The sequence below is a fragment of the Alosa sapidissima genome, chromosome 4, assembly GCF_018492685.1.
Source record: "Alosa sapidissima isolate fAloSap1 chromosome 4, fAloSap1.pri, whole genome shotgun sequence".
In the NCBI taxonomy this organism is placed as follows: Eukaryota; Metazoa; Chordata; class Actinopteri; order Clupeiformes; family Clupeidae; genus Alosa; species Alosa sapidissima.
In genome coordinates, this window is record NC_055960.1 from 14,667,291 (window position 1) to 14,811,469 (window position 144,179).

Here is a 144,179-nt window from a genome sequence, read left to right on the forward strand (position 1 = left end):
TCTGGGAACCATAACGTATATGTCTTCCGATCCCAGTGTTTCACCTGACCTTGGGGAGTGATGTTCAAAAGTCCAATTTCTATCTTCGCGTCGGGGCCGTTTTACAACCTCGACCGCATTAACTTCTGTGAACAGACCACCGTGTCGTCCATTATCCCGCTTATTCCACTGTTGCCACTTGCGTTGTGTTCATTTCCTGTTACAATTTAAATGTTTTAATCGCTAAAACTGTCTTGTTTGTAGAACTACTTTCTTCCGACACATATCAACGAATTTCTCAACTTGCAGGACAAACTGCCGTTACTAGTTCTAAATGGATGGTTGCTACGGCCAAAGGCCAGTCGTTAGTTCTATCTCTCCCATTGTCCAGCGGGAGTATCCCAAGATTCTGATGAACTTTAGCTTTGAAACATCGCTATTTTACCTAGCCTGCTGTCATCCATCTAGCTAAAAGCCACCTCTGTCATATGCTACAATGTTACTATGTTCTGAACGTCTGCATTTTACAGCTTGGATGCAACGTGATGGTTCATTTAAACTTCACAACGAGTTCCGCGAATTAATATACAAGTGTGATATGGCCAAAAAAATGGATCTACTTCATAGGTGTGCAAATAACATACGGTTAATGGTCGTTCTAAATTACGTAGGACAATGAGAAATTCAACCAAGCAGTGGAATATAACATCCAGAAAAAAATAAGTATGCCCATTGAAAGATTTACCACTAAATACCTGCTGTATCAATTGTGATACAAACATTTTCTACTCGATTTTACACCAAACTACATTTTAACATTTTCTGAAATTTTACGTTTTTTGAACAAAGTAATTTTTTATCTTAAAATATTGATAAATATGTAAAGGTAAATCTCACCATAAAATTATGAAATTACTAATATCCTTGACCTTGACATAATCAGCAAGGAACTAATGAGATTCCGCCATTTTGAATTCTAACAAACTACATGTCAGAATTGTTTTAGTGCAAAAGGTTTCCAACAGGGGGCAGAGGACAAGTAATAGATTGTATACAACAGGGTTTTATGCAAAGTTTATATCTCATGGTGATGCAATGGGTCTCAGAAATGCATGTCTCAAATATGACACACACGGCAACTATGCAACAACCAAGTATCCTACAGTAGTAACCATCTCTGCATTGTCAGTTATAGGCTACCTATACAAAATATTTTACATCCTTATATTTCTAGTTGATTTTAAGTACCCTTAAAGGAGAAATCTGGCGATTTTTCATAACATTTAGGAGCATAGATCTCTGTTTCTCGAGGTCACCAAGTACTGTCGGTACGGAAAAAACGAAAATAATCAGTTTTACCTAGCTCAAGTTGCTGCAGCCAATAGCTAAAGTAGCCAGGCAGCTATTTGCCTTGTTCACCCGGTGGCCAGAACGAGGCTAAAGGGTACACTTGCCATTACATCTCAGTCCAGCAGATGGTGGTGGTAGTGCACTCCGTTTGCAAACTGGCCAAAATAAGTTCACAGAAAAAGAAGGGTTCACTGGCCTGTTCTTCAGTGAGTTTTTTTTTTAGCAGTTTGCAAACGGAGTGCATTACCACCACCATCTGCTGGACTGAGGTGTATGGCAAGTGTACCCTTTAGCCTCGTTTTGGGTGAATAAGGCGAATAGATATAGCCTGACGAGCCAGACCCACATTAAAATGTAGGGTCTGGGCACTCGCCATTTGCAGTGCTCAGTCCGAGGGGCGGGATAATCGGTTGTCTTTCAAATTCCCTCTGCACGCAATAGGACAGCGCTATGAGTCCCATGCGTTTTCCCACCAGCGGAGCTAGTTGGCTAGTTCAAACTTTTGCCAACTTAAAAAAAGCTTAACTCGTGTCACACTGTTCGCCAACAACATCCATCTTCTTTGTTTTCAAGTAGCAGGGAATTCAAGCCAAACCGTTGCAACTCTGCCATCAATCATTATGTTAAGCCCACCTATAACGACTCTATACACGATTTGATTGGCCTGATATCGTAACACCCCCAATTATCACCACTTTTGTTCAGAAATTCTAAAACAACGATGTTTTATAACACTTCAAAATAACATTTGCCAAATGAACCTTACATTTTTCAGTAGCCATAGGTGTGTAGATTTGAGAAAAATCTGGTTTGGTTCTTAACGGGAGCATTTACTGCCTGAAATATCCGATTTTGTGTACACGCATGCCTTACAACACTGTTTACAGATCTTCGAGTCACGGTAAAATGTCATTTTTAGTACATAGCTAATTTAGATACACCTATGGTGTGGGTGGTTACGTTTCTTTAGGAGTCCGCCGTCTTGGTTTGTATAGAAATGGATATTAAGTGACACATACACGCAAGACGGCGGAAATACGGGACCGACAGTAATAGGGGGAGTTCCGTTAAGTTAAATTTTTCGAGCTCACAAGCCAACGGAGAGTTGCTAGACTAGCCCTGGCAGCAAATCTAGGGTGCGTCTAGATTTCTAGGCTAGATACTCTACACTCCGTGGCATGATTGTTTTCTTTTTTTTCGTACCGGTACGTGATCTCGAGAAACGAAGATCTATGTGAAAAATCGCCGGATTTCTCCTTTAAACATGTCCCAACTAGGGCTGCACAATTATCGCAATCGTAATCGCAATATGAAACAACACAATTACCAAAATGCAAAAGCTACAAAATAATTATGCATAGTTAATTTTGTTACATTTCTTACTTTTATATTAATTTCATCCTCCTTGACTATGCCACTTCTGGTTGGTGGGTGTGCGTGTGGGGCACAGCAAATCGCATTCACAATATCTGTCACAATATCTACAGTATTTTCAAATCGTGAAGCCCTAGTTCCAACATCTGCATTGTGAGCCAGATCATATGGAGGATGATGTAGGAGATATGGTGACCCACCTTGTAGGTTATGCACATGTTTAGCCTACATCAGACAAGTAGACTACTTTCAGTTATGTGAGATAGGACACACAGTCAGACAGACCCGATTACAATACCCTCTCTTCCCTACCAGGGGGCAAGGGTACATGCCCAACCATTATCTAAACTTCAAACACATATGAGCATTAAAAACTATGGGCTACCGCTTCAAGGAACTTTGTTTGTCACTAGCTCTATCAGACTTTGTTTATTTTCTTGAAATGTGTTAAGTCTGCATGCTGTAATTTAATGATATTGTCAGTGGTTTCACAAGTGTTGTTTCACACAATGCCCCCACACTTTTTGTCAGCAGTATAGGCTAGGCTATTAATTATTATTTGTTCACCATCCCATGACGAAAATAATGAAATAGGATGTCATAACATGTCATGTCATGAATAATTGATCAATTCCACTGTTGCAATGAAGTCTGCTTATTTGTTTAGATTCCTCCCCTATGAAGACAACATTGTCACACACACACACACACACACATGCAGACACGCATGCACGCACACACAAACCTTGGTAGCGTACTTGGTTTGTGGTCATTAAGTTGTGTTCAAGATCGGCGTGTCTGCATTAATGAGATATTGAAAAGTATGATCAGTCACTTTTTTCCAGGCTGTACCCATAGGCTGTACCAGGGAATGTCTAATGGCTGTACTGACTGGACGACTTGTGTTACGCCTCTTTCTGTGAGCCTCCCAATCAGCTTTCAACGTAGTTCCACGATGGTACTCACGTGCGTGTTTCCTGTCCACACTTCCGGATCATCATGGCGGCATCCATGGCTTGTCAGGCTGTTGCAAGAGGTCTGCGTGGGGCAAGTGCCAGTTGCTTGTTTCTTAATAAAAACAAGGTAACGCTTAATTATGTTCTGTTCACATTGTAACTACGCTTCCTACATGGAAGTCTGACTTGTCTTCAGTGAGTGTCACTTGAATAAATGCCGTTGCAAGCTGTGCTACCAGCTGTACTCGTGTTGGTCATGAAAGTTCAACCCACCGAAAGATTTAATTTACTGACACTTATCCACGGCACTTACTTCTAGAAAAAAAAAAAAAAAAAAAAACGCTGATGCATTTTTTTGCAATCCGTGGACCTCGGCTTGCAAAGCTGTTCGTTAGCTAGCGACATATTTTAGTTAGCTTGCTAACTTAGGCAACGTTTGCTAATTTAACTTTCATGTGCAACCTATTTTGAGGTTAAGCGTGTCAGCCAGCTCAGCAGTGTTAAGTAACGTTAATGAAACATCAAGTGAGGGACCTCTGACAACGAGGACAGAGAAAATGACCTTGAGAGAATCATACCTCTGACAGGAACACTGAAGCGAAAGCATAAAACTTTCCTGTCCTTGGTTAGTCATGACCGTTAGCTGGCAGAATGAATCAGAGTGTGGGTGGTGTGGACCTTTATATAGGCTAATGTAAATCGCAATGTGGTGTTTGTTCCCATCAACGCAGCAACATGTTTTGCTCCCAGACAAAAAGTGCAATAGGCTACCACCTGAATGCACTCAGGTTACTTTGTTGATTCACGCTCTCATTGAACCACAGTTTTCTAAGCCCTTGAGTTGAGCCTACAGGGAAATACACCACCATCTGACAGCATATAAGACAGCATATAACTTTATGAAGAATAGCATCTCTTTTTTGAAGCAACCCGTGGTATTGATAGATTTATAAAAAAATGTGTCATGCAACATTGTCATCCACTGAGTTTGGAGCCTATTAATAACCAACGAAGCCCATGTTTGCATGCCCAATGTTCCTATAATCAGACACATTAGCTTGCTGACTTTGAATAGATCTTTGGACTGAACAACCTTTGTTCTGAGCTATGTTAGCTACTTTAGCAACAGTGCAAAGGGTAGCTGTGTTATCAGTCTTTGAAGTGTAGCCTACTCCTGATAAAAGCTGTGACATTATCAGTATGTTTTGTTAATCAGAACAAGTGTGTTAGTGTTAGCAGCTCTACACTGTTAATGTAAGAGTCTTTTATAAATTGTGATTGCATTGGTGAAGATTATTTTAAGCATTCAACAGATGGCATTTTTCATGCGGATTGATTTGATATGGGCATCATACAGCCAACAGATTGTTGCCCTATGATCCCAATTAATGATCCGCCTGTTTGCATGATGTAGGCTAAGGGTCTGTTTAAATAAAAAAATAAATAAAAAAAAACTGAGTGATGTTTCGACAAGACTGAACTGTGGGCCTTAGTGGAGCTTTGTACTCTCTGAGTGCTTTTCTAGTTTCTTCATATTTTAGAAAAGTTTCCTTAGAGCAAGTGAAATGAATAATCGCTGTGTTATATTTTAGAACTGCGATGTAAGTTAGTTAACTTTTTTTCCACTTATATCAAATTGATATGCTAAAAGCAATTTAGGCTAGCCGCATTGTTCGATAGGCTACCATAAGCTTTCCATTGGCACATTTTTTGGTAAATGATCAGGCTTTGTGTACTGTACAGTGAGATTTTCTTCCATCCCATGATTGATTTATGTGTATTTATAATATTTCAAATGACATAGCTAATTCTTAAACATCCTTTGTACTGTATTGCCAATATCTAATATCACATTTGCACACTGCAGTGTAATCTGTTTGCAACACTTAATGAATTGTGAAATAGTGCAAAAACAAAAATGAAAAATGAGGAACTGAATGTAATGAAAATACTCAGTAACGGTTTCTGTAACCAGTAACTCTACAAAGTGTTTTGACTGATACTGATGTAAGTCAATTAAATTGACTGGATCATTAATGCTGTATGAACATCAATGTCACAGCCTGATGAGGCTTGCAAGTAAACTGACAGGCTAGGAGGGTTAGGCATAGGCAACTCAAAGAGTCAATGTCTTGCCATTGATATTAGACTAGTTATTCATCATTAAATTCTCTTTATTTAATTATGATGACCTTTTTTATCACAAATTGCAGAAAAGCAAGATTTTATTTTGTTTGACTTTGATCCAACCTAACTATCTTTATCCAACCTAATTGACCATTTTTTGCCTACTTGTAGTAGGCTAGACCTATGCACATTGTATGGGTGATTGGATAACAGTCTACCAAATAAGTAGCCTACATGTATGCTTCTTCAGTAGCAGGAATGCCTTGCACTGTATTGAAGCCTGAGATGTCATTTCAAGGATGCATTTATGGGTAAGAGTAAGGTCACCCTTGTCAAACCCTTGTTTATGTATGCATCATCAGTCTGGGTTTAAGTTGTAATTCTGGCAGAGAAGATCACCGCGAGCTGTTTACTGTAAACCACCTCACAAGGGAAGGATGCCAGTGAACCGTCTCGCTCTTCTCAATGGCTGAGTTCAAACTGGGTTTTCTGTGTTATGGAGGAGGACGTGTTTTTCTCTGGCAGCGGCCGGCAGGGAAAGGACAGAAGGAGAAAAAAAAGAGGAATAGCCTTTGCTTGATGTCCATCCACCCATGATGCATTCACTGCTCTCTGATGCAGAACTCAGTGCAGCACTGCAGTTCCAGCAGATCCACACACATCATTTCCAACCTACTGCTCAGACTGCAGTCCACGCTCCTTTTCCCACAGCTTTTGCCCTGGTGCTGACCAATCGGATCATTTATAAATGAGGCTGCTAGTTTCAGTATTTCATAAAGGGTTTAAGTTTTTGCCATTCTGGTTCCTGTGTGTATACTGTAAAGGAGAGGAGGTTGATGCTCTTGGTTGACTGAGTGATGGTGTGTATAGTGTGTTTTGTTTTCTTTGTAACTTAGCAGGTTGTATAGACAGGTCAAGTTGAAATGAAACACTCAGAGGCTGCCTGGTATACAGATCAATACAATCTTGCTTTTTAGGTATAGTTATCTTCTTTATCTAAAGACCGCCTCTTCTCTTTTCCTTACTGCTCTGCAGCCAAATACACAGACTTTCACGGCAGGAAGATCCAGTCTAGTTTGGCATTCTGCACTTCTTAGTCAGCATATGTTTTCATCTTGTTGGTATAATGAGACATAGCTGGTAACAGGGGACCAGCCTCATCTGTCTGGAAGAAGGCTTTAGATAATGAAAAAGTACACAGTGCCAAGTCATATTACAGTGCATGTCTTTATTGAAAAGTATTTGTGTGCCAACACTTGCTTAAATTCGGAGGCTACCTTTCTTGGAACATGTTGTACTATACTTTAGATCAGAGTGTGTTTTGAAAATGCTTTTTTTTTTTAGATTAAATTGGGGAAATAGGTTCAATTCAGCTCCTGTTATAAAATGAGCAGTTTTAGCATACTGCAGTAGCTAACAAGCTGATGTTGAGTATCATTATATCTTTAGAGAGTCTTGGACATTTGCCCAAAAACAATGTCCAGCAAGATCGGTCTGCCACATGTACAATTAGTCCTTGCAAGTCCACTCTAGGTCCCACCTGTGTTTTTCTCCCCTCATCTGCTGGCCTCTTGCTGACAGGATAAGGGTAATGATCTAAGAACATCCAGTCCCCCTGGCCAGGAGTTTGCTCCACACTTGACTGACAGGTAGCTATCACCATGATCCGGCCTCTTCGTCTATGGCAGCCCATTCCACAAGGAATTCAATTTGAGAAGGTTTGTCAATAACAATGCAAAAGAGATCACAACAATTTTTTTTTTTTTTTTTTTGAGGAAAGATGGTTTGGAGGAAGGGGAGCTGATAAATCAAATCCTCTGGACTGCAAGTCTGGTGCGTCAGATAATCCTCAGGTTATGCCCTTTTTTTTTACCCCCTCCTGCTCTCTGCTAATAGGAGTGCTGCACTGCGCTGCATTTGGAAATCACTTGCAAAGTTTGAAAGTGTCAAAGCAGCCTTCACCTCATATTGCTGCAGCAGTTGGTGGTGTGTTGAAACAGTGGAGTCGGCTGAATGAATCTTGAATATTTTAGAGGGGGCTTGGGCGGTGATGGTGGTGGTGGTGGTGGTAGTGGGGGGCGTGAGTGGGGGAGGAGAGGGGGGTGACTCCTGGCGCGAGGAACTTCAAACGGCGGTCGGCTTCCCCATCTGTCTACTGCACGAACACATTTACATTTCCTCCCCGCAAGGGATACAGTAGACCAAGTTTGCTGTAACTGGATTTGAATATCATTTCACCAAGGTTAATAGCCATTTCTGTTGCTCATAAGAGCTGTTTAGGATTTTTCAATAATTTAGAAGGCTCGCGATCATTCAGAATATTTTGGCAGGCTCCAGCTCGGTGCAACCCTACAGGGACTTGGGTGTTCTACACCGTGTTTCAGGGTGATGAGCCTGATTCCTTCCCGTATTTCGAAGACACTGTCAAGGGCGTCTGAGAACAATTAAACACTGAGAAAAGGAACATGGGAAGGAAAACACGATTAGGCCCATCTTCCATTGGGTGCTACATAGAAACGGCACATGCTCTGACGCCTCCAGTTCCTATGTTAGCATACGCATAGTATACTATACTAACATGTTTACTGTAGTTTTAGCCACGCTCGCCTGAAATATAATAGTTTTCACACTTTCTCTTCAGACCTGCGCAGCACAATTGCCTCTACATGGCCATATGTTACATAATGTCTAAAGTATATTTTCTCCTTTTCCCCTGAGCTACCTACCTTCAGCAGTGTTTGGTTTATTTCTGGGGCCTTCTGGGCCACCTCACTCGCCTACTGCGTTTGAATCCCACAAATAGTCTGCTAATGATGCTCCTCATTAGCTATGCTAATTGGTAAAATTATTATCCGAGAAGAACTGCTTTGCTTAGAGACACCAAGCGTGCCTCTGTGAGATTAGGCCTCTCTTCCACTTCTCAGAATGTAGATTGCTGTGATCGAAATCCTGCAATATGGCATGTCTTTCTTCCACACTACTCTTCCCTGTCTGTTGTACCTGATCTTAAGCTCTGTATGGCTCATTCGTATTATATGACCTTGTAACTTGTGAACAAACATGCACCGTGTGGTGGAATAGACTAACCTGTTACAAGCGATGTGAGAAGAGCTCTACTGAACTTTGGAGTTAGGACTGGAAAGAGCTAATTGAAAGGGACAGTATGATTCCCCCCCCCCCTCCTTAGTGACGACATACTGGGTTTCTAGTTGTGTTGCATGTGCAAAATTTAAACTTTGTACTCCTTGTTGATGTTGAAGTATTGTAGTTCTGCCTTAGATTTAAAAGTTTCTTGTCTCTGTCTCTACCTGAATGAGACAAGCTTTGTGACATTTATTTGTGCCACTTTGTTGACAGCCAATAAATCTGTCAATTAGTTGCATAGATTAACAAAAAAAGAACAGTAATTACAGTAAAACAAAGTTGTGAAATTGCCCTTGCGCCTTTCAGGTTAAACACAAATGTGAACTGAGCAAATCAATTGTGTACAATCACCGAAATTAAAATTGATTAATTTCTTTCAAATTTCGAGGAAATAAGTCCCGTAAGGATCATTCTTTTTAATGAACTTAGAGGCCATTCAGAGGTGCTAATTAAGGAGAGACATTTCAAAGGTTTAGGGCTTAGCTGAGATGCCAGTAATGAGGATTTTATCCCCAGGGATTCAGTAAACTGCTACTGTACAGGAGTGATCCAGGGCACTAGACAGATCTATTTTTTTAAAGAGCCATTCTAATCCATAACTTGACCAAAAACCAGTAGGTGGACCACAGCTGTGCAGAGTGAAAAGTTAAAGTTCCATCATGTTATTGTATTTTTAAGATGTATGTTTGTGTGTGTGCAGGCTATGGTTAGTGGAAGTCATGAAATGAGCCAACAGTTTGTAGAATATTAACTTGTATGCTGTTTTAGTAATTACTTTCCAATCTTATCCCTTTCGTCAGGGACTTTTCTGGTGCTTGTTCATTTTGAGAATGGTTATTTGATTAAATTTCAAATGATAAAATGACAGAACTTGGAATGATAAACAAAGGTAAGGTAGTAAATAAAAGTTACATAAATAAACAACGCTCTGACAGAAATTACTTGAAATTAAAAATGGGTTTGTGGTGGGACTTGACTGAGTTGACCACAAATGAGGGTAATGCTGTTCCAGAGACCCTTAATAACCAATAATCTGAAGCGTCCAAGAATAAATGAAACCATAATAGAATTTTAAGGAATACCACAGCAGAAGAGTGAGTTTGTGTTGCACACTCCGTGAACCGTCTTGTGACTCTATAGTACTAGAGACTGGAGACCGCCCAAGTGCCTTCTCCAAGATCTGTGGGAAGTCCTTGAGAGGTTTCATGACTTTAAACCTCTTTGTTGGAAAAGCTCCCCATTGAACGTCAGTAAGCCCCACTTCCTATTCCCAAAGAAAGACTTCTGCGGTCAATACAGATTTGTAAATAACCCCTCATGAATATGGAGAAAAAAGTTTTCCCCTGTGGTGGAGAGGCATCTGCTTTTTTATCCTCCACCTCACAAGGACTCTGGAGTCGATGCTTTATTGGTATATTGAGTTTTCCTCTTGCTGTAGTTCTAATGGAGATGCTTTCATTCAACCTCTGAGACAGGCTAATGATTATAGCCTCCTCATATTAGCATGAAGTGCTATACATTAGGGAGCTGATGGGCAATTTCCATGCTGTTTATAGGTTTTACTTACTTGCCAATCCTTGAAGGAGGATTGTAATGTTTATATCCATACTTTCTTATGTTTATAAACATCCTAAATGTCCTTTGAGACGCACTGAGGGTATGGCTAATGCCGCTTTGGCTCTGGCAAGGAGAAATTGTTGATCCCTCCCTTGACATTTTTTGCATACAGTAGATACTTTGTCATCAGTAATGTTGGTGTATTGGATTCTGACCTATGGAAACAATGGAAAGAGCATTTTAATCGATCTGGATTGCTGTACAGCATGACAATATAGCCCTCTTGTTAATTTGAAGATTGACATATTAATATTGACAAAGTTTGGAGAACATCAATGTAAAATACCTAATTTATGTACACGATTTGTTTCACCTTTTGAATGGCAAGAGTGTAAAAAAGCCTCTCTGTAGCTAGGGATGTAACGATTACCGGTATAATGATAAACCGTGATAAAAATGTTGACGATAACAATTACCGTTTTCATTTGAAATATCATAATTATCACGGTTGATTACCACGGTGTTGAAACCGTGTGTTTCATACTTCCCCGAGCCTGCTTTTAACATACAGTAGGCCTGGTACAGTGAAGCAAAATTGGTACCCTACTGATTCTGTTGTCTAATTGATGGTTTTAACTGCTATTTGGATTAGACTACTACTGATTTTAAAAGGCGGAACATTTTCACCGCAAAACTTGCACTGTATCATTTAGCCACTCTGCGTCTTTTTATGTTTGCGTCCACATTAAATCCATTACACTCACGTTAGCAGAAGAACACAGTAGCCTAAAATTTTATTTCGAACACTTAATTTGGTCTCACTGGGGGTAGGAATTTCAAGGCGGCCACGTCGTTGCCCCTTGCGTTGGCCGTGATGTCCCTTTGAAAATCAGAAGTTTACAGGCCACGGTGGCCTTGGTGCCCTTCTTTCAATATTCTGCTTTGCGTCCTACTAATAGCGAGTTTTATTTAGCCTATGGCCTGTCAAAATATTCACAGCGCAAATTAATTTAGTCTTTTACACAGTGGAGAAAGTGACAGCGCAAGCAAGAAAGTGCGTCTAAATTCACCCATTCTTCTCAGTTGAACTACTCGCGAAGTAGCCTATATACTCATCACACAGACATCACAAGCTTTTAAACGATGTTAGCCGCGAATTGCTGTGATGAACGGTTTGCGAGAAAAGTAAATAATATAATTCAATTTAATCATAAATGAAGGTTTTGCGTCCATCTCCCTACCCATTCCTCTCGGTGCAATACTTCACGAACCTTTCGTTTAACACATGACAAACCATATATCAGAATAAACAGCAGACCTTACCGAACACAAAGGTGTAAAGCAGTCCCCTGTACAGTTAGCAGTTCCAGAGTAATCCAGTTTTGAATTTGCAGTAAATTTCGACATGCATGGATGTCTCCAAATTAGGGCTTTAAGGTTTACAATGTGTTTAAATTGTTCCACATGATTTCATAACGGGCCAAATACAAAATAAATGTTACAAATATCGCCTAGATATCGGTAAATCAGAGGACAGCTGACTAAGAGTTTGTGAAAGTAGATCACAAGATGCTAAGCATGCATCTAGGCTATTTGAGTTTCTGTGCTTAAATTGTTCAATACATGATTTCATAACAGGCCAAATACAAAATAAATGTTAAATATAGCCTAGATATCTGTAAATATTAGATGGTCAGATGATTTGCAGTTCTATGTAATATGTCATGTTTCATGTTTTTGTAATGTTTCATACAGTGATGCGGTGAATAGGCTATACAACTTTGATAATTTTTATAGCCTACTACTGTATAGTTAACTTTGGCCTTGGTGCCCTAACATGTGGCCTTTGTGCCCTCCACCAAATATGCCCAACTGAAGGCCAAGTGGCCTTGCCCCCAGAATGGTGAAATTCCAACCCTGGTCTCACTCATTGGATCCAAATAACAGTAATAGCAACCTCCAAGTAATGTTAGGGTAAGTTAAGCTATACAGTAAGCACATAGCCAATTAAACATGAAAAACTGAACGGGACACTTTTTGAAACTATTTCAGCTTGTGTAGGCTCAGTGCTTTCTGAACATATTGAACACACTTTTAAAAATACCGTGATGATACCGAAAATCGTGATAATTTTGGTCACTATAACCGTGAGGTTAAATTTTCATACCGTTACATCCCTATCTGTAGCTAACCATAATATAACCCCTCTGCCTTTTTAACAAGTTAAGGGAGTCATTTAACAGCAGTAGTCCCTCTGCTTTGCTTTTTTCAGATCTACTTTGTGAGTGACAGATTAGATTAATAACAGCATTGGCAATGACACACACTTCGTTAGCCGCACTCCGGCTCAGTCAAGCAGCCTTGTCGAGGCTGTTTATTGGTTGGCTCAGCGAGGGTAGCCAGGCTTTGACCTTCCCTTCAAATGGAGCACTTATTACCCCAATAAATCCTTGGGAATTAGAAGACGCCTCTCCGTCAGCATGGGGGAAGGAGCTTATGACATTGTCGTCCACTTGCTGAAAGAGATAGGGGCTTGACGGTGCACTCACTACGACCAAGTAGAGTTGGGCGATGTCCCCTTAATTGGCATCTGACGATGGGTACAGTGAAACATTGTGATTGATGATGAATTCGTTGGTGGGGGCGTGCGGGTGGTAAACACAGTTGTGTGCTAGTTGCACTGGTTTGAATCCACAGTTTACGTGTTGAATACACAATACAACGTGTTTTGCAGTAAGTTGCTGGTTTATAGAATGTTGCAGCTCGCTCTCGTCGCGAGTCCTGGCTCTCTCTGCCTCCCTCTCGCCACCAGCAATTTTAAACTGCGTGACATAATAAAAAAAAAAAACATGGCTGACTTGGATTCGGGCTGGGCTTGATGTCAAGCCCCGCCTTCCCACAGGCTGCAGCGAGATGCTCCTTAGAGCTTGAATTTCCTAGTCGTAACAATAATAATTCATTAGGACTATTTTCTGCTAAAACATTAGGCTACATAATTTACGTTGAATGTACAGTATGTTGATATTGCAAGACATGTAAAAAAATGCATGTTAATAATTTACGTTCAGTGTATGTTGATATTGCGAGACATGTAAAAAAAGCAGGAATTAGTGCCTGGCATGTGGGAGCGTGGCATCACAATGGTTGCTCCCCATCGTGATGTCTGTCAACCATCGTCCATCGGCACAACCCTACGACCGAGAGCTCCTCTTTTAAGCTTAACAATCAACCTGCAGCCTCACACTTACTTACACTTATAGATGATACTCCAGCTTCACATCTACAGACTTCATCTACATCTCAAGTTATTAAAGATGCCTAGTCTGGTGTAGACTGACTTGTCCAAATCAGTGAGAGTGCTGCCGACTTTGGCACAATGAGAGAGTGGCGCTGTAACTTTTTTTGTGAGGGAACTTTGTGTTGGCCGTGGGAGGAGCACCTCTGCCATCTGCTCCCTCATTGCTGAATGTGATGCAAGTGCTGCCTCAACTCTCCTCTGCCCTTGTTTTGGCGAGCACAAAGTCACATCCCACTGTGAGCGTTATTGAAGAAGGCCTGTGACGCATTTATGAATTACTAGTCATGGTTATCATGGATTTATCATGGTTATCGGGATTACAATATGCTGAAGTCATTTTGCCTTTTCCCCAGTTTATTTATTTTCATTGTTGATGAATCTGTCAATTATATTGTTGTTGATTAGTTGTTGAAAATGGTGAATCATATCTGTTTTTCCAAAAGCCCAAGATGTTGTCCTCACGTGTCTTGTTTTATCCACATTCTACATATTCATTTTACAATATAAACTGAAATTGGAGAAAACCAAAATATTACAATAGCAATACATGTAATACTTGAAAAACAATCAAATAATTGTCAAAGCTCTTTAGAACAGTCAGTATGGTGCTGTATGATACAGCTTCAGTACCACCAGCGTGCATGTGAACTTAGCACGATCGTCACATGCAGAGAAGCACTCGGCATTAGGGCCCACAGGCAAACACTGATAAATGTTTCTATGCTGGTGGTAATTGTTATGGTTGATGTCTTACTCCACCCCCCCCATCATCCTTGTAATCATCTTCAGTTCCATGTAGCTCCAAGCCCATTTGGCTTTGCTAACTGGTTTTCCTTTGTTGTGTGAGTTCAGTCAGATAATTGACTCTTAAGTGTCATCAAATGATAATGGACAATATGAGGAGAAGTTTATGTAGTGTGACGGAGTTGACAATGCTACTCATCATTGACATTGGGTGCAGCAGTAGCGTTATGTTTAGTCAAAAAATACATTCATGAAAGATGTACTGTCTTGATGTTCTTTTTGCTGTGTTTTTCCATCCACAGCTAAATGTCATGTTTTTCGCTTCACAGCTGCCAGGAGCAGATTGATGTTGTACAAAACATTTTGGTTTCAAGCTATCCGTGGCCTCCAAAGCTCTGACCACTTACCAAATTTATCTTTTTTGAAATTCAAGATTGTATTTATGCACTATTTTGCATATGCAAGAGCAAGGCGGATACTCAAGATGGTGCGCTCAAGATGGGGGCATTTCATATTCCTCTACACAGTATGTCCTACCACAATTCTGAATTAATCATTTCTCTCCCGGTCAGTTTGCCCAGAAATGAGCACTGTGATGTCTGTTCACAGGGTTGGCCTGTGGAGGTAGTGCGGTAATAAATGTCGAAGGTTTCCCTGTTGTGTCCTGTGTGAAACTGGCAGGGCGGTAGAGAGAGAGAGAAAGAGAGAGGCCTGACTTGTGCTCACTCATGCATACCTGCCGAGACCAACTCCTCCATTTCTAATTTCCATCCAAGCAGGGGCTGAATTATTGCTTTTTATGTTTTATGATTTCACTGCAAAAGAACATTGTCTGTCTCTCGCTTTCTCTCTCTCTCTCATTTCCAGAATATCTGCAAGCATTTCTTTCCTTGACAGGCTGGCTTTTCTCCCTCAGCTTCTATCGTTGTTCTCTCTCTCTCTCTCTCTCTCTTGTCTCCCTTTCAGCTGACTGTAATTTTTTTAGTTAGACTGCTGGATGGGTGGTAAAAGTGTGTGTGTGAGAGAGAGAGATTGTTTTTGTGTATATTCATAGCTAGTATTTAACAGGCCTAGCAAGCCTGTCTCCTGAGTACTGATGAAGATAATTGCTGTAGAATGAGTGTCTCAAGGGAGAGCTGCTGTCTGCCACACATTGCTTCCTCCTCTCTTCTGGGGCCTGCCTCCACTGCACGCGCTCAGTCCGTCTCCCTCTGCAGGCCCTCCCTGGCCCAGCATTCCCTTCCCAAGAACTAGTAACCTACAAACACAAGCTACGCCTGGGCGTTGAAGAATTATGGGCCAAACCTCCTCAGGGACAACCCCTTACTACCCCATCTCCAAGGGTTGAGTAATGTTTCCGATAGTTACATATATTGGCATTTTTTTCCCTCTAACTAACCTTGAACAGATGTCAGTGGTGTTTATTGCTACTGATATGAACCAACGTTATGGCTTTGTCGAAACAGGAAAAAGATGTGGATACACAGGTGGCCGTCTCATGAGTTTCACATGTGAAATTTCGAACAGTGATGCCACCAGGGAAGGAAAATTGATAACGGAGTAGTCACCAGGGGAGGCAAATGGCAGATGTCTTCATGATGGAGGACAATTTTACTGGTTGCGGTCCCAGCTACGCTTACCTCCTGGTACCCTGTAGGTGTAGAGGGTGGACGAAAATAAAGTGCTTTTCATGTGTTGCCTCTGTTTTTCTGTGCCCCAAGGTAACTGACAGTGCCAGAAGGGACGCCGGCAGCCCCATTTCTCACTCAGCATCTGCTATTTTCGGGAATCTCTCTCCCTCTCTTTGTATCTCTCTCTATCTTCTCCTCTGTTGACAGTAGGGTCTCCTCTGATTGGTTTAAAATGTGTCGTCACTGTCCTGTCTCCAACCTCTTTGCGGATATAGTGAAGAAGACTTAGTTAGGCTGCTGTTATTAAGGGAGAGTTCCCACTTGGCAGGAGTGAGCGAGAGTGTGTGGCACAGCGTGCCACTGTACTTGTCGGGTCACGTTAACATCTTTCTGTCCGTTTTTAATGCCCTGTGCTGTTAATTATCCACTTACTTAGGCTTTTCTTGTGCATGGTGGACATCTTTCCAAGTATTTTGGACCCAGTGTCTGCTGTTGGTGCTCTTTATCAGTCTGTTCCCAGACTGCTGGGCTGTTTTGTTGTGTTCATTATCTTTTAATGAAAGTCCTTTTTTTAATTTATCGACATGCCATTTTAATTGGTATGCAGCGATGCTCAGCATGTTATCCTCTTCAGTAAACTTGTTTGTTTTTTTCCTCCTCTTTTCTTTTGCACACAGTTAAGGCCCTGGAGGTTAAACTTGACATGAACCTACAGACTGAGAGTTGATTCGACATACAGTATATCCTCTTAACCAAGCTTATAAGTTGTGCGTGCTTATTTTTCTTGCTGAGCCTTAGCTTGGAAAGCGACGATGAATTTATGACAATCAGGTCAAGGTTTTAGAATCTTCCAGAAAATCCCTTGTCCCTCTGTACTCAGTGCTGAAAAGGAAGAGTTGTGGAGCTCTCCCGAAGAATTGCGTTGGCTGGCACTTAATACGAAGATAAATGCAGCGTTTAGACTGGCTATGTGTTAAGTGGGACAGCTGGAACTTTTCAATAAAGGTAGGTGAGCGGAGTGGTTCGTTTTCTTTGCCTTTGTGTGACTGTTTTTAATACCTCCTGTCCTGCCATTGAACCCTTAACAAAGCTGCAAGCCTGATAATGAGAGCGGGCTGGCTGGCAGATGCAGACGATGAGCGTTCTGTGCCTCGTAGGCCTGGAAGGGAATAAAACGAGGCAATGCAAGGCGCTCTGGCTCTCTAGATGCCTCTCTGATCAGTATGGTCTCCTTCAGGTGTCAGAAGCTAGTTTGGTGATGGAAATCTAGAGACTAGAAATAGTTACTTGATTAAAAAAAAAACCCCAAAGGAATTCAAAAGCGTTATAAGACAGGGAGTGTCAATGTGGACAAATGACCTTGATAAAGTGATTGTTACTGTTTCACTTTTTTTTTTTTTACTGTGGTAAAGCTATAGAATGGGTAGGACATATGACCCAGGCAAAAAACAACTTTGAAAATATTTTACTTATGCTATGCATACCTTGGGGTTTTGATTAATAAAACACCATTCCTGACAGTGATGAGCCCTTTTGCCTTTCTTTGCAGTTCTCACTATTTTAACTTGTGCGTGTCTTGATGTGCAAGGTGGTAGTATGAGAGCACACTCCTGGTGCTAACTTTAGTGGATATCTAGGGAGCACAGAGCATAAGAATGTATGACCTATGACCAGTTATTTGCATTCTGTTGCTATTTGTAGGCAAATCTTTGAAAGTGTATTTATAGCCCAATAATTAAGATGCAGCTGCCAGTAATAGCCTACTTTAGCCAGCTTTTGATTGATTGGATTATAGTGCACTCTTTCTGACTCTTGTCAAACCGCATTCTGGAAATGCTGCTTTTAAAAATCCTCTTTAAGCACGTTCTATGCAGATGTATCAGACCATGTAGCTTTCCCCTTTTCGGAAAGATATTTTGTCAAAAACCTGAAGGGATTAGTCTAATTAGGACCCCACCCTTACTTTTCGTCCTCGGTGTAGCCAAACGTGCTGGATCGACCGTTGTTGACTCCGTTTGAATAATTGTGAGGTTTGCGGAGGGTGAGCAAGAGTGAGTCGGTATTGTTAAATGAGGTTGGGGGGGGGGAGGAATGCGGGGTTGTGTGCTGCCCCTGTGCTCTCTTGCTCAAGCGAGGCCAGATGCTGCGGTTGCCACGTCCCCCCCCCCCTCCCCAACCCCCCACCCCACTCCACCCTTCCCACTCCCGTGCTCATGAATGATGGAGACGCAGGAAGCTTCATTTAAAAGTCACGTAGTGGCCTTGTCAGCCCTCTACAACCACCATGTCAGATGGCACCGACCTCTTCTTACCTCCCCATCCACCCCCGCCACCACCACACACCCTTTTTCTTTTTTAAAGTACCCCTTAGTCATTCCTCCTGTCAAAACCCATTTTTTGAAAGACTCCTTAAGAAAGGTCTCTTGTTTGATCAGCTTCATAGACTTTGTTGTACTTGAAGAACATTGAATTATTTATCAGCTGTGCTTGTAGTTGATTTTTTTTGAGGGGTGATGTGCACAGGAGTCATTAGAAACAGAGACATGGAGTAGGGAAGAAATTATTTTAAATTACTCAAATAACCTGAAGTCCTTTGATGCATGATTTCATCTGCTGTTCTTTCCGATTCTGTGAGTTTGTTACGTAACTCCGCCGATGCAGGAATACGGTTCACTGTCAACTTGACACTAAGTGTTTCTACAACAGCTGCTTGGTTTTGCCAAGGGAATATATTGTCACACATCATTAACAAACCATGGCTATGGAGCGTTTTCTTTCTCTAAAAGCAGTTTGGACCTTAGCAAAGCCAAAAACTCTAGTGGAAGTGGGCTTTCGTTGTTTGGCCCCCACACTATTCCCACATCAGAAAGAAAGCTTGTGCATTTGCATGTTAGCTTCTTACCACAGATTTAATGATGATTAAGTCAGGGAGGTCTGAAGGACGACCCCAGGCTTATTTTTCATTCCGCGTCCTTTTCTCACTTTCAGTGTCGATGGCTTTGTTCTCCCTTATGAAGTTGGCTTTGTTGTTTTCCCCTCCACTGGGAGACTGGGGGCCCCCCTGACGGAACAAAAAGAGAAATTAACCCCAGCGCCGCGCATCTCATATCAGGCTGTCTTTTTTATGTCTTTTTTAATCACGCCAAGCAGCTGGAGTCAGCGCTAGGCTGGTTTGCTGAGCAAACAGATTGTGCGTAGACGACACCTGTCTGACCCTGCGGGTGTTCTCAGAGGCTATCGAAAGGCAAAGATGAGAGGCCTTTAGAGAGGTACGGTGTGCCAAGATGGGTGGTTCAGAAGTTCAACTTCATCAAACGTGCTTGACTTCATACACAGTCACGTCTCATGTTTGAAGCCCACCCTCAGTTTATAACAAGCACAAAGTAAAAAGTGATTGTTAGTCTTTGCAGTGGAGTAAATATAGTAGATGCGGTCTAATAAGTTAGTCCATTGTCCTGACCTGAAGTAGCGGTCATTGTGCTACAGGAAAAATAAAAATGTGCTATCACGTTGCAGTTCAGTAGTTGCAGCCATGAACATCTTTTTTGGACTTCCATATTGTTCATGCAATTGACTCACACCACTTTTCAATATGTGGAACACAGCTGACTGAACAGTGACTCCGCTTTAAACTTGTTTCTTATTTGGCTCTGCTGTTAAATGTCTTCTGCCATTCACAAGCCACCACTTCACTGCCAGCAACGCCAGCGTTTTGAAAGCGTTCGGGGGAAAAAAGCCTCATTAACACAGGCAATTTACAGTTTGTTTTCAAGGTAATTGTGTCTGCCGTTTCTGAGGAACGAAACCAGTGTCAGCCTGAATTCATCCGTCTCATCCAGGTTCAGAGCTTCAGAGAGACAGGAAAGATGAATCAATGAAATTCTCCCTGCAGCCATCGCCTAATCAATAATCACAGAAGTTTAGTTCCAGCCTGCCATTTTACAACACTTCCATTGACCCCATGCTGGCTACAGTTTAATGTCTGGCAGGTTTAATGTACAGGCGCTGGCTCTGAGCACCTTGTGAACCATTAACGTGAAGGGCAAAGAAATTAAGAGTAAAAAAGAAGGTCAATGTTTGAAGTGCAGTGCAGTGCAGCTGTGCTGGGACACATCTCTTTTAGTGCGTTTAATGAAAGTCACTTTCGTTCGTTGCCATTAATTCGTGATCTCCTGTATCAATTAAATGCTCAAACAGCCCTGTTTAATAGTTATGGCATACAGTATGTATCCCTCTTTGTCTGTATCTCTTTGCTCCTATTCTTCTCTTTTTCTCTCCTCTCCTCTCTCTCTCTCTCTCTCTCTCTCTCTCTCACTTATTCTCATTCTGGTTTTCCCTCTGCAGTTGGCTAGAGTGAGCTCCCGGCGATGGCTGAACTTGCAGGAGTACCAGAGCAAGAAGCTGATGCAGGAGAGCGGAGTGACGGTGCAGCGCTTCTTCGTGGCCGACTCCGCCCCGGAAGCCCTGGAGGCCGCCAAGAGGCTAAGTGAGTAGCGCCTGCGCCGGCCGCTCGAACCGCACTTTACGCTTGCAGCCCTCTGTGACAGGAGAGGGCCCTCTGCGTGTGCAGATGAGCTAGCTGCAGCGGCAGCAGCCAACAACAACAACAACAACAGCAACAACTTATGTGTTATGATAGTCAGCACGTTTGGTTCTTTGTTGAGCTGAGGGTTGCCTCACATTCACTAGCAGTAAGAGATTTTCCATGTTGGCAATTTATGGCGCCCATTTTTCACACTTTTCCCTTTTTGTTCTCTCTTCCTCTCCCCCCCCCCCCCCCCCCCCCCCTCTCTCTCTCTCTCTCTCTCTCTCTGTCAAAAGCTGTCTCCCATTGTTGCCTTCTTGCTGTTTTGATTTCACACTGTAATACCCCCGATTGGCACATCCACAGAAACGTGCACTCGCTCACTTTCACGCCCACTGCCCACCACCACTGAATGTTGAATTCATACAAAAAACCTCTTTTCAGCTTCTCTCTCTCTCTCTCTCTCTCTCTCTCTCTCCTTCTCCCTCCCTCCTTTCCTTCGCTTTCTGACAATCGTGCCACCTCACAGAGACCGCTGCGAGTCTTGGCCGAGCTGGTGGATGCGGTCCACCTCCAGTATTAACAGCGGCAGCCTTCGCCCGATGCAGTGCCAAGATAAACAGTCAGGGTTTGATATCACACCATGGCACCCCCACTTGCTCTCCCCTTCACTCGGAGAGGAGATGCTGTGTGCGTGTGTGTGTGTGTGTGGGCGGGGGGGGGGGGGCTGGGGGGTCTGGAACTGGTCCAGATGCGGGAGCCTCTCCACAGCCTCTCCCTGTGCCCAGCCTTGGCCGGTGTAATCGGCAGCTTATCTCTCACTGCACAATGGGCCGCACCACTGTCCTCTTGTCCTCCCACTGAATGCTGTAATTCGGTGTGTGGCCCTCATGTTTGTTTGTTTGTGTGTGTGTGTGTGTGTGTGCGCGTGCTCGCGCGCCTATGTGTGTGTTTGTTTGAGTGAGAGAGACTGTTTGTGTTTCTCGCTGAAATGGCTTTATAGACTTAGAGTTGCCATGGATCCCCATTCTCAGATTTGAGTGCATGGTGGTGTATGTGTGTGTGCACTGAGTCAGTCTCATATCAAGTGCGAGACTTTTTCTAGGGCTCTTCTTTGTTGTCGTGCCATAAGTAGCAGGGATGAACTCCTCACCGTGTGTGTGTGTGTGTGTGTGTGTGTGTGCGCTGCAGAACCTTTTGGTTCTGTGGGGGGAACGTGGCCCACCGGTGTCTGCGCCGAGGCTTACGGGCAAAGCCAGTCTCTGAGGTTCTCTCTGGAGAGAGGGAGAGAGAGGTAGGCAGCCTAAGAGCCCAGGGTAGCAGGGGCCTGATGGGGGATTTGAGGTGACCAAGCATGACCCAAATGGATTTCTGTGTGACGGCGATACAGCGGTGAGCCTTGCCTCGCCGGAACAGGGCTCTCTCCATTGGGCTTACCTAGCCATGACGCAGTGAAGGTGACAGCTCAATTGGTGTGCCGTGGTATCTCGCTCCACACACACACACACACACACACAAACACACACATACATAGAGAGAGACACACACTTACACACAGACAAAGGCACACCAGAGCACTGCATGCTGCAGTGGTGAGATATCACTGTGGTGACGTTGATTTATTGTGGCAGGTGTGGATTCGATCTTAAATCATCACATACAGTTTGAGGATTTGGTTCCTGACATCTTGTGTGCTTAGCAGCAGTCACATGCTGTAAAGCATCATACGCACAACATAGATGTGAGCATGAAGCGCTAGTGCTGGCTACAGTTGCTCTACTCGCACACACACACACTCTCACACTCTCTCTCACACTCACACACACACATAGACAGACACACACACACTCTCTCTCTCTCTCTCTCTCTCTCTCTCTCTCTCACACTCACACACACACATAGACAGACACACACACACTCTCTCTCTCTCTCTCACACACACAGACACACACACACACACACTCTCTCACACACAGACACGCACGCACACACACACACACACACACACACAGAGTCTCTCTCTCTCTCTCTATCTCAATTTGTCCCTTCCCTCTCTCTTTCTCTCTTTCTCACTCTTTTTCTCCTTACTGTCTTTGTTAGCCGCCCTCTCTCTCTCCATTCATCTCTCTGTAGTTATGATCCAGCACCTGTCCCGGCCCGCACCCATGTGCCTCTGCGCCAGACAGGGACTCAAGAGGGGGTGTTGCTCATTTTCACACTCATAACAGAAAAAGCCTCCGGCCCTTCCCTGCCCCTCTCCTCTCCTCTCTCCTGCACTCTTAAGTAATCTAGCTGTCACCGAGGCAGGCCCGATGCTGGCCTCATCAGTCAACGCATAGAGAGAGAGAGCGAGCAAAACAAGAAAAGAGTATGTGTGTTTTGTGCGTCTCAGATTATGTAGCCAGTGCCTGTGTCTACTACCGGCATTGCCATTCTGGGAGACGCATAACAGAGGAGGGAGGTGTGAGTGGGAATTGGGGCGGGAGGGGGGGGGGGGGGGGGGGGTCACAAATGTGCGGCGTCCGAGAGCTGATTGGAAGATGGAGTGTGAAAGTTCCGCGCCGTGTGCCACGGGGCATCATAAATCAACGCGCAGCCGCCATTCCATATCTCATCCAGCGAAAACACTTCACAGTACCGCACCGTAAACATGCACTTTGCAAATGAGCAAAGGAGGAAGCAGAAGGAGAAGTGGAGGGGAAAAACAAAAATCAGGGGGAAAAAATCAACAAAAAAGAGCAGGAGGGGAAACCTATTAAGATGAAATGACTTGCAGAAAAGTGGCTCCAGTCTTTTTTGACACCGGTGCTGAGGAGTGAAGAAAAGTGGTTTGGCGTAAAAAAAAAGCACCTTATCAGAGATTCCATTCAAGAGGCGCGGCTGGGGTGTGATCGCAGACGGCGTATTCATATGCCGGCTTTGAATGGAACCTTTTATGGTAGCTTGCCATCCTTAGAGATTAAAGCAGGATATGTAATGAATATAAATTGTTGTGGTTCCCGCCTCATCTTTTTTCAAAGAGACACACAAACACACACATGTACATGCACACACACGCGCAGATACGCAGGTGTACCCAGGTATACATGTGCATACATGAATGTGGTCCATCGAGTACATGGATGTAATTGTTTTGTTCACTGTTTACTCGTTGACAGATCTGATGACTGAAATATTATGGAATATTAAGAATGAAATACATCAACATTTAAACACCCAAGTCAATCATCATCTGTCAGCATGTTTTTTTTTTTTTTCTTCTACTGTGCGGGGCCCAGCGATTGAAGAGGGGTAGATTGTAAACCATTCTTGAAGAACGCTATCCTTTACACGTTACCCGATCCCACTCCTTCTCTCTCTCCCACCCGCTACCTGTCACTCTTCATTGCCCTTTCTGAATTAAGGCAAAAAGTTCAAAAATATACTTCAAAAACATTTCGTAATTAATATTCAGTACTCTTCAGAAATATTAGTGAATCTTACTAAATGTTTCTTTCCATGTACCGTATGTTGATATATTAGGAATATTGAGAATGTTCAGTCGAGCAGGGGACATGTTTTTCCTCCTGTTTTGTGAAGTTAGGAGGGAAGCGTAGTTGTTTGTCCTTTCTCTTCTCTTCATTCTTTTTCCTCCTCTCTCACTCTCATTACTCCTACGCTTTCCATCTCCTAGAGAGTTGATGGTTATTCAGGAGCTTCTTTTTTTCTGTAAACAGAAAGGCAGGCTCCACAATTAGAGAGAGAAAGAGAGAGAGAGCAAAGGAGAGAGTGATCATGTTAATTCATTTCACTGCGATATGAATATTAAAAGCAAACAGTGCTGTTTAATGCGCGACAGTCAAGTCTCATGTGTGCTTATTAGAGGAACTGGTAGTTAGGTACGTCAAAACACAGCATGATCCGTAGACAATGTGACATTTCAACAACCTCAGGTGGCAGGTGTGCAGACCTCACTAATCGCTTTGCAGATCCCAACTTCTCATAGTTCAAAGAAGTTTTATATTCTGTCAGTTAATTGCTAATAATGCACAAGTCAATGTTGTTTCTTAAACGTCTTAAATATTTCCAATGTGGTATGTGTCTTAATTTATGGTGCAATTTATAAGGTGTTATATTCTTGGTATGAAACCCAAAGTACATTGATTAAAAGCTTAGAATCGAGTGGCTGATCGAAAAGAGGTCTCTTTCCTTGTGTTCTCAGATTTTGGCTTAAATTGGTCAGTTAGCTTTTGGAATTTACTTTGGGAAAGTGATCCACTGTCATGGATGCAGACTTCGTTTAAAAACTAAATTAAAATGGAGAGGGTATGGGGGAAATTGGGAAAATGTTCGTTTGCTCTTATTGAACCTGTGTGAACCAGATGATGAATTAGGCACACAGATTCAATTCCCTTTTAAATATTTACTCTTATGTTATTTATTTATACCCTTTCATTAACAATGCTGTTTTGTCTCAAGGCCATTGAGAGAGCCTAAGGCTGAACCTCCCATGAGCAAATGCTCGGTGACAGTTGCATAGAAAACAAAGAAATCTTGAACCAAAACTCTGTCTCGAGGAGGGGAATGGGCTCATAGGTCATTCTCCATTATAAAAGTCACCTTATTGAACACTCAGTGTCAGAGGCAGGACAAGGGCAATCAGAAGCAAGCTACACTTGGTTTCCTCAGTGTTTTAACTTGAGGTATGTTTTCTTTTAACAGAATGATCAAGCTTGTTAGTCTGACGGAAGGCCTCCATTCCTCAGTGAAGAGCTTTGAGAAACCTACTGTATGTCGGCCTCAGATTTACTGCAGTAAGAATATCATTATAGAACTTGGAGATGACAGCGTGCACATAGCCAAGATGTACAGTACACTCGTATGAATGGAGGCATTAAAGAGTTGCCTACTTTGTAGTGACCATAGAGTTTTACAGGGAAGGTGCAGATGCTGTGTCTGTGTTTGTATGGCACACAGGTACTTGCACCTCGACTCCTGCAAGTGTCTTCTCTCTCTCTCTCTCTCTCTCTCTCTCTCTCTCTCTCTCTCTCTCTCTCTCTCTCTCTCTCTCATTCTTTCCTTCTCTCTCTCGCTCTCTCTTGCTGGAGATCATCTGTAGCATACCATATGCTTCTCTCTCGCAACGCCACTCCACCGAGCCCCCACCATCTGTCTCCTCTTCTCTCTCTCTCTCTGGAAGGCTTCTTCAGTCATGCGTGGCGTTTGTGTACCCCTGCCCCCGCTCCTGTTTGTGTTTAACATCTCTGTGCAAACGATGAGCATGTTTCTCTTTCATATTTATTTATTCACCAGTGCCACTGTGTGTGTGTGTGTGTGTGTTTGTTTTAATCCTCCTGCATGTGTATATAGTGTGGGTTGTGTTGTGCCGCGTTGCCAGTCATCAGTCAGTCTGCATTGTTGAGGAGAGTGGAGGCTTTGAGTGCTTCTCCCTGGCACGTAGCTGGTGTGTGTGTCAGCCGCTTCTGATGGTCTCCCTCTGATGTGGGATAAAAGACATTTGAAGGATTTTTCAGCGTTTATGCAAATGCATCCATTGGTGTCATGTAATGCGCCCATCCTACTGGTTCAGCCTGACTGACAAACTTGTGTGTGTGTGTGTGTGTGCGTGTGATTGTGTGTGTGACTGTGTGTATGTGCGTGTGTGCGCAGGTGCGTGCGAGCGTGCATGCGAGTGTGTGTCCATATGGGTGTGTGTGTCGTGTGTTTGAGCGTATGGGTGTATGGAAGAGAGTTAGGATTAGTTGTGGTCATGGGGAATGAGGATGGGTGGGGTTTAGGGATGCACAGAAATGGATCTTGCCCATATTAGATCAAACTCAATCGCCCGTTCGCCAGTACTGATATGTGATTTTTTTTTTTTTAGAGTCTTTCCTATACTAGAATTAACCATTTGCTCTTATTGTGATTTCCTGTTGTGGCACAGGCACATTTCCTTCAATTCTACCCAAAATGTATACTTTAAGAAATCTAGATTGTTTAAAACTAATAAATAATACATAATTTGAACTTGGTGTACAGTAGATGTAAAATAAAGAATTTGACATCTGACATTTTCAAGTAAATATAGGTCTCATCCTATTTGAATTGATCTGGAAGATGCTTCCTCCAAAACCCCAACAGTTTGTGCTGATATAGTCTCATATGCAGATGCCGATAATACAATTTTTTAGCTGTTATCTACCCATACCGATGTCATACCAATAATGTCTCACAGCCTAGTGGGGTTTAAAGTGGATCTGTGGTTTAACCCTTAGAACCCGATTGACACAAATTGCGTCAAAAAACACACCCTTTCTTCTCTGTTACATTGCTCCGCGACTGTTCATCACAACGAGATAAAACCTTTATTTTATGACAGAGAAGAAGTGGGGCTTTCCAAAGAGACTACGCACTTGTCTGTACGATCAAGTATGAAAATTAAAAAAAATCATGAAATTATATAAAATTGCATCATATTTAAAGTCTATACTTCTCTGCGTTCACCTGCGCACCCATTACTCTCGTTTGAATTACTCGCGGACCCGTGATCGCATAGATATGGCAAGCATATCAGATGAAAGAGGAGAAACAGGGCTATCCATTGGTACCATGGATATCTTTCTGGCTTATAAAAACAGACGAAGTGACTGCAAAATATTAACGTCATGTACACAAACCAACGCTGCACACCCATTACTCTCGGAGTAATTACTCGCGGACCCGTGATCGGATATATATGCCACGTATGTTAGATGAAAGAGGAGACACAGAGCTATCATTTGATACCAAATACATTCTTCTGGGTTATAAAACAGACGAAGTGACAGCAAAATAATAACTTCATATAGCTGGACTTACCCCACGTTTTTGTCTGTTTTTGTGGCAAAGCATGTTTATAATCCAACGCTATCGTGTGTTTCTCTATGGCAAAACATGTTCATAATCCGGTTTTGAGATCCTAGCAAATTCCTGCATGGCATCCAATTCAAGGCTCACATTGCATCCCAATTTGTTCAACAAAGAAACACCTTTTTTGCCTTTACTTTGTTCATGGCAATGCAGTAAAAAGTTGAGAATCATCATGAGTGCATACACCATAGTCACACATGCTAACAGGCAAACTTGGGTCAAGTCAGATCAGTTCGTGTCACAGATATGGAGCGCAGAATGGTCATTTTTCATCGCTAAATAAAAAATGGCATTTATTTCCGTAAATCACACACCACATATTTCTGTAAATTGCTCAGCCCCAGAGTATCCCTCCAACATGGCAATTATATTGCCCGTTTCAGGACAGTCTGCCCTACACACACATGAAATGCATGTAGAGCTATGAGCTTGCTGTGGTGAGATACAGGTCAAAATATAAGAATTTTTATAATATGATTTTTATATTTTAATTCTTTAAAAATCAAAATAAAATCAATGCTAGTACTAATACATGAAATGATGGCAGATCTGGATAGCCCAGACTCTGCTGAAAAAAACAATATATAATATGTGTGTGTGGCACTTACAATGACCAGAATAAATCCTTATGAATAAAGGTAGTGAAAATGCCCTAAAAACAGCTTAGGGTTCTAAGGGTTAAGCCTTCTTACTCACACGTCTGAGCTACCTATGTGTGCCTGTTGTGACATGTTTTCCTGTGTGTGGTTACCGTGGTAATAACCAAACATGCTGAGCCCCTCAAATCGCTTATAGAATCTATAAAAAACACAGAGGGAAAACTCTTTTTCTCCCCCTGCCACGACGAGAAAAAGCCCATAATACAGAAATCTGTGTGATTATGGATCATAAAGAAGTGTAATTGTGTCTCTGATTTGTGTTGCAGTGGTAAACCAATTGAAATGACTCTCAAATGATCCCGTAAATGCATTTGAGAGGCACAAGCTCGTTTTCAGGGACCTCGCAAATCAAAATGCAATTGTGGCTTCCTGACGGCTGTGTGGTATTGATATTATGCGTGGTACATTACTGTTATTCACGCTGCCGACCCGGCCACCTTACCCGGTGAAACCTGTGACTTGTTCAGACCCAGCTGATGCCATTACTTTGGAAATGTTGGCACAAAATTGGATGTTTTATTAGTGCTGTTGTATGGTCCATTGAGCAGTAAATTTGCAAGAAGAAACCCAGTGGTATATATTCCTTTGTCAGCCCCATTGCGAATTTCGCACAGATTTGACTTCAGCCTCATTGTTTACTTTAGCCCAGTCCCGTATAATGTCAGACCCATGTGAGATTATGTCTGACTCCCAAAGAAACCTCAGCCGTCCATTATGGAAAATGATTTCGGAGCGTAACAGGGTTCACAGCGGTGGCACACCAGCAATGAACACCAGACACTTTTCTCAAATTCGATTTTCTCTTGGCCGTGTTCGTATACTGTAGATGTCTTGTCCTGAAACGGAGCCTTATTTTGTGAGGTAGAGAAAACACAAGAGGGAGAGAGGCTGTGTAAAGAAAGCTTGACCTTCCGTCTGTGCATTGTGTTTGGCCATGTTTTTCATTGTGGGCATCAGCCACGTCTGAACTCGCGCTCTCTTCAGCAACAGCAGCGCGCTTGCTCGCTCCTCGAGCTCCCCCGACTCTGTAAAGTCTGCTTTTATGTCTCCCTTTGAAACACGGCCGTCGGTCTTTTGAGGAACACTGACACTCGCCGTAACAAAAACAGGCTTTCAGAGGGTTCGGTGTCAAACAGGCTCCTTACCCTCCCTGGCGTCAGGTGCAGAGGGAGGAGCAGCTCAGCTCAGATCCCCTCCTGCTGCAGATTATAGGCTATTTGGGAGACGGGGGAACATCTCTGATTTCTCTGGCCTTCATATGTCCTCTGGTCAGTCCTATCCCGGCCTCTCTCTCTCTCTCTCTTTTTCTCTCTCTTTTTCTCCATCTCTCTCCCTTAAGGCGACACATGGTTAAAGATAAATGCGTTCCAAACATATCATTCCTTTGAATCATGGTTGCTATACAGAGTGATGACACTGAGAGACAAACTGCTTTGCATGTCTTGACCTTCAGATGGACATTCACAGCTGTGTGCGTGTGTGTATGTGTGTGTCCATGTGTCCGTGTGTGTGTGTGTGTTAGTTCGTGTTCTAGTATGTGGCAGTGGCACGGTGTCTGAAGAGAGTCTGGAGTGGCTCTCTTCTCCTCGTGAGCCGAGCCTCCTGCCAGCACCTATCCCCCCGTTGTCTGAAGTAGTTTAGAGATGAGAGACGTGGTGCTCTTTTGAGACTGGAATGGAGGCGGAGCAGGATAGCGGGAGCGCAGCAGGGAGGCTGATTGACACGGACACGAATGTTGACAGCCAGTGAAGTGTACCAGAGGGGGAGAGAGAGAAGGAGAGAAGAAGAGAAGAAGAGGATGAGAGAATGAAAGATGGAATGAGAAAGGAGAGAAAGTTGGCTCGTGGGTCTTGCTAGGCACTCACCTCTCTCTCTCTCTCTCCCCCTCTCACCCCCAGCTCCTTTCTCTCTCTCTCTGTCTCTTTCTCCCTCCCTCCCTCTCACCCCCTTTCTCTCTCTCTCTCTCTCTCTCTCTCTCTCTCTCTCTCTCTCTCTCTCTCTCTCTCTCTCTCGGTCTCTCTCGGTCTCTCTCTCTCCCTCTCACCCCACTTTCTCTCTGTCTCTCTGTCTCTCCCTCTCCCTCTCTCTGAGGCTCCATCTGGGTCTACCAGCACTGTTGGATGTGCGGTGTGTTCCGCCCCCTCTATGGATGCCTGGGAGTGGAGAAGGAAACCTGGGAGAACGATTTGATGTGATTTGGTGCTCCCACACTATATCTCTGTCTACTTCCTCCCTTCCTGCGCTCAAAGGAACACTAGTTATTTTCTCATGCTTTTCCAAAACTAATTCTAGCTTTTGAGAATCGGTTTCTCTGAGAAGAGCTGTTGTGGTATAATGGATACATTGTACCTATTGAATCTGTTATTTTGGGCTTATTGTGGTCTAGTTGAGAACTAAGATGAGATGATTTTAACCAATCCGATGGTTTCTTTTTCATTCTTTGTTTCTGCCTCTCTCTCTCTCACTCCATGTGATATGGAAATATAGCCGTACAGTATACTGTATAGCTTTGTATAGCCTTGTCCCACAATGGGGAAAAAGTCATCTTGCAGTGCAGTGTGATTAGGTTTGAGAGAAGTAAACGAGCATGGCGAGTTGTCAGCAGACCTCAGCAGAGGTACCGCCCCTCATGTTGCTCCTTTCCCAGCATGCCTTGGGGTGATGGACAGAAGGGGTTTAGCCCCCTGAGAAAATCAGTGCGCTCGCCTGTCATGCAAAAAAGACGGATGGTGTGTGGAATTTTCTTGGCATCATTACCTGCCAAAAAGATGAACTCCCGGGAAGATCATACGCAGGAGGGCACAGCGAAAGCAACAGCACTTTTTCCCCCCACCAACCTAGCAAGGTTATTAACAGAGACACGCTCAAACGCCTCTCTCTTTGCTCCCACATCTCTGTTACTTCTTCTCCTCTCCCCGTCTCTTCGTTCTGTGGTCCTTGGCTCGCTCTTTGTCTTTCTTGTTTTCACAGTCTTGCTCGCACCTCCTCAAAGGCGTTCACTGTTAATCATTGCACAGGCTTTTTGAACTTCAAGTTGGGCTCAAATTAGGGGTGCTAAACTACAAAAAATGCATTACGAATATTATAGGCATTTTTGTAGAGCTAACCTATGGTTACCCTAGAGCCAATGTGCCAGCTAATCATATATTAGACCATAGCCGTTTGTGATTACATGATCAAGGCATTGATAAGATAAATCGGAACAATGTCAGCATGCTATATTAAATCAGTTTTCCTGTTTTAGGATATCCAGACATTTCCAGATTTAAGTTGTCATAGGCATATGAACATATGCTTATTGTTTCACAAATGGTATATGCATAGTTAAAATATTTGGAAAGAAACATTGGGGAATAAAGTTCATTGTTGACCTCAGCTGAGAAGGGAAAAATACTTCACTCTTGCTAGATACACTTCTTTTTTTTTTTACCCTACGCACATGTGCACTTCCGTCGACTTCTCGGAATCATTATCTGGGACTAGGCATGGAGACCAGGCGGACAAGTCTAACAAGGAGTCAGCTGTCAGCTTGCCACTGCCCGGTGGAGTTTGATGTGCCACCACAGGTCTGGGTCAATGATCAACCTCTGTCGGGCCTCAGAGGGAGATGCTATCATTAGACGAGGCACAGTTTGTGTGTGTGTGTGTGTGTGTGCGTACTCTGTCCCAACACTGTGTGTCTTGCCAATCTGCAGCATATGCAGAAGCCAAAAAGGAAGCACACAAGCAAAGAAAGCAAACAAATCGCAAAGGCCTTTGCCTTTGCTTGTTGACGTTTTTTTCCCCTTTTTTTCTTTTATTTCGTGCATGCATGGAGAAACATTCGGAATCGAACAGAAATGGCTCTAGTTGAGATCACACCTTCTTATGTGAGGTACCTGGTCGATCGAGGAGCAGGTCTTCTCGGTCAACAGCGTGGCAGCTGTGCTGTAGGACTGTCTTAACCACATTGGAATAAATGGCAGAGGCATTTAAAAACCAAATGAAAGGTAATGTCAATGTAGTCATTACAGACCCCCACGCACCAGTGTGTGTGCCACTATGCTGAGCTGTAAAGGCTACCGGTACTTCAGGCAAGCAAGCATATGGTTTTTGTTCTTAAATAGCATTAAAGATATGTAGCAGGCGTGCAAGAAACATATGAAGAAGAAGGCTTGAGTCTTGATGGAAGGCTTGAGTCTTGAGTCTTGTGTGCCAATGGGAATAAAGCCTGGGCGTTTTATCGTATGGAACGTGCATTTAGATCCGACTAGTGGCATGTTTCCTCTTCCGTCTCTTCATTTCTTCATTCTTCTGTTTCTGCTTGCGTGAAATTGTTCACAGGGGAACGACACTAGAGAGAGCTTTCCTCCTCCTTAAGTTGTGACTGAGCTATGCACATCTCTATGGATTGGCTTGAAGTCTCTCTCTCTCTCTCTCTCTCTCTCTCTTTCTTTCTCTTTGCGTGCATTATTGCTTTGTCTTTATTACTTTGTTAAGTATCAGACAATTCTGTCTGCTCTGCTCAAAGCCTCACAGCCACATCCTCCTGAACTGCTGTGAGCGGGCAAAGCATTTAGTAGAGAAAAAAAAACAACCTAACAAAAAAAAAGCAAATGAGACGGAAGATACAGGCAGGAAACGCTTGAGCAGAAATAACAGCCTAATGCTGACTTCTGTCATTAGTAAATAAGATTCAAGTTAATTTGCGTTCATTAATTGGGAATCGGCTGCCTGGGGATTTCCGTGTAGCTCCAATTATATTTGATGTGACTAGTGATGTAGTTACACTGCAGTCTTTACTAAGATAAAATACATATTGTGGTGGGGATTAATTATTTGTATTCCATGTATAAAAACGTTTTTATAGCTTGTTATGTTGGCATAATGAGAATTTGTGTTTTGTTGCCATAAATTGTGATTTTTCTATTTACGTTTAGTCATTCATAATGCAACAAATCTAAAAGGCTTATGTCAGCAAAACGGCTAAGCGTTGGATGGTTATTACAGGATATAATCAATATGTTTTGACAAAGTAAAATGCTAACACATCACTGAATGAGCTCCTGCTGAATGAGACAATCTTGTTTTTATGACTCCTTTTATTATGTTTTGTCAGAAGGGTAATGCGGCTAGGCCTAAGATATAAGATTTCCATTGCTCTTTGCATAAGCTAAATGGTATGGGCTTGTTGCATTCTACCCTATGTATTTGGATGGCAGCCTCCAAAGTCTATTGCTGTTACTTTACCTCTTGAGAATGGAATCATTTCCCAGTCAGCCGATGACGAATTGTGGAATAGTGGCCATTACTCGTAAGTATACTGAGCAAGGGTACTTGAATGCAATCTAAGGCATATTTTTTCCTTTAAAAAATAGCTTCTCTGTGCTCTTACCCTGGTTGTTGATGTAAACATTGCTTCCTGATATAATGGCATAAATTGTAATACAATTTTTCCCCCTGCTGTACTCACTTGGGAGCTGGCCTTTATGAGGTTTCTCCACCATCCTGTCGTCGTGGAAACCACTGGGTCCAGGTCCTCGGTCATTAGCGCGGGACCGCAAATGCACATAGGATTAGTTATATGCCAGTTTCTTCACTGGCTGATTCACCAGAACCCCACAGATACCTACACTAGGTATAGCCTACCTAATCTCTTGTTACATTGAAAGAGTGCATAAGATTGGCATTGAAGGATGAAGATGTTCTTGAAAAGCTAATTATGTGCTCTTTCCTTGTGAAATACATTAAGAGGATTTGCCGTGTAAACCTGTGCCCATATCTTCGCTGTCAACCCGCAGGCCAAGCACGGGGACTTATATTGTGGCAGATCAATTGCGGAGTGCCACTTGACCTCTTTCGTCCCACAAATAGCTCAGATGAGGACAGTAGTAACATTCTACCAAGTTAATGGCACATTACTGCTGAGGATGAGTCAATAACAACCCCCCAGGACAATTAGCGGAAGATCGCTTGCTAGCATCTAAGGCTGAGTGATCTGGACACACACACACACATGCGCGCGCACACACACACACACACACACGCATGCCTAAGGTAATGCGGAGAGCCGTACTCACACTGAAGTGTTGAACGCCTCCTTCGACATGACAAGGCCGCCGTGTGAACATCATCTGCCCGCTCGGCGTGTTTCCTCCTCCCTGTTTGCTCTCTGACACGTCTTTTCATCCGTGCCAGTCCTGTCTGCGTGGGGCTCCATTGTGACTGAGACACACACATACACATGCACATACACATACACACCCATACACACACATACACATACACAGACACATGGCGAAGGTTTTAAGGCAGCTTGCTTGAAGTTCTTTCTTTTACAGAGTTCAAGTAAGTGTGTGTGTGGGTGACTGCGCAAGTGGGTGTTTGAAGGAAGGGCTGTCTAATCTGAAGAGGATGTGGTCTGCTGGTCTGCATCCCCAAGCAGACAAGTGGAGGAAAGAGATGATCCAGTTACCTTATTTTTTGGATGGTCTAATCTTGAAGCAAATAAAAAACTGTGTGTGTGTGCGCGTGCACAAGAGAGAGTGTGAGCGTATGTGTGTGTGTGTGGCACGTGCACATGATCAAGGCCAATTAAGCAGTTCAGTGATTCTGAGGAGATTCCCTGCTCAGTTAAGAGAGCATTATCCACTCTGCCTATTGAGATTTGAAAAGAGCCTGTCCTGTTTATTTGGCCATTTCATTACCTCCCCTGTAATGTCTTTGTTTTCATAGCAAGTGCATTTAAATTCATATATATGTATAAGTATAAGTATATATACTCTTGATCCCGTGAGGGAAATTTGGTCTCTGCATTTATCCCAATCCGTGAATTAGTGAAACACACTCGGCACACAGTGAACACACAGTGAGGTGAAGCACACACTAATCCCGACGCAGTGAGCTGCCTGCAACAACAGCGGCACTCGGGGAGCAGTGAGAGGTTAGGTGCCTTGCTCAAGGGCACTTCAGCCGTGGCCTACTGGTCGGGGTCCGAACCGGCAACCCTCCGGCTACAAGTCCGCTGCCCCTTATAGATGGTGGACAACACTTAGCAGTGAAGCGCTGAGGCTTCTTGAGGAGGCCTCACTTATGCTAATGGTAGCCATCGTATGCTTTTGTCCCTCTTGTAGGAACCGCTGCAAGGATGAAATTAGCTGGTGCTAAATCTCACTTTCCCCCTCAGGCACGAGCAGTAGAACCTGTTATCCAGCTGCCTTTTCTTCTCTCTCTTTCATCATCTCATCTGCACACATCGCTGGCCCGTTTCGGAGATTGCTCCGTTTGTTCACACCAACCTGAGTTCAACTGCCGTGTTTCACCTCCGTTTCCCCAATTTCTCGATTTTTTTTTTTTTTTCTTCTTCTCCTTTTCTTTTTTTGTTCTCCCCCGTCTCTCTAAACAAAAAGTCATTTTCTCTTCTCCATTCCCTCTGTTCTAGCACATGGCCGCGGGACACGCTATTTCATCTCGCTTTGAACTCTTTTAATTTTGTGCTGCAGCAGTGTTTTATTATCATATTCGTTCATTTTCGATGCTCAACCTCTCCACCGTCGAGCGTGAGCTGCCCTTTATTTTTTTTCCATCTTTTTCTTTTTTTTTTTAAGCCTTGGCTCTCTCGCCTTAGGAGGAGCGAAAGCTCTCCCTCAGTGCAGTGTTGGTTTAATCCTTACCACCTTGTTCACGATAGATATCCGCTCTTACACCCTCACACACTCTCTCTCTCTCCATAATTTCTCTCTCTCCCTGTCCCTCGATCTCTCTCTCTTTCTCACACACACTCTCTTTTTTGCTCTCGCACTCTCTATTTCTCTCTGTCTGTCTTTCGCACACAAGAGCTCCGAGTCTTTGGCTGGTAGCTGTCTAGACATGTGCTAGTCAGCCTGAAGAACCATATTTTCTCGTGTTATGTGCCATTCATTCCTGGTGCAACGCCAGCATACCTTGTGTGTTCTCAAAAGTAGATCCCCCTCATCTGGGTAATGCTACAGCATCTGAATAGAGACATGTTGAACACCATGAGGGTCATGCAAAGTGTGAATGTGGCTGGAATAAGTGAAACTTTTGCAACAACTCCTTTGCAAGTTACTCAATAGCCAACTGAGCAGCATTTAAGACACGAGAAGCACTGGAGCAGTTCCACTAATGAAAGCTACAGCTTTGAATAGAACATTTTGTTCATTTCTCAGTTCAGTTTATATATATATATATTTTTTTTTTTTTTTTTTTTTTTTTTTTTTTTTTGTGGCCTTTTTATGCCTTTTTAATGAGACCGAACAGTGGAGAATGACAGGAAGCGAGCGGGAGAGAGAGTCGAGGGTGGGATCCGGAAAAGGACCACGGGGAGGGAATCGAACCCGGGTCGCCGGCGTACGGTGCAGGTGCCCCAGCCAGTCGCGCCACGTCTGGGGCCCTCAATTCAGTTTTAACCTTTTACCTTTTTGGCCAGTAACGACTTCAAATACACGCAAAAGAAGTAAAGTGCTGAGGCGGAATGCTTGCTATACCCACAACGTTTTATGAATGCCGCTGTAGGCAGGTGATTACATCTGGGTCCAGTGATCATGCGTCATGAGGTTATGGGAGGCTGACGTGTGTGCTCTCTCGCTGTAGAGGCATAGCTGTGGCCCTAGAGAAGGCGTGCCTGTGTAATTAGCGGGCCTGTAGGGGAGTGTGAAGCACGAGAGGGACTGCGAGACTGGGTGTGGGAGAGAGACTCTGCCACTAGAGACATCTCAATGCCGCTCGCTCGCTCCACTGCGTCCATCCCCTAACCGCCCCACAGCCCCATGCCGAGTCGTTTCACACCCACAAACCCCTGCTAGGCTCGCATCCAGCTCTGATGGAAACGTGCCTCAGTACACTCATGCTCTTTTACTTACATGCATACTGTACTGGTGTATGCTCATGCACACTCGAGTAGGACACACACACACACACACACACACACACACACACACACACACACACACACACACACACACACACACACACAGGTATGGTCTAGTCGGTAGATCACTCACTTACATACTCATGCTACACACACACTAACCATAAATACAGTCTTGTTGTCTTGTTGTAGGCCTGAATACACATACTTGCATACACACAGGTATAATGGTGCAGTGCTAGATGTTAGCACACATTCACACTATATAGACACACACACACACAGGTATGGTCTAGTCGTACAGTAGGTACTCACACTCATACTTACATACTCCGATACATACTCATGCTACACACCATAAATCAGGTCTTGTAGGCCTGAATACACATACTTGCATACACACAGGTATAATGGTGCAGTGCAAGATGTTAGCACACATTCACACTATATAGACACACACACACACACACACACACACACACACACACACACACACACACACACACACACACAGGTATGGTCTAGTCGTAGGTACTCACACTCATACTTACATACTCCGATACATACTCATGCTACACACCATAAATCAGGTCTTGTAGGCCTGAATACACATACTTGCATACACACAGGTATAATGGTGCAGTGCAAGATGTTAGCACACATTCACACTATATAGACACACACACACACACACCATAACTTCTATACAGTCTAAGGGCAAGAGTGGGATGACATTTTAGAGGGGAGCAGAATGGGTTGCAATATGCCCTGTTGATGATGTGCTGATCGGAGCGGTCTCTGTGTTCTCCCCTGCTCCCCCATGTGCGGCCCATCTGACCGTGCCCTCTCCTTTGTCCATGTGTTCTCTCTCAGATGCTAAGGAGATTGTGCTGAAGGCACAGATTCTGGCAGGCGGACGTGGGAAGGGCATGTTCGACAGTGGCCTTAAGGGAGGAGTGCACTTGACCAAAGAGTAAGTATGTCTGCTGCTTCCACATTAAGAGTAAAGAGACGTAGAGGAGGGAGCTGTGTAGGGAGATCCTATATAATAGACCCCTTCAGCTAGATGAATCAACATGTACGTTACTAAGGCATTTCTGGTGGCATAGAATACAACATTGAGCTAATGGCATGACATCAGGGATAAACAAAAGAAAGTTTTACACTTTACACAAAGTTTTTTTCAAGTTTTACAATGTTTACTCGGTTGAGCACTATGCTTAAATCTGTTACATCTTCATTGCAAAGTGTCTCTGTTAGTTTTGAACGTTTACATTTGAAAATGGAAACCTTTTAGGAACAGATTGAAAGGGTTTATGAAGCAGAGATGGGGAAACCTGGCTTCAGAAAGGTAACCTCCTACAGGTTCTACCTGTGCACCTAAAACAGGTGATTTCACTAAGAAGAGTTGAGCTAATATGAATCAGCTTGTTTTTACTGAATGGTTGGAACAAAATGTGGTTGGACATTCTGAAACCAGATTTCCCATTTCTGCTATTATGTGTATACACCCCTAATCTATCAGATTTTGTCCCACTTTTCAAGTCTTTAAGTTACCACTGAATATTATGCCATAGTGCAATTCATAACAGATCAGCCACCTTTGGCTGGGAGAAAATATTTTGTTCTTCTCTCCACGTCGTGTTTTGGAAGAAAGTGCTGAATTGTCAGTGCCATGCAGAGTCTGGCCGTGACGTCTCCTGTGTTCTACCCAGCTCCCACTGTGCCCTTCTCCTCCAAAGAACTTTTTGAACTTTGCTTATCTAAGGAGAGCACACTGCTCATTAGCGGGGCCTGTGAGGTAGAGTGCACTAGTGGCTGCTCTTACTGTACTCTCCTAGCTGAGCTGAGTACAGAGTACAACACAGTAGAGCAGTGGGGCGGTGGTAGTGTAGTGGTTAAGGAGCTGGGCTTGCATGTGGTAGCCAGTAGAGATGCGCGGATGGGCTATTATTTCAACCGTAACCGCATAGCAAAACTTATCATCCATCCGCCATCCATCCGCACCAACATTTTTTGACCAATTTTCAAAACCGCACCTGCCCGCCATCCGCTGGTTGTTTTAATGTATATGGGTGATGCCGTGCTGCTGACGTGAGACTAGAAAGCTCTTGCCTGTTCTAGAAAGACTGATTCAATGCAGCAAATATATTAAAAGGCTAAAGTCCTACATTGGCTATGTTGTAGCCTATCCCCAGAATATCAGCAGCAAACTCAGTCTCTGTCTCGCAAAAGTCTCCAAATAAAACGCACATCGGCCTGTAGTCTACAATTTTATCATTGTAATAAAAAACGCAATTTGGCACATCATTTCAACATGCTGCTATTTAGCCTACTAATTAATGCCTATTATACTTTATTTTTTGCAAAAAGAAATAAATCCTTAATAAAATAACAAGTCATTCACATTATAGGCTACTTTACGCACTGTAACCCACCGCACAGCAGTGCAACGTGCATGTTCACAATTTTAGTAACAACCGCCAAACTTGCTTGCTTGCCTTACACATCTAAGTTTTACGACTATTTTTCTAACATCCTTTTTTCCGCTGTGGATGTTACTGAGCTTGTAGAAGTTTTAGCTCTTACATTCTGAACATCTCGCACTGCCATTGCCCGATGTCAGTTCTGAGTCATATCACTCCATAATCTGTCTCCCTTTTAAATGCCTATTCCCTGAATGGTAGGCTACAATGGCTATGTGTTTTATATATAATATCGAAACAAAATAACCCAGTCAGTCTCATCTACGAGATGTTTAGGCCTCCTCCAATACTGGCAGCTGGGCTCATAGGTTGCAGATTTGCTTAGTGGCCTACCAAGGCTCTGCAACGAGACGCGACATGGGAGATGAATCATCGGTCAACTTGCACTGTAGCCTATTCTACTTTCTTATTGCACACTGGAGAGGAAAACATGCTGGTAGGCTACGATAGGCTACTTAATTTAAACTTTGTTACCTTTAGTGTGTGTGTGTGTGTGTGTGTGCGTGAGAGGTTGCTCAGTGAAACATCGGAATACACCAATTCCGCAACACTGTCTCTGATAGCTAAACAAAGCAGCATGCATAGAAGCAACTAGGCCAAACTGCCTGATGAAAATTTGACTATTTCAAAGTGTGCTCGTTTTTTTCGGATGTAGGTAACACAATTTAACAATGTATAGGCTATATTTTTTTCATTTGATTGGTTCAACCGCCACCCGCCCGAATTTAATTAAAATATTATATTTCTTCATGTCATCCGCCCGATCCATTACATTACATTACATTACATTACATTTGGCTGACGCTTTTTAGCCAAAGCGACTAACAACATAGTAAACAGTTTAAGTTTTAGAGCAGTTCTCAACAATTTTAGGGCAATTTAAAAACATTAGAGTACAGTAAGAATAAGTGCATCAGTGAGTGCTGTTTTTAACAGTTACTTGTCAGTTTGAGACGGCTGGTGAGTGCTAGGATCAGTAAGACTTGTTGTAAGTGTTGCTATGAGAGGAGATGTTCTCTAAAGAGCTGGGTCTTCAGGAGTTTTCTGAAAATGGAGAAGGATGTCTCTGCCCTTGTGGGAGCTGGCAGTGTGTTCCACCAACGAGGAACAACAGATGAGAAAAGTTTGGATTGGCTTGAGCGTACCGGTGGTAGAGCTAGACGTCGTTCGTCTGAGGAGCGCAGTGGTCTGGAGGTAGCGTATGTCTGTATGAGGGCATTCAAGTAGGTGGGAGCAGAACCGGAGACTACTTTGTAGGCAAGCGTTAGAGCCTTGAATTTGATGCGGGCCGCCATAGGTGCGGAGTCCACGGCTGTAACCGCGAACCGCACATCTCTAGTAGCCAGTAAAGTTGTGGGTTCAATTCCCGGCTGCCACCGTTGTGCCCTTGAGCAAGACACTTTACCTTAAGTTGCTCCAGGGAGATAGATTTTAGATAGATTTTATTCGCGCGGCTAGGCAGCCTGGATTCCATGGACCCGATTTTCACCTCAGCGAAGGAACCAATCACAGAATGGAGGGGGGACAACAAGACGATGATGACACACCGAAACGGTTATGAGCTACGTACAGACACATTCTCAAATACGAGAAAATAAATGTGTAGTTCCCAGACCACATCTCAATGAGATGAGGTTTGCCGTTAGCCAGGCTACCAGGGAGACTGACACTTGTGATAATTGATATATGTAAGTTGCTTTGGATAGCGTCAGCCAAATTAATAAATAAATAAATAATCTGAAAAAAAAGAGAGCGCACAGCACAGAACAGCTGTCTGCAGTGATCTAGATCATTTTAATTCTGTCTGCATTAATATGGCTCACATGAAGTTTGCTGTTTTGGTCTGCGTTTTTTTGAAGGCAGGAGAGCTTCCTCTCTAGGGTTCTCTCCCTCACGGATCTCTTACCAAGCTGTGAAGAGGGGGAAGCCATTCCTCTATACAGGTGGAATTTAGGAACGGAGCCTGCCGAGTGTTAACCCTTGTAATAAGCTGTGGCAGCCTGTATTCCTGTTGCCCTTGTTAACCATTTTCCTGGAGATAACAATTGTGGGATACGTGGAGCACTTGCATCGGTAGTGTGCTGATCTGAGGCTGCTGAAAAATATCAGCACATAGTATGATATGACCGAGTACAACCTATGTACTTAGTATGCAAATAGTATGATTCAGACCGAGTACAACCTATGTAGTATGCTGTACAGTAACATTCAAATGTTTAGTCATACCACTTAATGTGAAATCTGTGACAGCCCATGGCAATGCATAGACTATAGACCCTTTCAACAATAAAAACAAAAACAATGCTTGAACATTCTATTTTGTTCCCAATCTACTTCCTCTGCATTTAGATAATGGAATATGGGATATGGAATGTTAAAAAGGAAGTCTTGTGGGGCCAACTATGATGCTGATAATGGAACTCTCTTGAAAGGGTCTATAAATGGGCATGTTTGAGTCACAAAATGGAGAGCGGGTCTTTGGGACCAGTGTTCCAGAGCACTGTTCAGGGACCTGTGAGAGGTCAGGCAAAAAGACCTGATTTATGATAAACACCCACGTCATACATCACTGTCACCCTAGTTTCATATTCAGGCTAACTAGGCTGAGGGAAAGAAAGAAATAGAAAGGCAAAAAAAAGAGAAACATGTTAAGTTGTGTTTCCCAGGACGGTGATGTTTACTCGATTCTGTCTCGCCTCTATCTGTCAAAACGGGAACAAAACCGGAGGCTTCATTTATATTCCCCGCAAAACGTGAAACAGAGAGAGCATGGAATGAGTCCAACAGCGTTCAGATGGGCAGAGACTTGTGGAGACTTATTTAAAGAGACGTATAGACATATTGGAAGGATTCTCAAAATGCAATGCAGTCTTTCCAGGCAACTTTTTTTTTTTATTATAACAAAGACTGCTGAACAACACTAAACAAACAAAAGTGAGAAAACAACAAAACTTTAGCAAATTGGAAAAGAGCCATGGTAGAAGAGGTTTGGGAGACCCACCACACACACACACACACACACGCACACGCACACGCACACAGGCACACACACACACACACACAGAGAGAGAGAGAGACACACAGACACACAGACAGCCAACTGTACTGTTTGAATAACAATCTGTGTGTGTGTGGACCTCTCCCTCAGCCCAGCAGTGGTGGGAGAACTGGCCAATAAGATGCTCGGCTACAACCTTACCACCAAACAGACACCAAAGGAGGGAGTCAAAGTCAAGACGGTAAGTCTGACCACCCGAAACAAAGGATCAGGGAAGGTCAGTTTGCTCACATACTGTATCATACACTCATGCCAGGCTAAAATCACTTGGTTCTAAACCATATTGCTTATTTATGCAGCCGCCCCATTACGTGACAGTGGTGCATTAGTCTTATTGTCCTTTGCCCTTTTTCCCATCTTTACTTGCAAACTGGATGTTTGTTTTTTGGCAATCATATATTTTTGGTATTTATGTTGTTTTGTGTCACGGTTCATTGCCATAAATAATGCATGCGAGTCAGGTCCTCTTTGAGGAAGAGGTGAGTAAACAGCCATTTCCATGTGGCACTAACAAGTAAGAATATAATTTTCCTTTCTATTACTCACTCATACACACACACACACACACACACACACACACACCTAGAGCCTTTCCTCCCCAAGCAAATAAACAAACAAAACAAACAAAAAAAGCAGACAAAACACATTTTCAGGTAATGAAGCCTTCTTGCCCTCAGCTTGTGTGTGTGTGTGTGTGTGTGTGTGTTTTTCTCCTTTCCCCCTGTTGTGAAATATTGCCTAGAGCTCCCCATTAAGGTGTTTTCGCTTGCCAGTAGCTACTTGGACACCTGGCAGCTCTCTCCTGCCTGGCTGCAAAGTGAACAGAAGGGATCAAATGAGTGTCACATTTGTATCCCACCAAACAGTAATGCTTGACAAAGAGAAAGATTTGCAGCTAGCTATCTGATAGATGTCATATTGGGACATGAGAACAGCTGAGGTGAAATATGATAAATACTAGCTCATGCCCACCCCCACACTTTCTCTCACTCTCTCTCTCACACACACACACACACACACACACACACACAATCTCTCTCTCTCCAGTCTGAAGGCATGTGTGTTTTCGAGCCAATCACGCTCCCAGCCCCAGTCACCAGGGTGGCTGTTTATGAAATCGATTGTGTTCTCTGGCAGATATCTGCTCTCCGCTCTGAGCTCCTCTCTACCCCTCCCCTCCTCCGTCCGATCGGGGTGTAGCATCGGGGTAATAAATATGGCAAGCGAGAGCGTCCACTACAACATGGCACCGGGGATTGAATATCTGCCCTCTTAAAAGGCTGTAATTGCGTTGTCATCCTCTGTTTCCCTGAGTAGGGGAGGGTGGTGGTGGTGGTGGGGCGCGGAGGGGGGGGGGGGTACACACAGGCAAGCTGTTGGTCTGCCATTGTAGTCGATCTGTATAATGTGGCTTTATTCACTCTACAATGCTGCCACAATCCTCTCCAGACTTCACAAACCGTTTCACCATGCCAGGACAGCACGAGAGAGGGAGAGAGAGAGAGAGAGAGAGAAATCGGGTAGGAGAGAGAGAGAGAAATGGAGTAGGGGAGAGAGAGAGAGAGAGAGAGAGAGAGAGAGAGAGAGAGAGAGAGAAAGAGAGAGGCTCATCCTTTAGTTGTTTGTTCAGTCTCATTTAACTCTCATTTGTGAGGTGTTAGAACAAGAGCATTTGCAATAAGCCAGCGCTGTGGCTGCAGATAAAACCCCTCTCTCGTCTCCTCCTTGCCTCACTTGGCCTCGTGCTCCCACCCTCTCCCCTCCTGCTCTGTTATTTCCCCCTTGTTTAGACTTTTTTTTGTCTGTCTCGTCTCGCTGCTCTCCCGTATTCGCTTGGCATTTCGTAGCATCTGTATAGAGGAGTCTGTGTTGCTTAGCCGTAGAAAGTGCAGCACGTCTCATTGTTTAGCCAGTGCATCGCCCCGACTCATTCCCTCACGTGTCCTACTAGGTGATGGTGGCCGAGGCCCTGGACATCACCCGGGAGACGTACTTCGCCATCCTCATGGACCGCGCTTGCAACGGCCCGGTGATGGTGGGCAGTCCGCAGGGCGGCATGGACATTGAGGAGGTGGCCGCCAACACCCCAGAGCTGATTTTCAAGGTAGGCATTGTTGCTGTTGCTGCTGTTGTTGTTGTTGTTGTCATCGTTGTCGTGGTAGTCATGGAGACTACATGACCATGCACCAATGTGCGCACACACAAAAGCCCCCAGGCTGCTGACGGAAAAGTGGCCATTTCGTTGCCCATTGCCCACGGCAAGACCCCAGCCTCTTTCTTCTCCCCTGTTTTTTTCTTTCTTCTCTTCTGTTTCTCTCTCCCTCTCTCTCTCTCTGTCTTTGTGACTGAAGACTGCTCGGTCTGCCAGGGTGTTCAGAAGATCACAGTAAAGCCCATTGTCCTTTCCCATTCCTGTCGCTGGGAGTGCCGTTTCCTCTTTGACTGATCTCTGTGAGATGGGAGGGTAATTATAAAGCCATGGCAAGGGCCCTGGCTTCTCTGTTCTCCATGTCTGGCGGACTGCCACCTCTTAATTGCTGCTTTCATGATTTAATATCCACTTTGTGTCAAATTACAGCTGATGTTGGCCTTGCACTCTCTCTATCTCTCTCTCTCTCTCTCTCTCTCTCTCTCTCTCTCTCTCTCTCTTTCTCTCTTTCTCTCTTTCTCTCCACAAACCACCCACCTCCCCTCCCGCCACAGGAAGTCATAGATATTTTTGAGGGGGTACGAGATGACCAGGCACTGCGTATGGCAGCTAATTTGGGTTTCAAAGGACATCTGGAGAGACAGGTAAATCGACCGAGCCTTGATATGCAACCACTTTCTCTGCTCTCCGAAGTCTCCACAATATGTTATTAGAAGTAGGAAAGCCTTTTTTTCACCAACACCACAGCCTTGTTTCAGTCTCCTGTAGTTAAGAATGGCAATTCTGTGCTAAGACTTAAGACAACAGGATTAGGAAAGTTTAGATTGGACAGTGCCATAGTTGCCATTCTAAACTACTGTATCTTCTTCCATAATAAACATAGAAAAGGAAGCTAATTAAACAAATTTGACTTCTCTCGTGTGAATGTGGCAAATACATTTACAGGCATGAGTGTTTGTTCTTTGTGTGAAGACTAGCAATCATTATAATTGAAGATATCAATAAAATATGCCACTGTGAACACAGAAGAAAGTTTTTATATTCATGCTTATATTTAGATTTTGTTGTTAAGTAAACAAGAGCAGATATCTAAAGTCAGATGCTGGAAAAGTAGCTGAGCTTTAGGGACTGGTTATGGAATTGGTGACCGTTTTAATTATAGATGAAAGTTGTTACTGATTACCGTTGTTCAGTGAGCCCTTCCCTTCACCTCTTCACCAAGATATCTCAGCCAGTCGTCTAGTGGCACTATGACATGTTAGTAAATCCTACAACTGTACCCAAAGCACCATACAAATCTAATTAGTTAAAATTGTTTATGCACAAAACATATAAATCGGCTTAATGAATGCATTTTTAAAGCAATGAAATAAACAAGAGTCAGAGATATTTCTCTGCGTGCCACTTGATTGTGGCTGTGTCACAAACGGGCTTGATTTGGAGTCGCCTACGGAAATAGAAATAATTTGCCACGTGCCTGCCGCGTCAGCTCACTTCAACTAATGCTGTCTCTTTGGTATGGCAACGTTGGCGTCGAGTGTCTGCTCCACTCAGTGATAATTGAGGCGCCTTTTGGTCGGGAGGGGGGAAAGTGTAGTTTAAATAACTTTGCAGCTTTTGAAGCTCTTTGAGGTGACAAAAACGCCTTGCTTCTGTGCGTGAAGGGAGAAGCTACAATGTTCGTTGTCAGTGTGCTTTCATAATCAAACGAGCCGCTCGTCGGAAGAGGGACATAGAAACGTGTCATTTTAACTATTGTATCTTTGAAATCGGATGCTTTGTTACAGCGACGGTCGTTCATAAAGCAATTTGGGGAATAATGTGGTGTAGCACTGAATGGATATCACACTTCCACTCTCAGACTGATAAAGAGAAGCAGCTGCTTAGCTCGTCACAACTACCAGCAATACCAAACGATTGAGTGTGAGCTACTGTTTCTCTTTGTTCTATTGTTTATGATTTATTAAGTATATAGAGCTACGTATGCAGGAAGTGCCCAAGCAGTGAAGCACGTCATTTAAAGGCTAATTACAGATGTAAGGGCCCATATTCAGTGTCCGAGATCACACTGGCCACTCTGATCCTACGAGGCTGCTCTTATCATGCTGCTCTTATAAGGCTTGAAGTTTTATGTACTGTGTGCTTTCAGCTGTGCAGCCGTGGTGAGGCCTGGCGAAGCACACGGCTATGTGTAGTGGGGTAATTACTGTCTCTCTGTGGGTCTGGCAGGCAGCGGATCAGATTAAGAGGCTCTATGATCTGTTCCTGAAAGTCGACGCCACTCAGGTCGAAGTCAATCCTCTGGGCGAGACTCCCGAAGGACAAGGTAACACCTTTTTTTGTTTTCTTTTTGTTCCCTTTATTTCTTTCTCTATCTCTTTCTCTTTCTCTTGCTCTCAATCTTCAATTCGCCCTTTGCCACTGCAGAAAGCTCTTGTTTTGTCTGTCTGTCTGGTTGGTTGACCAGCTCTGTGAAGTTCCGTGGTGCTTGGATAGGTTTGATGGAGCTAAGATGTGGCGAAGGGATGTTTACTCACATTTACAGATCATCTTTCTTCCACACATTCTCTGAGCTTGATTGAGAATTAAGCTGAAAACCTAGCAAAAGCAAAGTGAACGGAACATGGTAATAAGATCTTGGTCTAGACACAAGATATTCTGATAGAGATATCGTCAAAGTTTCAACAGTCATCTCTGTAGCTTTGAAATGATACACCAAACCCCTAGTGGATTAGAGCATCGGGGGACAGTCCAGACATCCTTCACTATTCCTTGTGCTAAAACAGCACTCCTGGCATAATGAGTTGGTCCTCTAGGGCACAATGATCTAAGACAGACTCTCTCCCATCGCTCCATCTTAGAGAGGCCCAAAAAAAGAAGCCGCTTATGGAAGATGAATCACCCTCTAAAGCCTGTGCGTCTCCTGTTGGTCATTCTGGGGATTCTCAGCTCTTTTGGATTTTATACCATTGTAAGATGTGTTTTACTTGCTTGAGAGAGCTTAGTATAGGCCACAGTGGTGTTCAGACCCATGATGAATACTCTGTAGACTTCCTGCCTTTTGTAGATTTGTTGATTTAGTTGTCGATTTCTGTAGATTTATGTTCCTGCTGAGAAAGTGCTGCAAATCAACAACGTAGGAGGTAATAGCATTGAATAAATGAAGCTCAAAGCATTGTCAACTGTTTTGTTTGTGTATTTTTATTATTTATTTTTTGTGTATTTTTATATGCTGTTAAAATTACTCTTTTTGGCAACAGGATTTTTTTTCTGTATGGTTCAGAACGCAGCCTCCTTGCTGGGCACAGCCGTCTGTGTTAATCCTTATTAACAGTTAACATCGACTCTCTCTATTGTATAGGGCACTGCACTGTAACGTTAGACAGCTAGGAGTTTTAGGTTTTTGGTTACACTGTAATCCGTGATGGATTCAGTCGTTCCATCATCTACGGTAATTTTTGAGTTTTTTATCATGTGTGTTTTTGTTGTTGTTGTTGTTTTCATTGCTGTTACTTACTGTTAGCTTGTAGGCTTTTTTGGTTTCCTGGATACCCACAGGACCATACAGTGGTTCTATCCTAAATATCTCTAGGCATAGTGGATTTCTATGAATGGTCTTCCTGCCTACCTTTCAATCACAGGCTCATAATCACCTTGAAATATAATCCCATCAAGTCACAGCTACACTGCAGCAGCTGCTGATGTGCCTTAAGCTCAGAGCAGACATCTGAAATGACCTCCTATATCAGAACTAGAGACCTCGCTTAATTGAAGGCCTGTTTAACCATGGAAGGATGAAAAATGTTTAGTGGTTGATGTCAGGTACCAAACCATGGTCCACCATGGTCACAGGTACCAAATAGCATACTTAAATATACAGTTTAATTAAGTAATACAGCTATCTGAGCTGAAATTTGCAACAGTTACTGTATATTTTGAATACATGGGGGGAAAAGACTCTCTGTTAATACAGCTTTACCGAGTTACCTTAAAATGACTTTATTTGCTTTGGGAAGAGGCCTGCAGAGGCCCAAACTTCTAAGAAGGACTGGCATCCTCACATGCCCACCTGCAACTTATTTTGCACGCGTGTCACACATTAAAAGGATAGCTGTGCTCCTGCAGTCACATCGTCTGTGGGAAGCTGGCCAGAGCTTCTCCTGTTACTAAAGCAGCACTACGCTATTTCAGTAGGTTTGCATCAGCACCCGTTTCTTCATGCAGTACCTGTATATTCTGTAACTTTATGTTGGAATAACTAAAAATCACCTTCAAACAAAACGCCAGACTCACTGGAAGGAAACTGGACCTGGTTGCTTATATAAGGCAATCACAGTGTCTGGAGAGGCCCTCCTATGACAAAGGAATATATACAGTTTCAAAGAAATACCAAGAAATATCATGGCTGCATCCCACAGAAACTTTTGCGCCAGCAAAATAGTATGATCTATCTAGTATGAATACTGTCTCTTAAAGTCCACTCCTATAAAACTTACCCACGGTCATTGCCTAAACTGCACAAGCTGCTTAAGAAATCAAATGCAGCCGGCTCATAAACTTTGACACTTAGGACAAGTGTGTGCTTGAGGATGAGTCTCCGATATAGTCGGGAGAATACTAAAGACAAAAAGAGCATGAACCCGTCTGTGGCGGAAGAGCCGCGCGCGACTAGCATCATCATCGTCGCCACTCTCTGGCTATTTTTCTTCCCTTATGGGGGGGGGGGGGGAGCATGTACATCAGAGCCTTTATTATGTCTGAGGCCATCAGCTCCAGCTGTATATCCCAAGGATGAGCCATTACAGCAGGGATGTGCTGTTGGCTCCAGAGGGATCTCCTCTCATTTTTCCTCAGGGCCGTTATGCAGTATTGATAGATGGTAGACTCTAGTCACCGGCGTGTAAATGATGGCGTTAAGGAGGAGAGGAGGCCTCTCCAAGTACAAATCCCATGGAGGACGACGGGCCCGGTGACTTTTTAGAGAAAAGAGAAGAAAATCCTCACAATTACACTCTTGGCTATTTTCTCCTCTTGCTATAAAAGAGGACTGTCGAGTATTCTTGATACGAGTCATCCAGTTGATACAGGCTTGTGTGTACCTCATGTGAAATGTTATTATTCATTTTTGCCTCTGGTGTTTCAAGGATGTCCTCATATAATAATAAAATGACCAGAGTATTATTGTTTGTCTTAGTACAGTAGGTGGTGCTTGTAGAAATTTAATTTGCTTTCAGTGTTGCCTATTCATAAGTGATTTAGGCAGTGAGTGTTATTCATACCGTAGCTTCCATTTAGCCATGCATAATCACCTATGCTAGTGAATTAAATATAACACACGATGAGATTAATGTTTGCATTATTCATCTGTGATTTTTTTGTGTTTTCTATTGGACTGCTCTGAATGAATCATTTTTACGTTTTATGAATAGAATATGAATCCTTTTTCCTCTTTGTTGCCGCCTTCTCTCTTTCCTGCTGTCCTCTTATTCTATAGTGGTGTGCTTTGATGCTAAAATCAACTTTGACGACAATGCCGAGTTCAGACAGAAGGCCATCTTTGCCATGGACGACATGACAGAAAGCGACCCCACTGAGACCGAGGCCGCAAAGTATGATCTCAAGTACATTGGATTAGATGGAAATATCGCTTGCTTTGGTGAGTTTTGCCAACAGCTCTTCTCCTACTCCCTCTCTATTTGCTTGTCTTGTCTTTTCTCTCTCTCTCTCTCTCTCTCTCTCTCTCTCTCTCTCTCTCTCTCCTCTCTCTCTCTCTCTCTCTCTCTCTCACACTCACACACACACACACACACACACACACACACACACACACACACACACACATATACACACACACATACATACACATACACACACTCTGTCTCTCTCTCTCTCCCTCTTTCTCTCTCACTGTCTCACACACAGACACACGCGCGCACAGACAGTCTCTCTCACTTCCCCCTCCGTCTCTTACATTCTCACACAAACACGCATCTCTGCCTTTGAAACTTTTTCCTCCCTCCCTCTTCCACAAAGGGCGTCATGCAAATCAAGCTTAAGTGGAGACAGCTCTCAGCGGGCTCGGATCCAGTCATATTCATAACCGGCTTTTTAACAACTCCAGAAGGAACCTGCCGTATCCAATGGCTTCTAATTAGCATGAACCCTCCAAAAAAATCTTCAAGTGAACTGGATTGTTAGCGCTCTCATTAAAGTGTCCCCACACTGTAAATCAAAGCGCTTTTTTTTGTTTTGTTTTTTTGGTTTCCTCATACAGTGCAGTGGCGCCTTAGGTGTTGCAACACGTCTCCTTTCAACACACACACACACACACACACACACACACACACACACACACACACACACACAACAGACATAAAATAGCCCAGCCCAGAGGAAAGAGCACAGGTTAGCATCTCCTTTGGCTCCAGAGAATCTGTTGAAGGAGGGAAAGAAAATGAGCAAGCGAACACAGCTCAGGCCAGATGGGTTCCTTGAGAGGCTTTGTAAGCCAGCAAAGTGACAGCTTTTAAAGTGAATTTCCCTTTATCAAGACCTTCTTTCAGGGCGCTTGCCAAGATGCCCGTTCGGTTCCAATAAACCAAATGAGGTGAGACGTTTGTAGCAAGGCTTGTTTGGTTTAGCAGGAAGCGGACGAATCATTTGGCTCACGTACAACATGGCAGCCGCAAAAGTGTTTGGTAGGCAGACTAATACGGCTCTGTAAGAACTTCCTCTAAAGAGCTCTTTAAAAGCCAGATAACTTTTTAAAATAATAAAGTACCTCTTTTCCCCCCTTTTTTATTTACATTTTTCATCTCGTAATGCCATGTGACATTACATATTCGTTTGATGCCATTAAATGCTCACTCTCTCTGGAAGTAGTCTCAATTCAGTCTCTTAAATTCATAGTTTTCTAGTTGAACCTCTCCTCCCTGGTTTTTTGTTTTTCTTTGTTATGTTTTTTCAAGGTTATTCTTTATCAAACATGCAGTCTACAAATATGCAGCTAATTGTTGACGAATGATGTGTATTGTTGCAACTGCCTTTATCTTCCCTTGACCTGTTAGCTGAGGTTTGGGTCAAGCGGTCTCTCTGAGATCAATTTTGATTCTTTTCCTCAGTGAATGGTGCTGGCCTTGCCATGGCAACCTGTGACATCATTGACCTCCATGGAGGCAAGCCTGCCAACTTCCTGGATCTGGGGGGTGGCGTGAAGGAGAACCAAGTGTACCAGGCATTCAAGCTCCTCACTGCCGATCCAAAGGTATGTCCAAGCACACACCTGCACTCTCTCTCCTACTCCGAAAGCAGCAAGCTAATAGATTTTTGCACTAAAGCTGTATCTTAATTAGAGCAGCACTGTGCAACAAAGAGGCCCTCACAACTCATCCTGCTTTTTAAAGAACCGGACAGAGATTTTAAGTACATACTCACTTGAGTCGACTATTTTCTTAGCAGTGTTGGCACAATGCAGGATGTGATTCATTTCTGGGGAAGAGTAGTCATTAGTGACTGCAGGAGTATTAAAACCGCATGCACAGTGTGCAGTTTTTTTTTTTTTTTTTCCTCAAGTCATTATTTCAGCAGTACACATATCCTAGAGCTCATCTTGACATGGAAAGGCGAGGCGGTTGAAAACCAGCTCTCAGACAACAGCTGTGTTTGTTTATTTCAGTTACTTCACTGCTGTAAGACACCATCGCATCATGTAACTCCACAGAAAAACGTTCCGATGAGTGTTGCTTTCTGATGTTGTCACCCTCCACTGCTGGTTTATGCACACCGCGCATCGTACTGAATTTTGGTCCTTAAGTCACTGTCTTGACAAGGAGAAAATCAGGACACCCTCGAGTCACTAATTATCATCTCTCCATATTTGGAAGTATTTGCTAATGTTGTTTGCCACGTCTTTGCCAGTGAATTCGCTTGTTTGTCTCTCCTGTCACCCTATTACGCCCTGCCCTCAGACAGGAGTGAGGCGCTGGTGTTGACATGAGGGTGCATTTATTTAAGGAAATTTGTGGAAATGCATTTTGTGACTAAGGCATACCTGCTACTTGCCTCCTTTACGACACCTCGGATTGACTGCATGAGCATCCATCAAGTAGCATCCTGGAGCACTCTGTTCAAGTCTCAGGAATGTGTGGTAGGAATATGCTAAAACTATGGCGATAAAAAAATCATACTTAAAAAAAGAGGAGGGCAAGTCTAACACTTAAGCGTTTGATGTATTGGACAAATATGAGTATATTTATTATTATTTTTTACCTAAGCATGGATTTATCACAGTCTCCTGAAAAACAAACAAGAGGCGTGCCTCATGCCCTGATCTGACTTCATGGACAAGCCCATTCATTACCCTGTCAAACAGGAGCTATAATGGAGACGAATGCTGCATAGGCAACAAAAAAAGCAGTCTCTAGTATTAAAAATAAAATGAATTATGTACGTCTGTGTTACTCTAGTGCTCAATGTGTTTTTCAAGCTGCTGGACTCGAGTCAGACTTCTCCAAACATATGTGTGTGCTTTTGGTGTCCTGGAAGTGTCGAGGGAAGGAGAGGCTCTCTCCGTTTGGCAGAGCCTGAGAGTGCTGACATTAAACCTGTGCGTAGCTCCATTTGAATTTCAGAGTGGGACACTGGGCCACCTCAGATCTGAGGAAGGGATGATAATTATTCCTCTCCTGGCATGATGAAATACTCATTAGCATTTTGCTCGTGCCATAACTGAATTGTTGGTGATTATGTTTACATGTAATTTCTCTTTCTTTTTCTTTCTTTCTCCCTCTCGCCCTCCGTCAGTCATCAGTTCTTCTCAAACCATACTTTGTCCATTATCAGTGGACCTAGTTGGCATAAACATTGCTGTTGTGTCCAACAAAATGGCACAACAGATGCCAAAAACTTTATTTTATGTTTTAGCATCTTGTCAATTTACTATCAAGACTATCTAATTAGCATTTTCATAATGTTTTAATTTGTTCCATGATAAAGATGTTAACATCAGAAGTAAGCAGGTATGTATAGGGTGCCAATAGTTCAAAATCAAGTTAATAAATCAAGGCTACTAGAGATCATAGGCACTAGACATAGAGTTTTCGGTCTTTTATGCGGCCAGCTGTAGCTTTTAACAAACATTCAGTTCATAATAGCGCCTTAATCTCGACTAAGGCTATCAGGGCTTTGATAACTCTCGACAGAATGACTATAAATGATGGGAAGTGACTATAAATGATGGGAAGTGACTATCACAGTAAAGTAATAGGAGTTGAAAAATCTCCAGCTCCGGAAGCAGTGGTGCGTAACATGAAGAAACGCATGAGCAGCTAATGAGGACATTCCAGAGTGGTGTGAAAAATGCTCTATGAGCATGCCAGCTAATTCCAGCTAACGTTTTCCAGGCAAACAGGACTGACTAGAGAAGATGTATAGGGTTCTCCTCTTAGAGAAGATATATAGGGTACTAAGTAATGTAAACCAACCACTTTGTACCCTAGCATATTTTTTCAAACTACTTTCAGGTGATCTGATCAGAGCGATCACTGGCGAACTGCCAAATTTTTGGCACATCTTGATTGAATTGTTTTGCCTCAGTCTCTCTCCAGAGAGTGGCTGGTAACAGTTTCATACAGGGTGGCATTTTGGGTAGGCATAGGAACTGTACCTGTCCGTGGCCACAGCTGACGTACCTTACAGAAACTCAACTGTATGGTAGTTTAGATACACACCACTAGCATTGGCAGAAGTTGTTTTTTCGTGTAGAGGCAAAATTGAGATGATGTCAGAAGCTGGTACCTGAAGGTAAGATATTCACAGTTTGCCTCGGAAAACAGGTTTTCCTCTTTTTGAATTATTTTGACTGGGGCACTCAACAGTAGAAAAAAAAAAAGGGGGGGGGGGGGGTCACTACATGCCACACACAAATGTTCAGCCACCACCTCTGCCTGTCAATGGCTGAGGTATGTGTGAAATGAATGCCTTTGCTCATGGCCATTTTGTACTGTATTTTATTATTTTTTGTGTGTGTGTGTGGAAAGTGAGGAAGGACCACACTGCGGAGGCATTTTTCTGTGCCAGGCATATGATGAAGGCGTGTGTGTAGGCAATTGTCCCCTGTGAGTATTTTGACCAGTCAGGCTAGGAAGGGCTCGTCAGCGATGTGCTGTTTAAGGCTAACAAGGAACAATGTGCGAATGAAACCGAGTGAAGGCCTCGCTCACCTCAGCAGCAAGGTTGAACAGATCGGAATAGGAAGGGGAAATGAATACGTTGTGCAACCCAACACATTAGCATCAGAGTGTTGGGTTCACCTCCACCTGAAGTGTGTGTGTGTGTCTGTGCGTGTGTGTGTGTGTGTGTGTGTGCGTGTTGGGTGGGGGGGGGGGGCATGCGTGCAAGAGTGAGGGAAACAAAGCTGCACATGTGTTTTATTCACACATGACTGACCGTAGGGATGAAGGTATGCACTTTGCACTTTTCTCTTTTTATGCCTCCTCAGGGATAGGGAGGATGGGGGCGATGGTGATGTGTTTAATCGACTCTATACTCTTCCCTGAGAGGGGGGGTTGAAGTGAGGGGGTGTGGGTTGAGCCCGGTCACGTTTTCACTCCCTGTATACATTCAAAGAGCCCTTTTCACTGTGTGCAGAGCCCACTGCTGCACAGGAGCCGTGGTGAGTGATTGCCCCACGCCTTTGATCTGGAAATCCTGTTGGACCCCCCCCCCCCCCCCCCCCCCCCCCCCCTCCCAGTGCCTCGCTGCTCTTAATCCATCCCAGGAGGCCAGCGGCACAGCATCAGACTCGAGGCCTGGCCAATGATGGAGGCTCGGGCCGGCCATGCTGGGCTCAACTGCAGGGGCTGGGCTGGGCTGAGTTGAGTTCTACTCAGGATTACGGACACACACACACACACACACACACACACACACACACACACACACACACACACACACACACACACACACACACACACACACACACACACACACACACACACACAAGCACACACACACACACACACACACACACAGAGGGAGAGAGAGAGAGACCCGTTGGGACAAGTGTCTGGGACAGGCGCTCTATTTTTCAAACATCACACTGCAGTTCTGCAGCTTTCACATTAATCCCATCCACTCTTCGAGAGGAGCTACTTTCACCCCCATGCTTCGGAGTGCTCGTCTTTTACACTTTTCCACTCCTCCAGCATGACACACAACAGCCCCCTCCACCCACCACCCTACCGACTCGTACCCACTGTTAAAAGAGTGTGAGGCATGATGGATTGAATTCTCATTCTCACCTCAACTAACAAACTTGAACAACTCCATAACGCTTCCATCAGCCCCCCTTACCTGTGTCTTGGGGGCAAAGCAGGGCAGGCAGTTGTGTGCCATGCTTGGGGGGGGGGGGCACCAAAGACTAATGACTGATCTAGGTGGGTCCTGCAGAGAGAGCAAGGTTTTCCACTTCTTTCATCTGGGCAGATATTCATTTCCAGCTTCATTTACCCTGTGTGTGTGTGTGTGTGCGTGTGTGTGTCTGTCTGTCTGTGTGTGTCTATGTGTGTGTGAGGGGGGGGTTGTGTTCATCTACAGTATGTCCCTTTTCTCTAATCGTTTAATGAGCAGTTTGCGTACAGAATCAAGGTGGATGTGATTGGAATTGAACAGGGCTGTGAAAAGAAACCCTTTCGCTCTGTGTGGTGTGGTATCATTAAGAGGAGCTGGCTCCAGCAATGGTCGTAGATCAGGAGGCTCGCGAGGGGAACGGCGGTGAAGAAACGGCAAGGCCACCACCACATCATCATTCATCCATTTGCGTACCCTTCCAACACATTCTGTTCTGTCAGGTCAAGCAAGTAGGCCCTACTGTGGAGACAGGGAAACGCTGAATGGGAAAGAGTTTTATTTACGGTTGTGTACCTCTGCTGCTTCTACCTTTGACATGCATCGCTGCATGGATGCTTTGATGTGTCAAGGTTGCTTTATTACAGTATGTAAAGCCTGAAAGATGAATTGCAATTTAGAGTCAGACCAATAGAAGCATTGTGGTTGCTAGATGGGCAGTATGGTGGGGTTGATTAGTTTGTGTGTGCGTGTCCATATGGGCAGGAAAGTACAGGAGGTTAACGTGAAAGGAAAGAGCAGTGTGACCTTCTGGTCAGTGCTGCCAGACTTTTAGAGTTTTGCAGAGGGTGGAGCAGTGTCTGCTGTTTTGATCATCAATGCCAGCAGCAGCAGCAGCAGTTGGTGTGTGTGTGTGTGTGTGTGTGTGTGTGTGTGTGTGTGTGTGTGTGTGTGTGTGTTTGCTTGCTTGCTTGCTTTCGTGTTTGTGGTGTTTGTGTTTGTGTGTGTGTGTGTGTGTGTGTGTGTGCGTGTGTGTGTGTGTGTGCGCACGCTCTGGTTGCTTGTCTGTATGTGTGTGTTTTTGTTTGCTTGCCTGTGTGTGTGTGTCAGTTTACAATAGTGCTATTTAAACTCTCCCTTTTTAAATCAAACACAGACAGGTGCACTCTCATGTGGAAGCGCTGCTCGAACAAACGTGTCACACAGTTCAGAGCTGCAGTACATACTGAGGAGTGGGCACTCAGCCCCAAACAGTCCCACAGTCTGTGTCTGGCTTTCTCAAAAGCCTTTTTCCATTTGTTCAAGGTTGGTAAGTTACTTAAGAGTTGCCTTGGCATACAGGTATGACCATAATGAGAGTGTTGAGATATTGAGGTCTATTTATCTATACTTAAAAGGCTAGAGGCAACCTTATTCATATCAGGAAATTGAAATAACTTGTGTTGGATTTGGAAATTAGTTTGAGGTTTGATCAACAAATGTTGTGCCAAATGAAATAACGAATTAAAAAAATAATAATAAACATAATTTATGTGGCAGATTGAAAAGGTTTAACGAATTCACTAACTGTGCTGGCAGTTCACGTCTGGGCAATACCCCCTCCTACTCACCTTTTGATTTGGGGTTAATATTCACACATATTTGCATACCTCATTATTATTATTATTATTATTATTATTATGACCGCCGCTAGCGAAGCGGTCATATAGGGATTGTCAAAGTTCCCCCCCGTCATCTACTTCCTGAATTTTTGGTCAACGATACCCGGGACACCGAACCACCGGGGCACATGAAATTTGAAATTTTATGGGTATGTAGCCCCACTAGACTTTTACGGAAAAATTTTGTTTGGTCCCTGGGGGCCACTACATCTCCATTTAAACCAAATGTTTTAGAGCGCACGTTGAGAGATGTATCCAGGGCAGGGCTGTACCTACACATATTTGTTGCACGTGCTACAAAAATCATTCTTTGCGATAGATGATTTAGTAGCCTACCAACGTTACACCGGTCCAATATAGTTTTGCCTATGGTTATACCGTGAGACTGAGACGTTTTTTGTTTGTTCGATGTAGGGTGTGAGAGGGGAGTCAATGTGCTTTGATTCCAGCTTGGTAGTAGTAGTCTATACGATTAAAAAACATGTGTGTGTGAAGTATCCAAACAATGATGACGCTTTCATTATGGCTGCTTTAGCCACAGACCTTGAGCTACTGTACAGTGGGTTGGGTTCCATTTAGAAGTGTCGCTTTCCGTGATTCACACAGCTGCGTGAAATGTATTACTACTGATATGCAAAACTATTAACTTTTCGCCAAGAGGTGGCAGCTTGATACTGTAAGCCATTGGTTCCCAAAGGAGATTTTATTTGAGTCGCCAGCATATCCTAGTGACAATTTATGTTGTGTAATAGGCTTAGCATAGGGCCTACCTTATATAACTTATAGTTTGTTGACAGTCACGGTTTTGTCATAACTCCCTCTATGCGTTTTTGCATTTAGAATAGCTCTAAAACCGGGGGCGAACACGTCGCGGGGGGGCGCCAGTGCGTGGATATCTCAATCGCAAAATTAAATAATATATTTCTAATATTTCTATCGGGCGCCTACTGTACCATGGACTAGGCTGGGTGAACTCAACCTGATCTGCCGGCGATTCCTTTTCGATTTCTTAAAAGATTGAGCTTGGTCTGGCGAAAGCCAGACTAACCATGGACCTCATAGTTGCAAAATGCAAGGGAACATGAATCAGCATATTATTTGCACAAACAATAACGGACAGTAGCTCTTCAACTTGGCCCATTAAAATGTGTATGAACAGTCTAGCAACGCATTTCATGAAGGCCCTTTTGGACATGTCAGTTATTTGCACCACTGGGTAAAACGACATTTTGTTTTAGACTACTGGTATTTAATTTGTGCATTGACAATAAAGCTGAATATCATATGAACTAGATGACTAAACTTATGCATATGTAGAAGAAGAAACATTCACAAAAATCCATGACATGACCTCTCTTCTTGATAGCTGTTGAAAACTGCATGGAACTGACAGGGATTGTTTTGTTTAATAATAATAAATAAATAAATACATTATGCTGCTACCTTCTGCTTTTCCCAAATACAATGTAGCCTACAGGTGTACCTTTTATCAGTCCAGTTGCAATGGATGGACTGTAATGAACTGCCCTACTTGTGATTGTTTTTATAACAATGCTACAAATTTTTTGGCAAGTGCTACAAATCTATTCACCTTTGCAGCGCCAGTAGGCTGCTTTGTGTGCGGCCCGCAAACACACATTCCAAACAAGCATACACAAAAGTTTCAAGAGTGGGGGATGGAGTAGAAGATGGAGACAAATTCATTAATATGATTTATTTTCGCGGAATGGATGTACAGGACTGAGCGGCGGTCATATTTTGTACCGCTATGCGGTACATCTAGTTCATCTGTGATGTATCATTTATTGTAAGCTTATTTAAACAGAATAATGGTGGCATTTTTAAGACATCTATCTTGGTTTACTGCTGAGGCACAGTCAGGGATGTGTGGTGGGGTGCACAGGCTCATGTCTGTCTACACTCTCTACCAATGTAAATAAATATGTTTTATGTAGAGGCAAGTGACATTTAAAAATGCCATTTGGCTCTCTTGGTGGTGAGTTCACGCTGGCAAAAAAAAACAGGTTGTTGTTAATATTCGTGCATCACTTTTCCTTTTCAGCATCTGCATGGCTTTGTTCTTGAAAATCTACCCGAGGTGTGATTCTCCTACGAATCAATATTTCGCTGTCGCAGTGTGTATCTCACTCTCACCTCTGCAGGCCTTCAATCATTCACTCACAATTTCCACAAAAGGTGTTCCTTAACTGACACACACAATGCCGAGAAGCTCCCAACAGACTCTGAGGGGAGAAGAATTAATGCAAAAGGAATATGCAGGAATGCAGAAAGAAATAAACACAGGTGATGTGTAAATAAGTAAACGATAACAGTTTAGAGATATTTTTGTACTGCAGGCAAGAAGAGTTGTTAAAGATGAGCAGCACCTTGTTTTTATAAAACAACAAAAAAAGGTGGAATGCTGGAATTTTAATAACTTTTGGGCTCTGTTTCAAATGCGGCACGCCATTAGTCTTTGGTGTCACTTTCTGAATCGCCTCAGCCAGCACACCTCCAGGAGGACAGGCGGTGTTAGGAGGTTTTTTTGTTCTCTCTTCCTGCAGCCCCCTCTGCACAGGGAGGCGCCAGCTCATCTATTTGACTGATTGAAAGGACTCCATCAACAAGCGACGGAGAGAGCTGCGCCTTTTCATTAATTAGCTTTGTCTCTCCTCGCCCCCTTTACTTTTTTTTCTCTCCTCCTTCTCTTCTTTTTATTCAGTTCTGCTTTTCAGCGGCGGCGGCAGTGATAGCTCTCTACAACTACAGGTCCTTCTAATCAAGCCAGGATGCCTAGTGGAGAGCAGTGTGTTTGTGTGTGTTGTGTGTGTGTGTGTGTGTGTGTGTGTGTGAGAGAGAGAGAGAGAGATAGAGAGAGAGTGAATGAGTGGATGGTTGTGTGCGTATGTGTGTGGGCGGGTGGTACTGAAGCTGCGGGAGCCAGCCTAGGTTTGTTGTCTCTGCTGGAGACGGCCACTCGGTGAGTTGATGAAGCGCCCTGTGTGCGTGCGCCAGCCTCCTCTCCGTCAGCCTGGGCACCTGTCGTCTCGTTGGGCATTATGGGCACGCAGATCTGACACACGTCAGACTCGGCACCATGATCCTCAGCTCTGCTCAGCTGGGGCGCAGCTCCTGCTCAGCCCCCCCCCCCCACCCACACCCCTACCCCCTCTGCTGTGTCATCACCACCACATTGCCTTGGACTCTTTTTTTGTGTCTCTGATGTCTGTTGGTTTTCGTTTTGGCACAATGTCTGGGGCCCCTGTCCAGAACCACTTAATGATATTTTAAGGCAGTGTAGCGGGGTGATCCACACTGCATTTTATTTGCTTGTTAACTCAGCGTGTTGATGACAAACAGTGTTGGGTGTATTAGCTTTAACTCTAAATTGTGATTGAGTGGATGTTTTGTAGTAGCACACTGGGACCACACTGTTAGCTTTGTGTATCCAGTCTTTTTATAGTCTTTTTACAACATTTGTTTCATTCTTCAATCTTGGACTGAAACTCACAGTATATGAAAATGAGTTGGTAAATATTGGGTGTTCTCAAATTCAGTTAAATTGTATAACTAAGACTAGTTTTTTTAGCTTTCTTTCCCCCACCGCTACCAAAACATCAGGACTAGCTGCTGCTCATTCACTCCCTGTGTGGATGTTAAGAGGTGGAGGCTTCCAGGTGGAAGTGTGTGTGTTTGATTGCGTGTGTGTCTGTGTGTGATTGTGTGGGTGTGGGTGATTCTGTGCTGGGCTTGCTGGTCCCCCACTGTTGGCTGGAGCCCTGGGATGTTGTTGTTGTTTGGACTGCTGCATGTCTGTCCTGCTGCCAAGAGCAGTGATGTGGCACTGATGGGGCAGATGAGACCCTGGCCTGGAATGCGTCCAGCGCACAGAGCTACTCACTCTCTCTCTTTCTTTCTCTCTCTCGCTCTCTCACACACACACACACACACACACACACACACACACACACACACACACACACACACACAGCTGTGAGAGACACCCACATACACACCCATGGCTTTGATTCCTGCATGCACACTCGAAGACACACAGTAGGCTACGCTCTTTAGAACCAATAAAGAGCAGCCATGGTTTGTTTTGACCACAGAGCACTAGGGCTCATGTACACAGCATCTAGCCCCTCTGGGCCCTGGCTACATTGTTGCAATGTTCAGGAAAGAGGATTGCATTAATAAGTGTACTGCTGTGCAAATGAACATTTAATCCTGTTTCAAAGGACTGATGTCCTTTGCATGTTTACAGTCTTTGGGAACACCATCCTTAATTAGCATGACCGCACATGAAATATTTGCATTGCACCATTTGTGTTTGTGCATGCAGTGATCAATGAATGCCATTCCCGATGAAACTGCCTGAAGACTCTGAGCAAATCAAATGTGCCATGTTTGAGGTCTAAAACATGTGAATGTGAGTTGGTCTTTAGGACAATTACATATTCACTTTTTTTTTTCACTTTTGTCTGCTGAAGATTCCCAGTGGTGGTGTAAAATAGCGCTGTGGGTATTTTCATTTTTCACTGAAGGTTAATTTTTCGGTAAGGACTGTGTTGGTCTGATCAATAGGTCCACAAGCCAAAGTTGATAGAACCACAAGCTGATTAGAACCACTCAATGATGTTGGACGCATAAATACGACTAAAAGAAGCGGCATTGCAGGGGAGGTTGACTGGCGTGCGAGAAACAAAATACTCCCCATGATCAGCATTGAATTCACATTTCGTGACATTCTTTTTATAATCGATAGAATTTCCCTCCATTTTGTTGCACTCCCACCAGAGCTCCTTGGAAGTAAACATTTGATTGAAAAGTCTCTCGCCTGCCATCCCTCATCTGAGGCCCAAAATCAATAGCGGACCCCGAGATTGCGTCTGGACTAATTGAGCCATTCTCTTACAGTTATTGTGCCGCGGAGCCCTCCGTCATGTCAATGGCCGTCCCTGATAGAGCACTGTGGGGTAGCCACAGACTCCCTGGGATCATCAAAAGGGGAGTGCAATCCATCAGTAAGCGAACGTGACCCGTGGTGCGTCAAAAGCTCCGGTCGGGAGTTGGGCCTCTCTCTCTCTCTCTCTCTCTCTCTCTCTCTCTCTCTCTCTCTCTCTCTCACTCTCTCTCTCACTCACTCGGTCTCTCTCCTTTTCTCGCTTTGTTTGCTCCCCCTCCCTCCTGCACCTCGGGCACCTCCTGCCCACTCACCACCAAGGCCAGAGAGAAATAAAAAATGTAATTGCGAGGAGGTGAAGGTGAGCTAAAAGTTTGACTTGCTCCAGGAAGTTCTGATATCGGGGGTCAAGAAAAGAAGCTAGCCGATGAGCTCTCATACCTTAGGCCGCTTCTGGACGCCAAATAACCTCCCACTACCACCACCACCCCCACTACAACTACCACAATGGTGTAAACCACAGAGTATACCACAGGGTGTTTCAGTTTCACTGGTCTCGTCACATCCAAATAGTGAAGTGGCGAAGCTTTCAGACACCACGCCCAATCACCTCTGGACTGATCTTGTAACTGTGATGTTGCTGAGGTAGATGTTATCAATGATTTATGTCCATCTGAATCTTGATTTTTATTTTATTATCAAAGATCCATGTCATGATGCCCTTTTTAAAGCTTTGGAGTGTGAAAGGGAATGCCTGGTTGACATTTAAAGGTTTGGGGGAAGGATTGTATTTTGATATGTGCCATTAAATCTCCCTGGAGGATTTATCATATTGCGATATGTCACATCGAGAACAAAGAATATCTATCACAAATCCTGGTTTGGTCAAGTCACTCACTGACTCATTTGTTTCATCTCTAATTCCAAAGGGTGTTCATTGAATCACTTTGTATGATTGAATCATTTTGCAATTGATAGGAATGGTCATGTTAGCAATTATTCCACTGCATAACATCCATAGACCTTTCAGATAACTGTTAGAGGTGAGGGAGCCGTTCAGTCTTGTTTCACAGTTAATAAAGTATTAATGCTTATAGTACATTTCCTTGACAGCCATACTTGTATGCCAGCATGCATAGAAAAGGTTTATGGGTTGGTCTGTTCATCTCAATCTGCCATCATTTCACTGGATCTTAACCCAGCTCCATTAAAAGAAAATATATGATGACATTCATATGGATTCCTATCCCCAGTTATTGACAGTTTAAAATGATGCTCTTGTTATGCATAATCTTGTCTTTGTGGGTTTGCGTCGTTCCGTGTCCAACCACTGAACCCTGTTCCCCTCAGGATGCCCTCCCCCCACACCCACTGAAGCTTGTAAATGTAAAGGGAAATGTTCCAGAGACTTGTCAGTAGTTTGTGAGCTCATTAAAATCCATACTGTGCGTTGCCACTGTCTCTGTGGCCCTGCTTCATCCATGTGCATTTCCAGTCCTGTTCACTTCCGGGAAAGCTCGGCCACTGACATTAATACCAAGTCAGTGGCCCACCCTTCTCGTTCAGTCACGGACACATCAGGGCATGCCCCAGATGCAGTCTCAGCATTTAATTGCAACCCTCCATCCGTCTGACTGCCACCCATTTCATGTCATCTGGACCACAAACACCAAGAAGCAGCTTGTACTCCCTGTCCTCTGTCCCCTACTGCATACTACTAGTTTGATCATCGCTTCACTGGTAACCCATGGGCCTACCATGGTATATGGCCCGTATTCACAATGGCCTTCATTTCGCCTTGCCATTTATGCGTGTCTGTCTGTCTGAACTGTAGATGTAAAGGCCTTTTGTGTTTAATGGCTCGCCGAAGAAGTCTTTGATGACAACCAGTGACTTAAGTGCCTTGGAGCATGCTATTTTACTGAGCCAACTGAGGAAACTCTCAGCAAGACTGCTAATCATAACTGACTGTTATCAGCATTGTATTTTATCTCGATAAAAAAGCCATCTTTAATGGTGAAACTGTCTCACAACCCTGTGTACCCTTACCATTGAGGAAAACTATGCAAGCGTTGCTTTTTACAAACCAAGTGCTCGTATAAAGCAGATGCCAATACACTGGACTGAGAGAACAAGCCTACTCTTCCGATCTCGACAAATCCTTGGCACTGGACGTTGGAGCTGTTTGCAGGAGATGTCAGAGTAACACACAGTCACACAGTAAAGAGGCCAGTGGTCCCCTTAGCTGTCATAATGCAAGATCAGAACCAGGCTTGGGCTGCAGCACCCCCACCCCACCCCTCCTGCTGTGTGGATCTGAAAAAAGCGCTCGTAAAAGAGGGGCCGGTCTCCCCTGATGCTCCTCTTATACCCTGGGTCCAGGCCATAATTAATCTGATGACTTACAGCATGTTTGATGAGACCAGACAGGTCCACGACTGTTTTCCCAAAGGCTTCACCAGTGTCATATTGGCCTCTGTCCCTTGCTGAAGTGTCCCTTGCTGTAATACAAGGGATACAAACAAAAATGCATGGCTTCGAAAACTCTCCTCAGAAAAGAAGAAACCTTTCAAGAAATATAAATGTCTGTCCATTTGATCGTTGTGTTAAAAAATAGAATTACCATTGTCCCAAAATAAGCACGATCAATGAGAAGTGGCAACAGTCGTTTAGTGGACGAAATGGATCTGACACACGATCCAGCTCTGTGTATTACATCGGGGGTTTCAGACCCGCTGTTTGCTCTTCCTCTTCTGCTGTTTGCTGTGTATGCGGAGCCGCACTGACTGCAGTTCAGAGAGATTATTGTCACTGTAATTGGCTTTTGCCTGCCCGATTTGATATGAGGCACTTGTCTGATCTGTACACCTCCTTGCCTGGGTAATGGGAAGGCGATGAGCCTCACCAGAAATGTTTCTTTCATTAGATGCTAGTGGAGTTGTTTGAGTCTCCGGCCTCACTTTCGGTACTTATCCGTCTGAAGGGTGTAGCACTCCACGGAGACGACAGGCAAGCTGGGAGACATTTTAAGTAAATAAGCAGAAAAACGAAATGGCCGTACAAGTACCCATGACCCCTATATGTGACACTACTAGGTGCATTGTCCCACTACCTGCCAGCCATTTGGTGTTTGATACATCTCCAAAATCATAGCTATCTCTTTCTCTGCCGCCCTGGCTCTCAGACAGCTGTTTGTTCCGGGTGTTCATCCTTTTTGGCTTCGCTATCAGCCATCGTAAGGAGGAAATGCTCGACATGCCCTCATGTCCCCCCGTATCTGAAGGAGCATCTGCTGCTGTCAGACGGCAGCTGAGATGGACAGGAGATGGCTGCATTCTCTCTCCTCATTACTCACCCCTGCAAGAACATCACGCAACTCTGAGCAAGCTGTTACACCCCAGAGAACTCAGCTTGGATCATAGGAGTGCTGTTTAATAAAAAAAAACAACAACTGCAAGCCCATGTGTGCTGTCAGTGATGCATGTTTGGGGTGAGTGGGCGGCTTCTCATATTGTTATTTGGTCAACCAATGGACATCCATGCATGTTGGCGGATTACCTGATGTCAGGAGGGACTTTTTCGAATGTAATCCTAGATTTCTTCTCGAAAAGCCCTACTCTTTACATACCCTCCCTCCCCTCCCCTCGGGCTGTTGTGGGGACTGTATTTTAAGGGATTTTGGTTTTTCGGCAGGTCAGGGCTGCGGCGGCAGTTGATAGAGCCTTTCACATTTCCCATTTTTCAGCCTCTCCTGTCAGGGGGTTGTCTGGCAGTGCGCGTCAGCTCCTCCATTTTAAACCGCTGCGGTGATTACACTGTCCATCAGCAGCCACTAGGACCCCGCATCAGCCGCCAGATTGATGTTTGACAGAATAATTAGAAAACTGTCTCGACTGTAATCGCTGGAGCTCATCTTTTCAGGGGGCCCCACAAGGGCTCCCAGCACTGCCTCTTCCTCCTCCTCTTCCTCCTCAGCTGCCCTGCACAGCAAGGGAAGGCTCCGGGGTGCGAGGTGGCTTCAGGTGGTGGGTTTAAGGTGGGTCGGTCTGTGTTTACTCGGCGAACTCGGGCTTGGGCTGGCTAGTTGGGAGGGTCGGTGGGAGTGAATGTCCTGTAGCTGCAGCCAGAGGCCGTGGCTCCACCTTCTCCTGTGGGAAGCGGGGGTTCATTAGTCCAACCATTAGCCCGTTGAGCGAGCAGGCGGCATCTTCGCCTGTGATGAGACACAGCGTTGCCATGTGGTGTTTGGGCGGGACTGGGGCTCGGGTTCAGGAGAGGGTAGGAGCGGGTCGGACGGGGGAGCGTACTCGGCTTGAGGCCTTTCATCGACTTTCTCGGGCTCTGAAGCGGCGCGTCTCCCCGGCTCCCCTGCTTTGCCTTGATCCCTCTAATTCCCGAGCAAACCTTTAATGGCTAATTGATATGCCTTCGAGTTATGCAGATTAGTGCCGCAGCCGCCTTGCAAGGTTCTGAGGCACGCGTTCAGGCGTCCCGAAGACAAGCCGCGTCTGCCACCGTCTCTCGTCTCTGCCAGAGGCCGACTCTATCACTCGGCTCGGCTGATGATCTCTGCCTCCGAACACACCACACGGGGGCTCCCCGCTCAGACGAGGAAAAAAGCTCCCCAACACATCCAATCAGTGTATGTATCCATGTCGAGCTCTTTGGAAATTAAATCTTGATTGCATCCATCTGTTTGCCCTGATTTGCGGTATTCTGGCAGTGGCTGCCGAGCCTCCCCGGGCCCCGTGCAGCCGCGGCAAAGGGAGGGTGGCGAGTGTCTGCAATATGTGTATTCTATCAATTTTTAAATTACTCATTTGGTTCAAACCGCGTCACGCCAGACCCCAGTCATAGCATTTCAATAAGTGCTGTGATTCACTGATTCGCACAGATGAATAACAAATTAGCGGTCTTAAAAGGAACTATTTTTAGAGGGGGGTCCGGAGAGGAGGAAAATGCAATATCAAAATAGTGTTCCATCCATCAGGATTAAAGCTTTCAGGGGTTATTTCATCCCGGCTAAATTGCCTCTCTAGCTAAACAGTACCAGAAAAGTGAATTATTGGGTTCCTCTCGACGGTTTTGCCTCAGCCTTTCCTGGCTGCCTTTAAATATAGAGCACAAATATGTTTCCCTCTCGGCTTTTATGGGATCTTTTCTGAGGCTGCCGAGGTCATTAATAACAAACTGTGTGAATTTATATGATATAGCGGTCCTCTCTGACGAATGGTTGGGTAAAATTGGCAACTTTGGGACATGGTGAAGATGCATTGTGCTTACATAAAATAGTATATGAACACATATAGCTTCATGGCATATTCTAAATATGACTCATTAAAATATAGGGAAAAGCAGTGAAGACTGCAGAGTGTCAGTCTTCTTTATATTCCCCATTTCCCATACTTTGGTAGTAGGCTTAGGTTGAAAGTAGTGCATACTTCATTGCTGCTGTTGAAGATTATGTTTTGAAATAGAATTTCTTCACAATGAATGGACAGGTTGCAACCTCATTGAGTTCTTTAGACATTGGCACGTCTGGTCACTTTTTTTATAGCAATTTTACGATTAGAGTTGTGCTGTGCTTTATTTACCTGTAGGGTCGTGAAAGGCAGCAGAGCATTAAGAAACCATCAGCTGCCCATCATAAACCCCCCCCCCCCCCCCCCCACACACACACACACACTATCCCATCCGATCCCATCTGCACTGAGCTGAATGCACCAGTGGTTGGTGGCTCCACCTGCTCTGCTTGCATCTCCTCCTTGAATGACCTCTGAATCATCCAACCCCAATCGCTTCCGTCCAGACCAAGAGCAGCATGATGCAATACGGTGATGGTACCAGCAAAACAAACAAAAAACACAAATATGAAATACGTCAAGTGCACACTTAAAAAATGGAGAACAAAAGACTAGCGGGCAAAGTGTGTCGTTATTCAGAATCCCCCGCCTCCGTTGTCTGTAGGTTCTGGCACATCGAGAGTAGCCACAGCTCATTGTCAGTCCTGTCGCCTGTCGACAATTTCTAGTTTTAATATCTGCCGTTTATGACCATCGGGTAAGATGGCCAGTTGTACCTCCTTTTCAATGAGGTTGTATTTGGAAAAAAAAAGAGTTTATCTCTAAACTGTGACTAAACTATGATGATTTGCCTTGCAAAAATGCGCAGCTGCCCTTTTAAAAGGCTCATTGGCTTCCAAGATCAGGTGCAATTGGAATCGGAATCATTTGGATAATTGACCTTCTGTGTGAATACATTTGAATTAATTAATTTTGATTGACCATGTAGCATTATGAACAAAGTGGGAGTGTTGGTCTTTTATATTCAGGTTTGTTGTGGCTGCTCTCTGAGGTGATTATGTATGCCGTTTGGAGTGATTATGCATTCCTTCAATTTAATAAAGCAATTCGGGCTCGGAGCTTGGAGAAGTGCTGTGGTAGAGTTGCGTGCTGATTGAAAGAAGAAAGGTAGGTGAGGGTGGAGCTCTGCGAAATGCATTTGCAGCTATAATCTCACGAGGCCCCTGCACAGTGAGTGCGCTTCCTTCCACAGGCCTTTGAAATTCCGCGGAGCGACTCGTTTTTTTTTTCTGAAGCATTCAGAGACGTTTGTCACATCAACTGTGCTTAAAATATCACCTTTCTTCCCCAATGAGAATGGACTTTTATAAATCACCAAGCTCTTGAGTCATGCTCCAACCTGTAGTGTCCCGCTCAGGTATGACTACTGTAGCTAATCAGCAATTAGTTGGAACACTGGACCTAATGGTCTGTTAAATGTTGTAAATCAACGCTAAGTGGCTTTGTGATATTCCCTCACCGGCCACCACAAGTTCCTCCGCACTGTTTCCCTCAGGAATCCTACTGGCAGGTGCAGGTGACAGGAAGAACAAGTTAACCCTTTGTGATGAGGTAGAAGAATATTTACGTCTAGCTGTCATTGGTGATGATGGGTGATCCCTCGGGGATGGGAAGCACTGCCCGTGTAGGATCTGCTTCCTGTCATTGAGAGTGTCATGGGAGCTCCTTGAGTGTAAGCTCTGCGTATGAGTGCGTACACCCTCAACAGTCATAAGGTGCTAAAGGACAAAATGGATTCCACATCCTTGAGTGATGAATGTCCCTGCCACTGTGCTGTCTCACAGAAGGCGTTTCCTGCTCCATCTCTAGTCTTTCTGTAGGGCTGTTCACACCAGGAACAATTACTACAAAGACAATTGTGACTATAATGACATGAACGTCCATACTCACCAACGATAAGGAAAGCTTCACCTCATGTTGATAAATGTGTCTAAAACGTCTAAAATCCAATGGATTCTGATTGGTTATCAGCTGAAATTGATCTCCAACGATATTGTTTTTCATGTTGTTATCATTATAGTATGCAGTTAGGATGTTGTCATTCATATAAAGCAATACTTCATACTGTTGCTTTTGCTGTTATAGTTATAGCCATCATGCCTGGTGTGAATGGCCCTTTACTCTCTCTCTCCATCTTGCTCAGCTGCTCTCCATTTCAGTGCCCCTTTTAGAGGTAGAGATCTCTCCTCAAGAGACCCCCAGATCGACCCTTTGCATTCGGTCCACTCGCTCAGTCTCCCCCGCATGCACACCTCCTCTTACTGAGCTCCCATTTCCTCCTGTCTGATTAAAAAACATGGAAAGTGAACACCGCTGGGTCTCGTCGAGGTCTCCGCTCCCGATGGCTCCGACAGCTAAGCGTCACCTCCGCCATCCCACCAGCTCCCACTTTATGTTTTTTTTCTTTTCGTTTTTTTTTTTTTAATGGGCTCTTCTAAAGCCTCGTCAACAAAGGCCTCGGCGGAGCCGCCCGCCACCATCTCCATAATGGAGACCGGAGGTAGAAGTGCTTTCCATGCTTGGGAGCGGTGGGGGCAGCTGCCTGTGGCCACGGCCAAGGGCCTGGGTCCTCTACCTGAGGCCCAGGGTGAGCTCCAGAGTTCCAGGTGTCGGTGCCACCTGCCTGATGACTCATTATGCCGGAGTGGTGGAGTCGGCCTGGAGGACGAGAGCTCTGCCAAGTCATCACCGCCACCACACCTGATGGACGTCCACCCACACACACACACACACACACACAGCTCTCTCCACTCTCCAGCACAGAGCCTACCCTCCAGAGCTAGCTGTGGAGATGTTGGTGTGGTGTATGCATAAGTACAACTTTCATTTATATTCAGATAATATGCTTAGAGGAATCACTTACTCAAAGAATTGTTCAAAGCATATTTTATGACAAAAGGGAGTATGGAATTCAGTATTTCCTGTGACCTACTGTTAGAATATGACTTGGGGGAAAAAGCTGATGGGCTTCCAGGTGAATCCAGATGGCGCTGCTGTTTGGCTTAATGAATATTGCACTTGCCCTTGTCATTGGATGGGCCATTGTTTACCTCATTTGTGCCTTTTTGTCATGACTCAAGTTTTTTGGCCTGTGTGTGGATGTGTCTGTGGCCTCATCAAGATCACTGTTGTTGTCAGTTGGACTGTTTTTATAGACCACTAGTAACATGAAAAAACAAAAGCAAATTTGAGCCCACCATTGTCAGAGTAGGTGTCATCTGTCACAGCAATATCATTATCAGGCATTTTTGTGTGGTCACATGCTGCATAAAGGGACACAAAAAGGATGGTAGTTGGGGTTTTTGCTAAAGAAATGTGTAGGTTTCTAATTCTGATCTGATTGAAGATGGAATTACATCACATTTGTTTGCTAAACTCAGATTCCATACAGTGAGCCTAAACACTGTGTTCATGTGCCTTTGTATGTGACCCTAGCCACATCTAAGTCTTTGCAATCTAAGTCTTTCTTTCTCTCTCCCTCTCTCTTTTTTGTCCTGTGCTGTGCCGACGGTTCGGCCAGTGTGTTCTGGAAATTGAATGACGGACTGTCTGAAAAGACAGTCTTACTCATCTGCCGCAGGGCCATCGATAGGCAGCTGTCACAGTTCACAACCTCACAGGCGGCCTCACAAAGCGCGGCAGACCTTGAGGGGGATATGGTCGGCTTGAGTATCAATTCCCAGGGACGTTGCGTTCGCTCGCTCCCTCCCTCTCTCCCACCTTGTCCTCCTCCCCTGGACCGCCTCGGCTCTGTGAACGGCTGCAAACCCATTTCTCCTTTGATTGGTTTCCTTTCTTTGGCAGAAAAGAAAAGAGCTGGGTTGGCACTCAGATGAGATCTGGGGGGAGCGCATGTGGTCCGTCACTCATAGACATAACTATCTGTCTGTCTCTCTCTGTCTGTCTCTCTCTCTCTCTCTCTCTCTGTCTGTCTGTCTCTCTCTCTCTCTCTCCCTCTCTCCCTCTCACTCACTCACTCCCTCTCTCTTGGTACATGGTAGCTTCCATTGTTTGCATCCTCATTTTATCTGTTTATGAGGGATGCTTGTGAGTAGATATGCCACCATGAATGCAACAAGAGCTCTTCATGAGCATTGACATAGAACGTGGATTGCTACAGAACGTCGATCAAAATGTGGTCGGAATTCCTGCAAACATGTAACGCATGTTTAGCCCAACAACCAGCACTTATTTGATAATACTGTTCAAATACTATGCTGTATTCAGTTGTGTTAAGATGCTACACAAGAATGGTGATACACATTTTCTTTCTTGTCTTAGGAAGAGATTTGCAGATTTGGTATTTTGTTAATACAGAGTACACAATTGTAAAATGTTTTCATTTGTGTCTCTTATTTATTTACCAACTCTTACTCTTTGAATTGTAAACAGAGAGCTAGCCAATTCCTTTGCTTGGCAGAGAAAGAGAGCATATTCAAGAGGGGGAAGAGGAAAGGAGAAAAAGACTCTTGCACAGTCTATTGATCAAGGAGTCAGCTGCCACTTTTCAAGCGATTCCTAACAGGAACTGAAACTTCTGATGGCGGTGTCAAGATGTGTCTGTGTTTGTGAACTGATTTTTTGACATAATGCTTCATCTCTTTCACTTTGGGGCGAGGAGGAGCTGTCATGCTTCAACAGGCCGGATAATTATTTCCCTCTTATCCCCTTCGCCAGGCCCAATCCCAACATTTAATAGGAGCCCGGACCGCCTCGCCTCGCCTCTCTCTCTCTCTCTCTCTCTCTCCCTCCTGGGTGTTGGTGCCAGAGGAATCACCCACCACAGGGAATGGATTTAAGGGGAGGTAAACAGCCCCCCCCCCCCAGATCTAGTGAGATATTGCCAAAGAAAGGGGGTTGAAAGGAAGTCAATAGGAAATGAGAACAATAAAAAAAACAACCAAAAAATATCCCAATTGCCCATGTTTTTGTTCCCACTGGAGACATTTGTGCAGTTTGTCCTCAATTCAAGCGTGTGTCCTGTGGCTCCTTAAAGTTCTCCAAAGACTGTTGTTGTTTTATGGCGCTTGAGGATGGTCAGACATTAATGGAGATAATGATGTTTGCAAGTGAAGCTCTCCTGAAGGGGGCATTTACGAATAGTAATATGTATCTGTTGTCAGCCTGTAGTGTCATTAACATAAGGCAAGAAGGCTGTACCCATGCTTTCAATGTAAATATTTAATGGCAGAAAAGCAGAGCTCAGGATATCCATCAGCCTATTACGGCGTGATCGCTGCTAAAAACAAACAACAAACTCCCCTTCGAAAGATGGATGGTTTGTTGCTCATGGCCCCCACCTTACTTCCTTTTTTTTTACCTTTGACCCCACCCACCACCCCCACCCACACATACATGCACACACACACACACACACACACACACACACACACACACACGCACACGCGTACACACCATTTCAGAGAGCTCAGACTCACTCCCTGGCTAAGTGAGAAACCAAAAGAAACACATCAGAGAACAAACTGGTAGCCCGAGCATCCTGCGTCAGACAGATAACACAAAACAATGGTGCTAATAGGCCACTGAGAGGCGAGCATTTGTGCCCGGTCAGTACAATCGCCTTGCGTACAAAGGATGGAAGCCTTTCTCTGGCCAGATTACCCTCGGTCAGTGCGGGTGCAGATGTGAATGTGGCCGTGGTGATAATTCGGTCCCATACAGGATCATCGGCCCTTGTTGCCAGGCCCATTGCACTAATGCCATGCTGAATGTGGCAGTCTAACCCTGTTACGGTTTGTTTTGAAAGCGGAGACAGGCCTTTATATAAACGGTATTGTTTCTCACAATTATCAAATTGTTGTCATTAAGCACAACAGACAGACAGCGTGTTGGACAGGATAAATGGCTTTGTCACTTTGGGGGTTTTGTTTGTGTGTGTGTGTGTACACATGTGTGAGCGTGCGTGCGTGTGTACCTGCGTGCGTACCTGGACAATGTCATCACACGCTTTCTTTTATAGACAAAGAGGTGCTTTTTCTTGCTGTTATTTGTTTCAGTTACTATTTTTGTAGAGTACCATGCCATAACCTCTTGTGCCAGTAAAGACAAGCATTCATCCAGCTCTCTGTTAATTCTGTCTCTCTGTTTCTTGTAACGGGTGACTCCTCCACATTCCTCGATGTCTCTGTACCAGCAGTGATGGCAGCAGCAGCATTGCAAATAGATTTCCTTTGTAGCCAAGTATGGTTTACGGCATGCGTAAAGCTCTTCAAAAGACCGCTTCTGCCGTGGAGACGTTTTGAAGGCTCAGAGCCTTGACAGCGTACTGAGCGGTGGAGTGGCATGATGGCATTATGTGGAGGCTGAATGGGTCATGGCTTTCAGGTAAGGCTGCTGTGACCAGGCCTCGCCGGGAGACCTTCAGGACGACCGCTGCGCCTGCCAGTCTAGTCTCTGACTAGCTGTAAGTGCAGAGGGGTCTTATCCACATCTTTGTCAAGCACTGACAAATATTTTTTTAATATATTTTCTTTTCTGCTTGTCTGCCCCCACGTCATTGTAAATTGACTTGAAGTCAAAGGAATTGTTTGTTTTTTTTTTACTTACGACTCGAAGCAAGTTATCACTGCTGCTTGCACAGGGGTGGGATCGAAGGTGTGGCATTCTATGCGATTAGATCATGTCTCTGATGGGCTGTTCATCAGACTTTAGCCCCCCCCCCCAGGGCATTTCTAGTGCTTTCGCGTGAAGCCACTGGAAGCCACTTGTTTCTGAGCCGTGTGCCACAGAAAGCGTCAGTGTCGGTTCTCTGCGGCTCGCTTACACCGAGTTCACCAGTGTCAGGGATGGGGGAGATGGGAGATTGACACTCAGGGCTGAGCTACACCAGGCACGTAACTAAAGCATTCCGTTCGCGTTGCGTCTGCTGCAACAATTAGCTTCCACTATAATGGAAGTAGCTACACCAGACGTGATGGCGACAAGTACGTTCGAAAAAAAATAGACCATTCATCTAAAATGGATTTTACGCGTCGCGAACGCAACGCTTCAGTTACGCGCCTGGTGTAGCTTCCTTGTCAGGGTTACTCTTATTAGGGGAAGTAATATCCAAAACATCATATGATTCAGTCTGAATGCAAATATGACATTCAGCTTAAAGAGGGCCTCATTTTTAGGGGGAAGGGTGCAAAGAAACATAGCAAAAATATGAGTGATAAGTAAGTTGCAATTGACTACTATTGATCCCAAACCTGAATCCATAAAGCTGCTCCATGTTCTTGTGTGGGAATCCGCATTGGGGTTTTTTTTCCTCTAATGAATCCTGTTGATGAGAATCCTCACTGCGTCTTCAAATTGACTTTCAAGTTTCAGTGGTTTTGCATTTAAGCAGTCAGGGGTTAAGAAATAAAAATCCTTTAAATATCTTTTCACTTTCTTCAAGTGTCCCATTCAGACTGCGCAAAGCCCGACTGCGTTGCTTCCCAACTGCATATACTTGTGTACAGCAATGCATAAATCATGTCCCGTGTATCATTAATATACATAGATGCCAATAGGAGACGCATGAGTGGAAGAAATATGATGGTGCTCAATAAAGCCGGAATTGAAAAATGGGCTGCTGACGGTGACACAGCCAAGTCCTTTTCATGCTGGGCGCTTCAGCCACTGCACCTTGATCTACAGTGCCCTCTAGTGGTGGTCAGGCATACTGGCAGACACCCTCCAAAGGCCCCTCATGAGGTTGCTGCTGTGAGTGTTGACCCCAGAATACCTGAGAAATGGGCAGCTTCCCCGGTGAGCTTTCAGAAGACCAGTGGTCAGTGGATTTCCGGGACTGATTATTTGTTTTTCTTTACTGAGTTACCTAGCTATTATCAGATCCTGTTGAGAGCGTTCACAAATATCTTTAACACTTAGATAGGCAAGTTAGAAGGCATTATGGTTTACATGTCACAGGTCAACATAAGGTCAAGGATTGATTACCATTGAAAGAGATGTCACGTTGGGAGTGTGTGTGTATATGTGTGTGTTGTTGGCGTAGTATTGATTAAAGAAGCACACACACATCAACACATTGGACATTTCACAAGTATTGAAGGAGATCAGGGACAGGTCTGGAGCTGCAGTATTGACACATTTGAGTGAAATCTCACCTGGCAGGAGCAGATTTGTGCTGTCCACAGCATTGAACTCTCTCTTCCAGTCATGTCACCTGTGCGTGGGAAAGCCAGGTGAGCGTGTGTCCTACTGCTCTGAAGATGTCCTTTGCATCTGCATAGTACATCAACCTTGACCAACTCGTCTAAAATCGGCCTGTGCCATGTTGCCACGGCATTGGTTTGGGTGTGTGTGTGTGTGTGAGAGAGAGAGAATACACATAGCTCTGTGGGACGTTGTCAAATAAGCAAGAGGGCATTGTCCGGCACCTCTGTTGTTAATTGTCCAGTGCCACTCTCAGCTGACAGTGATGAACAGGTGACCGTGCTGGTTGACTGTTCCCCGTGCTGTCTTTGCTGACAGCTGGCATGGATTAATATGGGCCATACTCTCTCTCTCACACACACACACCATTGTTTTTGCTATAAGGACGTACAATGACAACTGCCAACTCATGAAGAATGGCCTTTCTTTCTGCTCATTATGTAGACTCTCAAAGTTATTCACGGATGCCCCATATTTCATATAGCGCATGTTGAATATGCAGAGTTAATGATGTTACAGGAGGTATACACACACACGTATTTCAGGTGCAGCTTTTGATGCACACACACACACGTATTTCAGGTGCAGCTTTTGATGCACGCATGCACACACACACACACACACACACACACACACATTAGGAGTTGCTGGGTTTTTTACACACACACTTCCATAATTTTCAGGTGTGGGACTGGGCTTTGTTGGGCTCAGCTCTTTGCTCAGGCACCAGACGTCTCCAGACTAATTGAGAGTGAGACGTCAGGCCTTTACATCTTCACCCTGCCGGCAGTGTACCTTCAGGCGAGAGAAAGGCTTTTGTTGGAGGAGAGGCCAAATCCCCCAGCTTCATTTACAGCATGCAGAGAGACCCAAAGATCAGAGGGATCAAATACACACACACACACACACACACACACACCTGGCTGCCAGTGTGTCTGGCTGCTGCTGAAGAAAGGACCTCTGTAAAAGCCTGTCAGATGCCCTTACACACTTAGTCAGTGCCCGAAATGGCTGGAATTGCCACGGGAGCCTGAGGGTGTCTGGAAGGTCCAGTTGGACTCTCGATTCTGCCCAGTAACCTGTTAATGGGAGCAGAGTTTATTTAGCTGTGTTATTATTTATCTTCATTTGCCTCTCTCTGTCTTTCTTCATCATCCTTTGTCTTTTTTTGGGTGTTTTGACACTAACAGCAACACCTTGACTTGAAAGTTGAATTGTGATATGGCAAGTGTCAGATGGCTCTTTTTTTAGCACAGGTTAAAAGATGAAGCAGGTTAGAGCTCTTTCTCATCACACTCTAGTTTCTGTCTCTCTGTCTCAGTCCACTACGCTCTCTACTGTATCTCTCTCTCTCCCTGTTTCTCTTTTTCTCTCTATGTGTGTTTCTCTCTCTCTCTCTCTCTCCTCTCTCTCTCTCTCTCTCTCTCTGTACAACCAGAGAACATGTAGATATTGATATTTTCAGCTATTCCTGTTGTATTCATCGCCTGGCCTTTCTGCAGGGAAATTGATGGAATAGTTATGAAAGAAAGACATAATTTTATCATTTTATCATTTTATGCCTGGTCAGTCCATCATATGCTTTTCTTTGTCATGTGTGCCATAAAGACATGAATCAATGATGAAAACGGTCTGTCTTGTGCTAATAGTAATAAAAAATGTGTTATAATAACCACATAGCCTTCTGGGGTAAGACCACTGACAAAAGTCCTCTTAAGTGACACTTAACTCTATGACTCATTGCCACAATCAGATGAGGTTTTATCAGAGACTTTCTAATGAGGAGACACGGCACTCAAAAAATACTCCATAGAAATGCATGGGTTTAGTTTGTAACGCCAATATGGCAGTCGTCTACACATATCACACCCCTTCCGCGGCAAAACGTTGACATGTGAATACATTGAGCCAATAATGTGGTGTGTTGTGAAGACATCGTGCCAATCATGTGTTGGAGCAAGATTGGTGTTGTGAAGCCTTGCGCACGCGCATTTCTGCCGAAATAGATCCCCGATAAGTGGCCAAAAAACATTTCAATGTGACCGCCAAGTGGAGGGACTTGCCTAAAAGGACTTTGGTTTCATTTTCAGGAACACAGGAGGTTTATTTTGTGTACATGAGAGAATGTCATTTTGCAAAAGCAAGTGGTATTCAACTGTGTACAAAACAGATTTTAACGTTTTAAGTGCTGTAAATTAAATAGTCCCGTAGTGCCCAGTACAAAAAAACATCCTACAAGGACTTGGATGCTGAAGCCACATGCACTGATTTGCTGAGCTTTTAAACAATCAAACCTAATGAAAGCAGGCTTTTTTTTGCTATATTAGTCTTTCATGAAGGATCACCAATCTGTTAGCCATGTGTCCATTAATGGAGGCATACTGTAATGAACCGAGCCTAGCTGTTTCAGGACTTTGAGCTCCCATGATGCTGTGTGATATGTTTATGTTGAATGTTTGATTACGTGCAATGTTGGTTATGTCAATGCATCATCTTTACAGTTGTGGCTGTGTTCTACAGTTGCCAGGGTTACAGTTGCCAGTACCAGGGTTAACCAGTGTGTGCTGCCAGAACAGCCTGAAGCAGAGGTTCAGTACTGGGGCATAAGGGCCGGGTCTGGCCTGGCATGGGGTGTTCATGTGTGCACGACTTGTTGTCAATAAAACTACAGAAAACGATTCTGAGACAAACATTGTGGTTTGTTACAATACTATCACTTGATGTTGTATTTAAACACAGTATTTGTGCATTTTCCTCAGGTGGAGGCCATACTGGTGAACATCTTTGGGGGGATCGTGAACTGTGCCATCATCGCCAACGGCATCACCAAGGCGTGCCGGGAGCTAGAGTTGAAGGTGCCTCTGGTTGTGCGTCTAGAAGGTATCCTCCCACTTGATGTCTTCACAGCAGCATTCTCCTTCTCCCTCATGCTTTCCCCTTAACAGGATGTTTTTTACACACTCTACCAGTTAAACTCTCTGATCAAAAACACCTCCTAGTACTAATGAGTTAGCATGACGAGAGCTGCTGATTGGCTGTAAACGAGAAACAGCTAGCGGGGGCTAAGCTCGCTAAATGAGAAAACTAGTTTGAGGGGCTAAACCTGCTAAATGAGGAAACTCTTGAAAAATTGTCACGCTTGCAGCAGCATCAGCAGCATCTGTTAACAGTCAGAGCCAAGTCCCCCCCCCCCCCCCCCCCCCCACACACACACCCCCTCTCCTCCAGCAGCATGCATGTGTGAAACCATTCCAATTCTCTCCAGTGGAGCAATGGCTACTTTTAGCTTGTGCGGCAGCTCCACTGTAAACCGCCATGGCCCTGTGTCCTGATTGTTGGCCACAGATTTGTTTCTTTTAGCCTCTGGTGTAAATGACGCGTGTTACGCCTTGCTGTGAGGTCCGATTAAATCCAAGACTTTTTGTTGCACAGCAACCAGGATTGTACACATAGAAAACTCACTTGGGAAGGCATGTTGACACAGTGTCGGGTGCTGACATTATTGAAATGTCACTACCTAGTATTAACAGTTCTTGTTTTTGATGACTGGTTTAAGTTATTGCCGGAGGGCTCGCTCTGGGGTTTTCAGGCTCTGGGCTCTGGAAAACGCCTTGAGACAATCTCAATTGTTATCAGCTCCATATAAAAAAAAATGTAATTGTTTGAAAGAAGCTCCACTTTGATATTGAGATTAATGCCAGAGTAATCCAATGTCTTCCTAGTGGTCTGGTTTCCCAACGGATTCTCATGATGCGTCTTACAAAAATCAAACAAAGCATTGTGTTGCCCTTTGATCACTGGTCTACAGAGGCATGTTTGGACATGACAAAATGGGAAAAACTGTTTTCTTACGACGCAGATTTACCCCGACACCATATTTACGTGTTTGGTGTCTTGTGTGTCTTGGTGTGCCCTTTTGCATAATGGTAACTCACACCTCATAGCTGCAAACAAACAGTATCTCAACAGAGGCAAGAGGCAGAGAGCTACCACTAGTCATGTCACCTGGCACCATACCGACTCCGGTGTTGATACACACTTTTTTTTTTCTCTTCCTTCCCTCTTCTGCAACCAACCCCACACACACACACACACACACACACACACACACCTCCACACACACACACACACACCTCCACACACACATACACACACACACACCTCCACACACACACCTCCACACACACCTCCACACACACACACACACACGCACATTTCTCTTGGCCAGCGATATGCGTGGGCTGTTAGCGGATCGAGCGGCGTGGTGGCGACAGCGCTGATTGCGGACCTCTCACCTGCGTATGCTAATGGCACGGGGTGGCGGAGTGACGGGAGGCCGGTCCCCCCCCCCCCCGGCCCATCTGGTCATTAGGATAATTGGCTGAAAACAGCTGACTCCTGTGTCCTGCGAAAAGTGACGAATCCTCCACTCCATTAGCTCACCGTGCTCCATTTGTCCCCTCTCCGAACAGCCACACACACACACACACTTCTCGGGGACAGACTGTAAAAAAGGAGACTGTGCAGGTGTGAGCAAAATAGAAAACAGCCAAGGTGCTTCTGTTGAGTCGCTCTGGCGCTCTGGTCTCCATCAGCAGGTAGCATGCGCAGTAGTCGCATCGCATGAGCAGCATCCACCGACACGCTTTTGGAAGCACTCCAGACCAAATTCATAAGGTACAGCGCAGTAGCACGCTGGTCGGAGATCAATGAAACCTATTCTCCCCGCCGGCTCCGCGCCACATCTGACAGAGCGTCTGCGAGATTGTTCCCTTTGGTCCGGGTTTAGAGCATGTTTAGTTGCGCATCGATCCAGGCATGACCTGCCCGACAGCAAGAACTGTGAGGACGGCACCAGTGCGTCTTTCATCTCACAGAGAGAGGCGCTTGGATGGTTGAGTTGATGTAAAAGCATGTTGAGTATAGATGAGGTGTCGGAGTTCTATCAATTCATGAGTGCAAGCTAGCATCCTTGCTTTAAAACGACAAACGACAGTGTGGTCTTTTTTTTTTTTGTCCAAATCTATGAAAATGAACATGGCTGGTGTACTTATGTGGTGCACTGGAGGTCATAACCTTTAGGCAGTCTGAGGCTGCAGCCTCGTTCAATCAAAGTTCAACTTCATCCACTGTGAGAGTGACCCCAGAATATAAGGCATCACTGCGAATCAATCCTATTGGGTTACTTTTCTGACAAGCCCCTCACCATTGACTTCTCCATTGATTGTAATGATGGCAAGGTGTTCTTCAGGCGGATTAGATAGGGATTAAGTGTGCCACTATTAATTGGGAAGCTTCTCTCTTGCTCGCTCTTCTCTATCTCTCTCTCTGTCTCTCTCTCTGTCTCTCTCTCCCTCTCTCTCTCCCTCCCTCTCTCTCTCTCTTTCATATCTGTCTCTGTGTCTCTCTGTTGTTGATTAGATGTTCAAGGCAAGGAGAGAGGTTAGCTTAGCCCATTTCCCTTTCCATCAACCCCCCCCCCCCCACCCCCACCCCCCGCTTGCGTGGTATCCTGAGTCGCAAGTTGCCTCTTCTGTCCAATTACATTTGTTTTGATTCAGTGCGGTGCGCTCAGACATGTGTGTTTAATGATGTTTAAATGGTGCTAAAAGGCTTATTTGCCTCCATTACCGGGGGAAGCCCGTTAAGGTGCCATTTTCATTGGACTGCAGAAATGACTCGGAGCGAGTTAATATGCGCGGAACATTGATCAGCATCTGGCCGGCCCCATCGTCTTGGGAGGTGGGGTGGTGTTTCTGACTGTGGGACGTGGCGGGGGGCATTTCCATCTCCAGAAAGGGAGTAAATTGCAAATGTTTAATATTCCAATTTGCATGCCTCAGAGTGAGCTACAACGGAATGGATCAGAGTGATACACTTCCTGAACCAAATCTAGCAAAATGTCTCGCATTCTTTCTTTCGAAGGGAGGAAATGGTGTTCTTGACTAGCATAGGGAAGACATATTGGCACCTGCAGTGGGTGTCTGTGTCGTTATGGACACATTTTGAAACCGAGTACAGAGTTGTTAATATTGTCTCTGAGATTACTTCCATGTAACAAGAATCCTGACAGTTTATATATAGCAGTGTCAAACTGTGTGTGTGTGTGTGTATGTGAGGTTGGGAAAAAATTAGTGAGTGTGTGTATGCGCGAGTGAGAGAGAGAAATGGAGATAGATGGTCTTTGTGTGTGTGCGTGTGTGTTTGAGAGAAGGGAAAGTGTGTGTGTGTGTGTGTGTGTGTGTGCGCGCGTGTGTGTGCGGGCATTGTTTCAGAAAATGTTGCTGTGGAGTGACTGACTGCTGCCCCCTCTCTGAGAACTGCGCTGACCATCCCTGCACTCGCCGTGGCCCCACTAAACTGCCCGCGGGGAGTGCCTGGTCCAACTCCAAAAGCCATTATATTCCTTATAGCCCTTACATTCCTATTGATTTAGAGGGGACACCATGGCCGCTGTCTCTCTCTCAAAGTGGAGGCAATTTAGTGTTTAAGGGGGGGAAATATGGGCGAGGGGGCCACCTCTCCAAATGCAATTAAAAGAGACTGTTGATCCCACTGAGAGGGCCTGTGATGGCTTCCCCAAGCCCTGACAGCATCATTACAGCTGCAATAGAGGGATCTGCTAGCACGAGACGTGCACACACACACACACACACACACACACACACACACACACACACACACACACACACACACACACACACACTGAGACACATGCACACATACACACAGCACGCATAGGCACACACATATTCACACAGACACTCTTAGAAATACACACAGAAATACACACACACACACTGTAGGCATGCTCAGAATCCATACACTTGAGAAAGAGTAATGATGCCTGCTGTGTTCAGCTTCTGACCTCTTCAGCACACACACACACTCCCTCACTCTTTTTCTCTCTCTCTCTCTCTCTCTCTCTCTCTCTCTCTCTCCCCCTCCCTCCCGCCCTCTCTCTCCCACAAACACACACTCACAACATCCCTGTTAGTTATGGTGAAATCAAGAAAGCCTCTCCATCTTCAAACACACATCATGTAGAGTTGGATGGAAAAGCATATGCGGACCTCTTCTCACATAAAAGCGTCACTGTCATCCAAAGAAAAAAAAACCCAGACTGCTGGCTCTCCCTGTCCTTCTCGCTAATTAGAAGGATGTCAACTTTACAACGGCACCGTGTCCGCCAATGCTGCAGCACACGCTCTGCACACATGTACACGTCCCTCTCTCGCCTTCCTCTTAGTCCCCCTTCCTCTTCCAAAACCGCAGCTCCATCTCTCCTCTAATCGGCTGCCATTAACGCTAAGCTGTGAATGGGAAGCCTGCTGGTGAACATTTGGCGTTTTGGAGCCAAACAGAGAGCTTTCGCGGGGCCAGGGAGCTCCCTTTTGCCAAAGCCCTAAATGCCTGTAGGTGTCCGGTCTAAATTTGGGTTAAGCTCAGCATGGATCCTTCAACTCGGATCATCTCTTTTCCAGTCAATTCAGCCCCCCACCTCTCTCTCTCTCTCTGACTCTCTCTCTCTCTCTCTCTCTCTCTCTCTCTCTCTCTCTCTCTCTCTCTCTCTCTCTCTCTCTCTCTCTCTCTCTCTCTCTCTCCCTCCATCTTCCTCTCTCTCTCTGTCTCCATTTCTCACCATCTCTCTCTCTATCTCTCTCTCCCTCTCTCTCTCCATCTCTCTATCTCTCTATCTCTCTCTCCCTCTCTATCTCTCTCTCCATCTCTATCTCTCCCTCTCTGTCTCCATCTCTCTCTCTCCATATCTCCCTCTTGCTCTCGATTCCCCACCTCTTTTTCTACCTTTTAAAGGATTTTTCTGAGAAAACACTCCCCCCTCCCCTCTCTCTCTCGACGGGTCTTAAAGGGGCCGGGCCCCTGGCTGTGTGGAGCGTGCTGGTCGGGCGGTGAGTAGGTCTCTGGCAGCACCTAGTGGTGGTAGGTGAGAGCACACCCCCAGCAAACCAGCAGCAGGAGGGAGATGGGAGCCCTCTGCTTGCGATCACTCAGCTCTTCACTCCACACACACACACACACACACACATATATATATATATATATACATGCATACACACACATGCTCTCTCACACACATACTGTATACACACACACAGTCTCTAAAAAACACATGCACTTACACGCACACACACACACAGAAACACACTCCAACGCATACACACAACACACACAGATGCACAAATACACACACACTCCAGTCCCCACACTAGTAGAAGCATTATTGTGTGCTAGTCTTTATACTTTCACTGAAACCAGTGCTAACATTTCTCCTGTGTGTAGAGCCATTGAGCTGTATGGGGATTTAGTGTGCTTAGGGATGAGTGAGGAAGACATGGGCTTCGATCAGCGGCTCCACATCAAGGTGTGATATTCCGTGTTCGATAATGACGGATGCCTTGTGCGCCATGCTGTATAACGCACCCGTTGACTGGGCCATCTCTAAATCAATGGATTGTTTTCTGCCAGAAGCATGCGACGTGTTAGAAATTAGTGATCATGCGAGCGGAGGAAAAGCGCTGAAATATTAGGAGTTAAGTGGGCCTGGTAATTGAACTCCTCGTGAAACTGCTATTGATCAGAACATCCACTCTCCTGAGATAGATATCAGCAGTAATTACTCTCCCGGCCAGCAGGCTGAAAGTGGTGTGCAACAGCACAGGGCCACAGAGTCAGGGTCACACACACACACACACACACACACACACACACACACACACACACACACATGTATATCAGTGCCCTAGAGTCACGGTCACACACACACACACACACACACACACACACACACACACACACACACACACACACACACACACACACATACATGTATATCAATACCCTAGAGTCACGGACACACACACACAGACACATACATACATGTATATCAGTACCCTAGAGTCACGGTCACACACACACACACACACACACACACACACACACCAGTACCCTAGAGTCAGGAGCACACTCACACTCACACATACAATATATATATATATATATATATATATATATATATATATATATATATATCAGTATCAGGGTCACACACACACACACATAGATACAGACCCCCACATATGCACAAACAGTCACAAACATATTTATATTCACCAGTACTCTACCGTCAGGGTCAAACACACACACAAACAGTCACACACTATTTATATACACCAGTACTCTACAGTCAGGGAAACACACACACACACACACACACACACAGACCCTTATGATGATGAAATCAGCATTTTAAAAGGAGTGAGCAGGAGAAAGACCAGGCCAGGTGTGAGAGAAGGAGAAAGGGCTCCCTCCACAGCAGACGTCTGTCTATGAAGGCAGCGTGTGGGTCTGTGTGTCTGAGAGGGGAGGAGAGGAGTATGTTTGGGTGAAAGAGTGGGTTTGTCTGACTTAAAGAAGAGCACTTGAAGAAGAGAAAGGCCTCCTCATTCCATGTGCTAATGCATACAAAATGAATGAGGGTAGAAAGTGTGTGTCAGTGTGTGTGTGTGTGTGTGTGCGTGCGTGCGTGTGTGTGTGCGTGCGTGCGTGCGTGCGTGTGTGTGCGTGCGTGTGTGTGTGTGCGCGTGCGTGCGTGGTGTTTGTGCGTGTGCGTGTGTGTGTGTGCGCGTGTGTGAGGGATGGTGTGTGTGTTTGTGTGTGTGAGGGGCAGTGAATAAGTGACAGCAGGAGTAGGAGTGTGCTGCGATCCCAGAGTGCTGTAGTGCGGTGCTTTGTGAAGGCCCTCGCTGCAGCTGGACACTCACCTGTGAAATCACTCAGTGACCACACCAGCAGCTGGCCCTCTGTTGTCTTTTCTTGCACTCCAACTTTCTTTCTCTCTCTCTCTCTCTCTTTGTGCCTGTTTGTCCTCCTATCTCTCTCCCTCCCTCTCCTCTCTCTCTCCTTGCCCATTACACATTCACTCATCTCTATTTCTGTCTGTCTATCTCCTTCTCTCTAACACGCTCCCACACAATCACTCACTCACCCACCCACTCTCCCACTGAGCAGAAAAGACACACCATCCCACTCTATTATTCTCCCACCTTCCCTCTCTTTCTCTATCTCTCTCTTTATCTCTCTCTTTATCTCTTTCTTTATCTCTTCCTCGCTGCTGTTTTCTCCTCCATGATGGTCTTGGTTCAGAGTGTCTGGCTGGATGCCATGGCTGTGTTGGCATTGAGTGGCACAGAGCATTGAGTGCTTGGAGTGTGTGTCTCTGACTGTTTGTGTGTGTGTGTGTGTGTGTGTGTGTGTCTGTCTATGTGTGAGTGTGGGGGGTGGGCTGGGTGCCTCCTCTCTGTTGGGGGGGGGAGTGGGGGGGGCTGACAAAAAGCCAGCTACGCGCTCATCCGGGCCCCAGGGCAGAAGCAGCGGTAGCGGCCCAGCAGGGATCCCCCAGCAGCTGCCCCTGTATCAGCCACATGTAGCGGAGCACCCCAGCACACCAGCACACCACCTAAGCTAAGGGGGGCCGGGGTTGGATGGGCACTGGCCCCTAGCGCTGGTTTCTGTCTGTGAAAGCATCTGTGTGTGAGCAGAGCAGAGCAGAGCGGAGTGGATCAGTGAGTGGGTAGGGATGCATGTGTCTCTCCAGATGCACTCGATAGTATCTGTGTCTGTCTGAGGGACTCTCGGGGAAGAAGCCTGCGGGGCGTGCATTTACCCGTGACCTGAGTCATCATGTCTTCTCTCTTCTCCCTCTGTGTGTGTGTGTGTGTGTGTGCGCGTGTGCGTGTGCGTGTGCGTGTGCGTGTACGCAGGGACCAACGTTACGGAGGCAAAACGCATCCTCTCAGAGAGTGGGCTGCCCATCACCTCTGCTGAGAACCTAGACGATGCCGCTAAGAAGGCCGTGGCCAGCATCAGAAAGTAGAGGCTTGACCGCCATCACACACACACACCCACACACACACAATATCGTTTTAGTTTTGCAAATTCATTGGGTTAGCTCAGATTGGTCTACACCACTTCACCTTGTGTATTTGTTTTGATTCATAAATAACGTTTTGTTCAATGTTCAGTATTTCGTTTACTCTGCCTGTTCATGATGTCTCAAACAGTGCTGCAGTAAGGTTCTCTTTATGAAACATGTGTCTTGCCACTTCACCAAAATTCACAAATGAAGAGAGAAAAACGGTGTGTAGTTTTTTTAGAATAATAGGTGCGTTTTATTTGCATGGGAAGACTCAATTTGTTTTAGAAATTGGTGGTAAAACATTCACCTGGATTGTTATCAAGAGTGGAGGCGCAAATGTCAGCTTTGAAGGCGTACTGTGTTAAGCTATAATTATCACTGTGATTCATTCTCTTTAGCAGCCCATGCATGGCCTCGCTAACTGGCTAATACCTTAAACGTGCCGTCCAATATGAAAGCTGTCCCTCAAGTGACTCAAATAATTCATTGCCTTGTTTCTTACACATGTTATATGGGTGTTTTTTGTTTGTTTGTTTTGGTATTTTTTGTCATGCCTTAATGGGAAATGTGTGGGAGGTTATTGTTATCTGGTGATTGGGTGATCTGGTGCTGATGTTATACCTGGAACATGTGAAGACTTTGCCAACTCCATTGTGGGGTTTTTTGCCAGCCTGAGAGATTTTATTTGTAGGCTGGATGCTGGATGTAAAAGCCAGAACTATTTGTAAACCTTGTATTGCCAGTAGGGGTGTGACATTACACTCAGCCCGTCACACCCCTAATTACCAACCCTCGGAAGCTGAACTCAAACCAGCTATCAGCTGAAGAGAGAAACGTTGTCCTGACCTGATAACCTTAAATCATGTGAATTGCTTATTTCTTTGTTTCGCTTCTGATTTAAAATATTTTTTCTGGTGGTTGCAGTATTTTTCTAAAACCTTTTGTAATTATAAGTGTTACTTTTTGACACAGAAGTGCACTAATTCGTGAACAGATGCTTTTTACTATGCCTACATTGAGATGGAAGCCTTTGAAACATTGAATTGAAAAATCATTCCTCGAGGCCATTTATGTTTATCTATGTCTAAATAACCAATATATTATTGTAATTATCTTTTTTTTGTAATCATGAATGTATTTTAAGAAGCAATATATATGTCTACTTTACAAATGGATCGTCTTAAAAAAAGTTCCAATAAATGCAAATATTAGCAGAATAAAGCAGGCCTATGCGTTTCTCTTTCTGCGCCTGTATGAGTGTGTGTCTTTGTGATGGACTGGGATCAGATGGATGAGAGTCATGTCATCTGCCTTCGTCTTTGGCAGCCTGACAGAGGGTGGTCACTGACATGAGCTTAGTGGGAAAAGTGCTGAGTCATCATATCTCTGAAGCTTTACTCTGTCGTAGTGCACATCTTTAACAAGTCGACACCAGCTCTTTGATATCCAAATGCTGTAGCATGAAAAATCCACTCCAGCTTTCAAACTTGTCTACGAGTGACCAACTGCTGTATTTTTGATCATGGAAGTGTGTATGTGTTTGTGTGTGTGTGTGTGTGTGTAAGATAGTGAGTAAGTGTGTGTGTGTGAGACTGTGTGTATGCCCTTCATGGCTCAAAGTGAGATATCCAGACCCTGGTGCTGAAATCCATCCCTGTCAGACAGCCTGAGCTTTTGATGGATTATCTGTCACGGGATCTGAGAGGACACCCAGACCAGATCAGATGCCCAGCACAGCAAGCCTGGGCCAAAGCTCCTCTCACACTCATTCACACTCTCTCTCCCTCTCTCTCTCTGTCTCTCTCTCAATCTCTGTGTCCTACTCTCCTCTCCTTGTCTACTATCCCTGAGAGAAAATCAAGTGGATTGATCTGAAAGCGCTTACTGTCAAGTGCTGTAATCAACATATTTTGGAGGCCTTTGCAGTCTATTGTCAGTCCTCTTTTGCTTTTCCTTATGTTGCCTTGCCTTTTTTTCTGTGGATTTTTGTACCTACCCCTGGTTCATAACATGCCACTCGCAAAGTTTCCACCGTGCAAGATGTTATTATAGGAAGGGACAACCTGCCCATTTCACACCGACTTTCTAAGAATGGAGTAGATAGTTCAATAATTGCTTATTTCATGGTCCTCTTGCACTGTCAGAAACCTGTCCCCTGATCGATTTGACTGTGGAATTTAAGGGTTGTTAGAATGTGCTCTTGCCGCTGACATTGTTTAATTCCACACCCCGGTGCGGGTCATCGGAAAAATGCATGCAGATATACTAGTCCAAATTAGTGCCGCGGCGTGCCATAAATACAGATGAGGCGGTGGCTCGGGAGGTGACGGCGTAGATTAAATCATTTAGCCTGGCCTTTTAAGTTGGCTCAAACCCCAGTAGAATATGCAAGTGATCGCAACTAATTAAGAAGAACTGCTATGCCAGGAGAGGCTTTTCAGATCCTTTTGGAGGTGGTTTGTATTTATTCATGTAATTGTCCATGCAGGAGTCTGAAAGGTTTGTTGGGGTTTATTTTAACCTTCAGAATTGATGTCAAAACTGGTAATTGCCATTTTATGAATCTGCCTTTTTATGTTTATCATGAAGCGGGAGAGCCAGCGCTGTTCAGAAACCATTTGTTTTGCACATCACTGAGAGACAGTGAGGTCAAGCCTTGGCGTTCGGGAAATATTGGTTATTTATTGTGCAATTTAGAGGTAACAACTCCTAATATATTAGTTCATAAAAAAGCAATACTCTGATAAATTGCATCCGCCAATTGGACAGTGTCTCTCATGGACACAGGTCGTCCCGGTATTCACACGCCTCGGCTTGCTGGGTTTTGTGGCTCCATTGCAGTCTGGGGGGTTTATTGAGCTCTCGGATGAGGAGCAGCTCCGACCCCCACACTGTCCTTCAGCGTTAGTGCACATTGCAGGTGGGATTTCTGCTGCACCACCATTTTAGGTCTTGTTTCATGGACGGGTAGAGCTCTCAGGAATAGGAACATGTTTCATTGCTGCAACACCCCTAAAATGGGAGCCACACAGCTCAGATAGGTGTTATGTCTGGAGTCTGAATGGTTAACGGTGGGGGTGGGTTGTTAGCAAAACATGATCATTTGAAAATTGCTTTTGTTATGTTGCTGACCCTCTCCTTGGGTGATTTTCCAATCTCACTTCTTGGCCTTGAATAGCGGATGAGCATATAAAATCAATTTCCCTCCAGCTGAAATGTAGCCCAAATGTCTGTAATTGAGATGCCTAAAAATCAATTCAAATTAGAGCCTTTTTAATAAGAACCCCAATGTCAAACTTTAGTTATGAAATGAAACATTAATTTACTCTACAGTAGCCTACAGTACTCTATTTGTTTACTCTACTCTAGATTCCCTCTTACCTTTCTCAAGTTAGCACTACAGTCTTGTTCATTTCATAGTCAGTTCCTCCTCCTGGAAAGCTGCAGTAAGATGGTTTGCCTCAGCTAGGCCTCCTGGTGTGGGAATTCAGCTTCCCTTTGCCTCTAAATGCCCTCATTAAGGTATTATTTGGCTGAGTAATCCACTTACCCTGAGCTTCAGGTGCATAACCATCTTTTAAGACCCTGTTGGGCTTTTCCACGTGGGCTCCACAGGGGTACGTGCAGCCAGCCGCTCAACCACCAAATTGCATTGCCTTTAATGGCGTCTACCATTGGAATTGCGCAGGTGAATTCCTACACACTTTTTCTTTTTTGCCCCTAAACGACAACAGATTTGGGGTGGGGTGGGTGGGGGGGCTGAATGTCACATTGTTGAGCGATGACTGCAATGGTTCATCTCCTTGTCCTGCTCGCGCTCCGTCTCTCGACAGCAGCGGCGCCCCTCATTTCGCGTGAGCGCCGTAGCCTTCTGGAGCCAGCTGTGTGTTTACACTCGCCCCAGTCGTCACCGAGCGCTTAATGACCCCTTTATTAATTAAACAGAGAAAGGCAACAAAGCCATGCGCGCTCAATACACTCTGGCAGTCAAGCATGCGGCCTTTTCAAATATTTGTGAGTTCCTTTTGTTTGATAAACTTTTTTTGGGGCTCTGCCAAACTTTTCACTGTGATTTGCATGCTTGTGTGTGTGCCTTTGTCGCTCTGTCTGTGTGTGTGTGTGTGTGTGTGAGCACTCTCTGATCCAATTAACTACAAAGAGGTACCCAGAGAGATAGCTTCAATAAAGAGGGAATAAACTGATGGCTGACACTAATTAAAAGCTCATTTCGTGTGACCTCTGAAAGCCTCCCTAATTAAAACAGAAGCAAAAGCAACATTATTTTGTTTAAAATTGCCTGATAATTAGATGTTGCTGCTTCCTGGTGGAGTTCTCAGCAGGTGTGCGGCTGACACGCACGTCTGACACACCGCCACTGCCGCCACCCATGCTCCTATGACTCCCCAGTGTCGCCGACGAGGGAGAGAGAAAGAAACGAAGCATCCGGAATGGTACTGTAAGTTGGGCACGCACGTTGGACACGATTTTCATGTGAAATCCGCTGTTAAACATCCTGTCTGTATCCTTTCCTGTTCCTGTGCACCAGTAGTCCTTGTTTTGTGTTTGCCTGAGGTTTGGTGAGGATATTTTCGAGCGGTTACATGTAAATACTGCACAGTGGAATTTTCAGCGGAAGTGTGGCCAGGGGGGCTAATTTCTTATGTCCCTCATATTAATCATCTTTAATCTCCTATTTTGGGTGCGTGGCAGGTGCAGTTGTCGTAACCCTTCCCTAAAAATAACGGCAGCTAGGCTCTGAAGGTGACTTTCGCCCAACGAACAAGAGTAAGCGGGGAGATTCAGAAGCGTCGCAGTCTCTACCCCACCCCCCTCCCACGCTTAAGGTGAATACATGAAGCCCATGCATGTCAAACGGTATTGGCGTCAAGTGCGTTTGAGCATGCCGTTGCGGCGTTTAGTGAGTGAGCGTGTGTGTGTTTTTTTTCAGCGGTGTGCGAGAAAAGTGGCCTGTCAGTTTTTTTTTTACAGAGGTGGGGTGGAAAGCAGAGGTGTAATGAGACGATAAAGGCTGCAGATGTGGCGAGACAGCAGCACAGAAGGTCTGAAGGTGATGAAGTTTGGCATCCTCGCCTGCTCTCCCCCCTCCCCACACACACCTTACCCCCGCTTCGTCGTGCTTTGATGTGCAAGAGCGCATGTTAATGAGCTCTGTGTGTGTGTGTGTGTGTGTGTGTGTGTGTGTGTGTGTGTGTGTACTGGTATGACTGTGAACTGAGGCACTGTAACAGTTGTATGGTGTTTTTGTTATCCTTGCTGGAGGTGAGAAACTTGGTTAAGGAGAGGTGTAAAGAAACCATGTACACTGCATACCAAATTATGCAAATTACTTTTTTCTCAGATGTTCCTAAATAGTCGATGCAAATGACAGTCAGTTTAATTTTCAAGCATCAACCGTTAGAGTATAATTCGAATTTTAGGCACAATTCTTTTTTTTGTACCATGGAAGAAAGTGGTTAGTCAGAAACTCTACATACTTTGCCGAGGTCATTTTCACACCGTCAAGGACCCTAAAGGGGCCTACCACCTCTCTCCCCATGATTCCGGCCCAAAACATGACTCCGCCACCTCCTGGCTGACATCTCAGCCTTGTTGGGACATGGTGGCCATTCACCAACCATCCATTACTCTATCCACCTGGACCATCTAGGGTTGCACGGCACTCATCCGTAAACAAAGCTGTTGGAAAATTAGTTTTCATGTATTCCTGAGCCCACTGTAACCGTTTATGCTTGTAAGCATTGTTTAGGGGTGGCCGAATAGTAGGTTTATGCACACTTGCAAACTTCTTGAGGATCCTACACCTTGAGGTTTGCGGGACTCTAGAGGCACCAGCGGCTTCAAATACCTGTTTGCTGCTTTGCAATGGCATTTTAGCAGCTGCTCTCTTAATCCTATGAATTTGTCTGGCAGAAACCATCCTTATTATGCCTTTGTCTGCACAAACCCGCCTGTGCTCTGAATCAGCGGCAATTTTTTTTACAGTACGATGATGACGCATAAGTTTTCACGAAATATCCAATGTTTTCATACCTTGTCCAAGGTAGTGCACAATTTCACGCTTTTCAGCAGCAGAGAGATCCTTTTACTTTCCCATATTGCTTGAAACATGTGGCATGCTTAATAATGTGGAACATCCTTCTTAACTAGTTTTCCTTTGATTGGGCTCACCTGGCAAACTAATTATCACACGTGTCTGCGATTGATTTCAATGATCCAACGAGCCCTGAGACACAATACCATCCATGAGTTTAATTGAAAAACCAAAAAATTAATGTTTATGACACTTAAATCCAATTTGCATAATAATTTGGAACACGGTGTATAACTTTCTTCACAACTTTGCAGTCACCTCTCGATTGAAAACCATCAGAAGAAACAATCCATACTGTTATAGCCAAACTCTTCAGCGGCACATCCCGTTGGTGTGGCGCTATAATAGTTCACTAACTGACTGTAAAGTTGATAAAGGAAAACAGTCCACTGCAGCTCTCGTGGCTTGAGGCAATGGCTCGTCTCAGACGGATCTCAGAGAACAGTCACCTAGCAACTGCTACTTTTAGTTCCATTAAGGTGTTAAAGGAAACCAAAGGCCACTGTGTATTTGTACTCCTCCTGTGAGTCATACTTTGCTCAGCTCAAAGAAGAACCTTTGAAGCAAACAAAAGGAACCTTTTTGTCCGACCTTGCCGAGCGGAGCGTGGGGTCATGTCTGTCATATTTTTGTCTGTGTGTGAGACACAATACAACAAACAGGAGTATCACCTTCAAACATTTGGGGTTCCGCTTGTGACCGGATTGGCAGATCTCTTCAAAAGAAAGACATAGCAGAAGACAAAGCTTGCTGTCTGCAGGAGTCGTAACTTCGCCCAGGAAGGCAGCCATTTCAACACTCATCTCGCTGTGATGTGATGTGAGGTGCAGTTCATCCAGTCTACAGTGCCTGTATTTGTATACATATGCATGTGTGTGTGTGTGTGTGTTTGTTTGTGTTTGTGTGTGCGCGCGCCCACGTGCGTGCTTGTTGCTTGTGTGCCTGTATGTCATACCTGTGCATATGTGTGCATGGGTGTATGTCTGTCTATAGACATTTTGGTGACTACCAAATATTTATCCTTTCACTGCACCGTATTTTGTCACATAGAATCCAATTCTGCTTAGGACATTTTTGTATCATGCAGAGTTAATGAGATAATCAGAATTATCAGAGATAATTTAAATAAATTATAAATATAGCAAAAGCATGTGTTGATCATTTGGCTATAGGTAGACAGAGTCATGTCTTTAGGCCACAGAATATTCATATTTGATCAAATATAACACATGATGATACAACATTATGCTTTTTCATGTAATATTGCAGATATAGTATGCAAATTAGGAATATCTTAAAATGTATTGTCAGTCAATGAGTTCTGTATAATCTCATCATATTGATACTTTTTTAATACAAAATTGGTCTAAATATGTATTCTGTACGTTATATTGTGAAAACGAATATGCATATGCATGTCGGTACTCCTACCATCAGTGGGACGGTGGATGTGTGTCTGTGTGCTAACGGAGGCTATTGCCCAGGGCCCCCTCTCTCCTAAATGAGCACTTTGCCGGCCGCGTCCGCTTCACAACTCAAACACTTCCCACTGCAGAGCTCTACATTACGCAGGTCAGGCAAGGTCATCAGGCGAGGAGTACGAGCCCAGCTCGCTCCAAAGACATGCCCATCAGAATAATTCCCTCCCGCTGAAATATCTGTCACTCTTTTGATTGCATTTCACGGAGGCTTATTTGTAGAGACAAGTACCTTTTTTTCTATTTTTTTTATTTCTCCTTTGAGAGTTTTTTCTTGTGCACACACTTTCCTCTCTCCCCTGCCATGTCAGTTATTGAGAAATTAATGAATGTGTGATGACAGTCCCTGGGGATAGCGATGACTATTCTGCCCTGACAAATTTACACCCCCGTCCACACCATACACCATGGGCAGAGCAGGGGAACTGGTGTGTGTGTGTGTGTGTGTGTGTGTGTGTGTTGAGGTTGGGGGGGGGGGGGTTAATATTTTCAAAAGGAAAAAAAAAGACAGAAAAACAGAAATGAAAACGCACAGGTCAAAATCTCATCTCCTCCCCGAGATTAAAAACTCATCTCTCAGCACTGTGTGTCTTTATTGAGCCTGATTTCCTCGCCCCTCCATGCAAATTGATCTGTGATTAGGCTTCCCTTTCTCTCCTCAGTGCGAGAGCCACGTCGTGCTGGGGTTAGGACACTCTGTCCCTTGTCGCAATTATGCCCGTCTGTAATACAGGAGCACCAACTCACCACTCCTCCATCCGTATCATTAGAGTGCCGTGCCCGACGGCCAGCTCTTCAAACCTGAACCTGCCGCCCAAGCCTAGCGCCCCCCCATCCCCCAAAATACTCCATTGCCAGCTTAGCTCGCTACACACGTCTGAAGCTCCGAAAGCCGCCATCTTTGTGAAGAAAGCCACCTAAAAGACAATTAGAGGTCTTCATTGTGTCTTGTCAGAATCTGTTAGCAGCGATTAAAAAGCCAAGTTGACTTTATTGTCTGCCATCTTAAAATGATGTGGTTCATTAGGAGTCCCTGTGGTCTTTAAATATTCTCTTTTGCAGATGTGTTTATTTTTTGGATTTCAAAAAGAAAGAAATGGCTGAAAATTGTGCTAATTTAGTCCTTCAGTAGCTTATTAGCCAGGCCTGAGGTCTGCCTGTGTAATCACTCAGTCACTGAACAAAAGAGAGATATTTAAGGTCTCCAGCACAGCTTTAAAGATGTCCATTTCACTCAAAGGCCCTCTCTAAACAGAGGCAGGCCAGGCTGAATGATGCTAATCACAGATATTGTATACGCGATAATTGCTACTCAGAGATGCAGCGTCTAGTTTGGGGTAGAAATGTTACCCCGCGTTCGACTGTGGGCAAATTAACTTAAGCTTGCCTTTGAAAGGGAAATGCAATCATTTTTTTTTCTAATGTGGCCAAAGCGTGATGTAACAGTGTGGTAAAAATGTAATGATTGCACAGTTCATCAAAGTCCTCTGTCTGATGCCTTCTTTAAAGATGGAGCCTGGAGCCGGCGTGGCCAGATAAGATGAGATTTGATATTCATATGAGGTTGTTTTCTCATTAACCTTAAATTATGCAAGCTAATGCAGCTCAGTCTCTGGTTCGTAAAAAGGCACCTTCTTTTTTCCGTTTTTCTTTTTTTCTTTTCTTTTTTGTTCGAAATGCAGAGTCCTTTCAAGTGGTCAGCATCTCCGAAGGGTCATGCACTCTTTTAAGTCCCCTCCACCCCCATTCCAGGGGTATTTCAGTTTTAATGAGTGTCGCCAGAACTGTCGCAAGGCCAGGCCTGGACAGTCTGTCACGTCTACAGTGTGTATTGAAACTTTTTCAGCGTCTTGTTGCATTCCTGACAAGGTCATGCAGCCTGAAGGGTGAGGGATGGATTTGGGGAGGATGTATGGAAGGGGGAGTTAATCCTTTTTCCATCTCTGTCCACTATATGCCTAAAATCCTTGTCTGTTTCTGTGAGTTAATTTGGACTCAGTATCTGGTATTGATAATTGCCTGAAGGCATTTCTTTTAATATGCCTGGATATTTATCTCTCCCCTTATCGGTGTCCTCATCTGATCAATAAGGATTCCTATTTCACTCTGATGACTTCCTCAGAGATTTGTAAGAGTAGAACCTGGAATTATTCTTTTTTTCTCTGTATAGTATATATTACGCTTCATGTGACACGGTATCACAGTATTGGCAGATGTATTGTGAAGACCATGAAAAATAGTCCTGAAAGTTCAGTTTTAGGGCAGCCAAGGTGTCAGTACTTTATCTCATGGGGAACGAAGGATGAACCAGTTGATCCAGCCTCATTTATTCTCTTTGCATAAATTTAAACCAGATTCATTTGCAGCTTTCTGAAATATAGTTATTTCCGCTCGCCTGCTTCCAGGATGATTGTCTATTTAGAACATGTTAAATCCCTGGTCAGCTCTCTTTATCCACTCAGGAAGTGATTCAGGACTATTGTCTTACTAATATTACAGCGTCACTCCAGAAATAGAGCTCCGTTTGTAGGGCAGTAACTTGGTGTTACATAGCCTGCCTCTCATGGGCAGCAGGCAGATTTATAGAGAAAGGGTCCGATCTGGATGTAACAAGGGCTCTGGCTTGTCCTCTATACCTCTGATATCTTAAATCAGTCTTTTGGAGATGTTTCTATTTAGCCTGTCCCTGTTGCTCAAATGGCAGAGAATGGTGCTAACGCCAAGGTCATGAATTCAATACTCAGGAAGGTCACATACTTACCAACATGTATGGCTATACTTAGGAAGGTCACAAACATATCAACATCTATGGTCATACTCAGGTTACATATCAATGTATGGTCATACTCAGGAAGGTCAGCAAACAGTTATTGTGTGCACATCCCACCTTCTGGCAGGTGCAGGACAAAATAAAACTATACTCAGTTGAAAAAATATAATGTCCGCAACACTGCTTTTGACTCCCAATTATTTAATGCACAACAGGCAACGCTTCGACCCTGCTGGGTCTTCTTCAGCCAAATGGTGGACACATTTGATGAAGAAATATATATATATATATAGCGTTGTATGGTCAAGTGTATTTGGTATATTAGGGGTGTAACGGTTCATGTATTCGTATTGAACCGAAACGGTACGGGCGTCACGGTTCGGTGCATGAATTTACACGGAGAATACACGGTATAAAAATACATAAAACTCGTGTGCGGATTAATTAATGTCATGCGCAATTACTGTTAAGTAGCCTACCGTACGAGAGTTACGGGAGTTCTTTAGTGACACTTAACGCTAATCTGTAGCCTCCTTAGCTCTGAAGCTCTGATTGGCGCCTATGTTTTTTTTTGTCAGGTAGTCGGTTGAGTCAGTCAGTCAGAGATAGCAGCATTAAGGTGCGACCCACAAGAGTTAGAGGATCCGCTGGTCTCTTTAAGATCGCAAGTTTGAGAACTTCAGTTACAGTTACAGGCGAGGAGAGATTGGTGGATAAGATGAAACTGTGTGTCGGCGTTGTTCAGCAGTTGTTGGGTATGTGAGTGGAAATATAACATGCTACACATATTCAAAGCCAACACCCAGATGATAGGCTACCAATCACTGAAACGAGAAAAAAAAAATTTCCCCTGCGCTTCACAAGCCTTTGGATACACATACAAATAGGGCCAAAACCTATGGCTTAAATTAAATGATTTCGGAATGACAGAAAGCTATGTAAATCGCTTGGTAATTACCTTTATGTTGGGGTAACTTGTAACTTCTCACATGAGGAGCTGGTAGTGTTAAGTGCATGGACAGTAACAGAAAGTGTCAACGCTAACCATAAACAAACCATGCTACGGTGAGTTAACGTCGAAGGGCAAAGTCACGTGACTTCTAGTTGTAGTCTGTTTATGAAATGAAAGGAGCAATTTCGTTTTTTAAAAGAAGGCAAAATAGTGTGATATTTTCACAGTTAGTAGGCTAGATTATTACTGTACACACACTGAAATATATTGAGGCAAATTGTAGACCATTCCATATACAACTAAACACAGATGTTGAAGGTCTTGCTTAAATGGATTTTGAAAAATTATTATTCTATTCTATCTAATTTGCACTTTCAGAAATAAGAGATGCTGTAGGCCTATTTTCAGTTTTATAGCTGATTGTCTTATTTTGTTTACAAGTTACACGAGTCTGGGTACTTATTGTACTGTTTAGCCTACATCTTACACACTTCAGGCTGTTGCAGATAGCTCAGGGAAGAGACTGTATGACACTAGGTGGTACAGCCTGAGACATGCACAATAAAAAAAAAAAATGCATTCTGCATTTTTGTTTTGCTTTTCCCTCCATTGTACCGAACTCGTACCGAACCGTGATGTCCGAACCGAGGTATGAACCGAATCGTGACTTCTGTGTACCGTTACACCCCTAATATATATATATATATATATATATATATATATATATATTATAATACACCAAATACACTTGACCATACACAGATCACATACTTGCTAACATACAGTATATGGCCATACTTAGAAAGGTTCCCTACTAGAATTTTTGGCGATGCAATACTGCAAGTCACTGTGGATGAAAATGTCTACAAAAATGACCACTGATGATTTGCCCTTTGCATTGGTTCCAGATTCTGGCAGAATCACAGTTTTGGTTGTGTGGAGTTGGTTCTACAGATCGAGGTCTCTTGGACCCACATTTCTTGACACATCTTTGCAGGCTGATCATCCCGACTCAGCGGTCTCCTCAGATCTGTCCCCTTAATGATGCCAGGCAGTGTCCTGCGACAGATGTCCAGGCCCTGGCATAGGGGCACAGGTCTGCCAGCCCCTTTCGCCTCCCCCACAACCTGTTCTCCTGGCACCACCATTTACACACATCATCAAATATTTATTGTATTTATATTAATTTTAAATGACACTGTAAACTATTCACACACACACACACACACACACACACACCAGCACAGGCACAGACACACAATCACACTATGGGCTATATCTTGCACTTTAACGCAATTGACTTCGCGCAAATGACTGTTGTGCCCAACGCAAATCTAAAATGGGGTGGTCTGTAGCAGCTACATTATTCATGGGTGTGGTTTGGGCGTAACGTGCAATAAACCAATCAGAGCGTCATCTCACATTCCCTTTAACAACAGGCACGCTTGTTCCATAGCGGATTGCTATTATGATAGCGGATTTGCAGGCGCAACCAGGAACAGTTCACAGTGCTATAGTCAGTTGTGAACAGTTTGCTATTGATTTTTCCTCTTGAGAAAATGTAATATAGTACAGCGGCTAAGCACCGGAATCGTTCAGTTTTTGCAGAAAGCATGAAACTTGGCACAGTTATACTACTACCCCTAGTGATCAAAAATTGAAATGGACCCCAACACACAGCGCCCCCTAGTGGCCACCATCTTGAATTCAAATATGGCTACCATTCTTAATAGAATTGTTGATACAACTTCAAAATTAAACAAGATAAAAAAGTATTTTAAGTTCTAACACTCACTTTTTAGGGTCAAGGAAGCTATTGACATGATTTCCAAACAAACTTGATGTTGGCCATTTTGAAATCCTATATGGCGGATACGAAATGTGAAAATATAGACCATCTCTATTGTTATTTATGATAGAAATAACATTCAAAAACAATTTCAAAGTTTGAACAGTCATTTTATCACATGACAACCTTAATAATATACGAGGCATCAAGTATAATCTGGTAAGATTCCAATATGGCCACTGTGTAAGAAAATAAGCCAATTATTCTATATTTTGGTTAATTGAAGTAACTACCTACATCATCAATACATTCTTATTCTACCTTCTTTTCTTTCTGAGCAAACCTTAACTCTTACTATACACTGCTCAAAAAAATTATACACTTTAAAAAATAAAACACATCAGATCTCAATGGGGAAAAAACATCACGCTGGATATCTACATTACATTACATTTGGCTAACGCATTTTTAGCCAAAGCGACTTACAACCTGGTAAACACTTTTAAAACAATTCTCTCAACAATTCTAGAACAATTTAAAACAATTCAAAAAGGTAGAGTACAATAGGGAAAAGTGCATCAGTGCGGTGAGTGCTGTTTTTATCTAGTCAAGTCAGGTGGTAAGTGCTAGAATTAGCTAGTTGTAAGTAGTGCTATGAGAGGAGATATTCTCTGAAGAGCTGGGTCTTCAGGAGTTTTTTGAAGATGGAGAGGGATGTCCCTGCTCTAGTAGGAACTGGTAGCGCGTTCTACCAATGAGGAACAACAGATGAAAAAAGTTTGGATTGACCTGAGCGTACCGGTGGCAGAGCTAGACAATGTTTGTCTGAAGAGCGCAACGGTCGGGGGGTAGCATATATGCCTGTATGAGGGCATTTGAGTAGGTGGGAGCAGTAGGTTTAGCTGGGAGGACCAGCAGTTTGGTTTTTGAGAGGTTTAGCTGGAGGTGGTGTGCCTTCATCCATGTAGATATGTCTGAGAGAGAGATCCGTGCCGAAACCAAGGGGTCATCAGGTGGAAAGAACAGATAAAGCTGCGTGTCATCTGCATAGCAGTGGTATGAAAAGCTGTGCGAATGGATAATCTGTCCTAAAGAAGTGGTGTGGATAGCAAAGAGAAGGGGGCCCAGTACTGAGCCCAGGGGGTTTGGTAGGAGGATAAGGTGCGGACCCCCGAAAATCTAAGTGGAAAAAAATTACGCGGCAAGCTCGTCCATTTTGCTTGAATTTCAGCGCAGCAACACATAATGGTACTCAGTAGTTCGTATGGCCCCGACATGCTTGATGGCATCGGGACATAATGAAACGGCAGATGATGTCCTGGGGGATTTGCTCCCAGATGTTTAAGTCAGGGGAGTGTGGGGGGGACAGTCAATGGTATCAATGCCTTCATCCTCCAGGAACTGCCTGCACATTCTCACTACATGTGTCCAGCCATTGCTGTGCACCAGGAGGAATCCAGGGTCCACTGCACCAATACAGGGTCAGACAATGGGTCTGAAGTTTTCATCCTGATGCCTAAGAGCAGTGAGGGTGCAGTTGTCTTGCCCGTAGAGGTGTGTGCGTCCTTCCAAGGATATCCCTCCCCAGACCATCACTGGCCCACCACCAAACCAGTCATGCTGAATGATGTTGCAGGCAGCATTACAGTCTCCAAGACATTTTCAGACGTCACATGTGCTCAGGGTGAACCTGGTCTCATTTGTGAAAAGCACAGGGTGTCAATGGTGAACCTGCCAATTTTGTATTTGTGAGAGGCTTTGCAACCCCCAACTCACATTTAAGGGATGGGCGTGTCCAGAAAACTCCAGTGGTTGAAGGGTTGGCAGACAACAAATAGCTCTCGAGATTTAAGTGATAAAGGTGCAGGTTTATTTACAGTGCGCAGGTGCAATATATGAAATAACAAACAAACAAAAATACTTTGAAAAAGAAAACAAAACTGGCCATCATAGGCGTTCCAAACTCACTGTATACAGCCTCACAGCAAGCTGACGCAGTACTCTGCCATTTCAAACAACTTCTCCATTCCACTCTCTCTTTCTCCCTTAAATAGGCCTACCAATCAAAAGTGAATTGGTAGAGCTCACTGTCCAACAGGGTGTAATACATAAGGAATAACTATGGACCTTTTCCATACACATACATAACATATGACACAACACATAATTTTACCATACAAAGTACATAAATGGCCACACATATACTTTACATACAGACAGGGACTTTATATGCAACAATCAGAACAAATAATAAACTAATTAAACACACGCCAACTCACCACCCCCGCGCCAAACAACCCACTTTCCACTGTCCCGGGACAGTGAATAAGGAACTGGCTCCAATGCGGTTCGTTTTTCCCCAGGGGACCAGTATTCGGACGCACCCAGCAGAACGTTGGCAAACAAGATGCGTGAGTGTTGTGTATGTTTCAAAAGTGAGTTTATTGCTACTACGGAATGAACAATGGAGCTGAATCAGTGGGTACCTCACTGTTCGCTATGTATGTTGATAAATAAATGTAGTAGACTGAACTGACATGCATTGTGGTTGTTTTAAATGTAATGTTTGTAGCAGTCGCTAGCACGGTAGGCTTTGAAACGCCGCGGGTCGGTGTATGTGATGCACGTCGGGAACTGTATGCGTTTATCAGTGTAAATGCTATGTGGGAGCTGCGTGTAGGGAATTAAGGCTCACTAACGGTGAGACCCGTGAAAGCGAGACCTTCGCTTTTCACAGTATTCTGTGGCAAATGCCAATTGAGCTGCACGGTGCTGGGCAGTGAGCATAGGTCCTTCCAGAGGCCATCGGGCCCTCAGGCCACCTTCATGAAGTCTGACAGTGTGGTCAGAGACATTCACACCAGCGGCCTAGAGGAGGTCATTTTGTAGGGCTATGGCAGGGCTCCTACTGTTTGTTGTTGCACAAAGGAGCAGATACTGGTGCTGCTGCTGGGTTAAGGACCCTCTACTATCCTGCCCAGCTCTCCTAGAGCAACTGTCTCCTGGAATCTCCTACATGCTCTTGAGACTGCGCTGGGAGACACAGCAATCCTTCTGGCAATGGAACGTATTGGTGTGCCATTCTGAAGGAGTTGGACTACCTGTGCAACGTTTGTAGGCTCCAGGTACTGAAAAATCAGTCAAGGAGGATAAAGATGGAAAATGTATAATTTGCCACCACCTCTAAAACCATTCCTGTTTTTACAGACCTATTTCCCTTCTTCCTTTCTTGTCAAGGTTGTTGGAGAAAGTGGTCTTCAAGCCAGTCTTGGACTTACTATATCAGAACAACCTGCTAGACCCTATGCAGTCCATTTTCAAGAGTCATTCTACTGAAACTGCTTTTCTGTCTGTGACCGAAGCATTGAGAGTAGCTAAGTCTTCATCTAAGTTGCTAAGTCATTAGTATTCATTCTACTAGACTTATCTGTAGCCTTCGATACTGTTAACCATGACATTCTCCTTTCTACACTATCTGAACTGGGATGTCTAGGAAAGCCCTTGACTGGTTTAAATCCTACCTTAAAGGGCACATGACCTCACCACAGGTGTGCCTCAGGGATCAGTATTAGAGCCCCTACCTTTCTCTATTTACACACTTCCTTGGGTGAGACCATTCGCTCCCATGAATTTGATTATTACTGCTATGCGGACGATACTCAACTTTACCTGTCTTGAGCTTTTGGTTTTTCCTCCGCAAAGCACACCCAAGGACTGGGCGCTGAACGCACTAGCCAGTGTCCTAAAAGTGCTGGTTCACTGACTAGCATGAGCCCTAATGGGTCAGGAGGGAGCTAAACTCGTAAGGTATTACGTATTTAAATTAGCTTCATTGACAGGCATAATCATTTTATGGGATTCAAAATGTTAAACTACAATAAAACAAAATGGACCTTTTCAAACTATCACTATGAGCCTTAAAAGAAACTTTAGCATATGCTAATTGGCCCCACCCACCTCAATTTGATAAGGCTGTAGGACAGTAGGATGTGTTGGACTGGTTATGTCCTAATTTATCTAACTCTGACTGGGTGTATGTACTAATTTATCTAACTCTTGGATAGAAGACAAAATAGTTCATTTCCCAAAAGGCAGCATATGTTTCTTTAAGAGACTTGACAGACACTAGCATCCATGGGTTTTAGCCTCCTTGCTAGCATGCCAACCTCTAGGGGGCAAATTAGAAGGACTGAGCACAGGCAAGTGCAGGGTTTATTCACACAGTCTAAACTTCACACATAGCCTAAACGCACCCCAGTTTTTGACTCAGTGTCAGAATGCATGGCTACTTCCTTAAAATCCAACATGTCTGCCATTTTAATTATGCATGATTCTCTCATTATGTATTTCATAATGCTGAAAGATGGCTATAGACACGTCATATTATGTGTTAAAAGCAGCATAGCATTATAAATGTATAAAAAAGGGCATATTTTGGTGGCCATATTTGAAGTCAAGATAGGGGCCACTAGGGGGCGCTATGTGTTGGGGTCCATTTCAATTTTTGATCACTAGGGGTAGTACTATACCTGTACCAAGTTTCGTGCTTTCTGCAAAAACTGAACGATTCAGGTAAAAATCTGGCCTTAGCCGCTGTACTAATACAGAAATGTCACTTTCCGATGTTTTGGGATCACTCTCACTGAATCACGAGCTTATGAATGCATGGTGATATTTTTGCAATGTAATCTAACATTACCTCAGACAATGCAGATCTGTCAGATAAGCTCTCCTCCATAGGCGCCGGAAGCACAGTGGCCCCCTCACTTTTGGCTCAAAATATCTTTTAATAAACAAAATCATCCACGAAAAAAAAAACAACTCCGCGCACAAAACGGAGAGAGGTGTGAACCATTATAGCGGTAGTAGCCCGCATCTAATATAGCCTAAAGCTATTTATGCAGCGTCACTGTTGGAAAACCTTAAACTTTCTGCCCGTGGGTCAAAACCGATGAGCAAAACACCAGCAGAGCGCCCAGGCAACACCCCCAGGGAGCAGACAGCGCTCCACTTTGAGACGTTCATTCTCAATCAATGCAACATGTGTGGAGGGATGGATTTGAAATGTAGCCAAATCCAATAACATTTATTCTGGTCTGGTATGATTGATTGTTTTGTAAAGTTCCTGAGTTAAGCGTAATGTCCTCCTGTGCATCGGAGACTCCAACTCTACAGCTCCAGCTGTCACCTCGGGATGGCTTCAAATTGTGCTTTCAATGTATCTGCGGCCTAGGCCTACTGTTTGTTTATTCTCCAGAGGCAGTGGTTGTCATTAGCCTATATTAATTGTGAGCAATTATTGAAGTTATGAATCTGTTGGATAACCACATTTAGCCTATTGCGCGACATGAGATTAAATTAATATCATCCAGTAGGTAGTCTACTGGTGTGAACTGGTCTGAAATGGCCTGTATTGGTTCCAACTGTTTTTTTGATTTTGTACTGGTTTGCCCAGTAAGTAACACCAGTTAAAACCATTTTAAACCCATTAGAACCAATAGAGCTATTGGGCAGGGGTGGCTCACCAGTACCATCCAGTTGAAACCAATAGGATGTAACTGGTGTCTGCCAGTTTAAATGAATATTGGTCTCAACTGGTTAAACAAGTGGTCTCAACTGGTCTAGCAGGGCCTAAAACCACATTGGATTAATTAATCAATTCAAGAGTATTTTAATCTATCTGAAAACAAATGGCCTTTATGCTACATACAGAGCCGGACAGTAACGGAGTAGGCTACATTTACTTAAGTACAGTACTTGAGTACAATTTTGAGGGATCTGTACTTTACTCGAGTATCATTTTTGGGGAGTACTCATGACTACTTAAGTACATTTAAGAGGCAAATATTATACTCTTTACTCCACTACATTTCTATCCATAACCACATTTAGCCTATTGCGCGACATGAGATTAAATTAATATCATGCACAACGTGATATACCCGAAACATGTAGCCTAGCTACCAAGCCTTCGCAAGGTTTGTATGATATCACTTAAGATTACCAGCAATGTTTAAATAGACCAGGGTAACCTATTTATTTTTATTTTCTGTGTCCCCGTTTCCCAAAACCACATTTGCTGATGCGAACTTCTGCTGACAAAAAGGAGGCTGCATTTCGTGTGGACATCTTAATGCAGTTTAAGGGTGATTTATGCTTCTTACTTGTGAGCCTACGTGGGTCAGCTGCAGTCATTCTCGCGTTCTCCTTTACAGCAACAAGACACAATTCCTCATAGTCTCGCCCTTTACTCATTGTCTTCATCTTTTTTCCCCCTTTTCAAAAAGTGTGATATTCATACTCAAGTCATTCGCGTTCTGTCTCCCTGTACTTTGGAGACTCCTCTGCAACTCCAGCTGAGGGGCAGTGGTTGTCATTAGCATAGTAAAATGTGAACGATTATCAATGATATGATAATACTGCTATGATGATACTGCTTTTATTGCACAACTGAGAATTGGGCTATTAATCGGTTCCAAGGTGCTGTCATCTATCCGAAACATCTACTAAGCCTTCTCTGGGTTTGTTGGGTGCAGTGATGCCAGTAACGCGTTACTTAGTAACGTGTTAGTCTATTTTGACCACTTTTTTCAGTAACAAGTAATCTAACGCGCTACTATTTACAAACCAGTAATCAGATTAAAGTTACTTATCTAAGTTACTGTGCGTTACTATTTTTGTCATTTTCCTTAATAAAAAGATATATTCTTTGCTTTCTTCTTACGTTTTCAGCATGAGCACAATTCACGTGTAAAACCACGCAGCGACACAAACGTAAACAATGGAGGGAGAGAGATGCACATTTCATCAGTCATTACTTTGAGTTTGTGTCAGCTAAACATGACAACATTAAGGTACATTGTACATTCTGTGCTGCGACAAAGTGCTGTCTAGCTAGACATCCCAAGTCTCCCGAAGTTTGGGGAGTCTCCTACATATTGATAGCGGCTTCCTGACGATCGCAAATTACATAAAATCTCCCGGAACCTAGAGCGAACAAGAGCACGCAAGCCAGACCGGACTTCAAATCGCGTGTGCATATGAGCTTAACGCGCACACAACGGAGAGGGAGAGAGAGGAGTGCATTTGTGCCTGAAGCCATCCAAGACAGAGAACATCCTGGTCTGTTATGCTAAATCAACCAATCAGTTTTCAGTGTAAGTGTGCTTATATCTCTTTTCTCCCAAACTTAATTAATCAGTTCAGTCAGTGTATCTAGGAACAGGAGCGTGATGGCAGCGTCAGTGCCCCTCAAAAAGACCAATTTCACATCAGACTACACAAAAGTGTATCCAATTGTCTCAAAAGATTAAAACATAATGATAATCTTGCACACTGCACTGTTTGTAACAGCGACTTTAGCATTGCTCACAGCGGGTTAAATGATTGCAAAATACTTGTTGAGGTGAGTTTAACAAGTGTAATTTAATTTGCATATTACTCAGGCCTATACAAGATGGCTAGTTGCCAAGGCTACATGAAAAACAAATCTACAAAAAATCTGCATATTTTACTATAACAATTTCTATCAATAGGCCTTCCTTATTTGGTGTACTTAGACATTATTGAACAAACATCTGAATTTCAGTATCTAAGTAGGTTAGGTTGGGATGTCTGCTATACATTGCTGTTAAAATGCACTTCCAGTATAGTGAGTATTGGCAAAACCAGTTATCATTTTTATGTTGAGGCGGTGGGGGTGTTGTCGGCAGCTGCTGAAAGTAACTAATAAAGTAACTTGTAATCTAACTTAGTTACTTTTAAAATCAAGTAATCAGTAAAGTAACTAAGTTACTTTTTAAAGGAGTAATCAGTAATCAGATTACTTTTTCAAGGTAACTGTGGCAACACTGGTTGGGTGGGTATTGCAATACAGCCCAGTGTTTCCCATACATTGACTAATCTGTGGCGGGGCGCCACAAAATCAAAATCGGCCGCCACAGATGAATATTCTATGTTTAATTTAATTTAATTTAAATATAAGATCAAATCCTTGCATTGCCATTGCTGCGCTTTTTACGCACGCAGCCTTTCCTTACCCCGCCCCGCTCTCTGTCGTAGCCTGCTGCCCCTCCTCTGCATGTGCATTTAACAAAATATTCACGATTGTTGAAGGATTGTTGTTGCCACATAGAAGCATTGCATAGAAGACATCTGGCTAAATTGCTATTAAATCCGCTTAGCATCGTGACCATGCTGAAGAGCAAATTTGTTCAAAACTGCTGCATTGAAGTTAATTCTGCTAAGGTCTTATCACAACATAGTAGGCTACATTGAAGAGACTAAACTTAAAGTTAAGTTATGCAATCAAGCAGTATCTCAAAGCTAACGTTAGAATACTGTTTGGATGTAGAATTTAGCATGCTTAGCCTACTTACAGCTGCTTGTCAATTTCGTTGAAGGGCTCATTTTATTGACTCTGACACTGAATGTTTGCAAAATCCCGATGTAAATGGAAAAGTGTTTTCCAAAATTCAAAAGTGCTTGTCCCAAGGATAAGTAGGAACCTTTATTTTAACTTTGTAGAAAACGTTATGAATTGCATCCACTCAGCAGCCTTTTTAACGTTAACTGTGTTAATCACGAACATCTTAAAGTGACAGGCACTCAATTAGACCTAAGTTTATACAGCTCACCAAAATTATATTTTAAACGCAAGCTGGAACTAGGCTTTGGACACGTGCCCTCCTGCTACCTCTCTCACTGAGCCCCCCACCCACTCACCCTTGTAGATGGACCCAAACAAATGTCAATACACAATCCAACAATTCTTAGTTGCCAATGCCATTCTTTATTACACATAGAACAGCAACACCACCACCCCATAAACACCATCTGAAGGTAAGCAGCACAGTATAGCGACATAGGGGGTTGGGATATTAATTACTGGCCAATTGCTTAAACAAATATGCTACATTAAGTGCCTAATTTTGCCGCTAATGCGTGAGCAGATGGATAATGGCGAGGATGAGCACTGCGCCCTGACTGCCTGCATATCTCCTCTGCGCCAGGGCAAGGGCAGAGTCGGGTCCACACGCTCCAGCACTCCCTTCTGTCTTCCAACCCCACCCCACCGCACTCCTTTCCCCCTACCTGCCGTAGCGCCTCTCTAAGCGCAACACCCATTAGCATGCCTGCTGATCCAGCTAACAGCAGGCTACGCTCTGTGTGTGCTCATGCTAACATGCTAATTCTTCGCTCGCCTTAATGTAATGTGGCTGTACAGGAAAACGACAGGTGACTGGAGAATGGAGGTTTTTCAACACATCTGGTGGCCACTTTTGTACGATATTTGAAATGTTGTTTGAATTAAGTTATTTGGGGGAGGGGGGTGCGATTTTCCTTCATGTTGCACCCCCCCCCCTCCCTCTCTCTCTCATCTGCTGGAATGCTTCACAGGGTAACTCATACCATCAAACATGAATGGATCGTTAGAGTCAACTGGAGAAGGGAGAAGAGGGAGGGAGTGAGTGAGTGAGTGAAGGGAGGAGAGATCTTCTGTCATGGGAGAAACCCTGATGGAGAAAGGCTTGCTAATTAAGATGCATGAATTATTCAAATGACTCTGTGCTAATTAGCATTCTGTCAACAAACCCTGACGATGACAGCTTGTCAAAGCACATCTCCGCGCAGCGAGGCCTGGATGGCAGGTGGGAAGGAGAGGAGAGGTTGGAGAAGGAGAGGAGAGACTTGGAGCTGAGCTTGATGGAGGGCCATGTGTTGCTTCCATCAGCTTAATGGGGCCCCTCACTCCCCCGCGCCTGCCTGCAGCTTTCCAGAATCAGCCATTTTCTCTTTGTAGTCGTCATGTTTGTTAGGCATGTTTGCAAAAACAAAATAAGACAGACATTTGTTTAACTGTTCACACAGATGCAACAAGTCAAAGCACTGTTTTCAGCTAAATATTTTTTATATGTGAAGAAGCAGTGTGTAATTGCTGCGGTGAAGTGTAGTCAAATCATATCTAGGCCAGAAAGAGGCACCCTGGGAACAGTTTGCACATTCAGCTGAAGTAAATTATGCAGAAACATTGAGCGCATACAGTTTCTTTGAAAATCTGGCAAAGCAGAGCAATTTTATACTCCTACAAAAGTGTAGTTTTAAATGTAAAAAAAAAAATATATATTTATAGACACGTAAGATATGACATTCTCAACTACAACACTATTTAAAGGGGGTATATGCAGAATTAGGTATGTATGTGATGGCACTGTGTTGTATCCATTAGAGCGCCTCCAGAGATACAAGGTTGTATTACAGGAGAGTAGGGTCTGATGCTAGTTGGTTTGCATGCTAACTTTAGATATCTGGGCAACATAGACCATTGTCATACATTAAAATAGTTGTTTTATACTAAAAAAAACTTTTTTAAAAGCCCACCATTTATCATATGAACTTCTGTAGATTGAAAGGACGTCATGACTGTGTCAGAACTTTTGAGTGTTTCTGTCTTTGGTGTATCATGTTGTTTTCATGCAGCTCTCTGTACTTGTGGGAGTCTGTCGACATGGCGATTGATCCCCTGTCATCCACTTAAGTTGCACTGTGCCAGCTCAGGGGCGTGAGGAGTGCACATGGCTGTTAGCTTGACATGGCTGTCATAACCCCACTGCGCATTCCTCTCATGTCAGTGTTGTGGAGGGATTAGCACTAGAGGTTAGTGTTCAAGTTTTTATCTTGTATGTTTGTTTGTTTGTTAGCTCGTTTTACTCTTACACAGACCTTGTTTATTTTCACTTCACTGGAAATGACTTATTTTGTCAAATGTAGATTTTACACTTTTTATTTATTTATTTTTTCTTTGTTTTGTTTTTCCTTTTCCATTTTGTCTTTGTTTTGAATCCGGAGTTCTAAACTGTGAATAACTTGGAGGCCATTTTGTTTCGGGCCTCTTTGAGGAAGATTGATCCTGATTGCGGGTTTGGATTACTCCGTGGCCGGAGCTGATTTGGAGGCTGGCTAATTTTAAACGCTCCTGCGGGGTGATATCGAGTCGGTTTAGCGCGAGCTGATCCTGCTGATTAATGCCACTCTGAGGTTTGGCCGCTGGAGCCGTGAAGACTGTTAGTCCGACCTCATTACAGGAATCACTTTCTATTTCAACCCATCTCCTCAGCGCTCACTTTACCTGGAGTGGAGGGGTGACTGTTGGATATGGGGGACAGAATCATAGAGGGGAGGGGGAGGGAGAGAGAAAGTGGAATGTCATAATGAATTACCAACCCTGTGTGCTTTGAATAAATAACAGGGCATTTCCACATCATAAATATTACTGTGGCTTAATGTCCTCTCTGCGGTGGGCTTAGGGTATGGTTTTTTTTGTTCACTGTGGGGTTTTAGGGAAGGCAGGGGGTGGCAGCGCTCTCAGAGGGGTGGCAAGGGCAGCTTAATCCCTGAAGCGGAGCGAGCGGATCTCTGCTCCCTGTGGACTCACGCGCCGCAGACTCTGGCCTGGACGACCAGGCAGGGCATTCATCATTCCCGGCCCAGCAGCTTCCCACTGTCTTTCCCTCCCTGCACCAAAAAACCCCACGGAGTGCTTGGACTTGGCCCACATAACCACCGGCACTACAATTTACCGGCAGCTTTAGAGGTGAAGGAGGGGGAAGGCTGAGATTGGTGAGATTCAGTTATGTCACAGAGATACCAGAGAAGTGTAGTTGTTTATGTTTATGCACAGGATCAAAGGACATGGGATATCCCTTGTGCTTATAATCGGGGACCTCACAGAATGGCAGAATATGGAGTTACATGTACATTCAGGTTTTTTTCCAGCCTCATTTGTGGGAAGATATTTTGAGAATTTTTCCTTCAATATCCATTATGTGAAGCAGCATTAATAAAAAGAACTCTGTAACCTACACGAGCTCAGTATTTAGAAATCGGATACTGATGATCCTTACATAATGTTTCTTCGGTAACACTTTACTTGACAGTATCGACATAAGAGTGACATGATGACACTGTCATGAACACATGACACTGTCATGACACATGAAACCTAACCCTAATTCTAACCTCTAATCCTATAACCCTAACCCTAACCTTAATCCTAACCCTAACTTGTTATGACAAAAACAAATGTCACTTAAAGGACAATTCCGGCGCAAAATGAACCTAGGGGTTAATAACACATGTGTACCGAGTTCGACCGTTCGCTGGGATTTATTTTCATGCTAGTTGAATGTGACCAGTTTTATTGCAAACTGCTAATTAGCGTTTAACGCTAGCCTTCGGGGCACACGTACAGTAAAAAGAAATCACTATTTCTATACCACTACCAAGGCTCAAAATAGCACCACACTTACACAGTAGCATAATGAGGGTCTCTACATGTAAACCGAAGCATTGAGAACTGTAAGTGTACAGGCAGTTTATTAAAAAGAAACACATTACCGTTCACGTCTGGTTCACATATACAGGCAGGCGATGTGAACTAAAATCAAACGTAATTTGCTCAATATAGGCCTATCAGAAATAATAGCTCTGATGTAACAACTTGTATAGTGTACTTACTTAGTGGATGTCCATCTGGTCCCTCTGGAATGGATCGCCGCCTCCAATTTCTTTTCGGGACATGGAAAAAAGTTTCAACTACAGCCCTGTTTATCAATGAGGGGAAATCTTCAGACTCTACAAAACACTGCATCTCTTGGGGGTCGCAACGCAACAGGTCCCACTCCATGCAACACAGGCACTCCTCTTCGGTGGCCATAGCTTCACAATGTCCGCAGGTAGCCTACAGTTTCCAGATGTGCGAGGCTGTGTGCGGCATTGACTACAGGTAGCTCTCTCTCTCATAGCCCTCTCATGTCTCCTGTTGCATTCAGTGCTTCTCTTTTGCACAGTCCTTTCTTTCGGCAACAACGTTTCACGCGAGATTCACTTCACATCCCAGAGTTCTGTTTTCCCAAGGCGCCTGCCTGTATGTGAACCAGACGTGAACGGTAATGTGTTTCTTTTTAATAAACTGCCTGTACACTTACAAAGTTCTCAATGCTTCGGTTTACATGTAGAGACCCTCATTATGCTACTGTGTAAGTGTGGTGCTATTTTGAGCCTTGTTAGTGGTATAGAAATAGCGATTTCTTTCTACTGTAAGTGTGCCCCGAAGGCTAGCGTTAAATGCTAATTAGCGGTTTGCAACAAAACTGGTCACATTCGACTAGCATGAAAACAAATCCCAGCGAACGGTCGAACTCGGTACACATGTATTATTAACCCCTAGGTTAATTTTGCGCCGGAATTGTCCTTTAATAACAGAAGTGTTATGTCATGTTATGACATGTTCATGACAGTGTCATGTCACTCTTATGTCGACACTGACAAGTAAACCGTTTCTTCTGTGTGTCACCTCTCCACTATATAGTGGGCTGGAAGTCTGAGGGAGAAGCAGAAGACACCGCAGCGGCGGCTTGGAACGAGGTGTGAGGGGCGTGCATTCATTTTCTCCCCAATTAGCGGGCTGTTCCAGAGCTGCCCGTGCCAGTCGCTGCGTGCAGCCTCCTTTTCGGAGCACCAAGCTGGGCCTACGGAGGCTGGCTACCCCCTCTCCCCCTCTCTCTGCACCATCCTCCCTTTGCTGAGGCAGCATATGCCTGTCAGTGGGCCAATGTGAGCCCTTATCACTAGACTGAGGGCTGTGGAGGTAATTGCCAGTCATACTGTGAGGAGAGTGTGGAGAAGGGGAGGCTAATGAAGAAATGAAAGGCTCTGCTTTTCTTGTGGAGTCATCAGGTTTGACGTTATACACCCCCTACCATCTAAATCCCAATGGCCACCCACCCACTCCCATCTCTCTGCTCAAGGTGCCAAGACTGGAGCACCGCCCATCTTACCTATAGACACACACAAACAAACACACACACACACACACATGCCAAATACAGTCCCAACCCACCATGGCAGCCTGCCTGGCAGACTCAGAGGGGCACCAGGCAATTACCACCCAGCCCTGAGGGAGGGCAGCTTTGACTCCTCGCCGGCCGCGGAGTGGAGAGGAGAGGAGTGAGGATCAGTGCTGAGATTGGGCCGTGCCGGCCGTACTGATGGAGGCCTGCTTGAACACCTGAGTGAGACACGAGTAGGCACAGAAGCAGCTGAGGAAGACGAAGAGAGAAAATGGTTTGGGGGAATGTTTTTGTTTTTCCCTCCTCCCTGTATCGTGTGTGTGTGTGTGTGTGTGTGTCAGACAGTGTTCGTGGGTGTGTGTGTATTAGTACATGTGACACTCAACACTCATCATTTTGTAAATCCACATCATTTTTTGTTGTTGTTGGTCACAGCTGTTATTCATAATTTCCTCTGGTCAGCCTTAAGGTGATTAGCTGGCCCTGTCACACTTCAGGTCATCACTCACTTCTTAAACATGACAGCACGGCACACACGCACACACACTTCACCACGTCATTATTATGGGTCTCTCATGTCTAATTGAGCTTAGTGTAATGGTGTTTAGTGATGTTAGACGTATCTGACACTCAACGAGTCTTATATTACCTTCATTTATACAGTATATGTATACTAATATACCCTTTTACCAACTGGGTATAATACTATTTGGGTTTTTCTTTTATTATTTCACTTGTAGAAAGGATATGTTGTTTACTCTGTCTACTTAATGCATCAAAAATTCTCTCATTGACTTCCAGTGTATCCTCATACTGCCTGTCTATCTGCCTGGCCAGACAGCGTCTCCCTTAGTCTCTATTATCATGCCTTACTCGCGCATGAATGTGTGTGTGTGTGTGTGTGTGTGTGTCTGGGTCAATGTCTATATCTGTGTGTGTAATTGGGCATTCAGTTTGTCTTTTTTCTGCATGTCTGCTTGCACAAGGGTGCATGTGAATGCAGTCGTGTGTGTACTGTATATGTGTTTATGTGAGATCTCCGGTGCGGCGTGGTGCTGAGCGGCCCGGCGACTCTGTCTGGCTCGTCAGCGCGGGAGCAGCCGGGGCTGAAGACCCTCTACTGCCCCCGGGGTCACGCACCCCTTCCTGTCCTCGCCTTGATTTCCAATATGTCAGACCACCAAGACAGATGGCGGGAGAGGAAATGTTTCTGAGGCCGGTCTTGTATACGCAACCCCTGGGCCTCAGCACAAGCCAAAAGTGTGTGTTGTGTGTGTGTGTGTGTGTGTGTATGTGTGTGTGTTGGTGGGGGGGTGCTGTGGCAGCAGAGGAGCCGAAATTGGAGAATAATGTAATAGAATATTTGATTGGCCTCCAACGAGCACAGTGCTGGGAACGGTGCCATGGTAATGTGTCCATGTTTGGCTGCTATCTGCCCCCACTCCACCCCAGCCAACACCCCCCCCCTCCCCCACTCCTACCCGCCCGACCACCAGCACCAGCACCACCACTCATCTTGTGTTGCCATGCTGCTGATAGAATGGCGCAGCATCTCGCTCCTGTAATGGGACGCGGGCGCTTCCTGTGCCTGCCCAGCCGGTGTGGTGCAATGCGAGGCTGGGCTGGGCAGCATAACAAATGCCTGGACGAGGCTGGGGCTGTTGGGGAATTTAGGCAGGGGGGGATGAGTAAATGGACACGTCTGCTGCTGAATTAATCATGACGCCCCGGCTGGACCAACCCCCCCCCCCCCCCCCCTCCTCTTCCACCACTGCCAAGCCCAGACAGACGAGCCCAGATCGGACATGTTTGCTTCCCCGTGTTTGCTCACGGTGTCAGCCCGGTTTTCATCTACTGTGTCGAAGTGTCTATTGAGAAACCTCCGGACTTTGAGAGGTGTTTTTCCATGAGCCTGTGTGTGTGTGGGTGTCTGTGGGTGTCTGTCTGTGGGTGTCTGTCTGTGTTAGAGTGAATATAGGTGATACAACATAGTGTATGACAGTGTATAAGACACTGACAAGTTTTATACCAAAACCAACCAACCAACCATCTGGAATCAGTGTAAATCACCCAGTGCAATAATGAGATCTCTGCTTTCTCTCTCAAGAGCACAGCCACTAGACTCACATGAATTTCCCAGATTCCACATCAGGACTTCATTCTGTGGAAACTGCTTCTTGCTAGTCTGCTGAGCAGCATCTGAGTTCATCTCGCTTTAGTGGGCAATCACCAGATAGTCAGCATGCCTGTGACAGCCCGGCGCCTGCAACTGAAACAGAGCTACTGATGCATATACTCGCCACTCAGAGGAGACGCTTTGCAGCCGTTTCCCTGTAATAGTGAATGAGCCAGCATGTTCCCAATGATGTGGACAGGATTAGAAGCTAAATAGACCTGAATGGTTATTGCAAACTGCGGGTGCCCATTCCTATCTATCTCTCTCTCTCTCTCTCTCTCTCTCTCTCTCTCTCTCTCTCTCTCTCTCTCTCTCTCTCTCTCATTCACTCAAACACACACACACACACACTCACAGAACTACTCAACATGGTACTCAATAATTGATCCGGTCCTAAGGTTCTTTCTATGTTTGCTCTTTTTCTCTCTCTCACCAACATACACACTCACACACTACTCTTCGCTTGTGTCAGTCCACTAGGGTAAAAAAAATCCTTTACAAGGAGACTGTGGGTGATCCGATTGAGTGGGCTGACCCAGAGTGCAGCCAGAGGAGCAGAGGTCCCTGTGTGTGTGTGTTGGAGGCCGTGCAGGGTCAAGGCCAGAGGTGCAGTGTTTGGCCAACTGGTGCAGCATCCAGCGGGGAGCGTCAAACCAGCACCGAGGCAATGAGGGCTGACAGCCATCACCGGGGCCAGTTTCCCCATGCCGAGGGTAGGTGTGGGGAGTGGACAGAGGGGATGCTCTTCCCGTCACTATCCTCCACCATCCTCCTCTGCCTCTTCCGTCCATCCATCCGGCGGGTCAGTGATAATGTCATCCATCAGAGGCCACCCAGTGCAGGGCAGGGCTGTGCTGGGCTGTCCACCCCGCTCCTGTCCAACAGGCCGTGAGGGAGCAGACGTGCCGAGGTGAGGGGGGGGGGGGCATGTCGCCCTTCATGAATTATGGATTTTAAACAAACTTACAAGCCCTTGAGTCGCTCGTGCAGAAGGCTTCTCAACCCCGCAGGCACTCACCAGAGAGAAAGAGAGAGAGAGAGAGACAGGAATGTTGAGGCAGAGGGGGGTGAGAATGTGTTTGTGTGGAGTGGGGGCATTATGACAGCATGCTGTCCATCTGCCCTCCCCACCACCTGCGTCATGCCCCCACCAACCCACCCCTACAGCACTCCATTTGCTCACTACACGAGACACTAACCCCCTAACCTTGCACTCACATGCACACATACATACACACACACACACCGCTGCCACCAACGGCTCTGCTCGTGCTCACAGCGGGTGTATAGGGAAGGAAAGGGGGGGTGTGGGTGGGGGCGAAGGGCATCTCACCACTCTCCAACAGGCCACAGAGTGGGGGTGGGTGATGGGGGGAGAGGGCTCCATTAGAGGTGTGTCTTCTCAAGATCACATGAAGGGCATGCTCCAGGCACTCTGCATGCTGGCCTGCCTGCCTGCCGTCCCTTGTGACGTGTGACACTCTCTCTCTCTCTCTCTCTCTCTGTTCCCTGTTCTCCCTAGTGCTGGTCACAGGCCGCTGTAGTGGACTGCTGTGCCTTGACCCACCCGAGCAGAACAGAACACTGTCCTTCTGTAGAGAACTAGAAAATATGTGGGAAAATTGTAGGTGAAATTGGTGTTGTTTCTTTTCGCATTTCTTATTGGGTATGGAACCGCTTTAAGTCCATTTCATTATTTTATGACCAGTGGATACCAGCTGTCAGTGTGGGGGTACCAGCTGTAAATAAATTTTCATGTGATCTGTGTTTTTTACTGATAATAATAGACCAGGTCATTGACATTGTGGATAAACTATACTGATATGATACTAAAGGCACTCTGGTAGGTCACTAGCCCGTGGCATGGGCCATGCATGGTCTGTGAGTGAGGAACTTGATAACAGACATTTCAAGTTGGTCCTCCATCATTTTTTTAGAGTCTGTTTAGAAGACTGTTCATCCATAGCTTAGATTGTGGGGAAATGTGCTTCTATGGCAGAGGAATGCATATTTTATCTCATAAATAACTCTGTTCTAGATATGCACTATAACTAGGGTGTAACAGTACACAAAAATCACAATTTTGTACATACATCAGAATTGAAGTCACGGTTCATTTTATTTTCGGTACAGTATGTACTGCTAGCCTAACATTCACTGACAACACATACAAACTGGAATAGTATTTTGGTGTTAAATGTTTTTTGGTGTTTTGGTGTTAATTAAGTAAACCAATATATAGTCCGCCAATATGTTTGTGTGGAAACTCGGATTTGAAATATGGTTGCACGCAAAAAAGCCTACTGTTGATTACTGTTAAAGACTGCATTCGGCATATGCAGTACAAATACATGTACCTTTACACCCTATAACAGATATCACAAATACCTAGATTTTGTACATTATTGCCAAGAGTGTCTGTATTGTTTGAAATCTCCATTGAGTATCATTTTCAGTCAGGAAAATTATATTTTTAGAGCAGTTTGAAATCATTCAGAGTGATGTAATATATGACCATCAGCACAAAAGGAGTAAGTAGGGGTAATTAATTAATTAATTAATTAATTAATATCTACAGTATGTCCCTGTAAGATCATCTTATACCATTTTATCCTTGGTGAAAGTAAGAATCCTATGTAAATTCTTGGATTTGTCAGCCTAATGTTTTTTGCTGCCCATACATTTCTAAAGACAAGGCAATGGAAATAGTAATTATCTGAATCAAATATTCTTGCAGTCCTTGTTGTTGCTATCAATTCACATGCATGTGCTGACATCATACAATTTAATACACTCATTCTTTTATGGTAATGGCATTTACCACCATTTCATCATGCTGTGATATACTGTTCATCTCACCTCTTAATTTCACAACACTGGTATATAGTGGACTAAAAATACTGTAAGCTGGCGGCCTCTTTTATTATGTAGGGGAAAAAAGGGATGGAAATATTAACTGACTGATTAAATTCTGATTAAAAACCTGGAGATGACTCATGTTTGCTTCATCCCAAGTGTTTATTCATCATCAACATCAGCGCAGCACACTGTGTGTGTGTGTGTGTGTGTGTGTGCGCGCGCACGCGTACGTTCTGTGTGTCTGAACACCAAATGAATGCCAGAATATCTTAATGAATTATCAAGCCTGCAGTAACTTTTTGCATTTAGGGTATTTAGGGTATACCCTGTAGAGGTATAAGTATTGTTGAATGTTTAAAATCCCTTTTGTTACCAGTTAGCCCTTATCACAGATTCATTATGATCTGATGAAATATATTTCAGCAAGGAGTGAAATGTACTTGGCTGGCTAATCTTTTTCACTTAGTAGCCGTAGTTGTCATTCTGACTGGTTTCGGATTGCAGACCCATGCTCAGTGACCATATGCACTATACTCAAGTTCTATCCCTCCCACAGTTGTTCCCTGCCAAGCCTTCGGCACTAACAGGGGAATAAGTGTGCATCACTGTCAGAGAACTCGAGCTGAAGCACAGAATTTAATGAAGACCTGCCTAGAAAAGAATGACTATCTCCTGACCATGTGCAGTCCATAGACACACAGACACACATAGCCTTCTGATGTGCACAGCCATAGTATACAGCTACAGCACTGTGTCCTCTCAACTGGAATTGTTCGAATCATTATAAAAATGTTATGTCTGAATAATGCATGCGATTCAGTTAGTTATACCAAAGTCCTTTTAGGCAAATCCTTCCACTCGGTGGCTATATTGCAATGCTTTTTGGGCATCTATTTCGGCAGAAATGCGTGTGCGCAAGGCTTCACGACACCAATCTTGCTCCAGCGGCAAGATCACAACACATGATTGGCACGATGTCTTCACAACACAGCACATGATTGGATCAGTGTATTCACATGTCGATGTTTTGCCGCGGAAGGGGTGTGATATGTGTAGACAACAGCCATATTGGCATTACCAACTAGTCCCATGCATTTCTATGGAGGATTTTTTGACTGCTGTGTCTCCTCATTAGAAAGTCTCTGGTTATACTGTGTCCTGACAAGACAAGGTACAATGTAGCTCTTGTTTTTCCTCCTTTCATTTTTTAGCTCTCTCATCTCTGGTCGTGACGTTAAGAGGTTTGGAATGTGTTTCAAGAATTGACTGCAACAAGACCTGAGTGAACCTCTGGCAGTTGGACTCACCTCCCTGTACAGCCCCTTGCTTTGATGTGTGGGGGCGCGAGAGGAACTAATGAAGGGGCTAAAGATAGCCACTGTCCGTCCGTCCGTTCGTTTGTCCAATCTTCCTGTCCCTCTCGTCCGCTTCCTGTGTACCGACTGAGCAGGAAGGATAGAGATGAGAGATGTCTCACTCTTCTCCCCTTGTCCACAACACCCCCACCCCACCCCGAACATCCTCATCAGCGTGAGGTATCGATCACATTTACATGATTTCCCAGCGAGATCAATGCCTGCCGGTGGCTGAGCCGTGTTTAAAGTGAAGACAAAGGATTCTATCATCTTGTCCATCGCTTTCTGCCGCCTGACGGGGGCCCAGGTGTGGGCTGTGCTCGGAGAAAATGAGGCGAGCTGAAACTTATTAGAGGCAAGCGCCTGGAGTTAAGGGGAACAAATGACAACTTTATGTCTTTCAGTCCCTCGGTGGGTGAACTATATCTCTGAGAAATCATCACCCAAAAACACATAGGCTATGGTCCAAACACTTACTCAGACTAAAATTGTTATGTTTTAGGATGTGAGTTGCTGTTTGTATTTTGATATAAAAAAGACAAAAAAAATCTCACATGGCATGTCCTCCAAAGTACCAATTCTGTAAAAATGGATCAAAAGAATTTGTCCACTCGCCTACGTCTATGTAGAGCATCTGCAGAAGTAGGACAGTAGGACAGTATTTCAGTACGCAAAGGAACCTCTGAAAGATCTGACCTCGGTCCACAGAGTTCAGGTCTTCAGTGGGTTTTTATGGTATGTCCTACTTGGGCTAACGCTCTAAAGTGATTAGCACTTAGATCAGTGGTTCTCAAAGTGTGGGGCGGGCCCCATGTGGGGAATAGAGACATGAAAGGTGGGGCACAAGGAACAGGAGGACATTTGTTCTTTTGTGCCTATCTTTAATATCTTTAATAATGCCTTTCTTTTTGACAAGGAAGATCATAGATTCAAAACAAAATAGCCACACACAAACATAAGAGTCATAATCAGACCGACATATGAATTAAAATAACATCTGATCCAGCGGACTGAGACAGGAAATGTAGGCTAATGTGGAACAAAGATGTAAAAAAAAGTATTTTAAAGTTACCATTTTGCTGGGTTGATGGGGTCAGGTGGGGCTTGAAAATTCCCCACCTTCAAAGTGGGGAATAACAGAAAATGTTTGAGAACCACTGACTTAGATTGAGATTTGGACAGACCCTTACATGATATCCCAAAAACCACTGACTTAGATTGAGATTTGGACAGACCCTTACATGATATCCCAAAAATGTAGGCCTCTGGACACTATGCAACATGCAGTATATGCTGGGTCCTTACTGTGTTGGTTTTGACATGGGACGGAAAATCATTTTGACAGTATCTCTTTTTTATTGGCTGCTATATCCCCACACTGAAATTGCAGCCTTCATCTACTAATTCCTTATTGAGAGGGTATGTTAAACAGACATGTCTGGTAACAGCTATCAGCTAATGAGTGTGTGGGATATTTGCCGGCAGAAGACATTTAGTTTGGCTCAAATTGAGCACGCTCTTTGGCACCAGTTTTATTGATTGCATGTGACATGGTTCAGCGGTGTTTCCACTGTCAATGAACCATTCATAAATGTGTTCATTTATTGGGGCTGTGCTGGTGTTAATTAGGCTTCTCATGAAGCAAGACAGCTAAATAAAACTTGCAGGCTAAAAGGTTTCTGTAATAACTTTGAGACTTGGCTAGATGAGAGAGTGAGAGGACTGCACTTTGTTTAGCATCAGGTTTTCAGACAAAATCTATAATCTCCCTCCTCTTAATGCATTTTAGCGATCAGTTCCCAGACTGTGGATTTCTGCATTAACTACTTACATTGGCTGCCTTTTGATCAGTGAGTGAGCCAACAGAGAGAGAGAGAGAGAGAGAGAGAGAGAGAGAGAGAGAAATTAAATTCATCCCTTAATAACTCAAGGAGAAAATGACTAAAATATCCCATCTGCTGGTGGCTTTAGGCTGGCGCAAGCCGAGCGATGCCCAAGAAAAGCCCTGAGAGCACCAGCAGGGAGGAGCACATCTGATGCCCCCCCCCCCCCCCCTTATGCCACCCCTGCCTTTCGCAGGCGAGAGAGTGGCCAATTAAATGAGCCGAGTTAAGCTGGCTGATCAGTATGCGTGTTATCAGTGTAGCGCCCTCCACCCCAGGTTCACACTGCCATGCTTCAGCCCCAGCTCAGCAGCAGCAGCAGCAGCATCCCCAACACAGCCTCTGAAGGAGACTTGAATGCCACTTAAAAAGAGCTGTGAGAGACAGAGGTTTAATGTTGTCTATAGAATGAAATCATCTACATATACAAATGTCAAATGTACTTTGTGTATGGTACAAATATTTCACAGGTTTGACTGTTTTATACCAAGAAGTGTTTGGGGCCAGGGTATGTTTTGTAGACTTGGGACCCCTTTCATGAGGAACAAAAATATATAAAATGTCTAATGAAAACATGCAGGCCTACATGCGGTGGGTTATCAGTGAACCAGGACTGAACTAAAGGATTAGAGTCAGTTTGTCACCCCTCTGGAAGCCCAGAGTCAAAATCCTTTGAGCAACTTTGGAGCAAATTTATTAATATGATTTACATAAAGTTAAACTCACTACAGCCAAGGAGGCCACTCTAAAATAAGCCTGGGTGACAGAAGCCATGTGTTATATATGTCACGCCTAAGGCTGGCTCACTCTCCCGGGACTGTTGGCCTGGAAATGACACAAAAGTGAGGAAAGAGGCCCAAGCTAGTGGAGTCATTCATTTTCTCTTCAGTAAAAAAATGGTACACAGGATGGGGAGGAATTCATTGTTGCAGAGATGGTCAAAAAACATTCTTTTTGCCTCAGGAGCTCTGTTAACTGTGTAATCTTTGTGCTGAGGTGACAGAGGGAAAGCTCTTAGAAAATGTATGAACCACATCTCTCTTTTGTTACCATCAATACAAATCTGAATGAAAAAAGAGAGACATATAGGAAAACGGTTTGTGTGGTTGTCCATGTGGCAAAAAATAAAGGTTTTGTTCTAGTCTCACATATCGATTTCCTCGCATTCAGCTCCATCCATTTTTCCACAATCTGTAACATTTATTGTCAAGTGCAGCATAGGTGACAAGCAGATTATAGAATGCTTATGGGTCAATGGTGGGTTCGAAGCTATGAAAGATTGATGAGACCCACCAAAGGAAACCAACCAACATGGATGACACAGACTGAATGGGAATCGTCCTTGGGGACTCCATGTTGGTTCCCCAGCAGTGTGGACCTTGGCACGCGAGATGCTTTCACAGGAACCTTAAAGAGAGAGAGAGAGCTAGAAAGAGAGAGAGATAGAGAGAGAGAGAGAGCACTATCAGCTACACACAGAGACACGTGTGCTAAAACAACTTAGCGACACAGGGGATTAGCAAGATGTAGCCTAACCCCCCCTTGTGCAAAGCTCTACACTTTTACCAAGCATAACTGTGAAATTATATTAATACACTTACACTCAGAGCAGAGAGGGGACTAAAAGACTAAAAGTGTCAGCACCCCTCTGCGCCCTGTACACTCCAATGAACTGCAAGGGGGGGGGGGGGGGAGAGATGCACGCAGAGAGTAAGACTGAAATTTGTGCTGCACCACCATTAATCAACAGAAACCATGTAGACTGGGTCCCTTGCTTATGCCAGGAAATTCATAACCACAATACCATATTAATTACCCCGGCAAGAGGGGACTGCTATATTTAATATGCACACTGTGGCGCGTGCGTTACGAGGCTTTGTTTCAGCCCCGGCCATCGTGTCAGCGGTAATCAAATCTTAATGTTGACAACAACACGCACGCCAATCAATAACAGAGGAAAGTTGTCCTCAGGCTGAATATTAATCCCTTTCCTCACACGGGGCAGATCTGCTCCTTGGTCTATTTTTGTGCATATTAATGTGGCAGTGTAGCTTTACTTATGTAACTCCAATGTCATTCGGGGGGTATTTAAATTACATATCATGTATACATCCAATTTTGAGGACCAGCTTAATTGATCTTGAAATATGATACATAGATACTTACATATATGTACAGTGCATCTACATATCTCTCTCTCTCTCTCTCTCTCTCTCCATCTCTCTCCCTCCCTGTGTTTGTGTGTGCTTGTGAGTGGAGCGTATGTTGTGTGTATGTATATCCTAATATATATCATATAGCATTTATTAGCTATTTAGTAGAAACAGAAATTGTAATAGTTTTGCTCTTTATGCTTTGCCAACTTAATTTAAACAAACACAGCTATACTTTTTTTTCCCAGTTTCTCAGCATTTTGTTTATTTTGTTTTTGCTTTTTTTCTGTTGTCTTGTTTTTCCCTCTTCTCTTTTTCTTTTTCCTGGATGTATTTGATCACCAATGGTATTATCCTGATAGCTTGTAAATGACTTTACTGTAGCAATGTTGGCAAGTGAGTGAGTGTGTTTGTGTCTATTGTGTGTACTCGAGTCCTGTTTTTCTTTTTCTTTTACTGTATTGTCATTAGAACCCCCTTGAAAATGAGATGTTGCATCTCAAGGGGTTATCCTCGAAATAAATAAATAAATAAATAAATAAATAAATAAATAAAAAAAAATACTGAAGTATACAGATCAAAGATTATACATGTTGGATTACTTATTTGTACAATTCAGAGTCAAATATCTTATAAAATATGTGTTTGTCAGTGAAGGACAATTGATGCGGTATCAGAAAGCCCTGTGCTGCTCATCTATAGTAGAGCAATGCTGACCCCTAGTGTCTTCATAAAACAGAATTCTTACTAAGCATGCTCTTGTGCTGAAAGGCTTCAAAAGGCTCCTTTAAAATCTGCCCAAGTTCAAAGTAAATAAATGAATCAGGTAGAGGTTGAGCTGTTTGATGTAGAAAGTCACAACAAGGTGTTTTTCTTTTGATATAATATATTAAATGTGATGTATTTTTAATGACATGTCCACATGTATAGTTGGTAGCGTTTCCTCTGCTTTTAATTCTAGACATTTTTTTCATGGGAGAACCTTGCACATTTTAAAACCACCATTTTTTTTCTCCTTTCCTATTTTTTTCACTCTTTTTTGCTCCTTTAAATGTCAGTATTGCAAATCTTTAACCACTGCCAGAGAACTGAATTTTTGTGATGTATTTGGTAACAGATAAGATAGATTGAAGGTTTTTGGCCAGAGAGCATTTCTTGGCACCGTGCTCCTTCACAGATCAAACAAACAGACCTGTTTTGAATTCACCCTCTTGCCTTTGTTGTCAACGGCTTGAAGTTCATCGGTGTTGACCCTTGGGTCGCTCTAGGCACTGGGAGGCTAATTAACTTCAATCAGTGTTTGAACACATACACACACATACACACACACACCCTCAGGATTACCTACCTACCTCTGTCATAAACAACAGTGAGACTTGAACAACCCAGAAGGGCTGGTTAAAAATGGCTATTGATCAACAGCTTAGCTTTCTCTGGTAAGGTGCATAATGTGTGTGTGTCCTCCACTTGGGTGGTATGGTGCTGGAGCCAGAGACTTGGGCAAGGCAGGCAGGGAGGGAGGGAGCGAGGTAGCCATCTTGGCAGAAGAGGACCTAACATGTCCAACTGGCCTTGGGAGCTTGAATCGGGGAGATTGATCAGGTGGTTGTTCACTCCGACCAAAATGAGTCCTGGTAAAGTACCCAACCACAGAGCCAAAACACCCTCATTTCTCTCTCTCTTTTTTTCCCTCTCTCTATCTCTCTCCCTCCCTCCTTGGGCGGGCCGTGTGGCTGCTGATGCTCTCGTATGACATATTGAGGTAATAAAAAGCCGCTCCTGGGGGACCGCCATGCTGGACTAATTAAACAGTTCCACGGCGACCTTATTGCGTGAGGCAGTTGCTATGGAGGCGTAATACATCTTCTGGGCCCTGTGTCAAACTAGATTTCCCTTCTCCAATTTAAAAGAGTGTAGGGAAAATAAGTTGCAAGGTCATTACCACGGAAGGCCCAATTACATGGAATAATCTCCTCAGTAAAAATGAGCTCCAGCGACTGTTAGCCCACTGACACTGGATCCACACTAGTGAGATGGTGGTGTGTGTGTGTGTGTGTGTGTGTGTGAGGCAGGTGTGTGTGTGTGTGTGTGGAGAGGGGTGGAGTGCCATTGGAGGATGCTAGGAAACAGAAAGCACAGCTGGAGGAATGCCAGCTCTAATAAAAAAAACACAAAAGCGCTTCAGTGAATGAAGTTAAAGGAGGGCAAATTTTCCTTGAGAGTCTGAGAGAACATTTGTGGTGGGTGGTGGGTGGTGGTGTTGATGGGGGGGACCAAATGAAAATCAAGAGGGCTGCGAGACCCAGTGAGAGGCATATGCGTTTTCATTTATGGGACATACAACCCCGCTCCCTCCCCACACAGCTGGCGTTAAGGACGGCGGCTCGATATCATCTCACGTCTTGTGGCTCTGACATTTTCCGTTAAGTATAAAAGATGCAATAGGTCTAAATGTCTCTGTGATGCTGCAAATCCCTGCAAGCCAGCAAAAACCTGTGAACAAAACTTCCTTGTACATTCTGCTAGTCCGACTCTGAAAGGTGCGTCCATATGTTACTGTGTGTGAGTGTGTGCATGCATGCATTTGAGTGTGTGTGTGTGTGTGTGTGTGTGTGTGTGTGTGTGTGTGTGTGTGTGTGTGTGTGTGTGTGTGTATGCATGCATGCGTGTGTGTGTGTGTGTGTGTGTGTGTGTGTGTGTGTGTGTGTATGCATGCATGCAGGGGCACAGGAGATATTTTGAAAGTGAGGGGGACCAAATTGTGAACACAAACCCATAGTGAGATCAGATTTCCAGATATCGGATCGCTACCTCTGGTCCACTTTCAACCATAAACTTGCCAGAATATTAAGATAATACCATTGATTGTTTTCAAAATATTTTTTGAAAAAATGGTCAAAACTGTGAGATGAGCACAACGCCAGATCTGCCCTCAGACCAGCTTCTTGCTATGTGCAATTCTACTTTTATTTATTTTAGATTTATTTCACACTATTTGGGCCAATGGTAGAAAACTCTAAAAGCAACATGGGATGTTGATATTTTATTAAGCCATGAATGAATCATCATGCATATCCAAACATAGACTACATGATCAAATAACCTAGTTAGGCCTATACTTAAATTGTCTGGTATAAACCAAATCAACTCTCCACTATGTGTTTGCAGTTAATATTTATGCAACGTTAGAACATGTTGGCTTAACAAGTTACCAGTCCAGAACACACAGAATTGCAAAATTGCAACAGAAAGTTCCAACAGCATTTAAACAAAGCATTTATAAAATTAAAAAATAAATACTGTTACTGTAGTAACTGTACCACATTATCCCAAGCTTCAAAGAGCTCCCCACGTCTGTGACAGGCAGACGTGACACCACTAAATTCTCACCTTGTTTACCCCACACTGAACGCGTAAGAACGCTAGGTCCATCACTCTGGGGTGTAGCCTGCTCTCTTGGATGTATGCACCAATGTAACTGACATATCCAATTTGTGTCTTGAAATTATGTTTGAAATAAATGTCTTTGAACAAAAACGTTGGGTATAGACTTGTATTTTATAGGCTAGTTAGGGTAGTAGTGAAAACGAGTTGATCAGTAGGCTAGTTGAGTTTGTTATCAATAAACATAACAGCTAATGTCATGTTGAGCAGGAGACTAGGCTACCATAAATCCTCAAATTATGCCCGGGATTGATTCTATTTATAGCCGGACAAATAATGGCAGGTTCCCATATAGGCCTACAAGACGGGGTAACAATTGCCTATAGGCCTACCAACAATTGTCATCAGTCCACCAGCACTAGAAGACATTGTTTCGATTTAAGTCAATGAAATAACACCTCTTCTAAATATTTTATTATATTGTTGGTTGGATTAATAGCCTACGGTTGGCAAAGAAAAATCGTTTTCCTACCATGGGTCTCCAACACACATTCTCAAGCTCACTCTCTTGCCGCCTCTTTCGGGGTAATTGCCGGCTGAAGCCTAGGGTAGCCTACTACATTTAAACACAATTGTTTCGCGACTCAAGGCATTCCAGCCTACGAATTTAATAAAAAGTAGGCCTACTAAATCATGCACAATTAAACAATAACTCAATTTAGGCTACTTGGCTACGCAAATATTTTCCTATTAGGCAACAGCACAACCCCATACAATGAATGGCTGCCTTGTCTCGCAATAAACATCGGCGCTTGTTTCACTTCAATGTCACAATCCCGACATTTTTTCAACTGCATGAAACATAACCGTGAACCATCAAATATCTCCCAGATTTCAGTGCCCATCAGTCTAAACATTTAGCAATATAATCAAACAGTCCAAAAGTAAATTAAATCCCAAACCAAACCGAAAATGTTATGCTTTTGATAGCCTACCGGTATGCCGCTCCAAACGAAACATGTCTAAATGCAGGTTAGAAATTAAAAAAGCCTGCCTCGAATAGCCTACCAGCTTGCCTTAAATAAAGATGCTGTGCTTTGCAAAAGACCCCAGCCATAATTTGAGGATTACACTAAGCAAGTAGCCTGGATTATTTTATGGTGGTTGTTAGTAGACAAATTGGCTTCAGATATCGAACAGAGTGAATATGAGATTGTGCAGTCTTAAACTGTAGATGGCTGTGGTTAGTGATGTGATGCTGTTAATGGGGAGTTTTACATAGTAACCCTATAGGTTATTATTTATTTAGCGTACCTATAAGGCTTTTTTTCCTTATCAAAAGTGAGGGGGACGACGGCTGTCTCTTCAGAACTGCGTGGGACATATCCCCCATGTCCCCCGTGCCTCCTGCGCCCTTGCATGCATGCATGCATGTGTGTGTGTGTGTGTTTGTGTGTGTCTGTGTGTTTGTGTGTGTGTGCCTGTGCTTGCCTACAGAAGGCCCTCTGGATTGGCGCCGGGCTCATTGTGCTGGACAGGAGGGGCGGGGGAGGAAGAGGGCGGCGGCGACAGGCGAGTCAGCACCTGTCATAGGGCGAGCGACACTCATCCATCAGCGGCCATATGCTGCCCATTAAAATCAGGTGTTTGCACACCTGTCTGGCACAGAGCAATGGCCGCCCAACCCAGCCCACAGCTGTTTACACCGCTGCAATCTCAGAGTGCGCGGAGCAGGAGAAGGGGAAAACAAAGGACGGGCGTTAGCCTCCTCTGGAGCATCCCTGTGCTGTTTAGATGTTTGTAAGATTGGGATAGCTCAGCTGCAGAAGAGCATGTTTCTTTTGAGCTATCTAGAAAAGGTGTTTTTTTCCGGAGGAACAGAGAATGAGAGGGAGAGATGGAGAGAAGAGGAGGCACAATCATAAGAGAACAAACAAGAGAGGTCAGAGAGAGAGGGGTGGGGGGTGTCATAGCTGCAGGATGGAGGGAGAGAGGAAGAGGTGGAGGAGGGCACTGAAGGTGAGTAAACAGCAGAGTACGGAGAAATAGGCCGACAGACCCAGATAGCCAGCGGTGGAGAGAGAGAGAGAGGGTGAGAGAGAGAAGAAAGGAGAAAAGAAATAAAAGAATGAAAGAGAATTGGGGGTCGGCTGGCCCCGGGAGCAGGCTGGGTTATGAATGGCACCGTCTGTGTCTCCTAGTGGCTGCTGGGAAACAGAGGCGAGGCCTGTGTGTGTCGGGCTGTGGCCCACATTCCGGTCAGCCGGCCACGTGCGCGTGGACTGATGAGAGCCGAACGGTGGTGTCAGTGGCCCCCTCGGCCCCCCCCCCTCCACACCAGCGCCTTCAAGAGCACATAATAAATACACTCCATCACCGGTGGCGTCCGCGTAGCAGAGGCCAGTAGCCGGGAGCGTCCGGCGGAGAGCAAATTAATTATAGATGCACGTTAAATTACTTTCATTACCCTCCCCTGGTCCAGAGATGGGACGGCGAGCATGTGATGACGGATGAAACAGTGTTTCAACACATCCCCTCACAGCGCGCCTTCTCCTGGCTGCATTTCATCCTCTCGCTCTGTCTCTTTCCCTCTCTCTCTCTCTCCCCTCTCTCTCTCTCCTCTCTCTCTTTCTTTCTTCGTCTCTCTCTCGTTCTTGGAGCAGCATGAGCAGCATAAAACCAGTTTGTCTCTCTCTCTCTCTCTCTCTCTCTCTCTCTCTCTCTCTCTCTCCCCGGCTCTCTCTATTCTATTCCACAGAGGCTTGAGCGAGAGGAAGAAAGCAATGTCAAATGTTAGTGTGAATAGATAATGCATTGGAAGAGGAGAGGTGGCGGTGGCGGCGGCAGGCGTCGGGCGGGTGGGGGGGCAGTGGGCAGGGAGGCGAAGTACGGGAGGGAGATGGATAGCTTGTTGGGGAAGCAGGAATCTGAGCAGACTGAAATGACCCAGGATCCATCACTGCTGATTCTCTAACAAGGCCAGGCGTGAGACAAATTTGGCCCCAAGTAGGGTACCTGCATGGGGGAGGCATTATATCATGGACACGTTTAAGTAAGGGTCATCTACACTTTACAACCTACAGGGTGGACTAGTTTAGACATTTAATCGAAGCAATAATCAAAATGACTGCAATAACAGGATATTTATTTTATGGAATTCATATAAATGATGGAATTTAAATAAATTATGCATTTGTGCTCATTTATGCATAGCAAAAATTTAACCATTGTTACTTACCAGTCATCTCAATTTAATCTGAATTTTATACAATATATTGTAGAGTGGCTATGTACCTCTCTCAAAATGATTAGAAATACTAAACTTTATTTCACTGATACTGATAACAAGCAAAATCTTTTCAGTTGTCTAATCATCTCATACGCCGACACAATAAATGTTCCAAAAAGAAACAGACCCGTATTGAACCAGAACAGTCTGTGGGAGCGGGAGAACATTTTAATTTTGTAAAGCGGAGGTCCTGAGGTCGATCTCTCTGAAGAGACCAAGCGCCATTACTGTCATCGAGTGGGATGAATCTGAAAGAGGCCATCTGAAACACAGTTCTGGATTAGTGTAGTACAACAGCAGTGCACTTTTTCAAATCAATACTCTGATCCACTCTGGAGGGACTGGGAGAAGTCACACACACACACACACACACACCAGCTCTTCCATTCATGCTGAATCATGTTTGTTTGACAGGAATTGTTTGACTGAATCATGTTTGTTTGACACTATTTCAGTTTATTTTTATATTTGAATTCCCTGCATTGATTTTCTAACCCTAAAACATATGCAATTCACATATCAGCATAAACACATGAAACCAAATACTGTAATCATCTAATCGGAAGACATGGAACAGGTTAACAAGTTGCCCCATGTATCGCCTAATGCAACACGATGAAAATTTAATTTCATTAATAATTTGCCCAGATTCAGATTGAGATTGAGATTCAGGAAGATAATCCAGTGCAAGATAAGTAACTTGTAGGTTGCTCACATACACAATACACTCCCTCATACCAACCTCAAGTTTCTTGAGAACTTTAATGATCAGTTTCTTGAGAACTTTAATCATTCAGTTGGAAGACATGGAACCGGTTATGTGGTTACCCGGGCATCTGGGCATGCATTGACGATGTCAGAGACTTTTTGAGTACATCTCTGATACAGTATAGGCTATGAGATGTACAGTAACAGGCAGGTCATCATATTGATCTGTTGACTGTTTGCAAGTTATGGCATGTCTCATAGTCAGAGAAAAGCTGTTGCTCTCAAACACTGTCCACTTACTGTAATCAACAGAATCAGTGTACTGATGAAGGATTAGATTAAATAGATAGATATGGAGGGTTTGCAAAGTGATATCATGCTCCTATTATTATTAGTACTTTTAAAATACAAAAATAGTGAAAAATGGCCAGAATTTTCCTTTAAGGCATCAGGAGGGCGGGGGGGGGGGTTACCTAATACACATACATAAGCCTACTGCGTCTTACTCAACATTCCCAACCAGTAGTGCGACAATGTGACGTCAAAATGACGTAGATCTCTCTAGCTGCACAGCTACCAGTAAGCTACCATTACACTCAACACCAACTCATCTACATCCAAGCTTGAGTTTGAGTTTGAGACTGCACACAAAAAACTTTTTGACTTCTTGACTTTGTTTGGGTGGGCAAGACACAATGCTTGGGTGGGCTTAGCCCACCCTGACCCCTGCCTAGAGCCGGCCCTGCTTACAGTACATCTTTCCTCTGTCATCTTCTGCCATTTCTGTGGAGATGAAAAAAATGACTCCATATGCAGGAATAAAACTTGACATTTAGAGAATTCATTTGATTATCCCCTTTAACATGGCTGCCACCTACGCCATTCTCCTGGGTACCACACAGACAAATCTCCATGACCCAGGCAGTACTTCACTAGCCTCTAGGAAGATTGCATTGCGTGACATTTAAATTAACACTTGGGAGGATGTTAGAAAATAAAAGAACCTCTGAGATATACCTGTATGATGATATCACTCTTCACTGTATGCAACCATTTCATCAAGCGTAGAATTTGTACAGTCCTTTCAGTACCTTTCAGTACCGTCTGAGTAGATTTGTATAGGTTATTTATTAGTGGCACATCAGAATTCTGTGCAACTCCTCACACACCAACGCTGTGCAGATACAAAGTAGACAGTGAATCGATACAAAGTTGCCAGGTAGTTTTACAGCGGAAGCTGCCTTTTGAACCCTTGTCATATCCAGCCTCTCTACACGATCGCTGTCGGTCACCTCACCCACGTCATCTCTGTCGACACACCAGAGACCATGACTCTCCTGACTGAGAGACCATGAAGGACAATAAGTGGGAGTCATCCGAGAAACAGCAGGGGTTTGGGGTGGCAGGTGCTGCGATGTCGAGGGCGATGGCAACGGCCAGAAAACACCCACAGGGTGACCACCAGCACCAAAAGGGCGACTGCTTTAGTCGCAGGCTGGACTCTCGAGGGGGCTTTTTCCCAGGACCTTGAGCTGAGTGCAGTGCGGCCTAATTTATTGGCCTGGTGATTTGCTGAGTGCGTAAGAGCCAAGCGGCTGGCTCAGAGCACACAGGCCCTGCTTCATTAGGCAGTCACCCCCTTACCTATGACATTTGAAAACTGGTAACAGAGATTTATAATTGGCTTGAAAAATTGTCCAAAGCCACAGGATAGTAACTGGCTTTGTAAATCTTGATTTGACACCCACAGTTAATGCCATTGTGTCATGTATTGCTTTAACAATAGCTGGAAAGAGATTGATGCCATAAACAATCTGGTATTCTAGTTGTGGAGAAAAGATTTCCTGTTTTTGAACATTGACTCGAAGTAAAGATGAGACAAATAGAGCTATGCTATACTATACTCTACTATAAACCTTAATTGGAGTTCCTGGAGTTGTAGCAGTCTTCACACACAGATCAAATACCTTAAATGATAAACATTTTGTCTGTCAACTCCCTAACAAGCAGCTTGTGAAAAGCCTGTGTGACTCATCAGGGGACCCATCTTTTACTAATGCAAAAGAAAAGCAAAAATATACTGAAACGTCAATCATGTCACTGAGAATGTAAGCTCATAAGAGAAATGTTTAAAAACACACTTGTGTTTCAAGACTTAATTAATGGATCTGTAGGCCTATCAACATAGCTTTACTCAAAGAGATAAGGGGGATGACTCTTGTCACTCTTTTCCAAAACTATGGCTTAAAAAAAAATATAAATTACAAGAAGGAATTAGTACAGATTTGTTTTCTGTATCTCTCAACGGCCCTTGAGAATGTTTGCAAAAAGAAAAACTATTTTAGTACTGGCTTGAGTTACATCACAGTCTTAGTTCTTGATAGAATAAAGGCTGTGGTTCTTCTCTAACACCTCTCACCATCTCCAGGAAGTCAGAAAAGACAATTTGACACCCACTGTGAACCACAGTTCTCTTCTCAGAGAGCAGAGACGCTAGCAAAAGGGTTTTGGTGGGAGGTATAGAGAAAGAAAATATCCCACAAGATTAGTTTCGGATAAGAGGCTGATGTAAAGACTAACTCTGTCCCAGTGCTAAAAACTTTTGGTGTTACGCTTGGATTGTGTTTTCCTTTACCCTATTTGTGTGAAGATTGTGTGAAGTCCAACCACCCTCGACTGTGGACCCATCTCTTGATTCTGTCTGTGTTCTCCTTTTCTTTCACAGCTTCTTAAAAACCATCATCCTCTTCCTGTTTAGTGTCACACAACCAACCCATGCTAACATGCACAACTCATCACAACTCTCTTATCTTTCCTGAGTCTGCCTTGACTGATTTGGACAGTCTAGTGACTTCACAGTCTGTGAAGATTTTCGAACTGCAAATTGCATTACAGCATGACAAAACTGCACATGTAAATGTGTGCTTTCTGAGAATGGAAGACTAGCAGCATATGGCAGTGTTTGTTTCTGTTAAAGAGCACACTAGACAGTATAGGCAATGCAATAATAATGCTTGCAAATATATAGGGAGTTAACAATGATGATATCGTCACACAAAGGAACAGGGGTCAGTTTAGGCAAGGCAATTAAAGTGGGGTCTTAATGATTTGTGTTGCCCATGAGGGGTGAAAGGTGAGGCTGCCCTAAGTCCCCCTTTGTCTGTCACCATGCCAACCACATGGACAATGGACATCTATTGATTGATGGCATTCTCATAGTTGGGCATTGTGCCGATGACCATCACCCCCATTAAAGCAGGCCCTTGATTGGCCGCGCAGTAATTAAGTCCATCTGGTAGTGCCCCCCCCCCCCCCCACACACACACACTCACTCACACACACATCTCTCTCTCTCTCTCTCTCTCTCTCTCTCCCTCTCACTCTCTCTTTTTTTGAAACATATTCATTTCTTAATTATCACACAGGTAAAAGGCCTTTAATGAGAGGCAACTGAACTGAGATTCATTAAACACACTGAGGTATATAAAAAAAGTGAGAGGCTAATTACAGCAATTGCACTCCCTCCCTCCTCATTAGACTGACCTGGAGGTTGTGGCAGTGCCATGCTGTGGCCTCCCCGTAACGAGGAGACTTGTACGGGGGGAATGTAATGGCCCTGCCCTCTGGAGGGGAATGGTCCATACGTGTGTGTGTGTGTGGGGGGGGGGGGGGGGGGGGGGCGTATTTACCCCCATTAAAACAAGCGCCTACCAGTGGGGGTCAAGCGCCAAGCGAAGGAACTGCAAGGCCTATAAATTCTCTGCTCATTAAAAAGAGAATATATATATATATATATATATATATATATATATATATATATATATATATATAGAGAGAGAGAGAGAGAGAGAGAGAGAGAGAGAGAGAGAGAGAGAGAGAGTATGAAGGTGGTGGAGGATTGTGTTCGCCATCCAAGATTTTCTACATGCTGGAAACGTTTTTCAGAGAGGAGAAGCAATGTTCAATAGAAGCAGGCCTCCACTCTACGTGTGATTTGGTTTTCTACTTTTTCTTTGTGGAGTGAAGGAAAGGGGAAGAGAAGGCATCTGAGCTCTCAGGAGGAGCCTTTTGTATTTCCTTGGCTGATAGCCACAGGTGGGTCGGAGTGTTTGTGGCTCTGCCGTAAGGGGCTCCGTTAATAGCTTTGACGGGAAGGATGGATGTTTTTTGGTCCTGTGCTCGCATCCAGAAAATCAAGACAAAATGAAAGTACACAGTGAGAAATAGGGGCCTTCAAAAAGGTGTAGCCTTCCCAGTGATAGCCTGGCAGGATGGGGAGGACAATACACAATACACCTAATTACACAGTCCATGGAAGTATACAGAGGCAAAACACAAGCGCAACCCCCTCGGTTGAGGCGAGCTCCATTCACCTTGCCAGTGGAATCACAGTGTTTTTAAACTGAAGGGACTGAGAATGTCACACCCTTGAGGAAACAAGTTTTGCACCACTTGAATCGGTCAGTAGTCTTAAAAGCGTGTGTAATAATACACGAGAAATCACATCAAGTCCCTTCTACAAGGCTATATAAGGCGCTTTGGATCTTCCAACAAACGTTGTGCTCTTGTGGCTGTGTAGCAGGTCTCAGTGGCAGTGAAACTCCCCTTACTCATTGCACACGGTGGCGTGTACTGGAGTCTCCATTTTCAAACCTCGGCGCAAAGCACTGCACGAGGAGCAGACTGTGGGCCGAGGGGACTCGGTGAAAAAAGCATGTAAGGCGCGGAGAGACCTCTGTGACGCCTGCGGTGCCTCAGCTCCGAAAAACGTTCCATAATTTGTGTGAAGCGGACGAATCCTCCAGCGGGCGTGCCCTGAAAGCAGGAGCGCCTCGGCTTATTTACGGCACTAAATAACCGTGACCAATTACGGCTTTTCTCTAGGCCGACCAAGAAAGCCACAGCGGCCTCCTTACCGCCTATAATCCAATTCTGCTGGAATGCCTTACAATAATGACACCCTGGAAAGCGCTTTGACTGTGCAAAGCCCAGGAGGCAGGACGGAAGAGAGAAAAGAGAGTAGCCTGCAATAGTCTTCATTAAGTCAGACCTCTCTCACATCTGATGAATGATGTAAGTTGGTATGATTCAGGCCTGGTGAAGGTAGTGGAGCATTTGCACTAACAAGTGGTGACATTCCCCTTGGGGATCATTAAAGTATCTATCTATCTATCTATCTATCTATCTATCTATCTATCTATCTATCTATATATCTATCTATCTATATATCTATCTATCTATCTATCTATCTATAATTTTAAAGGTGAACTTTAAATCTATCTTTCGCAAACCTCTTCGTCATGTACTTTTTTTAAAAAGATCTATCTATCTATCTATCTATCTATCTATCATTTTAAAGGTGAACTTTAAATCCATCTTTTGTAACCTCTTCCTCATGTACTTTTTTTTTTTAAAGATTTCAGTTACTCCACACTAGGAGAGAACTGCCAGCCATCCATAATGACCCTAACTGGAAAGAATGAGGACAAATTATATGGTTAGTGCATGAGTGAAATTGGTCTTATAGTACTGTCCTCATCTACATTCATGACTTGGTTATTTTTCCAATGTCTGTAAAAAGTTACAAGACAGATCATTGCAAAGGTACATCAGTCAGAACACAGGGAACATGCATCATCTGTAGTGAAGCCAGGGTGCAACAGGTAACAGATACCCTCATAAATAAGGGCAAAACTTCAATAGACCCCAGTGCTGCACCATTTAGTATACATGTCAGGGACACCCACACAGTGCTGCACTGACCGACAGTGATAAAAGTGTAATGCGCTCCCAGTCCTGTGTGTTTGGTCTAACACCGAAAAGGTATATGAGTGCAGCAGGTGTAAAAAAAACAGAGCCTATTCACGTGAGGTGCATGCTGAACCCACTGTGGTTGCGGAGAAAAAGAGAGAGAGAGAGAGAGCCCACGTCCATCGCCCCCTCCATGCATGTGTCTATGGACGGACCCCTTCACTTCAGTGGCACTTGTTATTTGTCACAGCTTTATCAAGTCATGGTCTCCTCTCAGTCTCACACCAGATGAATAGCAACCTTCTGGCCTCATCAAGGCCGGACACAGCACTTCATCACGCCACCACCCCCACCCCCCTCTCCACCCCTCCCAAAATGAAGAAATATCCCCAGCAGCCTGGGAGCAAAGCGGAGTTGATTAAGAGGCGAGGGGAAGGTGGACCGACCGAGGAGGACAGCGATACCCATCATGACACGAAGGCTGGCAGCTGATCTGCCAGCCTTGAAATATTTCCCAATTAGAGCAACAGAGTGCTGATCGACTTCTCGCCAGAAATAGACGATACAAACTTGCCTAAATTTCTTTAAAACTCTGGGCAGATCAGAACCAGTGTGTGCTGTGATTAAATTAATAGCCATTCTGCTTTGTGCACATAAGCGCTCCATCCTATTTCATATTGCCAGCTAAAAACTCATTAACAGAAACTGAAATAATTCCAGAAGTGATTTCTCCATTTAAATGGCAATAAAGACGGAGTCCAGATAATTCATTCTCCATTACATTCTTTGCCAAAAATCCAATTAAATAGCATCTCATATTTTTTCTCTGTAAAAGTCTTTTTTAGAGAGACTGTTGCAGGTAGTGGGAATCAAGAGGCCTTTTTCACACAAACTATTTCATGAACAAAGATCTCTATGAGGCTCTCATAAACTTAAACATGATTCAGTTTACCTCTGATTAAATATTTCTGGAGATCTAAGAATATATATTTCTACATCTTATGTTTCATGTATGAATGAACCACTTTCTTACATTCCTTACATGTCTATCGTGTCCAGTGCATTAGCATGTTGTGCTGCTACCACAATGCAGACATGTACGTTTCATGGACAAGCTTAATTAATGATGAATACCCTAATGAAATAGGTAAGATGTGACTGTCCGTGACGGCACTTCCTCACTGGAGACTGATGGATGTTTTATGGCACCTCCATGCCCACTACCAGCTTCCTATATCAATTGTTCATGCTGGGCTGTCACTAGGTAATGAGGCTCGGAGGGCACTTCTTCCTCCAGGGATGGTTCTGGGCAACAGGGGAGGGTACCACACGGCAACCCTCTGTGAACACCAGGTTGGCACTGGTTTAATTACACATGTGCTCTGTATGTGTGTTTGTGTGTGTGCGTGTGTGAGTGTGTTAGGAGAGAGAGAGAGAGAGAGAGAGAGAGAGAGAGAGAGAGAGAGAGAGAGAGAGAGAGAGAGAGAGATTGGTGTCTCTGTTTGCCCTCAGCGAGTTGGTGTGCCACTGAGTGCTAGTGGGAGGACAGCACACACAGAGGGGGACCTTGGACTCCTCGCAGGGATCCCCAAAGATCTGAGGCCCAGTAAACAACCCACAACCCACATGTAAGTCCGTGTGGCCCACCGAGGGTCTCCATCTCCACAGGGTTCATCTCTCTCACGCACTCACACTACGCCTCCCTGAGGCCATCACAACTTTTCTGGACAGAACCAATTAGTAGTAGCAAGTGAAGGTGTTAAATATAAATAATGAGTCATGAAATTCAAGCAGTAAGTAACAAATTGATATAGGTTTTGTAGTAAATATTTATGATTTATGAGTTATAATTTATATAAGCTTTTAAGAAAAATGTAAAAGACAAAAAAAAAGAATCAATTTTTAATGAATTGTTGGTCCATTAACTGAAAAATGGCTGTTCAACTTAAAACTTCCATCATTAAATAGTATTATATTAGGAATGCATTAGGAGCGCAAATAGCACAGAAACATCAACAGCAATTCTATCTTTTCTTCTCGCTGCACTGAGGTTAAGACAATTGTTGAACATCATCTACAAACAAATATGGCTTGATATTTGAAATGTTCAAACAATCCACAGAAACACTAAAGCAATAGAGCAAACACATTAGGACTGCATTGGAGCAATCAGTACGCGTTGGCTTTTTTCCCCTGTCTTCAAGGGGATTACTAGTAAATCACTTGCACACAGGCTCCAATACACCACTGAAAGAAAGCCAGGGAACATCAATCACTAGCACATCCAGGCTGTTGTGTGTGTACTCCTGAAAAATAAACACACCATGTGTCGCCCCGGCAGGCCTGCCGAAAGCGAACCTCTGCATGGCTGATGATAATTGAAAATTCCAAGTAAACAGTAAGAGGATTACAATTTTGGCACACGCCAACCACTCTGAAAGGCATGTTTACAACTGATGATTAATTTCCTTGAGAAAAACACCAATGTCCAACACTCTCCCTATAGGGCCATTAAGGAATGATTACGTACAGTCTAGCAGCACCAACAAAAAATGTGTTGATCTTTGTAAACTATAAATCATACAAAACTATTAGTAAGTATTACAAGACTCAAGGACACGCTGAATGGACTAGCCACTTCTTCACTTGTCAACAAGCCAGATTGTAAGAAAGAATGTCAGATCCCATCAATAGGATGTTCTGAATTTTCTGTGAACACCAGCATGCACCTGTTTTAAGCTGGCACCACTGGTATCTATGCTTGCACTGTTTGTTCCATGCTTTGTCCAGCAGTGACCCCCATCCACTCATAAAAATGACAATGTCTTCCAAGGGTGCCGACATCATACCTACCCTTCATGACTCCTCACAATTAAAGTCAAATTTCCTTGGACAAGGTCACCATGTCAAATCCCTTGGGGAGGAGGCCAGGATGCACTGAACCTGGTTCTGATGTATTCCTCCTGTCTCTCTGTCTTTGCCAAGGACAGAATGATGAAGCCCCATGCTTCTGCTATTACACATGGGACCTGGGGGGTGGGGTCTGCCACTGACTTCGACCTACTCAATGCAAAACCACAACTTTGAGCATGGTGATGGACCCCCATTTTGGAAGAGCTCTGATCTGGCAAAGCCTGATCTAATTATAGCATGGTTGAAGAGCACAATGCAAGGTTAATGGGGAATGTCTTTATTCTATTATACAAAGCCATGTTGTCTGGGAAATGGATGGATTGGTAAATATTGTTGCAAGAGTGGTTTGCTTTAACAAGATCAAAAATCAAATATGACCACTAACTAGATATAGGATTCTCCATTAGTCATCAGATGTCCAATCATCCCTTGCCTACTGACTTTTCTGATTGTACCTTATGAAGTTGTGTGGAGCTCCAGAGATGATTTCACATATAGGATAAAGTTAACTTAACAGATAATGGGAGAAATATTTCATTCATACGACTGATTTATCAAAGTAATGAACTGAAGCAGATGATGCTTCCAGAGCAGTTTACTAAAAACAAAAAGGGCCGTATTATGCAATAAATCCACCAAGAGTAGCCTGATCCAATCTATACAAAACTGATTAAAACCAACCACTTTCATTTTAATGTTTTATTTTCAAATTATGTGCAATGTGAAGTTCACAGTAAAGATCAATTAATAGTTACCAAAGTTTCATATCATACAACCAAGCAAACAAAAGTGAAAAAAGAAAGTCAAATAGAAGGAAGAACTCACTGGTGGTATCCACCAAACTGTGGATACTCAAGAAAGCTTTGAGAGCCAAACAAAGGTAGCACAAGCTCTATAGCATTTTGCATGGAAAGCAGGCAATAGCATAAGGTGTGTTTTTATCTCTTACGAAGCTTTTTGTACAACGGATGACTGGTGTTTGTTGAGAGGTTAATGTACGGAGTTAATATCTGTAATGCTTTGTAGTTGTAGTTTATACTGTTACTGTGGTGATGCAATCCAAAAATAGAGAATTAGAACTTTATAATAGCGAATGTGATTTTGTTTGGAGAGTATTTTTTTTCTTTTTTTTTTCTTAAACCCCAGAGCAAAATCTTTCACATACCCAAACCTACGAGTAAATATAGAAAAAAGAAAATAATACACCCATCAGAGACATACAAACAACCCATCACATCTATTATTCAAGTTGGGAAGGGTAACAAACAGGGTTTGTTTAAAAAAAGAAAAAGAAAAAAGAAACTGTGCAAGTACAGCAAACATATGATACAGTATAATACACATTTAAACAAATGATTTAAATACAGTACTGTGTTTAACAATAGAAATCCTGAGAGTTGTCCGTTGCTTCGGGTTCCTGCACCTCTGAGCTTTTTTTCAGCGGTTCACATGGGGTGAGGAGGCCATGGGCGGGGTCAAGAGGTTCTGAGGTGCTGACAGTCCCCGCCCCACAGTCACATGATCGTCGCCAGTCACTGTAGCTTCCCGCAGAGCCTTGTATCTGGCAGGGACGGCAAAGCAATGAGGGGCAGATGACAGCAAAGCCAAGCTGTGATCCGTCTATGTTGACTGTTTTCAAATCTTTTGCAATCGCTTGCTATACATGGCGAAACTAAAACTAACATTTATTTTATTTTTTTGTGAAACAGAGCTTTGAGGTTTTGAGTTCTGCTTTCTCCACAAGATTGCTTTGTCATCTGATTGAAAAGGACAACCTCCGCTATTCACAATTAAAAGGAGGATGTAGTGCAAACTCAGGACCTGCAGGAACCTGTGTATGATCAAAACTACTGAGAAAAAAAACAATGTTGCGCTACAATAAGGGACGTTACCCGATGGCTGTAATCGTCATGTAATTCTGTACAAGATTGTCAAATAAGCAGCACCAAATGTTTCTTCTTTTTCGGTATTCGTATTCCAGGAAGTGAGAATGCATGGATATACACACACAGCTCAGGATGCTTCTCCATCCTGACTTATGTCTGTGGAGTGGGTGGGTGGGCGGTTGTGTGGAATAATTTGCAGTGGCAAGCCGTTTTTTAAAAGTGGAAAAAATGATTCAGTGCAACAATGAGTAAGACTTTAGAGGGGCTTCGCTTGCGACTCCAACAGGCAAATATCACGCAGCCGGCATTCTGTCTGCAGGCCTGCTTTGTTTTATCTATAGGCACAATGACATCCCGGAGGGATTCTGCACTTAACGGACTCGCAGGGACATGACTTCAAACCACTCTTAAGAACTCACACAGATCACATCGATTTCAGCACCAAACATTTAGCTAGCAACAACTGTTAATGCACTTTCTCGAAGAATTGAGGAATATGTTCGTTCTTTCGCCTTAGGCCTAGCCTATCCCTTCGCCCCTGTCCACACAATTTCAGCTTCTACTGTTATTGCTACGAGAACCAAACGTTCCAGACCACAATGGCGCATTTCGCAGAATGCATTTTTGGCCTTTGAGATGCCCTGTCTGAATGCAGATGTTTTGTTTTAGAGTCTGAGTCAAGTCCACAGACAGCCACCTGCGGAGAGATGACCACTCAGACCCAACTACTTTCTTTTTTTTAAAAATGAGAAAAATCAACATCCCTCTCTCCACAATCTTCCCTTCACTCCCTATCAGACAGGCATGGCGCTTCTGTCAGCAAAACCTACTGTCCAGTCCGTTTTGGATCCTCCCTCCACACACACACACACACACACACACACACACACACACACACACACACACACACACCTCACAGCTACCCATTCAGCTGTACTCATCATATTTTTCTCTACTCCAATATGGAGACTAAGTAACTTCTTTCTACAGATGTTCTGGCTGGTGTAAGTTGTTTTTCATGAGAGATTTGGATGTTGAGTAAGACCCAAAATGTCCACCATACTGATTCACAAAACAAGACAAACAAAAATAATCTCAAAATAAACCAACAAAAAAGAAAAATTCAAAACATAAAATGTGTGATGTATAGCAAACTGGTGAGACGTACTGCAAACATTCATAACCAATACTTATACATACATACACACACACACACACACACACACACACACATATATATATTTAGATAGATATATAGATAGTAGGGAAGCCTGTTTTATGAAACAGCATGAGGGGCCTCTCGCACATCTTGGCAATGCAACGAAATGCACCAAAATGATAACGCATACCTATCACAACCAAACACACTCAAACGTAAAACAAACATCTCAAACTCAATTCTAAAATGAATGGCCAAGCATTAGGAGGCATGGCAAACGTCACAAAACAGTAAAATGAAAAGAACGGCAAAATCAAAATTACTTTTTTTTTTTTTCTCTAAACCTAGCTACCTAACAGAGCACACCCGCTCAACATACCCGTATGAGTACATATAGCTATATATTCTTTCATATATTTGCTTTTTGTACTTCTGGTGTCAATGCTCTGCACGAACCCATTTCCAGAGGTTGCCCCATCACAACACCCTCAACACTGCATGCCAACAAAACTAAAGAAAAAACGAAAACACCAATCCTACCCT

General features: G+C 44.1%; 2 protein-coding genes and 2 long non-coding RNA genes across 5 annotated transcripts in view; 2 read left to right on the top strand and 2 right to left on the bottom strand.

Annotated features, from left to right (window-relative positions):
* The first annotated feature begins 3,675 nt into the window (after positions 1-3,675).
* suclg2 (succinate-CoA ligase GDP-forming subunit beta) lies at positions 3,676-88,390 on the top strand. Of its 2 annotated transcripts, XM_042088668.1 has the most exons (11): positions 3,676-3,786; positions 20,505-20,646; positions 37,975-38,074; positions 42,736-42,826; positions 44,597-44,749; positions 45,349-45,438; positions 47,024-47,120; positions 50,289-50,450; positions 51,916-52,058; positions 78,993-79,113; positions 87,015-88,390. In XM_042088668.1, the coding sequence occupies exons 1-11, from the start codon at positions 3,703-3,705 to the stop codon at positions 87,125-87,127; spliced, it is 1,296 nt and encodes a 431-aa protein (XP_041944602.1). In that variant the 5' UTR covers positions 3,676-3,702; the 3' UTR covers positions 87,128-88,390. The 2 variants fall into 2 exon arrangements, with proteins under 2 accessions (XP_041944602.1, XP_041944603.1); XM_042088669.1 differs by lacking the exons at positions 3,676-3,786; positions 20,505-20,646; positions 37,975-38,074 and adding an exon at positions 42,030-42,465.
* A 6,262-nt stretch (positions 88,391-94,652) lies between these two features.
* Positions 94,653-112,873, top strand: LOC121706714. The gene is made up of 3 exons (XR_006031116.1): positions 94,653-94,666; positions 101,189-101,192; positions 112,791-112,873. It is a non-coding gene; the product is annotated as an uncharacterized LOC121706714 (long non-coding RNA).
* On the bottom strand, positions 99,751-104,919 carry LOC121706713. The gene is made up of 3 exons (XR_006031114.1): positions 104,887-104,919; positions 103,287-103,289; positions 99,751-100,031 (listed from the first exon to the last, which is right to left on the bottom strand). It is a non-coding gene; the product is annotated as an uncharacterized LOC121706713 (long non-coding RNA).
* Positions 112,874-141,275: 28,402 nt separating the features above from the next.
* The window catches only part of kbtbd8 (kelch repeat and BTB (POZ) domain containing 8), a 7,262-nt gene continuing 4,358 nt past the window's right edge, over positions 141,276-144,179 (bottom strand). Inside the window, exon 4 of the mRNA XM_042088662.1 lies at positions 141,276-144,179. This exon is cut by the window's right edge and continues 819 nt beyond it. The gene's annotated coding sequence lies outside the window, so the exon portion shown is untranslated.

Excerpts from the sequence above, each read along its gene's own strand:
- suclg2 (XM_042088668.1), top strand. The coding sequence starts at position 3,703 with ATGGCGGCATCCATGGCTTGTCAGGCTGTTGCAAGAGGTCTGCGTGGG. Across the intron at positions 44,750-45,348 it reads CCCCAGAGCTGATTTTCAAG|GAAGTCATAGATATTTTTGA; the intron begins GTAGGCATTGTT and ends CTCCCGCCACAG. Across the intron at positions 50,451-51,915 it reads TGGAAATATCGCTTGCTTTG|TGAATGGTGCTGGCCTTGCC; the intron begins GTGAGTTTTGCC and ends TCTTTTCCTCAG.